General features: G+C 40.7%; 5 protein-coding genes across 6 annotated transcripts in view; 3 read left to right on the top strand and 2 right to left on the bottom strand.

Annotated features, from left to right (window-relative positions):
- The window catches only part of ehf (ets homologous factor), a 6,645-nt gene extending 2,181 nt beyond the window's left edge, over window positions 1-4,464 (top strand). Inside the window, exons 3-8 of the mRNA XM_028586343.1 lie at window positions 1,589-1,633; window positions 1,719-1,763; window positions 1,861-1,920; window positions 2,107-2,145; window positions 2,260-2,455; window positions 4,365-4,464. Of these exons, the coding sequence (XP_028442144.1) occupies window positions 1,589-1,633; window positions 1,719-1,763; window positions 1,861-1,920; window positions 2,107-2,145; window positions 2,260-2,455; window positions 4,365-4,464 (485 nt within the window). The remainder of the gene's footprint in view (window positions 1-1,588; window positions 1,634-1,718; window positions 1,764-1,860; window positions 1,921-2,106; window positions 2,146-2,259; window positions 2,456-4,364) is intronic.
- A 4,051-nt stretch (window positions 4,465-8,515) lies between these two features.
- pdhx (pyruvate dehydrogenase complex component X) lies at window positions 8,516-41,022 on the top strand. The gene is made up of 11 exons (XM_028586344.1): window positions 8,516-8,903; window positions 11,704-11,787; window positions 13,951-14,051; window positions 20,262-20,458; window positions 22,828-22,926; window positions 30,843-31,008; window positions 31,500-31,647; window positions 33,714-33,772; window positions 35,302-35,460; window positions 39,212-39,276; window positions 40,077-41,022. The coding sequence occupies exons 1-11, from the start codon at window positions 8,768-8,770 to the stop codon at window positions 40,330-40,332; spliced, it is 1,470 nt and encodes a 489-aa protein (XP_028442145.1). The 5' UTR covers window positions 8,516-8,767; the 3' UTR covers window positions 40,333-41,022.
- A 15,236-nt stretch (window positions 41,023-56,258) lies between these two features.
- On the top strand, window positions 56,259-70,147 carry cd44b (CD44 molecule (IN blood group) b). 2 transcript variants are annotated; one of them, XM_028585497.1, is made up of 9 exons: window positions 56,259-56,629; window positions 64,146-64,311; window positions 64,989-65,131; window positions 65,284-65,352; window positions 66,226-66,597; window positions 67,745-67,834; window positions 67,982-68,060; window positions 68,283-68,531; window positions 69,068-70,147. In XM_028585497.1, exons 1-8 carry the CDS (start codon window positions 56,563-56,565, stop codon window positions 68,494-68,496), a joined length of 1,200 nt encoding a protein of 399 aa, XP_028441298.1. In that variant the 5' UTR covers window positions 56,259-56,562; the 3' UTR covers window positions 68,497-68,531; window positions 69,068-70,147. The 2 variants fall into 2 exon arrangements, with proteins under 2 accessions (XP_028441298.1, XP_028441297.1); XM_028585496.1 differs by having other exon boundaries at window positions 68,283-70,147.
- Window positions 70,148-79,756: 9,609 nt separating this feature from the next.
- On the bottom strand, window positions 79,757-105,490 carry slc1a2b (solute carrier family 1 member 2b). Its single transcript, XM_028584805.1, has 10 exons — window positions 105,256-105,490; window positions 86,192-86,331; window positions 84,084-84,236; window positions 83,432-83,682; window positions 82,875-83,022; window positions 82,216-82,342; window positions 81,805-82,038; window positions 81,522-81,716; window positions 80,563-80,697; window positions 79,757-80,403 (listed from the first exon to the last, which is right to left on the bottom strand). Exons 2-10 carry the CDS (start codon window positions 86,319-86,321, stop codon window positions 80,088-80,090), a joined length of 1,689 nt encoding a protein of 562 aa, XP_028440606.1. The 5' UTR covers window positions 86,322-86,331; window positions 105,256-105,490; the 3' UTR covers window positions 79,757-80,087.
- A 10,080-nt stretch (window positions 105,491-115,570) lies between these two features.
- Window positions 115,571-143,274, bottom strand: pamr1b (peptidase domain containing associated with muscle regeneration 1b). Its single transcript, XM_028585693.1, has 14 exons — window positions 142,995-143,274; window positions 134,644-134,820; window positions 133,491-133,616; window positions 132,784-132,898; window positions 129,540-129,757; window positions 127,751-127,855; window positions 123,632-123,802; window positions 123,287-123,478; window positions 122,180-123,037; window positions 121,913-122,089; window positions 120,547-120,613; window positions 120,138-120,367; window positions 116,957-117,315; window positions 115,571-116,875 (listed from the first exon to the last, which is right to left on the bottom strand). The coding sequence occupies exons 1-14, from the start codon at window positions 143,134-143,136 to the stop codon at window positions 116,294-116,296; spliced, it is 3,519 nt and encodes a 1,172-aa protein (XP_028441494.1). The 5' UTR covers window positions 143,137-143,274; the 3' UTR covers window positions 115,571-116,293.
- Between the last annotated feature and the right edge of the window lie 905 nt (window positions 143,275-144,179).

Genomic DNA, 144,179 nt, shown 5'->3' with positions numbered 1-144,179 from the left:
TGGTCCCAGCTCTCTTCAGGTCGTTGACCAGGTCCTGCTGTGTAGTTCTGGGCTGATCCCTCACCTTCCTCATGATCATTGATGCCCCACGAGGTGAGATCTTACATGGCGCCCTCCGAGGGAGATTGACCGTCATCTTGAACTTCTTCCATTTTCTAATAATTGCGCCAACAGTTGTTGCCTTCTCACCAAGCTGCTTGCCTATTGTCCTGTAGCCCATCCCAGCCTTGTGCAGGTCTACAATTTAATCCCTGATGTATTTACACAGCTCTCTGGTCTTGGCCATTGTGGAGAGGTTGTAGTCTGTTTGATTGAGCGTGTGGACAAGTGTCTTTTATACAGGTAACATGTTCAAACAGATGCAGTTAATACAGGTAATGAGTGGAGAACAGGAGGGCTTCTTAAAGAAAAACTAGCAGGTCTGTGAGAGCCAGAATTCTTACTGGTTGGTAGGTGTTGAAATACTTATGTCATGCAATAAAATGCAAATTAATTATTTAAAAATCATACAATGTGATTTTCTGGATTTTTGTTTTAGATTACGTCTCCCACAGTTGAAGTGTACCTATGATAAACATTACAGACCTATACATGCTTTGTAAGTAGGAAAACCTGCAAAATCGGCAGTGTATCAAATACTTGTTCTCCCCACTGTACAAATATAGTCTAAAACTCCTGCTGAAACAAGCTATTCTCCTTTTGAGAGTCCTGGATCTCCGGCCAGATGGAAGTAATGTGAAGTGTTGATTGGGGGGGTGATCAGTGTCATTTGCTATTGTAAGTGCTGTAGGCCTATGACTGCTCTGAGATTTAAATCTGAGAGACTGGCTTAGAGGAAATTAAAGAAATGAAAAGATTCTTGCGTAACATGTGGTAAATGACATCAGCAGCACATCATAGTTTATCGACCATCTAAGGTTAATGGTAATCGTAAAACAGTAATGGCAGGAGACCAGGCACAACAGGTTTAACCTCCAGGTTCCAGAGAAATTCCAGTTAAAACAAACTAGAGCACAATGCCACTATTGTTGCTGAAAGCTGTCAGAAACCAGTTCAGTTGCTTGGGACAAGGTGTTACAATTGTTTACCTCAAATATCATTGTCAAACTGTGTGTGATACCTGGGTATAATTACCAAAAAAACATGAGGCCGTAGTAATGTGTAACATTGTGGAAATTGTATCTCAGCGGTTTTCAAAATTTCTATGTTCCTTCTTGAAAAATTTTTTGCTACTTCTCTGTTTCTCTACCTGTTTTTATTATAAAGAACATGTCATTTTTCATTTGTTTGTGCTAAAAACACATAACCATCCTGGTTTGGGCTGTAAAAGTTAAAGTATTTGCATATGCCGTTAAGCAACGCAATATATTATCTACTAAATCTGATGAATATCTCAGACTGCCTCACAGTGTAACATGCAATAAAATGCCCTAAAGAGGCGTTCAAGACTTTAAGCAAGGATTTGGTTCATAGCTCACCATGAATGTGGAATAAAATAATCAATCTTCACATTTAACATAACACTGACTAATTGAATTCCCAGATTTGTGCTAATAATTCACTTCCTTATTCCTTCTCATCTTCACAGGGCAGTACCATGTGGAAATAGGGCAACTGGAACTAAAACCAGAATGTAAGAGTCCCTCAAACAAGTTGTTAGTCAAGAAACAGTCCACATTTGTTCAGATAAATCTTACTTAACTTTTGTTTATTTATAGTAGACTTCTCTTGTCCATTTCCAGACGTCAGCTATCCACCTGCAGGTACTGCATTATTTCTACTAATGCTTCATTTGAAATGGATCGTGTAACAAATAAAGTGAAAGTTGATTAGGTTCTTTTTTTTCTTCTGTTAACTTAGAAATCTACGATCCCTTGAATCACCCCCTCACCTCTGCCTCCTCCAACCCTTCCAGTCCCGGTGAGGAATTCACAATATATACAACATGCATACATATACTGTATATATATATATACATATATATATAGATATATAGATATATATATACAACACATGTTTTTTAATAAAAAACACAAAATAAGTAGGCCTATTACAAATGGAAAAAATAGATGAAGGGATTCATCAATAATTTGATTTCTTTCTCAGATATCAAAAGGTCTTTCAGTTGTCAGGTCAAAAAACACAGTAAGTAATATCCACACATCTTTACATATTCTTATCCATTCTTTTCCGAGGAATATATATTGTATTGTATTGTATGTTTATTCCTACCATTCAACCTACTTTCTTTCCCCACAGACCCAAGGGGGACCCACTTGTGGGAGTTCATCAGAGACATTCTGCTGAACCCAGAGCGAAACCCAGGGCTAATCAAGTGGGAGGATCGGACAGAGGGGGTTTTCCGCTTCCTAAAGTCAGAGGCAGTGGCACAGTTATGGGGCAAGAAGAAGAATAACAGCAGCATGACTTATGAGAAACTAAGCCGTGCAATGAGGTACACCTGCAGCTATCACACAGTACACATAGTTACACAAACACAAAATCAGGCAGTAAGTTATCAATCACTGGATGAAAAATTGCTGCAGATACCATCCATCTTCATCCGCAATTTGGAATATCCTAAAGGCATTCATTTGAGTTGAGATCTGATTACTAAGACAGTCATGACATTTAGCTCTCATTGATTTTAATGCACTGTATTCAGTAGAGACCGTGGCCTCTAAATGTTATCATATAGGTTGTTTTTCTTCACTAACTTTTCCCTCTAAGGGAGTGAAACTTGTCTGCAGAAATATACAGTAAAATGCATGCACACAGGGCATTTCTTTAGTTTGGCAACAGCTTCTAAAAATCTGTGATAAGCAAGACATTTCACTCTGCATTGTTCGTAATCCAATTTACTGAAGAGGCTCATAATGCACTTGCAACTGAAACAGTAACAATTAAGACATCATTAAGAGTTATACATAAACCCTGTGAACTTTTTTAAACATAGTTCCTATCCCTGATTACCTACAGGAGAATGGGCTCCTTTTTTAGCTGCTACATGTTATCACTTTTCTCGGAAAAGCCTTCTCCTCAGAATGTATTCTTGGCTGCTGCAATAGTCCCAGTTTTACATTTAAATGAGCTAATCTAATGATCCTAATGTTACTGTAGTGCAAACCACTGGGAACTACAAATGTGCCCACAGGTATTGTCACTGTGACCACAAAGCTGATTTTCTATTTACTGTGGTGCAGCAGAAGGATTTTTGGATTTGCAGCTCGATGGCATCACCAAACAGATTGGTGCTCTCCGTTAGGAATAACAAAAGCAAAAGAATAGCAACTAAACTAACTTTGTTTCCTTTTTGCATTCATGTGATTGAAATCGGTGGAAATGTAAAACATAATTTGAACAAAAAGATATTTACCATACAACGGATAAACTCTTCTGACAAAGTTATCTATCATCCATTTCATGACACTGGATGAAAACAAAAATCTAAATTAAGCCAGGAGTAATTAACAGCTCTATATTTATAATTGCATTACATTTTGGATTAAGTACACATAGTAATCTGAGAAAAGCAGGAACTATAATGCAATATGCTTGATTTAAAAAAATTAAATAAAAAAACATAATAATCAAAGCATTTAGATTACTCATACTGAAAGAAACACTCAAATGATGTATGTTGTTGTGTTGGAAGAGAAACACAATATTACACATGATGACAAGAGTAAAAGAATATGGTGAAACTATTTTTGTTAATTTCCACAAATCCAATGAAAAGAACAAACCCTTAGTTCTTCTCTAAATACTTTCTGACTTCAGCCGGCTGTATGCAGCTCTCGGTCCATTGGTTCCTAATGAAGACACAAATCTTTAAAAAAAATAGGTAAAAAATGTATACTTTAATTTTTTTATAGGCTGAGAAACTGACTGTTACTCAAACCAGAGTAATTTGTTAATTTGTTAGGGACTATTTTTAGCCATGGATTTGGTGGGATTGACTCAAAATACACTCAATGTTGGTTGAAATTAAGGAACTGTATGGCTCATTGATGTGTTTTTATAGCTTATTGCATTAAGCAACAATGGAGCTCTATGGCACGGGTCACGATTCATTGGTGGTTTCGATCTTGTCATTGGATTTGTTAATCATCAGATGTAGAATATCACCAGACTTATCCTTCACTTCTGTTCATATGGCACAATAAATAGTTGTAATTCAAATGATTCCGATTTATTACACGTAAGAGAAAATACCCACAAATAATTCAATAATATACTGTATACATTACAAAGTATTACACTGCATTATTGTAGAGTAATTACGATTTCAAACACTTTTTAGATGATCTGTGATGAATTAATTTCGAATAGGTCCGATAATGTTCGTCTGTCCTCTGTTACAGATATTACTACAAAAGAGAAATCCTCGAACGAGTAGACGGACGCAGGCTGGTTTACAAGTTTGGAAGGAACGCAAGAGGATGGAGGGAGTCAGACAAGTGACAATTTCATTAATTTATTTTCTGTTATATCTTTGATGTTGTATGCAAATGTGATGTTTTATTGTAGTTTTTTATTAAGTGTGTTTGATGTGAACTGTTTACACTATGTTAATATGTTTTGCACTAAGATGTTCTTTACATTGCCTTATTAAAATATGTTTGTATTGTATCAGCATGTCAGCAGTCAAATCTCAAACATGTGTTTTTTCTCTAAAGTCCCAAAGGAGCACATGTCAATAGCACTCAAAAGACAGGTGGAAAAAGCAGATGTATGTTTTCAGACTGACACTGTAAAGTGTCCTTTGGGAAGGAGGCTTGATCACTGCCGAAAAGAACTACATTAGATAATAATACAACAACATTCCATAAACGCAATGCAACAATGAAGTACAAAAACACTTTACACGTCTTATTTGTTTTTATTTCATATTTTGCATGTGACATTTGTTGATGTTTGATACAAATAAAGTCATTTTTCAAGATTGCATGTGTACAATTTGGGTGTCATTGTTTACATCAAGAAGAGGCGAATTCGTGTGACTTTTAACTGTTAACTGTCAAAGAAATATTCTGATCAATCATATCAATCAGAATTTTGAATTCAACCGACCACCCAAATTGCAGCTATTCTTGCCCAGACTTTATCAACATCGTCTAGATCTAGATCCACAGCTGTAAGCCTGCTTCCAACTGAATCTGCTATGGTACAAACTTGACTTCAGAGTCAGAGATAGTGCAGGTCATTTATGTTTTATCATGATAGTGTGAAATGTCACAGTTAATTGTTCGCCAGCGCGTGCCGTGATGGTTCCTGTGGGAGGCAGACAAATGACTGGGCCCTCGATGGCCAACAAGATAAAAGCAAAGTCAATATAAGGCTCAATTCTTTGGCCTGTGTTCACAAGCAAATTAGGTCTAATCTTCACTTTGATTCATCTGGCTTTTTGTAACCCTACTTTTCATAGCGTGGCATTGATTGACACTATGTTCGGTTTTTATCTTTCCTAATGCCTTCAAAATTTGCCCACTGCACTACTGCGGCATCCCCTTTCAGTGTTGTCGCTCTGCTCTCACACATATCAGTGTCACTAACCGAGACTGTCATGATGCGAGCTGCAGGAAATTACACCTCATGTCAGTACAAAAACGTAGACATCAATCTTCTGATGTCAGGCCTGATGGAATCTCTGAACGATTAACAGCAGGAAACCGTCTCTGATTAGAAGAGCTTTGTTTTCCATTGACGATCTGATGAAATAAAGAAAATTGCGAACAGAGAGATGATATAACCAGTGACGGCTCCTGATTGGATTGTGACAATAGCTACTGATTGCCATATGATTATATTACTGTTCATGAAACAGGCAAGCAATGCAATTCAAATTGTGAAGTGCGTATCTATCCATAATGTTCCATTGTTTAGATTCTGTGTACAAATCACACTTTGCAGTTCTCTGGAGCAGCACTTATCATGGCACTTTTCATTTGAAATGAACACAATGAAACAAAGCTGGGTTTTAATGTATTATTAAAATAAAAGTTATGATTATAAGTTACATATGTTTTAAACTTACATAATGACAGGAAATAGGAGATTGTGTTTGACAGCTGTGAGGCAAAGTCAAACGTTTAAGCAGCCACAAACAAATGAGGTAAAGCATTATGAATAGGATTTGTGTAAAATGCTTCATTGTATTTGTCTACCATACCATTAAAACGTCATTAATGTACATAGCACAAAGAGGTGAACATGTAATCATCAGAAGCACAGACAGACATCTGTAGCGTGGCCTCAGTTCCCCTTTTGAACATTTTGGATGCGGCTGTGTGCTGTGATACGGGGACATGTTTGATGTGACTAAGTGAAGATAGGTAAACAGTTAGGCAAATTGTCTAGACTGATCTAAGCCCTGCAGCACAAAGAGACAGGAGCTTGATTTCCCTAACAGACCACTGCCCTGTGAATGCAAACCCAGGACGGCAACTCACATCCCATTCAAATCAGTTATCAGTGGCCTTTAAGCAATAATGGTATATGTGAGGAGTTTTGTGTGTGATACTGAGGCCTATGACTATAGTGGTTCTTGAGAATCAACTGTAAGTGAGAGAAGATAATGTGTAATTTGGGAAAGCACCGTTAAACAAGCGTAACAAGTACTTACAGTGCTTGTTTGTAGGGCACGGAGGCAAACATGCACCCAAACCGGTTGTAATAGATCTGGGGAAGGAACTAACACACACATGTAGCTACAAAGATATTTAATACATGTGACTTACTTCAGCGATGAGTGGTTTTGTTGCATTAACTGTTATGATAACAATAATGCAGACTGTATAGGAAGATGACGACAAAATCTACACGTAAAAAATCCTCCTGCACTGTGGGTCACACAAGGCTGCACAGATTTAACAACGGCTGCTTTTTTTCCAAAAAAAACAACAAAAAACAATATGCAATATCTGCCCACAAAGGACTATATCTCTTATTGTCCGAAAATTATTTTCAGATTTGAATAAGAAACGAAGGAATATTTTATTACTTACAAGAGAGTGCATTAATTCAATCAGATAGATGCTGGAGGAAGAACACGGAAGAAATGAAAGATACAGTAGCATGGGCATAAAGACAGCCAGCTGGGATTTTGTTTCCCATGCCTACTCAGTGGAGCTATTGTGTTCTCTCAGCCCATACACAGCCCCATCTTATCAGGCCCCCTTATCATTTTCTCTTCACGCTCAAATGGACCTGTGAGGCATTCAGTCTGAACTGTGAGATTGGCAGATTAAACTGCTTCACTGTTACAGCTTTACTTTTTGAGGGGTGTGTGTGTCGCAGTTCACCGCCCAGTTAGAAATAACACACTGCTTTATGAAATTAACTAAAGTTAAGAATCAAACTACTCCTTCTGCATTTACACGAATCACAAACATGTCTGTAGTGACTGTGCACATATAAACAATTGATAATGAAATGTGGGTTACAACAGGTTTCGTCTGCATTTTTGATGAGATAAAAACTTGAGGAAGTATTCATGAAAATGCAAAGATGTCTTGTCATGAAGCCAATTTCCTGCTCAGATTTTGGACTTTCCATTTCTATTTGTTTCCCTATGCATGTATGGCCATTAAAACAATAATTGCCTTGTTTGTACACACACAGTCACAGAAGAATTCACATGTAGGCTCATGTTGTTACAGCTTCTGCTAATTGCTAATTGCTAATTACTCTGTGTGGATGGTATATTACTTGCATCTTTTCACCTCTATTTGCACTCTATTTGTTCCATAGCACTATGTGTTATCAACACTAAAGTTTTATGTTCTTGATCTGTACCTTGTTACCCCCCATCCCCCCCCCAACCTACAGCTTAACTGATAAATATTTCGATTTTTTATATTTGTTTTATAAACCCTTGTTTTGTTTAAATACTTGTACCAACACCACAGTCTGAGAAATGATAACGAAGTTGACTTTAACTGTATATGGCTCTTTTATACACAAATGGGAAGTTTAAACATGTTTTTGTTTTATGTGAAAAATTGCAAAGAATGTGCAAAGAAATCATTTTTTCTCATATTTGATTCACATGTGATTAAGAGAAATACAAAAATAGAAATATCACATTTACTTGTAATTAAAGAAAGAAAAAAAAAAGAAAAAAAAAAACATAATCACATCAATGTCATTTCAAATCTTGACCTGAATCTTAATCTCGTTCCAGCAATGAAACAAGTTAAATTGTCCCAAAACTTGCTTGGTTGAAAAAAAAAAAAAAAGTCTTGTGACAGAATTTAAAAAGAGTTTGTTTACTCTTAACAATTAACAAAAAGACACCAGTGCCTAATATTAGGAATATATATGACATTTAAGTATATATATATATATATATATATATATATATATATATATATATATATATATATATATATATATAATTTATAAGTTACCCCTTTACCCCTAGATCTAACCCTAACCCATTAATTCCAGCAGAGGGCAGTAAATTAGTGAGCACTGGGGATTTCGACCAATTTTTAACGTAACAGAACAACAGTATAAAAGACCTCGAAGGACCTAAAACAGTTACTTATTTTTAGCCTGCTCAATGAGCTCTTAATAAATCAAAAATACATGTTCTGTGCTGATTAAATAGGCGATGAATCATCGGACATTTGTTTACAATTTTCTGGAGTTGATCATTCTAATAAGATTAATTTAAAATGTTACATTAGGCTATCCGTTCTCTTCCCGCTGCTTTAATGTCAGGCATTTGTATAGACACATCTCACCAACGGAGGACGACAACATGGCGGCTTCCTTGCGTCTCGGTCGTCAAGGGATTTTATTTGGCCTTAGATTATCTAATTTTAATAAATGTGTATGGGCTACCCATCCATGGCAGGAGCACGTCAGACACTTCTTTCGGTCTCCATGGATCCTCGGTGAGTGTTGACAGTGTAGCTAACGGATAGCTAGCTGTATCCTCTTCTGTGCTGTCAGACGCTAACATTTGCTATCGTTTTCTATTTCCAATAATCTTGTACTTATGTTACCTCGGTATCGTTTTTCACAACATGATAACGAATAAACGTGTGGTTAAATGGGCGTACTGGTATGTCGTATTCCTGCCTGAATAACGAGGGTGTTATTTGACATCAGATTCCGAGCAAGCGGATTCCATAAAAATGGAGAAAAAAAAATGACATTGAAGGAATGAAGTTCCACGCGGACTAAAGTTGGTCAAATCAATTATAACCGTTACAAACTTAGACAAAACTCAATCGTGAATTTTTGAGAGGTTTTTGGGTGTCAGGAGCGGAGGGACGTAATTTAACCTCTTCGGAGTCAAATTGCTATAGCTAGACGTAACGTGTGTCAACAAACAGCAAACGTTGTTTGTGTTGGGTTCAAGTAGCTATGTCTGTTGACTAAGCTTTGTTAACAGCATCGGACCTTCTTATAATGTGACCCAACTAACGTTACTTGCGCCACAAGTTATTCTACGAGATTTTCTCTGACCGAAAGCCTCGTAAGTCCAGGCTGCAACCAGTGTTGTTAACAATGTGTGGGTCTCCCTGTACGGCATACGTCAGTATGGCGGATTGATGATCATTCACCATCATCATCACCACACATGTGGTTTTTCACTCTTGCAAGAGTGGGCTCAGTTCCTTTTTATTGCAAAAATATATTGATGCACTCAAGTTTTGTAACATCGTCAAATATCCAGCAGATGGCAGCAGTACACAGCATGACCGGGGACCACACAGGATTTAAACGTTTTAATGGAAAGTAGAGATGCACTGATTACAACTTTCTAGGCCGATTCCGAATTCCGATTTTCTTTGAGTTAGGCCAGCCGATACCGATTTTAGCCGATTCCGATTTCATTTTTTCTAACCACTTTACTGCACACAAATATTTATTTTCTAGTTTTTCTTTAATATAACATTTTGCACAGAACATAGAAAACATTTTGAACCGGTAATTGATCACTATAAAATAGAACTATATAAATGACTCCTGGTGTGGGAACACACATCTAAAGTGCAATGTTAGAACCATTTCCTTCTTTTCACATCCAATATCCAACAACAAAAATGTGATTTTGTTTTTTGGTGTCGTCCCTCCACGCCCTACTTTTTCCTTGCAGGTGTTTCATATTGCAAACTTGTTATCTTAACACAACTAATGCAGTAATTCATGAGAACGATTCGCAAAATGGCACACAGAAAGAGAAAAGGCACGCTGAAGAATTTCCAAACAGCTGACATGTTGCAGGTTAATTCACGAGGTTCCCTACATGTGCGAGAATAGCGCGGACACGCGCTTCACACCGCGAGCGGGTACGCGCGACACCAGGTGGAAAAGTTGAGAGAAAGAGGGGAAAAAAGAGACCGTGCTGTCGCGTCCGTGTGTGCGTGCGTCCTTGAGAACTGTAACTTGTCAGTTCATTGTAGCATTGACCGGCATGAAATCGGCATATGTCAGACTGACCTGCCGGTCGGCGGTCATGGCCGAGCACGTGAAAACCGGCCAATTGCGGTCACCGGTGTGTATCTGTGCATCTCTAATGAAAAAATTGTTTATTGACATAAGGCAAAGGCAGAAAATCCTTCCTAATTTGATTTAAAAAAAAAAAAAAAGTCTTTGCCTCTTTGACATACTTTATTTTGATGCCAAATTCAATTTGCAATACATTTTTTGGAGTGGATGCTACTTTATTTGATTTCAACAGATTAGATAAAAGAAGGGTTATGTTCCAATATATAACTCTTAGAGTAAATATAATCATGGGGGGGGAAACCGCTGAGTTGAGAGGACCACATTTTTTAGGTTTTTTGATTCTTCATTTATTGTATTGGATTGATAATAACATGTACTTTGAAATGATAGCAAGACCTATAAAGATAGTTCAACATTCACTAGTTAATTCCAGTGATTTTTATTTAGTTCTTTTGGTGAATATAAAGAAACCTGTGCATGTACAAGCATCATTATATCCCTCATTAGTTCTATTTGAACAGTTTGAGTCACATCTAATAAAAAAACACCCTTTCACATCTTCCCTTTCCTCTGCCTCATCCGTTTACTTTTTCTGTCTCTTATCCATTGTATCTATATCACTTTTTCTTTGTATAGCTTTACATCATACATGTCTGCATTATGTGAGCAGTTCACTGAGCATATACAGTATAATACACTAAACAAAGGGGTGTTCCGTTTGAGTTTTGTCCATGTCTGACTGTTCTTTAGCATTGCAGGCTAGTTGTAGTAAAGCAGTGATGCTTCTGGCTGCCTGAAGACTCACTGTCCACCACAGTGCTGTGAGCCAGTTGAACCCTGCCCTTCTGAGTGACTGCAGCTGGTGACAGTGGGGGGGCTTTTGATGGTCGCTCAAAGGCCTGCAAGAGCACTAGTGCCTCTGCAGCCTCTGGTGCAGTGTCAGGGGAATCACAATTACATAAGTGACCTGCCAGCATTATTTTTGTCATCGTGACACTGTCTCTTTGCGTGCCGTGCTGCCGAATTGAAGATGTTGAAACCCCTGAGGCCTCAGCCAAACACTGCTACATCTGGTTGTGTAACGTAATTTCTTTGGACATTCACATAGCCTGGCAGATGCTGAAAGACCTGGCTGTAGGAAGGTTCTGAATATTATTTTCATGGAAATATGTCTGCTGTAGTTTTAAGCCTAAAGGCCCCTGACGTAAATTGTATTATTCTCTTTCTATCCTGTAGGTGTCAGCCCAGTCAAAGTGCAGATGCCTGCACTCTCCCCAACCATGGAGGAAGGAAACATAGTCAAATGGCTGAAGAAGGAAGGTAAAAAACATATGACCCAATGCTTCATTTCCCCAGCTCTCATTACCACATTTCTTCTGCTTTACTTCTTCTAACTAACCTACAAAATCTACTCTTTAGCAGGTTAGTCTTAACGATATGTAATTCTCACAGTAACACCCTCTGCATCCGTGCTCATCAGATTATAAAAAACTCTGCATTTCTTTTCCCCTCAATGATGGACCAACATTGGCACTAATCATTTACTCAATGCTGTCACATTGCTCTGTAAGGCAGAGGACTGAGCACTGGAAACACCTGAGGGCATTTGGTGGCTAATTCGCTCAAGGAAACACGGCAGTCACTATTCATCACAGCTTAGCAACTCTGCTCAGCCAGGCGCCTCAGCCACACTCTCATTTATCAGGCGGCAGCATACTGAATTCTGATTGGCTGCTCTGATGTGTTGCCATGTGCTCCTGTGACTTAGGATGAGCTATGTACATGTGTGTAGAAGTGAGGAAGGGAAAGGGGGAAAGACAAATTCTCAATGACAAGAAAAACACATCCGGGATGCTACTTTTCTACCATCAACCATAGAGTTTTTAAAGCGCGCTTTCAAAAAGCACCTATTTTATATCAGGGTAATGTGATTAATTGTTCTCCAATGGAATCTAGTTTGAAGGCTCCCTGAATTAGAATTTAACATAACCATCTCCCTGGAATGCCAAAAAAAGCTGGGTTTTTTTCCACATAGTTGCCCATTTTGAGGTTTCATCCAAACAACTATCTTGTTACTATTGTACCATTATGTGTGAATATAATGTAACATAGCCTCGACCTGCATACCTGTGTAGTCTAAATATCCTTTTGTTGTTGTTATGTTGGCGTTCTGGTTGAGCAGAGGTGAAAAATCGTAAGGTCGCCTGTTTAATCTTTAATATCACACATCACACCTAACCCTCTGGGTCATATGGTGTTAATGCCCGTACAAATCCAATTTTGAATTCTCCACTCCTGCTTGCTCTCAGGGGCTTCCAGCGTCAATACTCTCTCTGCTCTTTCAACGTTCCCATCCCCATCTACTCTTCCCTTCACCCACCCTGTTCCTCCTTTTCCCTTCCCAAGCATGTCTTTCCCTTTAAAAAAAATATCCCACAAACTCTCGTTTTCAATTGAGGTATTGATTCAATACATTTTTGCCTTCGTCATCATAGCACTGTCTTCCTTGATTTTCCTACTAGTAGCTCCATACCCAGTTGATGCACCTTGTTGCAGCTTTTTTTTCTGCCAGAAGGTAGACATGTGACCATATGTCAGATCTGAATAACCCTTGACCTTAATCTTATACACCTTACCTCCTCCTCGCTTCTTAACGCGTGGACATATGTCACAAAGACAATTCAATCATACCATTCCTAGTACTATTGACTCTACATGAAATAGATTGACTGCAAGTGCTTAAGGCTCGAAATTGCTTGGGGGGGCTATAATGTAACCAAAACATTCTTTATCTTCACCATTAACCTATTAATTTCTAACCAGCATTTCCGACTGAGCTGTACAACTGACGATAGCTTTTCTTCTACTCTCCTTTTTGTCTAAGGAGAAAAATAAGGTCCATTATTCCATTGGGAGCGCCATTTGAATTGTTGCATAAAATAGGTGTAGCACAAAATGGATCTATGAGCATGGAAGAACTGAACCAGTGGCTCCTAATTGCCATCTTCCTTCATTGCTAAGCAAATGCTAATATATTCCAGCTCTCTCATGCGGTGGACCAGCGGGAATCTACTGGGATTCTAAGGATAGGCAAAGATCTTGCCTTCTTTCAGACACGCTGTGTTTCCGTATCTCACATTCTTTCCCATGAAACATTGATTAGGCTCTTCATTTGATATGTAGGCCAAAGCCCGAGCAGATATTTTCCCACATAACCTTTTTGTCCCTTCAATGGAATGCTTTCATTTGTATGATAACTAATTTGTTCTCTGTGTGTTTGCAGAGCCCCAGCGAAAGAGCCTTTTGTTTTTAACATGCTGCTAATGATTATGATTCATGCATTTGCAATCGTGGCAGCTAAAATGAGTAATTTGCATTTTAACTTTTTATAATTAAGTGATTGTTTTGGGAATGAGTTGCTTAAAATGCCAAACAAAAGTTCATGTTTAAGATGTATTCCTGGATGTTTCTTTACTTTTGCAGGTGAGCCAGTAGCAGCCGGTGATGCCCTTTGTGAGATTGAGACTGACAAGGCTGTTGTTACCCTGGAATCTAATGACGACGGTATCATGGCAAAGATATTGGTGAGTGAGCCAAAACACAGATACACCTCTCCAGGAGATGAGTAGATACCGGAATAAAGGTATACTTACCTATGAAAGTAGAGGGTTGACAAAGTATTGAAATGCTGTGCATTTCAGTGTGTGTTAGCACCAGGATTTGAAATTGGGCTTCTTAGGAAAGCTTTTTTGCACACCTCTTTTGTCGGGCAGGTGCATAGGATATGATCAAAAGTAGCAGATCAAAAAGTTTAGAGAAAATCCTGCACACTGACCATTACGCAATGGTCCGTTACGCAGAAGAAAAATACAACGTTTCGGTCTCAGAACTTCATCAGGTCAATTTACCTGATGAAGGTCTGAGACCAAAATGTTGTATTTTTCTTCTAAATAAATTATTGCTTGCGTAATGGTCAGTGTGTGGAATTTTCTCTAAAATTGGGCTTCTTGACAAGTGTGTTCCACGGTATTCTGTTATTATACCTTCAAACAATGTAAAGTCAGCAATGTTCAGTAGTTATTTCTATGTTTTTGAAATTACTTTATATTCACATAGATAGAATATAGTCCTGTTAATATTTCAGTGTGAATGTTTCAGGGTTCCCCCGTTGCCTATGCTAATTGGCTACGCTTGTTAAATCTGCTCTCCCTATATAGTGACAACAACACTTTGACGAGCTGTCTTCAGTGACAAATACCCCACCTCCCCCCAACATCGTGCCGTTTGTCGGTTGAATTTTTAATAGGCTGCCAAAGACAGAGCGATCAGTTTTGTTTTTTTTCTTCATCAATACTCCACCGCATGTTCGTCCCCTTAAACAGAAAGATGAAGATGTTTTATCTTCAATAGCTTTTTGACTGATCTGTGAGAGATCTGAGGACCGTATGTAAAATGGGAAGGAGGGGGAGATCCCCTGGTAGTTAAAGTAAGATTTAAGTTAACGTTTTCTTATAGCTTCCCCGTTTTAAAAACTGAGGGATGGCAGTGAGGTATTGCGGTGTTTTTGTTCCTGTGCGTTCACAGAAGCACCGACCCTTGCTCCATGTCACAGAGAGTGACTTATCTAATAACCCAGCGTGTCCCCTTGCCATGTCATTTTGGACATGCTCACATTCTGGTGACGCCTGTGAGTGGAGCAGGGTTTAATTAGCTGATGTGTTAAAAAAATAAAAAATACACAACCAGTCTACACCAGCAAATATTATTATGTTATAATTGTTTATGGACAAGACAGTCTTTTCTTACATGCGCACACACAAACATAGAAATGCCTAAATTAATCAGTTAATTACAAGATGATTTTGTCTTCACTTCACTTGCTTCCTTTCTTTCACTTTCCCTTACTCCATCCTTGTGTTTGCCACTGTGGCTATAAGGTAGTTTCCATAGCAACCACCCAAGAATTGGGGGTAGGGGCTTTAGAGCTGAATCTGGCAGAGAAAGATGGTCTGCATTAGATAAGCCCTGTAGCGCGCGCTCTCTCTCTCGCTCTCTCTCGCTCTCTCTCGCTCTCTCTCTCTCTCTCTCCTATGTACATAATTAATGAAAAAACAGCAGCTAGTGGCAATATTTCAGAGATTTGTGCACCCTAACATTGGCATGGGCAATCTGACATCCACTTTGTCTGGGTGAGTTAGATCTCTGAAGTGTAACAAGGGCTTGCCAAGCACCCAGTCTGTTTCTAACTTAGAGGCTACCATAATTACCTGCCTGTGGCCAAACGCCTGGACAGGCTGCAGTAGGCGTTGAACTCCCTGCGCTCCCCTGGGGTAATTTATGGGGGTTAAGTACTCCTATGGCCCTTTACCAATTTCCAACCAGGCTCTTAGGGGTGAGAGAACAGGGGACTGATTCTGCTCAAATTGGGATGGGGATGTTGGGGGTAGGAGCAGCAGCACTGTGAACAGAGATTACTGTATCTCATCATACTCTTACAGCGTTGCTCTACCCTGACCCAAGGGGCTTCAATCTGAAAATCAGCCCTGGGTACAATCAATCATAGCCTGTAGGAAAGGGCACCCAATGTGTTTGCAGATACATACTATACATGCCCATAGCTTCTCTGTGTTCAGATGTGTCTAAAGATGAATGCTACTGAGCTTTAAATGGAGAATACTGTTCTAGAACTGTTTTTAAGCTGCATTTATTGATAGGTACACCAGAATGTAGTTGATTGTGGATGAGTTGGTGATTGATATATTGAATTAAATGACAGAAAGGACTGATAGATGTATGAATAGAAAGATAAATCAATGAAGATATCCAAGACCTTCTAGAGTGCTAACCTTTTCAGTTTCCCATGTTTCATTCCTTTTCCCCTCATCTCTTCATCTCCACACACTGTCATTTAAGGAGTCAATTCAAACACCAACAGCTATGTTTCCTCTAAATCAATCCTTCGGATAAATCACTTTCTAACCGTGGAGCATTCTCTTATTTCCAAATGGGTGAAAGACTGATCTCTTTCCATTTCAAAAAGAGAGTAAATTGCCTGTGGAATGTACGCTGTTGGCTGAATTTAATTAGTTTACAGTCCATATTTTTCTTCAAGAAATGCTAGCAGTACATTGGGGAAAGTGGTTAGGTTTGAGGTGACACATTATAGAGAAAACAGGGAGTGGAGAGCAATAGAAAATATGGAATACATAAATGGCCTGTGATTAAGGTTCATTGACAGTTCAAACCCAGAATCTTGTAGTTATATGGTTAGAAAGCTTAACAAACATGATGCCCTGAAGGAATGAGTGGATTTGTGAGTTGCAGCTTGAATTTAGTTTTATTTTTTTTTTTTTTTACATGTGAGATTACATTGGGCTGACAGACTGGTGATGCAAAGATAAAGGCTGTGACTGCAATCCTTTTTGTGCCATATCTGTCATGCTATATTGATCAGAGACAGACCATGTCTCACTCCCTCAAAACATATCTCCCTCCTTCCCTTTCTGTTTATATGCAACTCTAGGCTAAATCCATCTTCCTTTTACAAATAAACCTACTCAAATACTATACAAAGGAATGTTGATACTTAGCTTATTGTAACTGAGCTGTTTAGACTCTCAGGGGACTTGTATGGCTGTATAACAGCAGTTTGGAGTTAAGTAGGTTAAACTTCATAAATGGTCTAGTCTGAATTTGTTATATCATTAGTCTAGCTAATGGGCTCTGGAGAGGACCCTTAAGAGCCCTATTTGAGATTGGTTAGACTTTTCACAGTGAGAATGATGCCGTAGGAAAGGCTAAACGACTTAGCAGCCTAGCAGTCTTTCTTCACAGTCATGGGCCCATTTTCTTTAAGCAGCAAAGAAATGATAGCTGCGTGGACACAACATAAAGATCAGAGATAACCCATTGCCTAATTCAGAAGTGGTCATCCATCCATGTAAATCAATGTCAATTTAATTACGAAATAAAAATGTTGTTCGTTGCAAAATGGTAGCGAATGCCCAATGTACTTTTTGTGTTTTTTAATGTACAGGATAATAATCTATACTCATACATAATATTTGCGTGATTACATTATTTTTTCTTTCCCACAACACACATAACCACCACCCCCCTCCCGCTCGTCTAGCCACCCACCCAGACAAAAATCAAGAAAAGATGACACAGGAACTACTACAATGTTCAAGACCATACAACAAAATAATAACATAGACAGTAAACTATAGACCAAATAAACATACTGTACGTATAAGTGACAACACCATAAGCTCAACGTCACTCCCCAGCACAAAGCTTCTTAGGAGCCCTTCAGAAGTAACTTCCCCATTTTCCCGTGTAGACTCATAAATAATATAATTATGAATTATTATAATCTGTAAACTGTATCTGGCCCAAAGTGTGTGGTTTAGTGTTATTCATTGCTCCCTTTGATCGCAAAAACTGTTTTGGAGATTTTCAATGCTCTAGGCTGTAAAGATGAAATATTTCTTCTAGCTAACAGAAATAAAATGGGATTTTACCAGTAGGTTTTTAAGCAGCGCCTCTTTGGCCATAAAGTGAAACCACACACTTTTGAACCATTGCTAAAGCTGAGGTGTGAGCATAATTTGTACTTGCCGTGTGTGTGTGTGTGTGTGTGTGTGTGTGTGTGTGTGTGTGTGTGTGTGTGTGTGTGTGTGTGTGTGTGTGTGTGTGTGTGTGTGTGTGTGTGTGTGTGTGTGTGTGTGTGTGTGTGTGTGTGTGTGTGTGTGTGTGTGTGTGTGTGTGTGTGTGTGTGTGTGTGTGTGTGTGTGTGTGTGTGTGTGTGTGTGTGTGTGTGTGTGTGTGTGTGTGTGTGTGTGTGTGTGTGTGTGTGTGTGTGTGAGAGATAAATGTAGTATATTATGCATCCGGTCTTTTAGTCGGAGCCTATGTTTTCCTCTTCAGTTACACACAGATTGGTGGTCGTTATCACGTATCACATATCGCAGCATTGCTTGTCTCACTATACCACAGCTTTTGTGGGTAGTATATTGCATCTCTAGTCTCTACCATGTGAAAACATCCCTTTGGGACTAAAGAGAACAGGGATCTCTGGAAATTGAGTTTGGATTTCCCTGAGAGGCCTTACGTTTACCCTCATCCATCACCTCCCATTGCAGTTCTGTATTAATCACACCTTAAATCTATTGTTTAAGATTATTACTTTATCTGAAAGTTTTGTTTCACAACCTGGGGCAACATCTTTTAGTGTTGCCTAGTATACTGTACTTTAGGTTAGTATAGCTTTGTGCTCACCACCATCGCTTAGTTTGTAAATATGAGCTTTCCACTTTACAGAAAAGTCCAATGGGACAAGAAAGTATGCCTTTCAAAAATAGTTATTTTTGATAATTTGTGAAATCGACTAGATAGGCCTATGTGTTCTATTTTAGTACCCCAGTACAACAGTGTTATTTTGCAGTGATACTTACTGGCTCAGCCTGCAAGTTGATTTGCATGTTCAGCTTTGTTGCAGGATAATTAGGTCTACATTGAACTAAAGTAGCCCAGAATAAGCATGGAAGTGCACCTCTTTCTACCAGTGAGCGCAGGTGTTCATACATTCTTTCCACTTTGGTGGATATGCTTATTGGAGGGCTGCTGATTTTATGATTCTTTGATTTTGCAAGCCTGCTAGAGGTAGGGGGCTGGGGTGGAGTATATTAATAACTGTTGATTTCCTAATTGCGCTTTCAGTTTGAAACATTTTATTGTGAAATCATACCGTATTTGGTCAATTGTTAGAAATTGCAGGTTTTAGTCTCTTGGCAGATCAGTGGTGGTGCTGGATGATTTGAATATAAACAGCTCAGTCAGGGTCTGATATATCTTTGCTATTTTGGCCGATCCTTCGCTGCTCACGAAGTGGATACCTTTTGAAAAGTGATTAAGTGTGGCAGCCAACGCCTGTGAATTGTGCCTGGCCTTTCATTAAAGCTGATCAATATTGATTGAGGAACAACACCTTCCACACAGCTTGGGGAGAGTAGCGTAGAGCTTGCAGTCGATTTGGATTACTCCAAAACAAGATAGTGAATCAATAGTTGGCCGCTTTGAAAAGCATGGAAACCCATCCACTGCACTTCAAGAACCTATTCCAGCACAGCTGGGTTTTTGTATGATTTGTCAAGTTAAGAGGGGAGAAAATTGCACAATAGAAATTGATGTGAATGAGAATAATAATGGCTGTCGAAATTAGAGATGGCCCTATACCGTTTTTTGCTTCCCGATACCTGAACTTGCGATACCGAGTACCGATCCGATACCAGTGTGTCATATATTTTGTTATGTTTTAACAACTGTATACTGCGATCCCTGTATGGATGTGATATTATTTCTATCTTTGTTGTCGGTCTGGCTCAGGTTAAACTCTTTGTAAAAGATGAACAAACAATGAATTCCACAGAACTTTCTTTTATTATCCAGTTTGACAGTCCGTTATAATGGAAAAAGAACATAAATAAACTACTTTAACGTAGATTTTCATTAGGGCTTTATTATGTGGCATCGGATCGGTGCATAAACTCCAGTACTTCCCGATACCAGTGTTTTAGGCAGTACCATCTCTAGTCAAAATTTGTATCCATTCAATGACCACTGGTCAACTGATTAACTGTATTACTTTCCCTTCGTCTGTTTTTTAATTATTTGCTTAAAAACCATACAACAAAGACTTTCCCTTTTATTCCTCTAAACTCAGTTGCACGTATGGGGTGCCTAAACCAGTGCTAATGTTCTTACTGTATAAGTACCGCTCACCCTGTTTGCAGATGGAGGAGGGAAGTCGCAATGTGCGCCTGGGCACTCTCATTGCCCTCATGGTTGAGGAAGGGCAGGACTGGAAGCAGGTTGAGATTCCCGCTCCAGATGCTGCTGCTCCACCTGCTACAGATGCAGCCTCTGCCCCAGTTGTGCCCCCTGCCACAGCCTTTCCAGCTCCTCCACCAAAACCAGCCACGTCAGGACCGTGAGTGTCTCCTCCTTCCTTTTTAAATCACACACTGTATAGTTAAATCAAATGAATAAAATCTCTGCAGTCAATACAGGTCCGTACACTCACTTTCTTGCCTAATGTGGCCATAATGGAGAGTCACAACTTATTGGCAGCGCTGTTCGTGGAAATTTAAACCTACAATTTAGTCATTTTAACAGGATTTTGATTTGTATGCTGTTTCAGCCCCAAAACCAATAATGTTACCACACATAAAGCTTGATTTTCTTTATATTTCAAGCTTGTTGCTAAAGTACCCACCGTTAGAGTCTGCATATTGTTCTAGTGTTGTTAAAACATCTGATTAGCACATTAGCTAATACTAGTGACTAGTGCAATGTAAACATTTACATCAGGTCATGCTAGTTGGAATAAGTGATGAGAGCTGACAGCATTTCCAACATCTAGTCTGATGTTTTCTGATGTATGTTTTGTCTTGGTTGTTGTGTAGATATTATCAATGGACCACATTTTGTCCCTGTGACCACCATCATTTCACAGGCTGTGTGTCACTGAGGAGAGAGAGAGAGAGAGAGAGAGAGAGAGAGAGAGAGAGAGAGAGAGAGAGAGAGAGAGAGAGAGAGAGAGAGAGAGAGAGAGAGAGAGAGAGAGAGAGAGAGAGAGAGAGAGAGAGAGAGAGAGAGAGAGAGAATTTGCTGTAATTACGGTAATCGCTTTTTAAATTGAGACTTAAGCTTATAATAATGGATATTTAAATGCTAAATCATTTAACTTTGCAAAAGTGAAGAAACAAACAAACAAGGAAAGGTTCTGCTAAGAAACGGCTAGAAACTGTCTGACTTGAGAGCAGATTTTTGTCACCGTCCCCGGCTGCTGTCGCCTGCTCTCGTCTACTTTACAGGCGAGGCGCAGTTCATCTCCAACGAGCCGAGAGTTCAGTCGGCGGCAGGGCAGTCGGGACTCACCCGGAAATGGCGAGCGGAGTGAGGTGACGTGACTGGTCTCTCAAAATCTGACGAAAATCTTCTAAACTGACCTTTGTTGAGCTGAAATGAAGACAGATTCAGCAACTGCACGGCCTATTTCTCGCTTAAAATGTTTTCAGAGACATGTTTCAGTGAACTATCTTAGTACAATATGAGATCGTATTCTGAACGGCCGCCATGACAGTCTGGCACCCATGTGACGCGTTCGTCCAATCAGCTGCCGGTTTTCATTACTTGGGCAACAATACAGAGTAGCGCCGCCTGGTGTTATGGAGACGTATTACGTTTCTCAGCCGCCACATGAAGTAAACAAACACAGCTGCTTAATTTTTTTTAACGAGTAAAAAATTAACGCAAAAATTAACGCGTTAATTTTGACAGCCCTAATAAATAAATAAATAAATGGTCACCAGTGGGTGACCATTTATATACTATATATATATATATATATATATATATATATATATATATATATATATATATACACACACAGGAATGGGCTTTTTTTTTAAAGACGGGTCTTTTTTTATTTATTTATCATGTCAGCATTTTTAGGTATGCCTGTGTGGTATATTTTGTAGCGATGCTGTATGGAGAGGAATCCGCTGACACTGTTTCTTGATTATAAAAGTTTATTTACATCAAAGAATTCCGCATCAATTTACAAGCTAAGGCTATACATCGTTGTGCCCCTCCCCCACTGAATGACTTCTTCCAAAGAATTGAGACTGTTGGTAGTACAAGGGCCTCCACCAAAGGGGACTGTGTAATACCTTTTTAGGCGCACCACATTTGGACAAACTGTTTTGTCAGTAAAGGGAAATGAATATTGGAATAGCCTGCCCCCCACAATAAGGGACCGTCCCACATACATCAGTTTTAAAACTCATTTAAAATTCTGGCTTCTAGAAAACCAAAGCTGCACTCACTTTTAACTGCCTCACACATTTCACTATGTGTGACAATCACATGTTCTGTTGTATTTTGTCTTGACTGTTGTTTGTGTTTGTCTTGCCTCTCAGATTATGAGGGTGTTGCATGCTTGCTACTCTTTTTATGTTTTTTTTCTTTTTATGTATTTGCCTAGGGACAAAAGATGAAAATTAGCTATGGTGATAACTCTAGCATATTTACACTGTGTATATGTACTGATGTCCATTAATATGCACTGTCCCTATCTAAATACACAATAAAAAAAACACAATCAGTGATATCCTAAAGAGAGTCTGAAATACTTTAACATTTTGCTTGCCCAGGAGGTTTCTGAAGTACCCTTATGTCTGGTTTGATGTATAAATAAAACCAAAATAATTCATGTTAGACCTAACAAGCAAAAGTACAAAGTTTAAAACTTGAACTATTGTAAAATTGTGTCTTACTCTCTTTCTTCCCTGCCAGGTTACGTCTTAGTCCAGCAGCAAGACATATCCTGGACACCCATGGTATAGACCCAAAATTGGCCACACCCACTGGACCAAGAGGACTTATCACCAAGGAGTGAGTATAGGTCTAAGGCCTGTGGAGGCCTCCTTAATGCAATCCAGTAGGATACAGAACCTCTCTGCTTACTTAACAAACAAGCAGATATCATTTTTATTGGGCCCAGTCTGAGATTATACAAAACAGAACTATTTGACTTGTTCATGATGGAAATTTGGTTTTCTCGTAGAAGCTGTAATGATTTATAAAACCATTACAATGAACTATACAATCATTACAGCCTATTAAGGGCTTCTAATATGACCTTTTACATATTACTTTCTGTTTTTGGTCGGGGGGTTGCTTTATTTGTTTACACAAGTGATGTGTCAGCAGTAGGTGCTTGTTTAGCATAGTTATAGGCACAAGGGCACAGATTGGAGGGGCTGCCTTTGTGGCCACCGTAACACTGAAGCATCTCCTGAGGGGAAAAAGATGTCAGTCAAAGCAAGGCAGGTTATAGCTGCAGTGTAAGCAGTGTGAATTACATAAGTGAAAAATGTGACCAAGAGGTGGTAAAGATGTTAGGTACTTTAATCCTGTTATATGAGGATTTCACACTACAGAAAGCTATGAACACGCACATGCGCACACACACAGCTCTAATGATTACCTGCTGTCAAGGCTAGGATTGAATACTCTTGTTTCCCACCTAACACCCTGCTGGTGAATCTCATTAACTGCGGTCGCCATAGCAACCCAGTCTCCAGGACCCACTGGTGACCATAGTAACGCAGACCATATGTTTTCTGAGATTTGTGTCTTAGACAGTAATAGAGAAATCTATAAGCTTCATAACCAAACACAGTAAAGAATGATAACTCACAGAAATTGAGCGAAGCCTTAATGCATACCTTGTTGTAAATATAGCAGAATAGGTTAATTTAAAGCTGGATTTATAGTTAAAGCACTACAAGTCATAGGTTTACAAGCACCAGTCTTATCAATACCAATAACAAGTGTGTTAACAGCTGAGAAAGAGCATCTCCTATCACATGCCTCCTTATTTAGGCAGTTTAGAATAGTCCTTTTTGTTAATTTTTTTTTTTTCCTGTTTGTTTTTGTCTCTTGTTCCTTTTGGTATTTAGCTGTAATTAATTGTCTAGGTTAATGAACACGGGCATATCGTGTGCTGCCCGATTGTTTAATTAATAATGCAGTGTAATTCTATCCCAATGATTTGATTTGGCATGCTTGCTGAATTACCTCTCTTTGAACTAGAGATGTTCGGATACTGCCTAAAACGCTGGTATCGGGAAGTACTGGAGTTTATGCACCGATCCGATACCACGTAATAAAGCCCTAAAGAAAATCTACATTAAAGTAGTTTATTTATGTTCTTTTTCCTTTTTATAACTGACTGTCAAACTGGAGAATAAAAGAAAGTTCTGGGACATTCATTGTTTGTGTTTGTTCATGTTTCACAAAGAGTTTAACCTGAGCCAGACCGACAACAAAGATAGAAATCCTATCACATCCATACAGGGATAGTAGTATACAGCTGTTAAAACATAATGAAATACATGACACTCTGGTATCGGATCGGTACTCTGTATCGGCCAATACGCAAGTTCAGGTATCGGCAAAAAAGTGGTATCGGGACATCTCTACTTTGAACCATTTGTAGGACTCAAGATTTGGAGTCTCATCAATTAACTTACTGACACACCTAGACTACCTAATTAGCTACAAGACTCTTGACGCCAAGGGGGTTTAACAAAAATGAATGCACATTCTTCCTAAAGAGACCTTTCTGAAATGAATGATGTGCCTCAGACAAAAAACAGTATACAGAGCTTCACGTTTAAGGCACTGTCTAGCTTGGGAATGAAAGGGTTATTAGTTCTCTTTTTTTCATGTAGCTTTCCCATTTGGAAAAACCTGCCTTTGAGGGTGTTGAATATATAACTTCAGGAGTGGAAACTGATGAATAAAATGTTTATTAGTTGGGAAAACATCCGTATAAATCCATAATATGTACTGTATTGATGTCACCAATTACAAAAAGGAAACCTCCTTTTAAAATGTTCCCTTAAAGGAACACGCCGACTTATTGGGAATTTAGCTTATTCACCGTAACCCCAGAGTTAGACAAATCGATACATACCCTTCTCATCTCGGTGTGTGCTGTAATGCTGTCTGACGGCTCCAGCGGCATCAGGCCAGCACAGAACATGCAGGTGAATGGTTCCAGTAATCCTACTGCTCCGAATAAGTGACAAAATAACACCAACATGTTCCTATTTACATGTTGCGATTTATAGAGTCACAGCGTGTACAAAAAACAACGTAACATGAGACACAGCCATCTTCTAACTAAACAAACCGGGAACTATATTCTCAAGCGGAAGAATATAGTACTTGGGCGGAGTGATATGCTCGCAGCAAGCCTGTCTGAGAATATAGTTCCCGGTTTGTTTACTGTTAGAAGATGGCTGTGTCTCATGTTACATTGTTTTTTGTACACGCTGTGACTATACAAATCACAACATGTAAATAGGAACATGTTGGTGTTATTTTGTCACTTTTGTCACAATTGGGAGCAGTAGGCTAGTTGGAACCAGTTACCTGCAGGATCTGTGCTAGGCTAAGCTAATGCTGGAACCGTCAGACAGCGTTACAGCACGAACAGAGATGAGAAGGGTATGTATCGACTTGTCTTACTCTGGGGGTTACGGTGAATAAGCTAAATTCCCAATAAGTCGGCGTGTTCCTTTAATATTTGGCACATATTAAGTAGCCAATTGATGCAAACATTTGTGATGTAGTCTTTTCATTTTAGCTAGGGATGCACCAAATCCAGATTTTTGGGGTTCGGCCAAATACCGAATCCACTGGTTAAGATTCTGCCGAATCCGAATACTGAATCCTACTCCCATCCTCAGTCCATTAACGCAGTAAACACATTAATGAAGTAAACAACGTCCACCGCGTCTAACATAGTTAAATGTAACAACTTAATGTTGAATTCACACGCTCTTTTCACATTGTCGGAAAGCACATCGCTATCACCAGATGCGTGACAATATTGTTTGGCAAATTTTCGCTAACCAGTGTATGATGAAGGCATGTTGGGTGAGTGAAATTAGAAAGCTACCGAGCAGCAACCGACTGTTCGGTCGCTCCGCACATTTGCCGAGAAAACAGCTGACAGCCCGCGAGAGACACTGTCTGGTTAATACAAGTTTTTAGCTGTGACTGTCCTTCCTTTGCCGTACCTGGGGTTGCTGCGTTTTGGCTGCTGTCTGTGGATTCCTTCATGTGCGGCTTGTATTCTTTCGGTATGTATTGTTTAGGGACCTTGCCGCCGCGGGACAGGTCGGCATTGCGGGTTGGGCATGTGGCTCGGCTTGGGTTGCTTTCTTTTGGCTAGGGGTGCTGCTGGGCGGCGCTTTTTCTGCTCGCGAGTTCCATTTTCACTTTCTCACAGCCTACTGCATTGAACGGTCCACCTACGTAAACACCTTCCCATAATCAACGGCGGCGTCATTGCGTCGACCACCATAGCGCGCATAGTGCAAGTGTAGGGTTCGGTTCGGTGGAGTTTCAGCAGCAACCAACCCCGTCAAAAAGCCCAATATTCGGCCAAATCCTGGATTCGGTGCATCCCTAAATGTCCCAAAATAGCTGAACCTATAGGCTATAGCTTAGGTATGTTTTGAGACAGAAGAATTCTGTTCTTGTTGGAAACCAAGGGCCCTATCTTGCACTCAGCGCAATTGACTTTGTACACCGATGCATGTATCATTCCTATTTTGCACCCGACGCACATCGGCCTTTTCCCTCCACAGACGCACGTCCGCACATTCTTGGCCGTAATGTAGAGTGTGCACACCGTGCATACACTTTGCTTCTTTCATCTCACGGACCCAGCAGTTCCCATTTTTGCAAACCATACATAAATACAAGGAAAAATATGACCTGGTTTTACACAACATTTCCATGAATCATGAATCATGGATGTGTTGATGACATAAATGAGGAAATATTAGAGGACTTAAGGAGACGTGATGTTGAACTGCATGTGCCGATGCCACCCAAATGCCCAGCAGCAGCACGGGAGACGAGAGATAGAAGAGCTGCATTGTCTATAGTGAGGTAATCCTGGTCTAATGTTAGACTACATTGCAAAAATATCTCCATTCAGAAAAATCAATAGCAGACGTCTGTCTCCTCGGCCGTGAACCCCTCCTTGCATGCGCCCATGGATGTATTAAGAGTGTGCGCCTAGCAAATCCGCCATTATAATAGCAGTCCGCCATGGAACAAGCGCGCCTGCTTTTAAAGGGAATGTGAGATAACGCTCTGATTGGTTTATTACACCTTATGCCCAAACCACACCTATGAGTAATGTAGCTACTTCAGACCAACCCATTTTAGATTTGCGTCGGGCGCAAGAGTCATTTATCCCACCGCTATAATAGCAACAGCGCCCGAGATCCGCCCACAAAGCTACTTGCGTTTGGCGTTTGATACTTGCGTTTCAGATCATTAAAATAGGGCCCCAAATCTCGAGAGAATAGCTTCACCTTGGGTTAGTTCCTCCAAGAGAGGGCAGAATAGACCCAATTTCCCTTCCTTTGTCCTTTTTGGTTCATCAGATAAGACTGAAAAGAGGATACCCCTCCCATTCCACCCTCGGCTCTAGTGAGGCCCCTCTATAGTGGGCATGAATAACAAGAGGTCACGCAACCCAGGGATGAGATCATAGCATGTTACATAATCCCCAGCGAGGTTTAAAAACAGATTGGGTACAAAGAAACACATTTCTATTACTACTTTTTTTTTTTTGCCCTCTTTTAGTGTTAACTAAGAGGCAAGGCACGCACTGTGGTGGGTAAAGGTTTCAATTATATTTATTCCACCATTCCCAGGCTCTTCTGATTTCACGTATTAAGCATGACTTTAAAAACACAATACACATTTTGAAACTTCCAACAAGGAAGCCCATTAACTGCAAGCCATCAACCTCTTGTAGCCAGCTTGTGGCCAACAGAATGGGTTACTGTTGGCTACAAGCAGCTGTTTTGGTTGTGCTTGTGTTAGTTTGAAATAACTAAGTCTCTCTTAAATGTAAAACGTCAGTAGTTGCATATCCAGTTGATGCTTTCTAGGCAACATACTGTATCTAAAATAAATAAATGTTCTTTAGTAGACAAACCGGGATGTCTAATTTTCACTTTCACAAGTTTAAAACTGCGAATGGAAACCCTCACAAAAGAGGGTTAAATAGCAATGGGGACTGGCTCAAACGAGTAGTTTTGTTCGACCTTGACCAACACAGGTATTCATTAACAAAGAGCTTTTCTGATCAATGACTCTCTGGCATGTACAGCACCAGAGCTGTGCTGAAATAAAAACTAGATTAAAAAACATGTAAGTTATAGGTAAAACCCAATGTAACCGTATTGACTTATACCTAATGCTGTTTAGAAAGGACTGTAGAAAAGAATTTTACTGCCTTGTAGTTGTAGTCATATTGTGTTGTTGCTTGTGAAGTCTTGCAAAATTACATCAAAAGCAACACTTTGACTGCGAAAATAACTGCCAATTTCCGCATTGGTAGGTTGATGATTTGGACCCATTCTTATTAATTTTTTTTTTGCTATGCAAGTGTGTTGAAGGTGAACTTACTGTGTATGTGTGATGGTTCACTAGGATTTTCACTAATGTGTGCATCTTCTCAAATGACCAGTTGGTCTACAACATAGTCCTCTTTTACATTGGGCTCAATTTCAGCCATAATGGGCTGCTTAAATTGCCTGAAGACCCTTTCTCCTATCTAAGCCTGTCCTAGGTGGCAGTAGAAGACCGTTTATTTGTTTGTGTGCCGATGTGCATGGGAGCGCTGCCTCGTTCCCTTTTTAATATTCTACTCAACCTCTCCCAGTCTTTTAGGGGCTTTTTTTGCCTTCACTGTCAGTAGGGCTGTAAATGGTCAGTGTGAAAAGTACATGCCAACCAGCTACAGAAATGGTATCTATGGCGTCATCGTCAAGTGTCCACTGTAGGCTGCTGTTGACTTTACTTCCTCTTGAATTTATACAGGATACTCCTAATACATTCTCACTGGCAAATGTTGTGGGTTTTTAAAAACTTAGCATTTTTTTTTGTATGTTGTCCAATTTCATGCGTATATTTGCTAGCTCTGTGTTTGTACAAACATTCACATTTTAAGTCCCATATAACTTCTGTGCTGTACTTTCTTTTTCCTTTTCATTTTCACGTGGTGATCTGTAATTATTAGTCAATGTGGTCCTCTCAGGTTAGCTGGGGGATTTCCAAGTTGCCTCAGTCTCTCCACAAACAAATACTCCTATCAGGGGGAGAGAGAGAAGAGGAGGAGCTAGTGTGCTAGAGGAAATAAAAAGATACAGCTCAGAGAGGGACATGAAGAAAATAGCTGTGGGGCCCAGACTGTTCCCGGCTACATGTTGAGGTCAGAGGCAGCTGGTCCAGACAAAAGACTGGATGTGTGTGGGTAGGTGGACCCCTGTGCACTGAACTGGAACCAGAGAGCTTCAAGCAGGCGCACCTGATACCTGCCCCTCCCACCTCTTTCAAAGCTTTGACCAAAATTAATGGGTGAAAAAAATAATCCTTCAATCTTTCAGTACAGTGTGATTCCCTTTTTTCTTTACCTTTTCTCTTTTCTCTGTCTATCACTACTCAGTGTAGCAGTCTGCAGGATCCTGACCCAAATCATATTGTCACTTCCCCTTCTACCTTCATTAAACAGCAGTGATTTTAAGTGTATTAGAAATATAATGTATGTGGGAAATGTAGCAGTAGAAGATCTCTTATTCTGAGAAACGCCCCCTCTCCTCTCTAACAGGCCAATCTAATATAATTGATTTAATGAAAGAGTAATGATTCTTGCCTTTTTTCTCTTCTACTTTTAAGGTAAAAATAGTCCCTCAAGTTAGCTGTGTAAAGATCTATAATGATTCTCATGACGCCCATCCACTGGAGGATAACCGACGGTTACCTCTCTCTACAAGCCTGATACAGTAAAACTAGCAGAGTGCTACTTATACAGTCAGCTTGCCAAATGAGAGCATACAGTATGGGTGAATAATACCTCATTGTACTATCATAAGCTATGCCAGTATTGTTTCATACAATTCTAATTTCATCTATTATGGCCAAAACACTTTTCACACAGAAGAAAATTAACTTTTTGACACTAGAAGTTAATTAATTCAGAATAAGTTCAGAAATAAAGAAAAACAGGACAAAAAGGAAGAAGTTTGCCCGAGGCTTGAAATAGCATAGGTCATCCGTTTAGCAGACGCATACTGGGAATCAGTGTCGTTCACATGTGTACTTCAACAAAGATTGACCTAAATAAAATTGACTCAAATGCTTTATTGCAGTTGCAAAATATTTCACAAGAGGCTAGGATGCATTTGTTCCCATGTAAGTGTGAATGAACATGTGTTAATATCTTGAATATTTAATCTTATCTGGACATAATATTCTTTGTGAGCCAGTGCTCTAATGTGTTTAGTGTTGAAGCGTGTCAGTTTGCGTTGACTACCATAGTGGTTTAGTGGTTTAATAACAGCTTATTGCCCCATTTCACCCCCACCACTCCTCCTCTCCCTCTGTCTCATTATGGAAAATAGCAAGTGACCAACTCACAAGTGTAACTCCAGAGTTGCTCCTGTTTACTATGGAACAGTGTTTAAAGAATGCCAACCTAGACGTAGATTAATACCAATCATAAGTGAAGCCTATACACAGGAATTCCTTTTCGATTGGGCAACATCAATGCAGATGTGTGATCAGAAAGTGGGCAGTTATTCCGTATTTGGGTTTCGGGTCAGACTTGTCCGATTTTTGTGGAAATGATTGTACACATTTCATTGCATGAAAATATTCAAATGACTATGTAAAACAATGCCTGCATATTATCATTTCTACTTTAACAGAGATGCATTAAATCTCTTGAAGACTTCTCCTGCCCCCAAAGCATCCCCAACCGTGGCTGCCCCAGCTGCCCTGAGTCCTGTCCTCACCCCGGCAGCTGCCCCTCCACCCCCAGGCAGCAGACCCAACATACCTCCTCTGTCTGTACCAGGGAAACCAGGAGCACCGGTGAGCACTCCTCACCCAATCTCTCTCTCACAAACACACTTCCTCATCCCGTTGTCGGTTTTGTGACAGTGCTAGGAAACTACAAGATGTCATCCGCCACAGACACTTCACATCTTCCAACGTTTGGCTTGTCATTCATAGTTTTTGGTGTCACAGTCCTGTAGTCATATATTAAATTAATGATAGCTCAATTTCTTTTTGTGTGCCTACCACAAGCATCCAACAAACGGGTCATATATTTATTTACAAATTCCATTCTTGTCAGTTATTTTTGCACCATATTAAATGTTATTTTCTGTGTTTGTGCGCTGTAAAATATGACCTATTGATTACATTACATTGTTAACCCCATGCATTTTTGAGTAACTGATAGCAGAGATATGTCCGACTATCTCCCCCCCCCCCTTTTCCTGCATGCATGTCCCTCTCAAAATGCCCTTTTCTCCTCATTAATTTATTTACCTCCCACTCCCTCCACTTGTCCTCCTCAGGGCACTTTTACAGAGATCCCAGCCACAAATGTCCGCCGTGTGATTGCTCAAAGACTAACGCAATCGAAGACCACCATCCCCCACGCGTATGCCTCAGTTGACTGCGACATGGCTGCCGTCATGCATCTCCGCAAAGACTTGGCCAAAGGTAACGACGCACAACTTTGAGGGAGTGTGTACACACAGGCACTTTTTTTTTTTTTTTACATGCACGTTAGTGTCATGTCCTTAAGTGAATGTCCGACAGTAACATTTGGAAGGATACTTTTCCATGAAGAAGTGGATTTCAGGGTTTTCACATGACTGCTCACTTGACAAAGAGGACAGTCTTTTTTTTTTTTTTTTTTTTTTTTTTTTTTATTATTATTATTGAAAGAAGCTCTGGTACATGTTGTCTCAGGGTGGTCATGTACCTCTGGTTCAAACCAACATCTCTCTCCCCCTGTGTCTACAAATAACTCGGCATGGTATTCTGAGGGAGAGTTCACATGTTGTAAGGGTTCTGATGAACGTTCAAACAAGGCCAAACGCCTCCAGAGGGCTGAATAGTGGAGGAAACATCCATATCTGACACTGATCATATCTGCTCTTTCTTCAGACCGCACATCACAATGTAAGGCTGAAAGGCACCCTCAGTTTGTCATGCACATAGTTGCTCTAATCTATAATTTGTCACATTTGACTAACTGGGTGTCTAGCTTGAAATGGCTCGCACCAATTCATAAAGCAAATATCCGCAAACAATAACAAAATTTGGTATAAATGGAAATGGTTTTCATTGCCAAATTGGGCCAGAGGTGTAACGTGGATGTGGGGGTGGCAATGGTAGAGACTCTGGAAAAGCATTAAAGGCCACTGGAGAAATAAAATATATGTGTGAAGGCAATGTGAGGTAATGGAAAATAAATTGGTCCATACATACGATATCAGTAAAGTAGGTACTGTATGGATGGATTGAGAGCTTAAGTATTTGGAGAATAAATGCTGCTCTTTTACTTTCTCAGCCTCACAGACATCTCTAGCAACGGCTGTGGAGCTAACCACAGCTTCTTGTGCAACCGCTATCACCATGTGTGTGTGTGTGTGTGTGTGTGATTAAGGTAAAGAAAGATTTACACCACAACCAGAGAAAGGGAACAATGTTCATGTGTCGCAACAGTCACTCAGCATATTGCTACATTCAGCCAAGAAAATTCAGCCAAGAAACTATCCTTAACGGCTGCTTTTCATGGATTCTTAAAATGTAACATCTGCTTACTTTGGGCCATTTTTATGTTGATATAGCAAGAGTGCCTCATCAATTTCCTATTTTAAAACATTTAGTTCCACACACTATCACATAATTGGCTTTATTTAGCTTAACTTTGCCTAGCTGTCAAACAAACAGTAAATCTCTCTGGGTGCTGTCTCTGTGATGGAGGAAATGGGACGGCCATTCCAAACCTATTAGAGAGGTTGTGTGTGTACCGAGGGATTCTCTCCCCGGTTGTTTTTGCGGCATCTCATTGTTCAGGAGCAGCGCGATTTCACGGTTAGCTCGTTAATCATCCCGCTCACAGCATTCATAACTGTCTGGTACTGCACTAATGGACATTCGTACAAGTTGGCAGTGATGCCAGGCCAAGGCCGCCTGGCCCGCTGGTGTGACACTGGGAGAGGAGAGTGTAGCAAATCCTAGTGACTGGGTCATATAGAGAGTAGTCTCACATTGCCAAACCTATCTCAACAGCGCTGTGTCAGCGCTGGGGTATGGTCTGGCTACACCACCTATCTATTTTGGGATCGAGAAAAAAAACGCTCTTGCATGTTTGTATTACTTTAAACCAATTTGACCGGGGAGGCTAACCCCTGTATGCAGTAACGGTGCTCTTGCAAAAATAGATAGCGGAAGGGGGAGTTACATTGCGCCAGATGTCAAGCTTTATCCTGGCAATGTACATCCGTTGAGCCAGACTATATAGAGAGAGAGTGTCTCTGAGTGTGTCTCTGAGTTCCCAACTCGGAAATCCGACTTCAGGGTGTGTATTTCCAACTTAGAACTTGGAATTTCCGAGTACAAATGGAACGCACCATAAGAAATATAGGAGGTCCCCCCCCCCCCTTATTTGCCATTTGCAAAAGTGTCCCACTTCACAGGTCCTGTGCAGAATAGATGGCCATATGTCCGTTAGTTGCTGGAATCAGGCTCACAGACTTTCTTCTTTGTCTTTTCAGAACAAATCAAAGTGTCAGTTAATGATTTCATTATCAAGGCAGCTGCTGTTACACTTAAAGTAAGTATAGTTTATAATCACTTATTTTGTCAATTGTTCATTTAACCGTTTTTTCTTTATGTATCCCCTGAAAAACCATGTGTATTATAAAAATACACATAGTTTTTCAACTTATATGCCTACAAGTAGCTGGACTTTTATTTATTTCACTGCTTAACACAGCCTCCACACACACACACACACACACACACACACACACACACACACACACACACACACACAGCGCTCTGTAGTTCATACTGTTACTTCTGCAACAAGGTCTCTCTGTTGTCCTCGCTGCTATCTTATACAGATGGTGAATCAACTGGTTGCCATGCCATTATAAGACGAGACTAAATGTTTACTCAGACTGTGTTCATTCTCTTCTCTTTTTTTTTTTTTTTTTTTTTTTGACATTCTGAGGAAACTCTTAAACCATCCATCTCCCTAAGCAGCTTTAGAAAACACAAAATGGATGCTGTAAAGAAAGATACTGTTTCATTTGAGGATAGAACAGATATAAATGGAGAAAAATCGATCCGGTGCTCTTGTAATTTAGTTATTCCAGCCAGGAATGTCTCTGCAACATCTAATAGGAACATCCTATCATCTGGGAATATTACATGGAATATTGTATCTGCTTTAGTGAATTTGTGTTGCCTTAAGCATTAACATGTGTCATGGGTGCTGGACATTGTACAATGCACACTGTATGCAACGCTGCTATATAAGGATCAAGCAGCAGCTGAGAAACCTGGCTGTTTGGTGTTACAGTAAATGTGAGGAATGTGGAACATTTCCCAGTTAATGTTAGTGTAAAATACCAAAACACTGCATGGCTCTCTAATAGTCTGGACACTATGTCCCACATGGTCAAAATTCCTCTGGATTGGCTTCTACACTTGACTGAGATATGCAATTCACTTGTGTAACACTGTTAACATCAGAAAATTACCAAAAGCAACTGTACTTTGACCAGAGTTTACCTGAACGCACCAGGAAGCGGCATCTGAAGCCAGTGTTTTACTTTTCACAACAAATGTTGTGTCATGTTTTCCGCTGTACTTTTTGTAGACTGATGAAACTTTGCTGTGTTCATACACCAATAATTCAGCATAAATATTTTGTTATTGAGGCTCCACCACAGCAGATTCATCAAGATCAAGATTATTCAGATATATCAGATTATCCATGCATAGATATCTACAGTTTCTTTATATATGCAGTAAAACTGTTTTTAGATGTGCTGGCCAGCTAGCAAGTCTATACATTCTCAACCAAATTGATTAATGAATTTTCCACATTTACTGTAATATAATGCTTTTCTTATCATAATTGATTTATTGACATGCTACCAGTCTTATTATAGAAAATGACATATTTTTGGTATAGTTGGGTAGTATCAGACTTTGATTTGTATCTTCACACCCATGAACTGCATGGAAGCACCCTGTAACCAAAGGAGCCAGGTTTTATATCTCTATTTGTCTAGTTATTTTTCACTGTAAAAGCTGTCAAAACCTGTGCTGACCTCTGGTTTTCTATCCTAGGAGATGCCAGAAGTGAATGTGACCTGGTCTGGTGAAGGACCCCGCGCACTTGATTCAATTCACATTTCAATCGCAGTGGCGACTGACAAAGGCCTCATTACCCCCATCATCAAGGATGCTGCAAACAAAGGAGTCCAGGAGATCTCAGCTAATGCTAAGGTAAACATTATTATTGTAATGTCGTGGTATGTTCTCAGTCTGTATCCATGACGTTCCACTTCCGGGATTGTTCTGGTGCCGCCGGAAATTCTGCAGGATGTCCCTCTTTTCGGCCGGATGTCCGTTACCTTCCGCTTTCTTTGTGTTGGAATTTTAAACTCCGGTGGATTCATGAGCACTATGGTTAACTCCTCCTCAGATCTCTGCAGGGTAAATCCAGACAACTAGCTAGACTATCTGTCAAATCTGAGTTTTCTGTTGTACGACTAAAACAACTTTTGAACGTACACGTTTCACCAAAACAAGTTCCTTCCCCGAGGCTATTTTGCAGCGGCACGGTGGCTTCGTCCGGCGCTTGGTGCCACCCGTTCCGATTGTGATTGGTTTAAAGAAATGCCAATAAACCAGAGCACGATTTTCTCCCATCCCGGATGCTGTGTGCACTAGCCAGACCCTCCTCCGCCTTGCTGTGGAGGAAGGTCTGGCAATGCGAGACTAGTTATGAGATAACCTTGTTGTGAGAGTTGTCCCCGAAAGCCTTCTTGCAAGGGCATTTTTCACATACTTTCTTTGCTGTTGGTTGATTAACGTCAAGCTTTGCGGGGGCGTTCAGTGTATCGCTTCAGGTCACAGTTTTGCTGTTGATTTGTACGTGGGAAGGGAGTTGAGACTTGACTGCAGCCCAGCTGTATGGGAAAAACAAACTGTGTATGCATCTGTAGAGTTGTGCTCGCTTTCTGGCTAGAACTTTGTTGCATACACAGTTTTTTTTTTTTTTTTATATTCATCCGATCATGTAGAGTAGAAATATCAGTGTCAGATCAAGACAGATCTGATGAAATATAGATAACTGAGTAGATTTGGGATAGTTAGAATTTTGGTTTGTTAGGCTGCGGGTGTCAGCTGTCACTGGCCGCAGATGGAAAGCAAAGCAGCAAGGGTCAGCACTTTCTCTTGCTCACAGTCAGCAGCTGGGGACAGGTATTTATTCACAAACATAAATGTGCTCTCAAAACCTGATTTGCATCTCACTTTTTTTCTCATTAAACACACACACACACAAACACACACAAATCAAATGGATTATTTTTCAAGATCAGGTTAATGGGCCTAATGTCTCTCACCAGCAGTGACCAGGTGTAATATTCCTAAATGTGCATGGCACATATGTATGCCTGTTTTGTCTCAGTGAAGACATGATGTCTGATTCAACAGCTGTTAGCAACAAAACATGGAAGACTCATGACTGTTTCCACAAGTGTTGTCAAACTGGAAGACGTCCTCTCTACCTAATGACACAATATTATCCTGACAATGTTGACATCACATTTCAGACTCAGCAGCTGTAATAGTAGTTTGCTGTGACAGTGGCAGAAGTAGTATTATTGGTATGATAGTATTTGTAGTGGTGACAGTAGCAATTTCAACTTGGGAGGGGTGAGACTGTGTGATGATGTGTGGTAGTTTTTGGGGAATACACATACACAGCATGTCTGCGAGTGTCAGTGAGAATTGTTGAGGGAAGAAGTGAATGTGTAATTAGGATATAGACATACTTCTACTCAGATTCCTGCATTTATGACTATGCGGTTATGGAGTAAAGCCATGCAAAACAAATATCACAATATATGCGATTGCTTCAGCCCGTGTGGTGTTGTCTGTTTGTCTGAGTGCACTAACGTCAATACTGTGAGACTTAGCTAAACTAGCTGTGAGTTTGGTGCTTTACTGCTGATGGAAACGGCGTGATGCCTCAACATGTGGTTGTATAGTTTTCATGAAGAATTTCATTACAATTCAACACTCCTTGCTCAATTTACACATTTGTTTTTCATGAAATCTTTTTGAGTGCCATATTTTTCCTTGTTTATTATCTAATATCACACAAGTGTTGGGGTGCAGTACTATGCAGTTTAATGGGTATTTTGATTTGGTATCATTGTAAGTGTTCTGTATTATGCATTTGGATGGTGTCAGATTTTTTGGGGGGGGATTTATGGTATTATTGAGAGCCAGGTTTGCAGACATTGCTTATTCTCAAGCAAATTAAGAAGTAATGTTTTATATTAGTTGATGCATCAGTTACCGTTTACACTTTTGTTGTTTTCCGACAATCCAGCAGCAAGTTATGTAAATCTGTGAATCAAGTTATTTTGGGAAAATAGGTTGGTTTAACTTACCCTTGTTGGTAACACTTCATAATAACTACACACTGTGAAGCATTGGTTAAGTATCACAAGCACTGTGCATGTGTAAATTGTTTTGCAGGTAAAATTTTAAGTTTGGAGAATATTTTAGAGAAAATCCCGCACACTGACCATTACGCAAGCAATAATTTATTTAGAAGTAAAATAGAATGTTTCGGTCTCAGACCTTCATCAAATTTGGAGAATAAAAATTCTTCTGATCTTTATCTTTTGAAATGCAGTGTTAGTAACATTAGTTTGCCCCTATGGTGAGCCCGAGAGGAAAGATAGTGTTCTATGGTATTTTTGTCATGTAGGTTGTATTTTATTAAACAATTTTGATAAATATTGAAGTACATAATAATCAAATCACTGCAGGAGAATGTTACATCGCTAGTGCACATACACATACAGTACAACAGCTGCATGGTCTCCCATTGAAATTAACATGTGGTTTGAATGAAGCTAAGAGAGGTCACTGCTGGCTATTAATGTTATGGCGTTGAAAATCAGACTGTTTTTGCACTAAGAGCTCTTATCTCAAATGTGCTCACCCTATCCCACTTTGTCTCACAATCCTGTGAGTCATTCTCAACTTTCTGTGTTGGTTGTTTCCCCGCATTAACCTTTAAGTACATTTCCATTTGAATACAGTTCATGTTGAGTACAGACATGGTGGCCATCCAGCAGTCTCAACTGAGAGAACAAGCTTTTAAAAAGAGCTGTTCAATGATTGCTTTTCACCAGTAACCTCGTTATTCTAGCAGGGTCTATCTAGAAGTATGATGAAGCCTGTATAGTAAACAGATTTACAGGCGCATACTTGATCTGTGATCCTATGACATGCTGCTTTTTGGATACTTTTCTATAGGCCTCAGTGGTCCCCTAATACTGTATCTGAAGTCTCTTTCCCGAAATTCAATTGTAATCACTTAGGTAAATCCCGGACATCTACTACCATCATCATGTCAAAATGTCATTTTGTCCAATACTATAACGCATGACCAAATTTCTGCAAAACTAATAATATTCCCATCAACCTCAGCGTTGTGTTAGTGTGTTGGCATGAAAACATGCTAAAGTAAGATGGCGAACATGTTAAACATTACACCTGCTTAACATTAGCATTTTAGCTTTGTCATTTTGAGAATTTTAGCATGCTGACATTAGCATTAAGCGCAATGCACTGATGTGCCTAAGAGCTGCTAGCATGCCTCTAAACTCTTAGTCTTAGTAAAGCACATTCCAGTTATATTTTTAAATCTAAAACACCATTTACACTATTTTACTACTTGGTTTTATTATTGAAGTACTGTTAAGCAAATTATGAAATGACAGCGCTTCCCTGATAGTTTCAGAGTGTGGTATTGAACAGCATTTAGTCAATACTGTGTGCGTGTGCTTATGTCTTTATTCACATGGACAAATCGGGAGCTCTGTTGACATCTCACGTGTATTTCTAATGATTTGACACTGTATCATGCATCCTGTCTAAGAATCAGCTTGGATCTCCTCTTCTCTGACACTTAGCTTAAGAGTTTGAGTGACATGTAATGTTTCCATAGGCACTGGCCCAGAAAGCTCGAGATGGGAAACTTCTACCTGAGGAGTACCAGGGAGGCTCATTCAGGTAAACTAAGACACACATCTCTTGGGTAAAGAAGAGGTTGTATAGACAATCACAACATTATAAAACCTATGGTTATTTTCCAGTCTTTCCTTTTCAATATTTATTAGAACTGTCAATTTTTTCTATTCTACACCTAATTCTATCTCACAATTTCCTTTTGTAGCTCAACAGTAAGATAGCCATCATAAATTTCCGCTATGATGACTTAAATCCGGTTTCTTAGAGAGTCAATATATTATGCATATTCTACATCTCAGGCGGGCCTGAACTGAATGTGGACTTGGGCGACAAGTACCATCAGTTACTGTGAATCAATTGCAGAAAAGAGGAAGGGAGGCTTTTCAACTCATTAGAATTAATGGTGTCATTTAGACATAAATGGGGTTTCTGTGTCAGGCAGGAGCGATGAATTCCAATGGAGATGCACCCTCTTTGTCCTCCTGAGGATATATGTGTACGCCCTTCCTCTATTCGTTTTTCCATCCCCCTGAGCTAGGATTCTCATTAAGGCAAACAGCAAACTGCCCTCGGGTCAGTCTTGCTCACCATACACAACATTAAAGGAGGGATTTGGAGGCCGGTGCTGCTGCTGTATTAATCTTTACAGATCAGTCTTCCATTTTGTAAAATAAGATGTTCACAGCCAATCACCAATCATTTAGAGCCACCATTATGCCCGCTTAGTTGATTTTTATGCATTTTGTCCCCCCCTGAGTTTGACTAATGATGCAATATGTGTACTGTCTTTTCTCTCTTCCTATCCCTTTCCTCCCTCCCTTCTCCTTTCCTCTCACTTGCAGTATATCTAACCTGGGGATGTTCTGTATCAGTGGCTTCAGCGCTGTGATCAACCCTCCTCAGGCGTGCATCCTCGCCGTCGGGACCTCCAGGTCCGAGCTGCGACTGTGCGAGGATGACCAGACCCTGCGCACCCATCAACTGATGACGGTTACACTGTCCAGTGACGGGCGACTAGTGGATGACGAATTAGCCTCACGATTTCTAGATAAATTCCGCGGCAACCTAGAAAAACCGCAACGCATGGTCCTAGCCTGATAAAACAAAGTGAGATTGCTGAATGAAAGGGATTGGAAGGACAAACACCTGCATGACAAAGCCTGTCTCGTGCTTTCACAACCAGAGAGCTCCTGTTCGTGCTTGGACTAAGGATTACAAAGTAGGCTTGTGTAGTATAAACTTGTGCTTGGTTCTGATAGAAAAACACCAGGCTTTGTGATGGAGGAGTTAAACTGGGCTTCTGCTGGAGTGGTAGAGGATTCTAGCAGTGGTGCCAAATATTAAGACAGTAACGTGTGTGTGTGTGTGTGTGTGTGTGTGTGTGTGTGTGTGTGTGTGTGTGTGTGTGTGTGTGTGTGTGTGTGTGTGTGTGTGTGTGTGTGTGTGTGTGTATAAAGTGGTTACTCCACTTTACTTACTTCAAGCTTGTTTCAATCCCAGTGCGTCTACTCAGTGTCATTATAAATAGACATGCAAGTAGTACTGCAAAAACAAAAAAAGATATTCATCGCTTAGCAGGAGTGGCAATGCGGTTTTCGATCAGGGTAAACCTGCATGAACCATTAACTGTTGTTGTGAAATTCTTTGTTGTTAACACATTATTTAAACACTTATTTAAAGCAGATGTAACGTCCCTGAAAACTAATCTTCCAAGTCCATGTGTATATAAAATAAATCCAAGCACTTAGGTTTTGGTTTCCTTAGATGCCAATAAAACACATTGTTCAACCTTGAAATGTCTGTGCGCTTCATTAGAACATGTTTCTCCCCACCCTCATGTACACAGCTACCAGGAAAACCACAGACGTGTGCGTCTGTTTCTATTTAATTAGAATCTAAAGAGATAACATAATATTTCATAGAAGCCAATTAGGAGAATTTGCTGGGCTTAGTATACAGGTCAGTCTCTGCTGGCAGATGTTAATCTTTGCTTTAAGCGTGGGCAGAACAGCTGTTTATGTATCAGCACCAGACGTGCAGAGCTTATCCTACATATGCATGAACAGGGTTTAGTATTTGTAAGAAAGAAGCTGGCGAAATGAAATGGGGAATGTTGCGATCTCCGACTTTCTCGTGTCCCCAGCTTAGATTTCCATTTTACACATCACACACTCTGCTACAAGGGCAGCGTCTACAATGAGAATGAGTGTAGTCAATGTAGTTTGACAAGGCAAAGACCTTGCTCTTAACCTTCTAACACTGTTCCGGTCAAAAACGACTGATTTTACACATTCCCTGTACTATAAGTATGGCATTTTTCACCAGATTGCCTCAAGACCTTATGATATCCTTCAAAAAAGGCATTTGAACACAACATTCATTGTGACTACTTTCTTTTGAATTTTGAGTGATTTATTCAACTTTGTCAAACTTCTTTTGTTTACAATCAAAAATGACCGCCATAGGAAATGAATGGGAAAGAGTATAATTTTAATCCAGGATATAAAAGACCTCTCCATACACACACTCCTACAACTTTCCTGTGCTTGTGTACCCATTCACAGGTGCAAAGCTTCCATTTGCAAGGGACACTGCACCATGACTGCAATTTGCCATTTGTGCACCACCAATGTTCGCACACGCACACACACAAATTTCATGTTGTCATGTTGTCACTTGTGCATGTGAACCACCAATGTTCGCACACGCATGCACGCACACACAAACACACACCCACACACACACAGTTAATGTTGTCATGTTGCCACTTGTGTATGTAAACCACCAATGTTCGCACACACAAACACATACACACACAGTTCATGTTGTCATGTTGCCACTTGTGCATGTGAACCACCAATGTTCGCACACACATGCATGCACGCACACACAGAAACACGCACACACGTAGATGTTAATGTTCTACTAAGGTTCTTTAACAATAAGTATTCTATAAAAATATTTTAAAATATAAATATTGTCACTCATCCCGCTTGTCATTTCCGGGTTAGCACTCCACCAATCAGATGAGTGAGTCCGACTGCCCGCCCTCCGACCCACCAAGTCAGATCAGCCAAAATGAAGGCCGACAGCTCCTCCAACGGACGACGGCACGGGACACACCGAACAGACTCGAGTTACTGACCTCGCCAGACTGTCCGACGGCCGATTATCGGGTTGGTGTGTCAGCGACTTTAAAGACCCTTTTGAATTAATGGCCCTCCTTTATGAGCTGCTGATTAACAAGATGGCTTTTCTACATTTTAAATGCAGAATATAAATGACCTAAAGTGAGATTATGCTGGTAGTAATGAAAGAAAAGGAGGTACAGGAACTGCATTCATATTTTATGCTGTTACGGCCAGGGCTGTGGTGAGAATTGCTGTCTGATAGTAACTCCGGGAGCTGCATTTTCCTTTACTATTCTGCTTTTACTGCAACTCTTAGTACTGTAATACTGTACCACTTTTTAATGACTAGACCAAGGACATTTTGTCCGGTGGTTGCTGTGGAATCAGATAAAAATAGTAAATTCTGTGTTGAGGAGGGACACATACAGGCAGGGTACATAGGGGCGGGAAGAGGCAATTGGCACAGCCCAGCTGTTTTCTACAGTACACCCTCTGTTCTCCTAGCCATTTGCAGACACACACATACACCTTCCACAGTGCTAGTTACCACGGTGATGGAAGCTACACTCAAATGAAAAGTGAGGAGAGGATGAAAAACAGTGCTCTTTAACATTTTTAAGCTTCAATCACAATCGCCGTACAACCAGGGGCAATTCTAGGATCTGAGATTTAGGGGTGCCTGGCACCCTTTTAATGGAATTTTTTAAAACTGTACTTATTCTACTTTACTAACTGTGCATGTTAAAGGAACATGCCGACTTATTGGGACTTTAGCTTATTCACCGTAACCCCCAGAGTAAGACAAGTCGATACATACCCTTCTCATCTCCGTGCGTGCTGTAACGCTGTCTGACGGTTCCAGCGCTAGCTTAGCCCAGCACAGATCCTGCAGGTGAATGGTTCCAGTAATCCTACTGCTCCAAATTGTGACAAAAGTGACAAAATAACGCCAACATGTTCCTATTTACATGTTGTGATTTGTAGAGTCACAGCTTGTACAAAAAACAACATAACATGAGACACAGCCATCTTCTAACAGTAAACAAACCGGGAACTATATTCTCAGACAGGCTTGCTGCGAGCATATCACTCCGCCAAAGTACTATATTCTTCCGCCTAAGAATATATATGGTTTGTTTAGGGATAGAAGGTGGCTGTGTCTCATGTTACGTTGTTTTTTGTACACGCTGTGACTCTACAAATCACAACATGTAAATAGGAACATGTTGGCGTTATTTTGTCACTTATTCGGAGCAGTAGGATTACTGGAACCATTCACCTGCATGTTCTGTGCTGGCCTGATGCCGCTGGAGCCGTCAGACAGCATTACAGCACGCACGGAGATGAGAAGGGTATGTATCGACTTATCTAACTCTGGGGGTTACGGTGCATAAGCTAAATTCCCAATAAGTCGGCGTGTTCCTTTAACATCATTTTGGACCATCATGGTAGGAGAAACACTGAATTATGCAGTGTTTCCTCTATGTTGATTGGCAAGTGGCAGTCCGCCACAGTTAGATTTCTCCCGCCACGGTTACAGAAATGTACAAAAAGCCGTCTATCAGCCATGATTGTTAGAGAGTAGGAGAATACCGCTAGTTATGTTTCTCTGACAGAGACTATGATTATTACTAAGCAACCAAGATGCCTCTTCAACCACGCAAATGTAATGTGTAATGTATATAGCCTATAATTTTAAATGAAAATACAGACTCTTTTAGAAAAAGTTAGGTACCAGCAGGATTGTATTTATTTATTTAGCAAAGTTATTACACATATAAATTTCAAAACGGTCAAAATGACTGTCCTGGCCGTTCTAGTGTTAAGGAACAGGCCACAGTGGGACCATCTAGCAGCATGTATGCTACTCAGCATTAATGGGCCACCTCTTTCTGAATTCCCCTATAACTGAGCCTTGGAGTTATTTTTCCAAAAGCCAAGAAAAATCAAATGCACACAGCAAGTCTGCCAACTTTCCCACTGAGGCAAATATGCAATTAGTTTCATTATGAATGGTTTCATACTATAGCCTACGTTGGGTTTTGGTTTTGGTTTCCCTATGAAGAATTTCTTGTAAAATTAATTTTGTAGAGCTACAGTTCCTCAAAAATACAGTTCAATCCAAACGAAATGAAGATATGCCTCATTGTGTGTGAATAGAGGTGAATAATATATTTGTTTGTGTTGCAGCAAAGAGTCAGTTTCGTTTAATACGTAAAACATTTCGAGCCATCCAACAGATCTGCCCCCACTGCTAAAAGAAATCCTAGAGGAAACACTGTTATGTAACTAGAAAGACACCAACAATTCTGAGAAAATATACTTTGATGCAGAGCAGGCCCATTACTACAGGTGAGGTGGTATTACAAATTAATTGGTATTTTGCAAATATTAAATGAGTGGAAAAAAACTAAAAGTCACAGCATCAAATTTAAAGATAATGCGGTATATACAAATTCATAATAAATAAAAATATAAACATAAGATTTTTTTGGGGGGCAGAATAGATAAAGATTGTTTTAACATTGGTTCAACTCCCCCCAAAACAAAGCCCATCTAAGTGCTTGAAAATTCCTAGACCAGAACTGCTTAGCTCACAATATATTATTTTAGTATTGTCAAGTTCAAATAGTAACTATGTAATGCTGTCACCACATTGAAAATGGTTACTATGAGGTCATATAATCACACATCTTAGATCAGTATTTAGTCACATCCAATTTCTACAATGCCAAAACTTCTAGGTAGGCTACCACAGTATCCCGAAACAGGGAAGGGAAAAAAGGTGATGATAACATTTACATATTTTCACTATTTAAATCATTATTATTGTCACTTCATGCAGAACTCTGAACCTAACTTACCTAGGCTATAGCTAGCTGACAAATGACTCTCACTAAAGCCAGATAAAGCTCATTTAGATTCTTAGGGCCCTATTTTAACAATCTGAAATGCAAGTATCAAACGTGAAACGCAAGTAGCTTTGTGGGTGGATCTCAGGCGCTGTTGCTATGATACCGGCGGGATAAATGACTCTTGCGCCTAACGCAAATCTAAAATGGGTTGGTCTGAAGTAGCTAGGTGTGGTTTGGGCGTAACGTGCAATGAACCAATCAGAGCGTCAGCTCACATTCCCTTTAAGAACAGGCACGCTTGTTCCATAGTGGATTGCTATTATGACGGCAGATTTGCTGGGTGCACGCCAGCGGGAGCTACCGAGATGCGGAAAAGTAATAAATGGCCGTCTTGACCGGGTGGCGATGTTGCTGCGGCCTCTCGGGCGAATCTCCTCAAGTCTGGAGAGGATTACTCCAGCCATGGAGCATGGGCCTCCAAACGCACTACCTGCTCCTATTGTGCCCCTTCCTCCTCCCCCCCCACTCCATCTCCGTCCACCCGCTCCGCCAGGAGCGTATCGCGCATTGCCACTCCCGGACCAGATCCCGCCGGAGTGTCCAATCCCGCCATAGTTCAACATCATGATCATGTCTCCTTAAGTCCTCTAATATTTCCTCATTTATGTCATCAACACATCCATGATTCATGGAAATGTTGTGTAAAACACAACAAGCCACAAAGAATGCTGAACCTTTTTGAGGAGTGTACTGTAAAGTGCCTCCTGATCTATCCAAACACTTGAAGCGCATTTTCAGTAATATTTTTCCTTGTAATTATGTATGGTTTGCTAAAATGAGAACTGCTGCGTCCGTGTAGATGAGAGAAGCGAAGTGTATGCGTGTTGTGCACACGCTACATTATGGCCAAGCATGCGCCCCTAAAATAGCATCTGAATAACGCACTACTGACTTTAGACTAGCGCCACTGACTTTAGACCAGGTTTTTCCTGGTCAGTGGCGGAATTGTTTTCTGAAACTGCAAAATAGCACCAGGGAACGTTTGCGTCTGAACACGACTCTTTTTTTCGCAGAACTGCCCCGGGAGCGCAAGTTCATTCCCTAATTTACCGACGTGCGTCTGTGGAGGGAATAGTCCAATGTGTGTCGGGTGCAAAATAGGAATGATACATGGAACATCACACATGATGGCTACTTGTCCTTTGCGGAAACAACACAAGACCCCTACAAGGGTATTTGTAAGGTCTGGCCCGGTGAGTAGATGCTCATTCAGTGGCTCTTTCTTGGCACCCAATGTTACAGCTGCATCCTTCAGGATGAATGTTGTGTCGCTCTGACTATCAAGTAAAGCATACACTAAAACTTCCTTGTCTGGTTCCGTTGTCGTGGATACATAGACTGGAACAATAGATGACGTATGAGTGCTGCTCTTCTCTTGAACACCTCGGTTAGAGGTAGCTTGCTGTATTTCAATTGATTCAGACTGTTGGGTCTTGTCTCCTTTGTTTTCATTTGACCTTTCTTGTTTTATTCTTACTCCTTGTTCTTTCTTCCCACGATCTTGATGTAGGCAAGTGGGATGGCATTTTCCACATAAGTCACACAAACTCCTGGATGTGCAAGCTCTGGAGTTATGGCCGATCCTAAGGCAGCCAAAACATAATTTCTCCAGTTGTACAAACTTAACTCTTTCTTCTCCATAATCTTGCGACACCTATGGAGAGTATGGCCTTTCTTCTTGCAAAACATGCATGTGATGCTTGTCTTCTCACTTGTATTAGTGGTGAAAGACTTAGCACTAAAGTTTTGATTTCGTTGATACTTAGACTGTTCTCGTTCTGTTGGCTTTGATCTTTCTTGGTCAGTTGGCTTCACTGCATATAATGATGTGATGGGATTGCATGCAATTCAAGCCTCCATGTTGAGAAATTTCACGAAGTATTTGAAGTCAGGGAACATTTTATGTCCATCTTGATAAATTGTGGCTTCTCTATTCCAGCGTGAGCTCAACCAATCCGGGAGCTTGACAGTAATCTTTTGGTTTTCCACACAGTCGTTGAGAGTTTGTAGACCTTGAACATATGGCATAGCTGATTCCACACTGCTCAGGAAATCAACAAACTCACGAAGATTTTCGCTGTCCTTGGGGCCAATTTTATGCCATGTATGTATCTTGTCACGGTATGACTTGGCAACTATGAATGGATTACCAAATCTGTCTTCAAGTATGTCCCAGGCAAAACAATAAGCTGTTTCTGTTCGTACAAGGAAATGGCCTTCAATAGCTCTCTTGGCTGAGCCACCAACATACTTGCGTAGAAAGAAGAGCTTTTCTTGAGTTAGCAGGTTCTTGCGATCAGAGTAAAGAAAGAAAGAAAGCTTCCAATCATTGTCATTTGTCTATCAGCGCTTTCTGCTATGAACTGAGCTCTTTTTTTAGCACTCTCTGCTTCAAGTTCCCTTTCTTTAACTTCTCTTTCAGCCTTCAAGATTTAAGCTTCCACCTCAATTTCTTCCTTCTTCTGATGTTGTGCATTTGTTATCTTTATCACCTCTTGTGTAGCCACAACTTCAGCTGCTGCTTGTTTTGTATTCAGGGACAGGATAGAAGAGTGTCTGGATTCTTTGGAAGAAGCCTTTGACTTAGCGGTTTGAGCTGAGGAAACACTAGACACTGTGCTATCAAACACTGACTTAGCGTCAGGCCAAGATATGTTTTTCAAATCATCACCACTGCGGAAATGTTGAACATTTGTATTTGCAATCCTAGTGAATGCCTGGCATGTGTCATTCATTCTCCGAATGTCAGGTTCAGGACTTGAAATGGCTCTTATTTTGAGATAAGTACTATCAATGTCAACTTGGATGGTATTGATTGGTGGTGATTGGTATTGATTGGTGATGGTATTGGTATTGTATTTGCCATCCTAGGCAGTGGTTTCAATTTCTGCATTTGACCTGCTCTCACTCTTATCAGCAGCTGGTGAAGTTGTGCACACAGATAAATACTCGCAGGTTGGATTATATGCACGACTCACCAAGTATTAATACATTTTTTTATTCAATAAAGCGGAGATAACTGGAAGAAAGGGGTAATCTGGCTGAGGCTGAAAGGACATAATGAAGGAAGAGTCTCTAATTTACAAAACTGATTGATTTGCAAAGATTAAAAAGCAAGTATACTGTAAGTTTAAAAGAAATTGGTACTGTTTGACAAGCTTCCGCCAGATCAGTTGTTGAACCACAGCAGAGATTCCGGTATCGGCTGAAACTGCACATCCAGTCGAACAAGTAGGTGTCAACCTATTGTGTCCACCACATTAAGCTAGCATGTTGGGAAGTGGTCGTAACATGCCTTCAAAGTCGGTGGAGCTCTTTAAAACCTAAATGGGCAAGATTATTTTATTATTATTATATTAAACTCTCACTTTAAGGGCCTTGCTATCTTGCATTTCACGTTTGATACTTGCGTTTCAGATCGTTAAAATAGGGCCCTGAATGTCTTCTCACAGCTAGTGTTGACGAACTGACCGAAGAGCCGATTAATTAACCCAAGTCATGTCACTGAACCGGGAGAATCGAGTGCCATACGTCAATGAACCGACTCACTCCTGTTTTTTTACCTCATTCGTGCCGTTGTGTGTAGCTGGTATTCTTCTGCTACTGTGTGTGTGTAGTAATCTAGCTGTTTAGCGCTTCCACTGGAGTGGCGGTAGAATCAATCAGGAAATGGGCTACCTGAGGAGACCGCGCACCAGGCTGCTGAACAAGACCGAATGTAACCGTGCAACCGCTCAAATGTAATCAAGCGGTGTCTTGGTTCTCGGCAAGTTTGAGTTATTAACCAAGCCTTGTTTCTGGTACATATTAGATGATTGTGTTCATGGCAATTCACACATTATCGATGGGGAAGTACATCACATACAAATACATGTCATGTTAGCTTGGTAGTTAGAGAAGTGAATGTTGCTACGTGGTAGGTAGGCTGTCACGAGGAGACCGCGCACCAGGCTACTGAACGAGACCGTAAGGACCATAACCGAGGGTACTGCATGAGTCTATATAAAAATGGGTGTCTAGGTTCTCGGTAAGTTTGAGTTATCAACCGATTCCAGAAGCCTTTATTTTTCATGCCTCTTAGATGATTGTGTACATAGAAATTCATAGGCTACATTATCAATGGATATCACATACAAATACACGTCATGTTATCTTAGTAGTTATGTTAAGTTAAATGTTCGTTACATGGTAGGTAGGCTGTCACGAGGAGACCGCGCACCAGGTCACTGAACGAGACCGTAACCGTGCCTAATGCCTAAAGTCTATGTAATCAAACGGGTGTCTAGATTCTCGGCAAGTTTGAGTTATCAACCGATCCCAGAAGCCTTTATGTCTCGTGCATCTTCGAATTGTGTACATGGAATTTCATAGGCTACATTACCAAGTGGAAAGTATTATATCACATATAAATGCACGTAATGTTACCTTGGTAGATATGTTAAGTTAAATGTTAGAAGTGAATGTTGCTACATGGTAGGTAGGCTGTCACGAGGAGACCGCCCACCAGGCTACCGAATGTAACCGTGGCCAGTGTGTGAGTCTAGTGTCGGTCAGTATGAGTGTATAAATAGTATGTTGAGACCAAATGTAACCGTGCAACCGCTCAAGTCTAATGTAATCAAGAGGTGTCTTGGTTCCTGGCAGGGGAAGTAAACGCGCGATCACCAATCCCCCCAATATGCCCATTTCCTTGAAACAGCAGCACTCTTCCATGCATGGACGGATAATTTGCCAGCATCCTATTAAATAGGAATTCAGGGTAAAATTACAATCCTCTGCATGCACAGTGGCTTCTCCCATCACATACTGCCAACACTACTGTAAGTCTTGATTAGGCTGTTACTGGGGAGAATAATATATTTAATATGATATTTCAGAAATACTAGCCTATGCAATGTAAACACCTTCTGATAGATTGTGCTAGCTAACATGAGCTGTCACCATGTGGGATGTAGCATTGATTAAGCATGCTAATGCTAATTGAAGTGTTTTAATTCATTTATTGCATTCTTTTCTATTGTTAAGCACTTCTTTTTTTAAGTTAATTGTTCACTTTAAATCCTTAAAAAGTTTGAACACAGCCCACATTGTCGGCTCAAATTTTCAAAGTAGTTTACCTTTCCCGGTTAGTTACAACTGGCGCTGAAACGTGTAAACAGTTTTTCTGCCCACGCTTACAGCAAAGAAAAACATCTGTCAGCTGCCATTGGTGTCACAGCCCTAGTGATAACCACGTGTATGTTTTCTTAGAAATGTTAATTTGTTGTCTCATGGTCTTGTGCTACCGTACAACCTTGTGTAATGAGATGTCTGTGCTAGGACAAAGCATCCTTGTGTCATTGGTATTCAGTATCCTTCAGACCATCATCCTTTTTCTGTTGTAATATGCCCTTGGTTGGTACTGTTTCTCAGGATGGTGAAATCATGTTACTTTATTAGACCTCCCTGCTATATCACATTTTGCTATCAGCTTGACAACTGCTGGGACCGTTAGGCAGAGCAGTTGAACAATGTCCTTCCAAATATCAGCACGGCGAATGCAGCAAAACAGATTCTAACATTTCCTTGGCTTTCCTGTCAGTCTGAGATTTACTGGCGCCTGCCAATCTCTGCCCAGCAATCTCGTTGTGTGTAACAGCTGGATAAGAGAGCCACCAGGCAGAAGGAATCAGATTTGTGCCTGCTGAGGTTTTGATGAACTGTGTGCGGGGTCTCAAAGATAGTGCGGGGGCTCGCGCTGGTGTGTAGGTCAGACTCATGGACACGCAGCATGGTGCAGAGAGATGGAGGCAGTTGCTATGGAGACCAACGTGGGTGAGTGTGCTCTTCTGTTGTGCTGATATTTGGATGTCCTTAAGATACATTGCTTGAGGAATGGGTCGGTCCAAAGTGTTTGAAGGGTTTCGACTACACATCCAATTAGGGGCTGAAAGATCTTTGATTGACAAAGAATAACACAGGGTGGGGGGGTGTGGTACAACCCTCCCCCCAGTCTGCAACCCCCCTAAGCCTCCATCCATCCCTTCCCAATCCTCCAGTGCACCATCAAAGCTTTAAACTATTTATGTATTAACAGTCATAAAGCTTTCAAATTAAATCAAATGGATTTGTAATAGAGATGGTCCGATACCATTTTTTGCTTCCCGATACGGATTCCGATACCTGAACATGCGTATCGGCCGATACCAAGTACCGATCCGATACCAGTGTGTCATATATTTTATTATGTTTTAACAACTGTATACTACTATCCCTGTATGGATGTGATATGATTTCTATCTTTGTTGTCGGTCTGGCTCAGGTTAAACTCTTTGTGAAACATGAACAAACACAGAACTTTCTTTTATTCTCCAGTTTGACAGTCAATTGTAACGGAAAAAGAACATAAATAAACTACTTTAACGTAGATTTTCTTTAGGGCTTTATTACATGGTATCGGATCGGTGCATAAACTCCAGTATTTCCCGATACCGATACCAGCGTTTTAGGCGGTATCGGAGCCGATACCGATACTGGTATTGGTATCGGTATCGGACCATCTCTAATTTGTAATGGACTTCTTTGGCTTCTTATGGAAGGTAGTGTTGTGGAGGATATAATAAGGATCAATGATGAATAATTTCCCCACTTATAAAAGGAACTTGATGGTTGTATCCTCCAATAATGACCCATTTAGTCTGTTTTGCCTCTCAGGAGTCCCTCCCTGTCTATTTTTTGGTCTCCCACACACACACAGACACATATTTCCCTGTGTGAATAGGCTTTGTGAATGATTACCAGGGTTGGCGAGAGGCTTGCTCTCATCCACATTATCTCACGCTCAAGTTTGTTCAACCATTGTTGACAGGATTTCCTCTGGTCTCATAGTTTTCCCTTACTACAAGCAATTCTCTATTCAGTCATCTTTTAACTTGGATGCAGACTTTGCTCGCAAGGCCTGATGTAAAATTAACACATACTGTACTTCCACTTCCTTCTTCTGTCTGAGTTATACCTTATTTAGACCTTGATGTAATTTCTTAGAGGCCTCTTTTTCCACTCAATTTACGGCATCCTGTTTTAGTTCTCTGAAAGGCAACAAATGTAAATTAACCAGAAACTGGGATTACTGTGATTTATTATCACCATGCTAACTGAGAGTCCGACCAGGATGACACAAGACATTCCACCTGGCTATACAGTACTCCATGACACTCACTGTCCAAACACGCCCGCTCTGCTGTCCCAGCACCCAAACACAAGCGAGGCCCTTGCTTTGTTGTTGTTGCACAAAGCCAGGCCTTTTGAAGAAGTCCAGTCATGCCTCTTTGACGCCGGGAGAGCTCATTCAGCCTCAGACACTGCAGGGTGAGGCATGGCTCATCTATCGGCCAAAGATACACAACAAGGACACACTCCTGACAACCTCTTTCCCCTCCCAAGCACAGGCAGCAACATATAGACTTGTAATTGCCTCTCAGTAGTTCCAGTTAACAGGAAGTTGTCTGAAACATCTAATCTAATAAATCCGAAGAGATCACATGTTCTTCCTTAGGTGGATCAAATTAAAATGTGTGGAAACTAAACGCCGTCTTTGTCGCTAGCTGATATTTTACACATATATAACTGCACACCATGTAGTTCTCCTCATAGCAGCACATCTGTGCAAACACTCATATTCACTGGATGTTTAGTCAGTGAATGATGGATTTCCTCTCACTGCTTTGTACGTATATGGACATCTTGCAAATCTCATCTAGTCGCAATCCAGTGACTGCACTGTTCGGCGGAAAAAGGCACGTTACCTAACAGGAATGCTGAGGAGGTGCCATTAGTCAGCCATTACCACAAGGATTCCCAACCACAAGGGCATCTGGGGAGAGCATATGTGTGTCCTCACTGAATCATGGAATTTCTTCTTTTTTTTTTTGCTGGATACGTATTGGCTGACTCAGCAGTCTGATGTTTAATTTAGGCTTCAGTCATGCCCAGTACACAGCTGTTCACCTCCTGTGTTTTTCTTTTTTGTGCTTCTGTAACGTCACATAGGATAGATAGCCACATAATAACCCTGAAACCTTGGTTAACTGTTTGATTACAAATAGACTTTAATCTTTTTTTTTTTTTTTTTTGGTTGGGGGGCTTTTCCCTTTATTTTATAGTGATAGTGGATAGACAGAAAAGGTGGGAGAGAGATGGGGGATGACACGCAGCAAAGGGCTGCAGGTCGGACTCGAACCCGGGGCCGCTGCAAAGGACTCAGCCTACATGGGGAGCACGCTCTTACTGGGTGAGCTAGAGGTCGCCCGGCTTTAATCATCTTGTCCTTTTTACATCTTCTTTCAAAGCCACTTGACACTTAAATAAAACATATTTCTTTCTTAGTCACTAGGTCACGTTCATGTTCACACAAGCCCTTAAAACGTGATGAGTTCAACTAAGGTGGACACATTTATTTTACCTCTATAGACTGAAAATGATTGAGGGTTTTGTGCGTACCGCCATGCTCAAGTGTTGACTGTACTACTACACATTCACCCAACTATTCATTTAAGGGACGGATAACCTTCACAGTTTGTCTCAATGTAGTTTCTCCAGAGAGAGAAACTAGGACATTGTTCCGAAAGGGAAACAAAATGAAGGAAGGCTGGATAATCATACAGTATGTCTTCAGTGTTTTTCTGTCATTCTCTGTTTCTTTCGGTCTCTTAGACTCCATTTATCATATTATCTGTCAGAATTTCACTGTTTTATTTTCAGCTCTACTTTATTAGATTGCACTATACATCACCTCATCTGGTAAGGATGCCCCCTGGGCGTCTCCCTAGGGAGTTGTTTCAGGCACGTCCAGCTGGGAGGAGGCCTCGGGGAAGACCCAGGACTAGGTGGAGGGATTATATCTCCAACCTGGCCTGGGAACGCCTCGGGATCCCCCAGTCGGAGCTTGTTATTGTGGCTCGGGAAAGGGAAGTTTGGGGTCCCCTGCTGGAGCTGCTCCCCCCGCGACCCGATACCGGATAAGCGGACAAAGATGGATGGATGGATGGACTATACATCACTTCTAATCTAGACATATTTACATTAGTCTTTGTATCACAGAAAACATTAATGCCGGCAAGGCAAACTTTACTTGTGTTGCACATAAACTTCTATGTGGCATGTTTCACTATGGCAACAGCTAAAACAGGAAGTGACTTATATCTGCAGGGTGGGAAGTGTGAATCTGTCTGATACTTTGCTGTCTTTATGACCTTTCTTGGGTGAAATCATGTGAGTGTGAATTCAGTCATCAAGTCTGCAATTCAAATCTGTGTGTGAAATCATAACCAACAATCTGTGTGAAATTAGTCACTGTTTCCCTAATATGTCCTTCATCTAAATATTATCCTATTAAGTCTGCGTTTAGTTTTCTTTTTTAGTTTTCCCGTCGGGATGGGGATTGTTTGGGCCACTGATGGCTGGTCGCTACGTTCAGGTGGATTTTGGTATTATGCCTGTCTAGCGACATGGCTCCATGGATGGCAATGTCTGTATGTTGGTCATTCGGTTGGTCCAACCCTTTGGTCCGGACTGAAATAAATAGATTTCTATGATTTTGGTTTGTATCTTAATGATATTGGTGATCTCCTGACTTTCCCTGTAGCGTCACCATGAGGTTGACATTTGTGTTTTTTGAGTGAAATATCAACAACTATGAGATAGATTGCTATGAAATGTGGACATTCATGGTCCACTCTGGATGAATTGTAATCATTTTACACTTCACTTTTCCTTCAATGCCATCACCAGGACAATTTGTCCAATACTTTAGTTTACAACTAAATATCTGTTAAAACATGCTAACCCTCAGACATGCTAACCCTCAACCATGGCAGTAGAATTTTAGTTGTGTGAATTTACACTTCCTGCATGTATACAGCTGAAGCGCATATAGTGTGTAAGAAGTTTCCATTTGAGAAGTTGAGACTCTACCTTTAAGTATCTGCCGTCTATGTTTATGTGATTTCCCATTACCCCAATTATAAGATGTTGAGTGTAAAAAATAACTGTGTTCACCTTAAAAAGGCCAGGTCACATCTGTTTGTTTAAATGCTGTCCCCATGACAACAAGGTTACTGGCAATGCTGAGCCTGTCTTTGGTTGTGAAGGAAGTCACAGACAAGCAGTCCCACATTCTCATCACAGTTGTTTATTTCAGATATTTCACAATCATATGCAAACAACACAAGATGTGTTGTCATTGAGGAGATTTGGGAAACCTGAGATGACTCCATCAGTCACCTGGTGAAGCGAAAAGTTTAACCCGAGTGAAGGCAGATTTCTCGTGATGGAAGCTGAACTATTGCAGATAGCATCGAGCATTATTCTATATGATGGGGCTTCTTATCATTTTTGTCATTCTAGTAGTAGGCAGATGTTTAAAAAATGTGCTCTTTATTGGTGCTTGCTTTGGAATCTTAAAGATTTTTTATATAATCTAATCTAATTAATGTACAGAATGTATTTTGGCCAAGCAGTGCATTGAGATTAAGGCAGGTATAACAGATCTGAATTGTGTGCAACATTTCAGAGTTTTCTACCAATGTTTCAGATCTATAAAAGCTTCGAGGATGAGGTGTGTCTCTGTGAAATGGAAGTGACCTCTTTGAATTGGTGGCACAGGATCCCACTGTGACATACAGCAAGAGAGAAAGACACAGCGAAAGGGAGCAGAGACAAGAAAATCGGATAAATTGAAAATGGAGTTAGGACTGAACAAAAGACCAGATGGGCTCCAGAAACTGTTGCTGTCAGGGACAGAAAAAGAGGAAGGGGTGGTGGGGGGAGAAATCACCTTCTTCTTAACCCATTAATAAATGTAGAGGCAGGAAGAGGGGAGAGAAAGAGGAGAGAGGAAAAGAGAGGATGTGTGAGGTGGGGTGGGAGGGGAGGTGGGGCAAGTGTGGGAGAGGCAGAAGGGTGTGTGCTCACATGAACCACTCTTGCCCTTCTGCGCTTGTGCCACTAGTCTCTGTCTTTCTTTCAGGCAGAGAATAGAAAAGTTAGGGCAAAGTCTGAGTCAGCTCCAGCAGCTACCAGACACTCACAGCAACTCCCTCCACAGTGACAGGTTTCTTCTCTCTCTTTTTCTGCTCTCTCACTCATTCACTCTCTCTCTCTTTCACACACAGACACACACACACACACACACACACACACACCACCCGTCACTCCTGGCAGAGGGAAGACGGGACCACACGAGAACCGCTACACACCTTTACTTCTAGCTACTTACCCAGCCATCGTCAGACACTTTGCCCAGGATGTGGACACTTCTCTTGGGGGTCACCTTTGGATTACTGGCCTCCTCCAGGTCCGAACAACTTCAAGGTAAGGGGACTGTGCCTTTGTCCAGTGGATGGCTGTTTGTCTGGGGATTTTTTTTTAAACCTTATTCTGCCTAAATTGTGCCTGGTTGACTGTATTGTTATTTGTTTCCCTTCTTGAGCCTTGTTTGAGTGAGCATTCGTGTAAAGAGAAGACAGTGAAAGAAAGAAGCAATGCTCTGCTGTTGTTGCTGCTGCTGCTTTTGCTGCTGCTGCTTGTAGAATGGATGAGTAGATGCCGGCAAGAGAGCGTGTGCTACACCAGCACAGACAGGCTTATGTCTGGCAGACTGAGACTCCTGACAGACACAAAGGAGACAGCAGCTCATGCTCACTCTGTTCTGTCTCACACACATTCACACGCTGGGACGTGAACCTTATTAGTCAGGGTTTTGGATGATCGGTGTAGCTTTTCACAAGCAGTCCTTTTCAGGTAGAAGTAGAAATAGAGAGTTTTTTTTCCCCCCTGATACAGCTGGAGTCTGTGCTGCCACGCTTAATGTTTTATTCTCTGACACAAAGGATGTTCAACAATCGCTCTAGCTTCACCCCTCCCCCCCTCTCAATGTCTTCCTATTTTCTCTTTGTCTTTCTTTCACATGTGCTTTCTGTGTAAGGTTTTGATTGGATTTGTTGCTCAGAGCAATGCATCTCTGGAGGTGAAGTGGGTACTGAATCAAACAGGTCTGGGTTCGTCTGGCTTACTCCCTTAGGAGATGGTGGGGGGGGGGTTGTTCACAAAGACTCCCCCTGGCACTGTGCCAAAGAACAATCAGCATCGAGCTATAAAGTTGACCAGTATTTAAAGGCAAATAAGAGACTGCCTAAACAGCTTGTATGTGCACTGTATGTGGGAAGAGGAAAAGGGGATGGAGAGCCCCCCCCCCCCCACTGTGCTTCAACATGTGTTTGCCCCCTTAAGGCACCTTGTGTGCTGAGAAGTTGTGAGTGTTTGTGTATGTATCTCTATGTATGAGTGTTGAGAGTAATTGGCTAGTAGTGTCCTGCGGTGGTTATATCTCGTTTTGGTCTTTGAACCTAAACCCGTGGTTGTGTTTAGCCTGAAGTACGTCATTAAGAGCAGTACTTACAGACTTGTGGACCTGTGGCCTGGCGAGTTAACCAAGAGATTTATGGAGAGTTTTTTTTATGACGACTGTACAACATAAGAATGTCTGGAAAGAAAGGGAATTTGACTGTTAACTGGTATCTCTACCACCGTAGTGACTGGCAAACGCTTCCCCCCAGTAGTTAATTTAATTAAAGTCTAACAAAAACCTTATTTAGGATGGTTCAAATGTATTACTGCACTTCTATATTTCAGTAAACAAGACTTATAAGAGTTATTTTATCTGTGATGACCTTCCAAATCTGATCATTTCTCAATTTCTGGACTCAAACGTAACATATTTAACAGTGATCTGAATGACAAGATATGCAGAGCTATCAACACATTCAAAACTCCTGATAACTTTATCTGATGTGTACGATGGTGCTCTTGTCTTTTGAGTTTCCTATTTAGAAGTGCAGATTGTCCACTTGCTGCGATAACAGATTGAGTCTTGCTTCCTCTATGCAGAGGATTAGTCCCTCTCTTTCTCTCTCATACACACACACACACACACACACACACACACATACATACACATAAACTCAAATGCATGCAGTTGGGCCAACCTGACTGCTGGACTTCCTGGAAATGTAGCCGTATTTGCCTCCTTGGCGTAACGACACCTCCTGCATGCACCTGTGTCATGTTTCAAGGTGAGGGGTGATCAGGGGCCCCGTGGAATGGGCCCTGACAAAGAGAGCTTGTGCCTGTACAGGCTCTGAGTACCATCTCCTGCCACCTGAGACTTTCAGACACGTGTTTGCCTTTCTCTAGCAAATGTACCCTCCTCTGCAAATCAACCACCCTGAAGGTGAATGGCCCTGCACCAATATACTGTATAACTCCTCTCGTTTGACACTGATTAAGCTACCCTTAGGGTGCGGGGGGTCCTAATATTCCAGGTTTAGTCTATCTCTTTTTGTGCTGTTAAACCTTTTTTGTGAGTTTTATGCTCCTTGCCCACACTCCCCCTATCTGCCTTCCCTTCTCATGGAGTTTTACATCTGGAACCAAACCAACCAGCTACGAGATGAATAGTGAGCAAAAAAACATTTGATTTGGTGCAAAAAAACATTTGATTTGGTGCAAAAAAACATTTAGAAAATGGCAAAAAAGGCAAAGGTACTAGACAGTGTAAAGAAACTATCATAGACTTCAATGGCAGAAGCTCGCTCTAGCCGTGGTTTCGCAGGTACGGTAAACGTTTCTTTGGTAATAGCGAGTTGGACCAATCAGAAATGTTGCTTTCATACAGACTTCTAGCTTCTACAGGAGCAGAAGCTCACAATCACGTAGCTCATGGTCAGTTTACCTCGAATGGTTTAGACATTATGGCTGATAATCAAAATCCTTATGGAGAAAATCAATGGCATTTTTACTTCCGGAACCACACTGTTGAGCTCTACATACATTAAAGTCTTTGTGTCCATGGGAAAACTGCTCCGAAAGAGCTCTGTAATCTACACACATCCTCCTGCGTGATGCAGGGTTTTCCAAAATCACTGTATTATCAGGCATAACAGCAGATTATACTGGATCCATACTTGATTTTAAGCACAAAATGCTTGTTGGGAAGAGGTAGATGGAGGGAAGAGTTCCCTCATTCTATAGTTTTCTATATATAGACTTAATGTAATAGATAAAGAAGGAATAGTTTGACATTTTGGGGAAAAAAGTAATTTGCTTTCTCTCCGAGAATTAGATGAAAAGATTGATACCTTTTTTGTGCTGGTATGTTGAATGTGGAGCTAGAGCAAAGGGGCTATTAGCTTAGCCCTGTAGCATAAAGACTGGAAGCAGAGGCAAGCAACTACTGTAACTTGGCAATGTCCAAAGAGTTGTTTTTCAGTTTCTGTTCGTGTATGGATTAAACAAACAACGTGTTAAAAACTAGTTTCAGATGTGCTGTTAAGCATTTTTTTTTTTTTACTTTGGAGAGAGCTGGAGTAGATGTTTCCCCGTTTCCAGTCTGTGTGCTAAGCTAGGCTAACCGCCTCCCGGTGAATAAGCATAGGCTAATGTTATACTCCAAAATCCTAAAAAATGTCAGTCATACAAAACATTATTTAAAACCCTTGCATGAAGAATAACAGGAAAATAGACAGATATTCATGAAAATATGCGCACATGATGGAAAAGTGCTTTTCTGTTTGGGAAAATATCGCAGTTGAACGGATCATAGTGCTAACAAAAATACAGCCAATGAAATACTTCTGCAGTGTCCGGAATGCTTTAAAGTGTGTCTTTGCATGTTGGAGGTCAAACTTCTTATCACAGATTGTCTATTTCGATCTTTTTAATTTAGGGGAGAGCTTACAGTAAAGGTTAACGTTTATTATAAAGAAATAGAAAAAGCATGACATGCCCTGTTTTATTTGAAGGGTGTAGGTAGTGTAAGTGTACGTATATAATGGGTTGAGGTGTAGAGAGATGGTGAGACAGGAAATGGCACCATAGAAAGAAAATCAGATAGCAAGAGACTTCTTGTGACTTTCAGGAAATGGTTGGTGGTGGTGGTGGTGGTGGTGGTGTGTGTGTGTGTGTGTGTGTGTGTGTGTGTGTGTGTGTGTGTGTGTGTGTGTGTGTGTGTGTGTGTGTGTGTGTGTGTGTGTGTGTGTGTGTGTGTGTGTGTGTGTGTGTGTTTAGTGGTGATGGTTAAGGTTAGGGTAAGGGGCTAGGGAATGCATTATGTCAATGACAGGTCCCCACAAAGATAGTAAAACGCGTGTGTGTGTGTGTGTGTGTGTGTGTGTGTGTGTGTGTGTGTGTGTGTGTGTGTGTGTGTGTGTGTGTGTGTGTGTGTGTGTGTGTGTGTGTGTGTGTGTGTGTGTGTGTGTGTGTGTGTCTGTGTGTGTGTGTGTGGTGAAACATTTGCACCATATCTCATGTTTCACCTGTCCCACTGGCCCGGTGGACCTTTGTTGTGACCAGTGGAGGGAAAGACATGCCTGCTGACAGGGCAACTTCACTCAAGTGTGATAATGCAGAACACTGGAGCAATGTAACAGGGTCTCTCTCCAAACCACCTGATGAACTATGGCTAAAAGGATGTTACAGTAGCAGTGGGACGTATACAGAAGACTCTCTGTTCTAGCATGGGATTCCTGCACGATATGTGAAACTTTAGTGCAAACGTTTTCATTAAGGTGTATCTGAGAAAGACAAGACGAAAGAGAAAAATGTAGATAAGAGGATAATAATAAAAAGCCATTGTTTTCTGTGTGTTATTAATCTTAATATCAAAACACTATGCTTACTGGGTCTCTTGCTGTGCTCCATGCTTTACAAAGGTTATGACTCAAGAAATGATCAGCCAACGTTCAAGTGTGTGTGCATGTGCATCTGTGATCAGCCTGTGTGTTTGCGCACCTGCATGCAGGGGGTAATTTGTACTTTATTGCTGGCATAGAAAAGACAAACAGAGGGTAATGAGAGAAAACAAGAGAAAGGAGAAAGGGGGTGGGAGAAAAAGTGGAGTGAGAGTGGAGAGACAGGCTTGTCTATTACTTCTAGAGCAGCTGGTGATTTTGGCAAGACGCTGCGTTAAAGCTCCTTTTCTCTCAGGTTTAGTACGCCCAGACTTTGCAATATCCTTGGTTTCAACACTATTATATCACAATGGAGCCTTTGGGAGAGTCAGTGCTTCGGCATAGCAGGCTTCTCAACTGTACAAAGACACCCATGACCGTTCCCTCTGCATACTAATGAATGCTCTTCAGATTCATGTCAGCCCCCTTTTTCAGCTCGCTGATGGTAAGCTGTGCTCCCTTTGATCTCTCCGGGCAGGTTTGCAAGGCCAGGACTGTCTTCTTTTTCTTTTTTACCCATTTACACTCAGGGACACTGTGCTATATGGCAGCATGTGTTGAGGTTCTTTCAGTTTTGTGTGTGTGTGTGTGTGGGTTGGTGGGTGTGTCTGTATGTATGTGTATGTGTTAGAGAGAGAGAGAGAGAGAGAGAGGGAGGGGGAGTGAGAGAGAAGCAAACAACTGAAACTGCCTGACAAAAGTTGGCACTAACTCTTGTCATCCAACTGCCACTGACAGCAGAAAGCTCAACTTCCTGCTGCTGCTAGTGCCGTGTTTACTCAAAACAGCCAGTGGAAAAATTGAGGGACTTTTTTAAAAGAAAATCATATCTAGTCTTTGAGAAGTCGGCTTTCTCCATAACAAAGGGATAAACATGGCCACAACATAATCAATAGCAATTCCCTACATACTTAAGGACTTAAAAGTTGAGGCATATCTTGTATAGTACCCAGTTGGGATATAAATATCTGTAATTGAGATAACTGGACTTTTTGGCAAAAACAGTAGATTGTGAGGGAGCAGGTTTTACATGTTTTAACTGCAGCTCAGAAAGGGTGAGGGGTACTTTGTTCCTTTACCTTTAGTCTTCTTCTTCTTGTAATTCATATTTTCTGTTTTGCCTTAAAACTGTGCAACGTTGTCCAGGTGATAAACCATAGGGAACTTTTAACACATTTCTTACAAATCCCAAACAATTTAGTTGTGTGTTTGTCCTCCAGGAGACTAATCTATAAGATCAAATAAATTGGCATGGTAGCTACTTTAGTTAACCGGTTGCTTTATTTGTTCAAAAACTGTGTAGCAGGATAGACTGCAGGTTTTCCTGCTCGCGAGGCGTAAACGCATGGTACTCAGCAATTTAAAACGACACTATATGTTGTGTGGTATTTCCGGTACAAGTTGGGTGTTGCTGGGTGAACTTTAATTAGACATCTTTCACATGCCGTGCATCTGTCACCAGAGAATATTTAAACCAGCACCAAACAGATGTTCAGATATTTTTTCAATAGATAGTTTCTTCTGTGCATGAACAGAGCAGGTTCCAATAAATATTCACATCTGTGGTGTTGCTCATGCAAAATTGTTCTTGAGTTTTTACATAATAGGATATGACACCCACAAGTGCTGTGCAATTTACTGCACTGACATTTTTATTTTAAGAGTATTGAAAGTCTTGCGGCACAAAATGTTGCCTCATGCCTGTTTTCAGCACTTTAGTAAGAACTATCTATTAAGGCTCCACAGAACGAACACATTAGTTTCCTGCTCAAAATGTCAGGGTCTATGATACGACTTCTTCTATTTCACATTTACTCCAACAATGAGACTTCAGTGTACATATACTGTATACTGGAGATTAGATGCTTTTCAAGTAGACTTCCACAGAAATGACCATGCACTAAACAATTTTTTTCTATGCGGGAGGGGGAAACAATGCAAAGATCACTACACGATATGTCCCATATTGCAAGACTCTTCCCAGGTGGTGTCTCTCTCTTTCATTTTGACATGCAAATGATCCCCTGCTCATATCAGTAACATCCCCAGGTGTTGAAACCTATTTATTGGCAATTCCAACCATTACATTCTTTTTTTTAATGGACATTTGGCTATTTGAAAGTGCTCTACATGTGTACACATCCACATGCTGCCTTTTCATTTGCTCATTTGCTAGGCCTAGTTTGCATTTTTGTTTTCATTTCAACAAGGGAAAGTCATTTGCCTGAGGTTTCTCCTTTAGTCAAGCAAACCAAGGCAAATAGGCTGAGAGGGACACACTGTGCGCGTTTGGTGGCATTTTGTTTGGGCTAAACCTTCTGAGAAAGAGGTCAGTTAGTGTAGTGAAATGTTTACTTGTGATGGCAGGATTGAGTATTTCTTTTGCCAGGCATGTAAAGCATGCAGTGTATTTGTGTTTGCATACTTTTGTCTATCCTTCCCTGCCTCTAAGTGTTACGTAAAGACTTGTTTGCACACTTTGTTTTGAACAAAAAAGACTTAGCCAGACCTGGGGGCTAAACGCTGTAGATGCTGCATGTCTCATGATGCTTGCAGAGAACTCATCTCAACAAACCATTCGTCTCGCGACTCGACATGATGCAAAAAGATGTATAAATGTATAAATCAAGATTTCTTTTAGCCTACATTTTAAGCATTCATGTGCACCATCAGAGTGTCTTTTCGAAATCACTAATTGCAACTTCTGAATGGAAAATATGGTAGTTGAATTGAGTGCATAGCTGGGTTTTCTCTGTCAGGAAATCATACTTAAATTTAAGAACAAAAAATAAATGCCCATTATGTAGCCCACAGCATCTGGATTCTTCCTGTAGCCTATGCGTATGCTATATATGAGTTTTGAAGACATAAACAAAATGAAATAACATGCTGATTGTACATGTATTTTACCCTGTTGCTGGCTAGAATTGATTTAGACTTAACATTTCAAGCGCTACAGTGGGAAAAAAAGAACATAAGCAATGACAGATGCAGTAACCTGCAGGCTTCTTCCACCCCCATATACTGTGAAATGGTAAAATGGTGATGAATCCTGTAAGACACTGAACCTGTATTGAACTGAACCTTCTCTGTCCCAACAGTGAATTCTCGCAGCTGCAGCTATGCCAGGGTATTTCATGCTGAGGGAGCAGGCCGTCACACCCTAAACTTTACCATGGCTCAGAAGGTGTGTGAGCAGCTGCAGAGCATCTTGGCGAGTCCAGAACAAATCCAGGAGGCCTATGATAAAAACATGGAAACATGCAGGTGAGCACACAAAGGTTTGTTAAATAATTATTTTTATTAATTTTGGTGAACAAGACTTTTAATTTCCTGAAAACTTTAAAAAAAAAAAAACACACACATTTTTTAATATTCTGTTCATAAATACAGAACATTTATGATGAAACATTTACAGACCCCAAAATTCTCAAGATGTTCTCAGAAGCCCTGAGTTGAGCCCTGACCCACATCTTTCACCATTTCACCTTCTAGATCTTCTTTAGTTCTAAAATATTACAGAAAATACTTTTTTCATAGTCAAACATCATCATCATTTAACTTTAAATGTACTTGGTCTTCTTTATTCATCCGATTCGAAACCACGGATAAAACCCATTGAATGGAGTGATAACGTCCACATTGGGTGCATTTCATCAAGAGATGTAAAACCAGAAAAGAGAAAGAAGGTCTTTCAGTTTTACAATACGATTCCCCTACGTTTGTCATGTGGTAGACTTCCAATAAAGGAAACCATGTGTTCCTTGAGTTCCCTGTCTACTTCACTGAGCAATGTGAATTACAGTACTTTGGATTTTAGCATGATGTAATGTGTTTAGACCTGGCTACTAGACAAATGGCATTCTGTATCAACAAATGTCCCAATTTGTTACAAATTGTGTCAAAATATGTCTTCTAATAACAATATTGTTGTGTCCATTCAGGTACGGCTGGACCAGTAATATGAGCATTCTCATCCTCAGACACACGCACCATGAAAACTGTGCAAAGAACATGACTGGCTTCATTATTAATTCACATGTAAATGTGGACGATCTCTATGATGTCTACTGCTATGATGAAAAAGGTGATTATATCACAGGAAATAGTCAGTTGCTCTTTATCAGTGCAGTCCAAAGCTGACACTGTCATGTAAATTTACAGTCTGCATCACATAGAACTGTTGTTATTTGCCTCTCCATATTGGTAACGTTGACTTCCTGTTCCCCCATGTGCCAGCTGAGCCTGAGAAGGACTGTAGTAATTTCTTTTCACACCTAAAAGGACACTTACCCTCAGGTGCACCAGGTTAGTACAATATACTTATTCACCCTCGCCTTGCCTTATTGTTATATGTTTAGTGCCCGTTTACCACCATATATCAAAGGTTTAAGCACTAATATACAGTAAAGTGAAACCAAAGCTTAAAATTATCAATTAAAAGCAGTTTAATCTGTTTCTATCATTAGACCAGAGTTCTGAAACTGTATTTATATTTATCTGTCATGGAATTGACCAGAAACATACGTAGAAATTCAAGCTCCTAGCGCAGAATGCACAAACCCTCTGCATATGAAAAACTAAGCAAAGAAACAAAAAAAAACCTTAGTCTAGACCTTGGTCTAGTTACTAAATTATCTCATCTCTATAGTCGACACCAACATAATATATAATAATTTCAACACAAGAAAAGCGGAAGGTAATGGACATCCGGCTGAATTTCCATTGGCAACGGAACAATCCCTAAAGTGGAACGTCAGGTATATAGAATACATTAATGTTGACAAGATGATAGGATTAATTGAAATATGAAAAGTAAAAAAAAGTTTAAATCCCAGAAGTAAATATAATCAGGCTTCAGAACGCTGTAAAATGATATCAAGATAGATACCACCAGGCCCCTGGTTAGCTCACCTGGTAGAGCGGTCGCCCATATATAGAGGTTTACTCCTCGACAAGCTGGCCGTAGGTTCAACTCCAACCTGCGGCCCTATGCTGCAGGTCATTCCCCTTCTCTCTCACCTTTCAAGTCTAGCTGTCCTATCCAAATAAAGACCTAAAAATGCCCAAAAAATTATCTTTATAAAAATAAAAAAGATAGATACAGCCATGTTGCTAAGAAATGTTGTTCTTACAAAACATGACTGTAACCTTGTATGACCCTCTCTATCCTCCAATCAGATGAATCCTCACCACAGCCTCAGGCCCCAACACCAGCAGAGGGCCAAGAAGAGACCACTCCGACAACACGACATGAGGATGCTTCTGGTAGTGAGGGTGTTGACCCACCGGTAGACCCTGGGGAAGATGATTTTGTGCATATGATGGAAACCACCACTGCTCTCACCTCTGTGGAGCCAGAGGCTTCCACAGTGTTACCTGCTGGTGAAGAAAACCCCTTTGAAGGGAGTGTCACTCCTGGAGAGTTTGACCAGGGCGCTGGATCTGGGATGACGTCAACTGAGGAGGGAACATCTCCAATAGGCCCTGTTGGAGTGCCAGATGAAACACAACCTCCCTCCGAAAATAACGGAGCTGATGCCACAACAGAGTGTAAGGAAAACACAAGCAATAATCAAACAAACACATAACTGCTACAAATCAAGAACGTGTGTTCACTATGGTATTCAGGATATGGTTGAAATAAATGTTTCTATCATTAGACCAGAGTCCTGAAACTGTATTTATATTTATCTGTCATGGAATTGACCAGAAACAAACGTAGAAATTATTCAAGCTCCTAGCGCAGAATGCACAAACCCTCTGAAAAACTAAGCAAAGAAACAAAAAAAAAACCTTTAGTCTAGACCTTGGTCTAGTTACTAAATTATCTCATCTCTACAACACCTGACAATGCAATGCATTCCTGTATAATAGCCATGCAATAAAAAGCACCTCTATGGTGCTACAATGATAATGTTCAGTTTTTGTGGAGACAGTATCAGAGAGGATGGGTGCTGATTCAACCCCATAGTCATTTTTGGATTGTGTGATACTGCAATGTTCCTGTTATTTTGTCTGCCCTCTGTAAATCCAAAAACGTAATCATAGAAAATGCGGATACTTGAGTTTGTTCGTAATTAAAATGCATGGAAACGTTCTCACAGATCAGCACATACTGGCATCAGATGCAACAGGTTTTGGGAGGACTGAAGTAACTTTTAGAACACATGCCGCCCCCTTGTGTTAGGTTGAGCTGTGGAGCGGATTTATTATTTCTATGTCCCTAAGAGGGATTACAATCAGGCTCAGCATATTCAACAAACACACCATATGCACAAAAGTGTGTATTGAAGGCACTGAAACATAATACATTTGAATTTCAAATCAAATCTGTTAATCAAATTAGTTGGATTTTCTCAAAAATGGGACTTGAAATAACAGATTTATACAGATCATGCAAAGGGGAAAACAAATTAGTATGTAGCTTGCAGTATCTGGTGCCACAAAACCTGTAGCCTCACAAAGAGTATAAAAAATGCATATTCAATTTAAGCCAATTTAAAGTGAAAGGCATCCTCCATTATACAGCCACAAATACATTTGAATATTTCATCTTGTTTTATATTTCATCTATTTATCTAGTTTTTAGTGTTTTAAATAAACTTATATTTGTGGGTGCTGCTGAGTTATATATGTCAGTGAATAACCCGTATCTCAGATGGTTTAGATGTTTACCTGTTGTTTTATTGATATGCAGCTTCACAAAAACCACTTCCTAATGACAAGGGTCGGGGCACGAGTCCGGGTGGTTCTGAGCCTAATCAACAGGACAGCAGCAGCTTATCAAGTAAGCAGCCACTTTAATTCACACCTCAAGACCATACTGATTACAGTCAAATAAGTTGGAAATAGTGTTGAAATAGAGTCCACTCTTTATTTGTTTCGGACTGAGCTTTAAGTCTTTCAATTCACGGCTTGTTTTTTCTCCCTCCAGACTGGATTGTAATCCTTTTAGTGATTGTGGCAGTTGCTGCTATTCTTCTTGTGTGCACAGCTGTTGCCAAAAGAAAGAGGTGTGACTTTGATTGCTGTTTTTTCTAAATCTTACACTAATAGAGCTGTCATCTCAAATGTTTTAGACATACTGTACATTAAACATTACCCCAGGTTTCTCTGTCTTACTCTGCACAGTAGTCAATAGTCAGTGTTGCCATTTTCACATATTTTGCTGCAGATTGGGGGATGGCAACAAAAGAAATCAATAATAAATAAATGTCTGAATGTGCTCTTACAAGCTGGTGCGGCAAAAAGCAGACCCTGATGATCACAACCAAAGACAGCGGCGAAGGGAACGGAGCTGCCGCATCAGCATCCAGCTCCCAAGCCCAGGAGAGAGAGCAGGAGATGGTGACCCTCATGAACAAGGAGAAGATCCAGGAGAACGGCAACACAGAGGAGTTCACCGTCATCACGCTAGAGGAGTCGCCAGATAAAGAACAGCTGGCGTGAGAGAGGAGAGTGTCGAGGCAGACAGGAAAGAGTAGGTGAGGATAGGGAGGGACCCTGAGTAAGGGTGTAGTGTGTGTTATTTAGAAAGATTGTCTAACTGAGGTACAAAGTATTGTATTGGGTGTGAAACTGTTGCCTCTCAGTGGGGACTTTTAAGACAACATGTGCAGCATTTTGTTTGTCTGGTGTACCTGGTTAGCTAGGACTGAATGGCAGTCTAAGAGTTTCATGCATGGCAGTGTATTATGCCTTGGTGCATAGCAGGATGTGTGAATGTGTTTTGTGTATTTGTGTTTGAGTTATATTCTTTGGTGATGATAAGGGGCTGGATAGACATGGGTTTTTAAAGGGAGGGGGTGGTGAAGTGAAGAACATATTGATGACAGTATGATTGCCTAATTTTCAGCCTAAATAGGAAATAATACATCAATGATGACAACTGGGTTATTTTATTGGAGATACAACAGATAGAAAAATAATAATAATTTGGAGCAAAAACGACCTTTGATGTTTTCCATGTGTTTCATGTCTTTTTTATTGCTTATTGTTGTTAACCTTGTGTATATTTCAGACATTGCCTGGACTGGAGTTTGGTTTTTCCATTTTCAAGACAACTGGGGATGTCGCTACCTTAATTTATGCAGTTTGGATTCCCTTTTTCTTGGTCTCTGTATATAAAGTATATGTTTTGGAAATGCCTTAGCAATAGCTGCTAGTGCTTTATGTTGTTTGGTAGAAAGGGGATTTGTATCCCTTTTAAATAAAGGAATGTGTCTTGTTTTGAGAGTTATTTAATTAGAAAACAGAGGTAAACAGTTCAGTGAATGCATTTTGCAATAGTTAAAAGTGGAGTGGATATTGTATGAATTGATGTATAGCATTCAAAACTGTGCAATTGGTGCACCATTTATGTCAGTTATGTTAATATGGTATACCTTTATATTGGGTTGGAAAAATGATGCTATGAAGTTCCTGATGTTATCCTGAGGATAAGTAGAATGATAAAGATTATGTATACCTACTGTATACACAGTGTGTACATTGATTAAGGAAAAAAGAAAGAGCAAAAGAAAAACTTGGGTAAATTAATCATTTTCTGAAAGCAAGATTTAAGCTCAACCGTGACAAGTGATTGGCAGCGGCCTAGCTTTAGATGCTAAACTACATAGCACATATGATAATGGGGGCCCCCATGTGCTGTAAACACATGAAATGTAAAGGTTTCTTCATAAGAAAGGGGCTGTGACAACGTCGTCTATGGGCTCCTGAGGGGGAGGGGTGTGATGAATGAAGCTTGTGTGCCTGCCAAGGCCTCACTGTGCCATTCCCTGTACATTTCACACATGTAAACAAAATGCTGCAGTTTTTCTACTGACCTTATCATTGGTGAAATATATCATACATTGTGTCATACCAATATTAATTCCTTTGTGACAGCTAATTCTTTCTTTTTGTCTGTATCAGCTGAAATACGTACAGCGATTGCGAACTGTTTGTTTTTTTTCTGACTTGTTGCATTTTTTTCTCTTAAGATTAATTTTGAGGAGAAGTAGCAAATGTACTAGTATAGGCAGGTTTTATGACACATTTACAAAAGTTGCTGAAAAGATTTGTAAAGCCATGAACGAAAATAAATGTGTATAGAAAGAGATGTGCAGGAATGTGGTGTGCTCATTCACTGATCATCCTGTATGTGTGAAGACAAAAAGGAGCAAGTGAATGGCATGACAGTGGGATGTGAGTGGTTACATTGCCCCCACATAAGAGGAAGTGAGGTTTCCATGGCACCGGGGTCGTGATGTGAGAACACTTTACCACAGGAAACAAAGACTTGAGATAAAGACGGCCATTTTGAAATATTTAGATGCCATCTTTCCATACAGTGTTACACTGCCTGTATTGTATAGTCAAGCTGTCTTCATTGACAAGCATTGAAAAGAGCACAATAAGTGCTTATTTAACATGCATTTAGTAAACGCTGTGCTCCATTGTAACTATTCTAAAGCAGCTGCTCATACGTAATGATGCCATCCCAAATGATTAATATGTAGTCAATGATTGCGATCTTTGGAAGAACATGCATTCTTTGTAATAATCAACTATTTTTTTGCATTAGCCATAATCGTGAGCTTAGAATTATAAGGTTCTATCTCCACTTTTGGTCGAAATTGAGTTTTTGACATAATCTGATCCCTTAGGTGTTTATTAATGCCTGTGTGGTGTTATTTTTGTAAAAAAATATTTTCTTAGTTAGTTATTAATAAAATAAAAAGGTTCCATCTCACAAAATAGCTGGGATGTAAAAACTTTGATGCTCAATATCTCAGAACTACCCTCAATGGAGATAGAACCTTATAATTCTAAGCTCACGCATTGTCTTTATATGATGCAGGCAGTGGAGAATATATATATATATATATATATATATATATATATATATATATATATATATAAAAAAGACATGATTGTATATCAAAAATAACATTTTATTTTATTTTTTCATATCATTTTCATCTACGGAGCCCCCAAAGGGTCACGGAGACTACGTTTGCGTTACCTCGCAATATGTTTTTTGTTCCCTCGCAATATGTTTGCGTTCTGTTGTGTTAAGTTTACTTACATACTTACATTACTTTTCATTACTTCTGAGCCATGGGTCTATTTCCACTCAGATGTCCAGCGCAATGCCCCAGTGTGGATCAGCTCATTGAATTTTACTTTGAACTTGGCATTATGCTGGTATACTGCCCAATGGGCAAATGTATACTCTGTTTAAGTTCTATAATCAATATTTCTTAAATGTACGAAAAGATAATGTGCAATGTCAGAGGTGTCACACATGACGATGAATAAGAATTATCAAAGAATCTGCAGCTCCCCTCTGCTATACGGACCTTTAAAGAGGTTATGCTCATTTTTCAGTCGCACTTCAGCTTAGTCTCTTTCACTTTCTGCTTTGGCTTCAGACGTCAATAATTATAACTTTGAATGCATATTAGCAGAGCCCAGTAAGAGACATCCGCTCACTTTGGATAGTATACAGTTCATCAACAAATTCTGTCATAGTGCTACAAAGAGAGAATGTTTCCGTTTCTGGGACAGAAATGTGAAATTATAAACATTGGACTATGCACTTGTGGCTACAGCCCTTTGAGTTGCCTATGATAATTTTCAACCTGTTATACATCAGTATATTCCTGTACTTTGTCGGACAAATCTGTTTAATCACATCAGATTAAAATTTTTAATTTTACATCAAATAATCTATTAATTGCATGAAAGTATGGAATCAATCGTGAATCTATCAATTATGCATCATGAATATAGAGCATTTATGCAACAAAACATACACGTATGCTAATGTTACTGGGGTCAGATACTGACACAGCATTACTGTAAATGGTCTGGTGTCATTATGGGAGTAGAGCGTACAGTCTAGAAGGAACATGTGATTTATTTGTCTAATACAGCCTGTGTTGTCTAATTAAGTTGTCATAAGCCCAGGTTAGTAGTATTAAGTGGTGTCTCCAGCAGCATTTGGTAGCTATTTGGGTTCTAATTACAGTGTAATTTGGCATAATAGTGTCTAAGTATAGTTTATTTTGGGTCTAATGCTGCAGTTTCTAATTTAGGTGTATGGTCTCTAATTAGGTTATAACTGTGTTGGTTAACTGTCTAATAAGGCAAGGAAAGGCAAGGCAGCTTTATTTGTATAGCACATTTCAGCAACAGGGCAATTCAAAGTTCTTTACATAACAATGATTAAAAAATTAAAAACATAAAATACGAGAAAAAGTTACAGTGCAGTATAAGAAATTAAACATTAAAGAGAGGTTAAAAACAGTTAAAAATATAAAAGCAGATAAATATATGAGATTTTAGGCTGATAGTATGCTCTATACACCTAATCCACCTGCAATCCTATCTGTTCCCAGAATGGGCTGGTCCCACTGGTCTTACTTTTTAATTCTCTTTTTAAAGGCTTATATAGATTGTCATACGGTTTCAACAATGCAACTTCAGTATAAGAAATGAACAATTATTTAAAGAAAGGCAAAATCAAAAAGAAAGGTCTTCAGCCTTGATTTAAAAGACCTGAGAGTTGCGACGGACCTGCTGTTTTCTGGGAGTTTGTTCCAGATATGTGGAGCATAGAAACTGAACGCTGCTTCTCCCTGTTTAGTTCTGACTCTGGGGACAGAAAGCAGACCTGTCCCAAAAGTATTTTGAAATCAATTCTTTGAGGCACTGGAAGCCAGTGTAAAGACTTCAGAACTGGAGTGATGTGATCCACTTTCTTGGTCTTAGTGAGGACTTGAGCAGCAGCAACTGTCTGATTGATTTTTTAGGGAGACCTGTAAAGACACTGTTACAATAGTCAAGTCTACTGAAGATAAAAGCAAGTTTTTCCAAATCCTGCTGAGACATAAGTCCTTTAACCCTTGATATATTCTTAAGGTGATAATAGGCTGACTTTGTAATTGTCTTAATGTGGCTGTTAAAATTCAGGTCTGAGTCCATGACTACACCCAGATTTCTGGCTTTGTTGTTTTTAACATTGTCGTTTGAAGCTGAGCGCTGACTTTTAATGGTTCCTCTTTTGCTCCAAAAACATCCACCTCAGTCTTTTCTTCATTTCATTTAAGAAAGTTCTGGCACATCCAGTCGTTAATTTGTTCAATGCACTTAGTCAGTTTTTGTATTGTATTGGACTATAGTTCCCTGTATAAATAAAGAACATATATAACATATTAGTTTTTGTCTAATTTGATACAACGTACAACTTGTTAGCAAAACTATTTATAAGCTAAAAAGATTTTTGACAAGTGCATACACACATGTAGAAACTGCTGTATGTTTTTCACTCTTGTTTAGATATTTTTATTGTCAAATTGTCTATTGGACATCCAATTAATAACAAAAATATCCTTTGGGTTAATGGTACAGTGTCCTACTAACTCTTGTTTACTGTAAGTTCAACTGGACCACCACCTCGACAATGTGCACATTTCTATTTTTATACTTAACTCTCGAGGGTCTAAGGACGACGCTTTAACAACGTTTCTATTAATATTCCTCTATGTAAAATGTGACAGGATTGTCCTGACTGTCTGGTCATAATTGCACCAACTGAATGAATGAAACAGACATGAAAAATGTATATGTGTGTGTGTGTGTGTGTGTGTGTGTGTGTGTGTGTGTGTGTGTGTGTGTGTGTGTGTGTGTGTGTGTGTGACGTCTTGTGACAAGATGTAAAAATTCACACAGTCAAAAAGCCAATATTTAGTTATGAATCAACATTTATTAGTTATATTTGTATATGTACACCAAAGGTACAACACTTATTGATATGTAGAAACAGCTTTTTTATGTATACCATAGACGGAGGAAGTATTTATGTCTTTTTTTGTTTTTTTTCTCAATAGTGTAGCTCCCCCCACACATACGCTCTGCCTTTACATCAGAATTACAACAGCTTTACAAAGAGGGAAGGCCTAGAAAAGTAAGATCAGGAAAGCACGTTGTAGGCAGGAGTGAGACAGGTTATCAGCTCTGTTTAGGAGTTTCTTCAAAAAGACACATTGCAGTAGAAAAGGACAAGATGTACTGGCTTTTTAATTTAAAATACAGTGTCAATCAATTTCCATTACATCAATACCATTTAGCTTAGCAAGTTCCAGTGTGTGTATATAGATTCTGTGTAGAAAGCAAAAAAAGGCAAGTGGAGTAAACGCAGTTTACCAAGTGGGATTTCTATAAACCTCCATTAAGTTGATGGCACGTCAGAGGTCAAATGTGTGAATATGTGGCATGTAGACAGGGTAACGCAAAATCTCAAAGATCCAGAATTCCATGTCTTGCAGCTTTAAATGCACTTGCACCAGGTAAACAAAGATGCCTAAGACTAAAGCCAGTTTTCTTCATTGAAAAGAAAAAATGCTTCAGATGAGTCACCTGAGGAATGTTGCTTTATACTGTTAACAGGCATCTGAATACATCTAATGCTTGTTCTTTCACTCAAATCAACTGCTAGGCTGTGTTTGATTCCTCACTCTATCCTACATACAGGACAAATGTGACCTGTTGCTTTGTCTCTCTTTACAGCAATTTTTTAGCATAGTCATTTTCCACCACCAATATATCTCATGTTGGCCCCCTTTTTTCAAACCAAAAACTTCCCTCGCTCTCTTTCTCTCTCTCTCTTTCTCACTCTCTTTCTCTTTGTCATGCAACCAGCGTCTTTGCTTCAGGATCACTGTAATTTCCGGAAATTCTGCATCGCCACTGAACAGAACAATTATATATTTATTTATGTACAATGAAAATGAATGCACACTGCTTATATCTTCATGGAACAAACATTCAAAATGCTTACATTAGATAAAAAAAAAAGATATTTATATATTGGTGTGTGACAGGTAAGTAAAACAACTAGTTAACAGCTATTAGAGAATAAAAAAAAAAGCAATTTATTACACAATTTCCTCTCTATACATTTTGTCTAATCTAATTTTACTCAATCACATAGATGATATAATTTTTTTCTAAAGGATTACATTAAAAATGTCACAGCAATGAAACTATATTCCTATATATCATTTCAATGCCTCCAAAAGAAAATAAAAGGAACAAAAAAAAAACATCTGTTACCTACAATATATACACAAAGTGCAAGGAGGCACTTCAAAATATCATGCTTTTAAGATGGTGGTGCAAAAAAATAATCATTTTTATTTTATCCATGCTTCTAAAACCGTGAGTTTGAACATAATAGTGGTCCAACACTCAATCCCCATCGATGACACTATGGTCTGCATTGTCTCCTAACTGGAGAGAATTTTTCTTTTCCTGAAGCTCAAAATATCAGGCTCAAAGGGCCCATTAGGGCACCAGTGCTGTGCTCTGCAGCTTGCTCATTACAGTTACAAATGTAGTGACCTTCGAGGTTTAAGAGTGTGTCTTTTTATGTGTGCATTTGGCAAAAAAAATATGAATGTGTGTGCGAGCGTGTGTTTGTTTGTGTGTCTGTGTGTGTGTTTGTGTGTGCGTGTGCGTGTGCGTTTGTTTTTATGTGTATGGTGTGCGTCAGTCCGTGCAGTGTGTACTTCAGAACACCAAGCGTGCTCTATCTTGTATCAAAGCACACGTCTGTTTGCCAAGCTAAATAAAAGCAAAGTAAAAGACGTCTAAAGGACAGAGTGCTGTGCTAGCTGTTTTGTTAAGTTTCCTAAAGTTACTTTAAATTGGCATTTGTTGTTGGCATTCGTCTGAAGTGAACATCTTCAAGGCAAGGTTGTCATTAAGCACACATGAAAAGAAACAAGACAGGAGAGAAGGACACAATACTGATAAAGAAATCAAATCCACAGCCACATCACAGAAGTCACACCTCTCACTCAACAGGTTAACAAAAAAGATTAACAGCCAGTAGTCCAGCTTTGTTTCTGTTTGCAGGTTGTTTTTTTTAAGCCATTTGGTTCTATGAGAAGAATATATATATATATTCGTATTACCTGATAGTTGGCAACATTCTGACATAATGAATGTGAATTGTCCATTGATCTGTTCTGAGTTTCCGTATAAATAAAAAAAACTATTTGCACCAATATGGACACACAGCTGCAGCATCTAGGGTTTGTAGAAACAGTCTTGAGCTCTGGTGGCTAAAATATATTGTTGTTTACCCTTTTAGGTCTGCCTAAACAAGAAGCTGGTAAGCCTCCCAAAAGATTGTGCTATCAGTGATCTGTCTCTGTTTGTGCAAGCCAAGAATCCTTCTGACAGCTGAGCGCTGCACTAGCCTACTTCTTCCTGTGTTTCTTTTTCTTTCATATTTTTATGTTCCTGTTTCTGTCAGTAATAACTGGGTCTGTGCTTTCAAAGAGTATGCAGGGGGATCGAGCATCATTCAATCACTGGAATGTCTGAAATAGGCCTATTAACTATTAACTAACTTCCCTCTCCAGCATATTATCGTATTATAAAATGACTGTCTTTTAACAAAGACCTTTGCTGTTAACTGTCACCATTTTCATAGTCAACGCTTTCAACAGTTTTGTTGTTTAGGAGGCCATTGTTTTGAAGCTCTATAGTGAGCAAGTAAACATTTTAGGATTATTTTTGTTCTGTAAAAGAGGAAACATGCCTGAGTGTCTTCTGCTGTACTTATGTATATAAATGAAAACACCATTTACATTTTACACTCGGAACATGATCAGTGTCGACATGGAATGACACATGGAATGTGCATGAAGATTGTACACACTGGCTTTATTTATGTTCTGTCACTCTGTTTGTGCTCTAAATAATCTCTTTTTTTGTGCTACAAATTATTCAGATTTGTCAATTATGTATTATTGTTTACTTTTACAATAATCATTTTGGCGCAGATGTTCTTTTAATTTCATTGGCATCTAAGTTCTTTTTTGGAGGAAGGGACAGTATACAGTTTCATATTTCGGACAGTGGTTTTCTTAGCTTTTAGGCTTCCTCGGAAAATGTGGTATATACCAGCTGCTGTGGCAGCCAGTTTATGGACATCAATGTAAGAACACTGAAAAATGTGTTGTGAGTGACGTCGTGGAGGCAGTTCAAGGGCCTCTGTGAGTTGATTGATTTTCTGCCTGTTTGGTCCCTATGATTGACTTGGTCATGTTCTTAACCCCAGCTCTCTCTCTCTCTCTCTCTCTCTCTCTCTCTCTCTCTCTCTCTCTCTCTCTCTCTCTCTATCACACACAGACACACATGCAAACAAGTTTTATATCTCACTCCACAGGTGACACAAAGAAAACAAAGTCCCTTTCCTTTACAGTAGACAAAAAAAGGAAAACCAAAGGGGGATAAAAATGGCATCCATGGTATGATTTGTGCTTTATAATTCCACTGTGACTGTGCTTTTATGTTTTGAGGCTCAGTGTGGTTATGCTGTTCATTACTGTTCTCCCTGCCTTCTACCTTCATCAGTTTGCTGGACCTCAGGGCTAGGGTAATACTGGGCAAATGCAGTCAGATGCATTTTAAAGTCTCTGACAGTTTGAGAATCAAAAGTAATGTTCTGACTGAGCTGACAAGAAAAGAAGTGGCTTGATGCACACATGTTGATGGTACTGACAGTGATATAAAGCAGGGAAGTTCAGTTCAAACATTGGTTGTCATGATTAATGTCATGATTAATGCTTTAACCCCCACTCATCCTCATCCTGGCATTAGAATAATGAATCGCCCGGATGAAACATGGACGATGATCTCAGTGCATCCCATGTTACACAGCCACTTCTTCTCTCATCTTAATACCTTCTCTTATAAATGTAGAACCCAGATGTATTGCTCGGAATAGCTTATCTAACTTTTTTTCTCTTCCTTCCCTCCCCAAGCCTTGAAGTATGTTGTGCAAGTATCTGCTATGCGGACATAATGTGCTCTAACAGGTAAAGTATGCCTCTGTTATCATTTCACGGTTAAGTGAATTAGTATTATATATCAGTCAGATAGACAGTTACAAAAACCTTTATAGGGACTAATAAAAAAGAAAAGAAAAAGAAAACTAAACTACATTTAAAAAAAACAAACAATTTTAGTAGTTCTGTTCGTGTGACTTTTTTTCATTCACTCTTTTTTATCACCAGATAGGAAAGCTTGTGGAGCCCAGGAGCAGGGGATCTCTGTGCTGCCATTATTCATGTTTCCATGGTCCCTCCTCAACAAGCGTGCACTCCGCAGCAGAGCCGTTAGTGGCTGAGGTTACCTGTAAGCAGTTAGCAGGACAATCTAAACAGTTGATCCAAGGCACAGACAAAAAAAAAACACAAGTTCATTCATTATTAAACTTTGGATCAAAAGTAACACTGCATTGTTGATCCAGTGCTCCCACTTACGGTTTAGCCAAGCAATCCGGCAATTGGTCAATCAGGCTTACTAAGCTTATAAAGCATTGTTGACTATTATTTGTTGCCCGTTATGCCATCAAAAAATCTACTTTACCAATCAATTCTGCTATGTCGTGGTTTTCAGAGTCATAGGTTGAGGTAAACCTTTCAGATAACACACATGACTGTAAACATTTTATAACTGTAAAGCCAGGTTACCATTTATGATATTGACATTTTTTTCTGTAATTGTGGGTACTTTGGCAATTAAAACACTGCCTCTTATTTATCATTGCTATTTTGCAAATTATACAAAAAACTATGGGGGAATACTGGAACTTCTGTACGAACACTGATGATCATGCTTATGGTTGTCCTAATGGTGGAATTTCCTTTATTGACCTGGGAACAGACCACATTATTTATGATATCCAAAAACCCAACAGGCAGTAAAAAACAATACGATAAATACTTGCAAAATAGATGGATTACATTGAAAACAAGGCACACACACTACTGAATGAATGCATTGTTAGGTTTGAGCTATTTTGCAAGCTCTCTACAGTGGTTTGTGTTTTTGAGAAAAGGGTTAGAAACGTGAGTCATACTACTTACAGGCAAAACAGAACAGAAAACAGAAAGTCATGGTGAATACTGGAGATCGCAAGCTTTTGTGTCACATTTAGATATAAATGTCCGTTAATAAATAGAGATTTAGAAAGGAGGATATAACTTTTCACTATGGACAGATTACTCGTGTGACAGGCTGCCAACGTTGCTAGGCAACACCTTTCATCCTTTAATAAATGAGTAGGCTCATCAGTAGACCTTTTCCGCCAGGGTGTGTGTGTGTGTGTGTGTGTGTGTGTCAGGGAACAAGCACTCTGAACTCCCTTATATTATTCTAAAAGCCTGAACTACATTCAAAGATGGGATTCAAAGCACATTATGTTTTACATTACGGGAGCTACTTCACAGCTTTCAATTTCACAGCACAGTTCTCACAATGGGCAAAAATAACTGGTGTCAAAATGCAAAAATACCTAACTGGGAATGACTCACTGACAGCATGGTAGACGTGTATATATATATATATATATATATATATATATATATATATATATATATATATATAATATATATATATATATATATATATATATATATATATATATATATATATATGTAGGGAATGTATGAACTGTTAATTAGCTGTAATGCTTTCCCTCTCATTTAAAATCCTTTGGAAATAAAACTCAAACAATTAAAATCGCCTACATTTTAAAATAAACACTGGACATTAAACTGAACAAAAGGAAAATTATTGAAAATGATTATACAAAAGGGAAAACATTATTTTATCGAGGCGTTATATATATATAGATATAGTGTGAACTTTTGATAGATGAGAGGGCTGCTAAATAATTCCTCAGAGTCATGATGAGGATTATCTGGCTCTGCCTTTTAAATGAGAGAGCCAATCCCCGACAGGTCACAGTCATCAGATCCGGCTAACTATAGAGCAGGATTCCTCATTTGCACGCACTCATTTTTTTTAGTTTGTGTAATTAAAAACAAACTTTTGGCAAGAGCGCTTTAAATTTTTTGGGTGTTCGTTCAACATAAAAGCTGCTATTCCAGAAAAAGAAAATACATACGTACACATGCATCTGTTGTTCCTCAGTCAAGCAAACGTGCAGGGTGAGCATGCAACAACAAAGACGGTTATATAGAAGTCTCTATGTCCGAAAGCATTAATTGTACCTTGCATTCATCTACTACGACAGAATTGTTAGCAGTGGCGGTAGCGGTAGAGGTAGTGCTAGCGGTAGCGGTAGAGGTTAAGACGCACTGGTTGGAATTGTTTTCGCGGTGGTTCTTCATGTCATCGTAATAAGACGGGGTCTTCGTCATCATTTCAATGTCGTCGGATTTGGCAGCGTGTGCGTCCAGCTCCTCAAGCTCAGCCTTGGAGAGGTGGTACACGATGCCTGCACCGTAGGAGTCACCCACCACGTTCACCGATGTCCTGAATCGATCCCTGAGGAGAGAGAAACCAGGATAAAAAGATGGTTTGCTACACTTCAAATCATCAAACGAGGAAACCATACAAGGTGGGTTTTCCAGATGCATGAAAAACAAAAAAACTAATGTAGAAGCAAAGGGAACAAACTATATGTTTTTGTCTTGTCAAACTCACAGCAGCCAGTCAACAGCAACCAGCAGACTGATGTCTTGGGTTGGCAGGCCTACAGCGGTCAGGATCAAGAGCATAGTCACCAGGCCGGCACTGGGAATACTGGCCGCTCCAACACTGGCCAGGGTGGCTGTCAGGCTGGATGAAGACAGAGCAACGCAGCACTCAATCACATGCTCCAAACCTACTACACCTAACCACATCCTCCACAATCGACCCTGCTCAGACACCAACGAACGTGAAATCACTACAGCATATAGCTACAGATGGAGACATTTATTCTCTATGACACTTGTATGGAGAGCAGCAGCTGAAGAGCCCCAGAGTGGGTCCTCCAACGCACATGAAGAGAGGTTTAAATGTGATGGACAGGATGTTTTATTTGAGGGTTTTGTGAATTGATGTGCCCTGTAAATGTCAAGCTTAAGTTTGTCCATCATTGACTCACTCTATTAACAGAAAGATAGTTACAGATACTTTGTTGGTCTTGGTCGTCCTGTTTTTGAGGCACGACACTGGCACATGTTGTAGCTTCCTTCTGGTGGTTCTCCACTGAAAATTGTCTTCTCTGAAGTTGCTTCTTTGAGCCACAGAGGCTTTTTGTTTCACTGTTAAACTCCTGTACATGGCTGCTGTGTTTGTCCTGATTTATTAAGAGCTAACTGTGTATCATAAGGGCTCCATTCAAACCTTCTTTTAATAGTGGGAATTACAATTACTACTGTTATGTTACTGGTAAGAATAGCTTTTCTTGAACCACAGTCTGACTCTGTGCAGCCAAATTTGTGTCCATTTAAGAAGCCTTTTTTCATACAGGGATTGTTGAAATGTAATGGAAGGTTTCAGCATTTCACTACATGATATTGATATTTCATACATAGGCTTTTAGCAGTGCAAATGACATCAACTAATAAGATATATGTTTAAAGTACAAGGATAAACTATGATGAGTGTTTCCTGACCTGACAGTGATAATCTGACCAGGGTCAAGTACGATGCCGTTCATTTGGGCGATGAAGATGGCTGCAACCGCCTCATACAGAGCAGTTCCATCCATGTTGATGGTGGCACCGACTGGGAGCACAAAACGAGTGACTCTCTTGTCAATACCTAAGTTCTCCTCCAGACAACGGAAGGTGACAGGCAGTGTACCAGCACTGGAGGGAAAAGCAGAAGAAGGTAGGTTATGCTTTATATCACTGTATAAATTCCAAGAAACAACTATCCACTTATGTTTATGCTGACCTGGAGGCTGTCCCCAGGGCAGTAATCCAGGCCTGGAAGATGCCCAGGAAGAAGGTGAAGGGGTTTTTTCTGACAATAGCAAAGTAGATGGCGGGCAGGAAGATTGCTCCGTGGATGATGAGGCCAATAATCACAGTCACCATGTACATACCCAGCTGCCTGCCCACCACCTCCAGGTCCTTGATGGAGATGATCTTACCACAGATGAGACAGGCAATACCAAAGGGAGAGTACCTGACGAGATAAAAAAGCTTTAGTTAATAGCTACTTTATATACAGAAGACACAGACTTTGCCAAGACACAAATTCTGTTTCACATAGCTTGATCTTCTCAAATGCTGTAATGACTGGAGAAATAACTTGGCATTAACAGTTATTTCTGACCCAATGAGATTCTTTAGTGATACTAACCACATGATACAGATGACAAGTTTCATCACAATCTCATTGAGGATACTGAAGAATTCAAGCATGAGTCTGGCCTTCTCTCCCATCTTGCCCATGCAGATGCCAAATGCAATAAAGAAACCAATCAGACCTGTGACAGAAAATCATAAATGTATCAAACTTTGAAATACCAGTGTGGACAGGTGAGAGGACTACCACATGAGGAGATTATTTTTAGGAGATGAAAAGTTTTACATTTACATCCAAAAAACACTCAGTTTGTTCAGATGTTTGCTACTGTGAAACTCTGTAAATGTAATAATGTAAATATTGCTTTTATGTTTAGCCATGCTAACAGCAATGCTGGTTGGTTGGTCCACCACTTTGGGCCAAGCTGAAATATCTGAACAACTATTGGATGAATTGCCATGACATTTGGTGCTAATAAGCTAATGTTAGCAAGCTAACATGCTAAACTAAGATGGTGAACATGCAAAGCATTATCCCTTGTAAACATCAGCATGTTAGCACTGTCATCATTGTGAGCATGTAAGCATGCTTATATTAGCATTTAGCTTAAAGCTCCGCTTTGCCTAAGTACAGCCTCACATAACCGCTAGCAGCTTAGTCTTGTTCAATGTTAATTGTACATACACTGTACGTGTTTTCGGATGGTTACATACCCAGTACATTCATGCCACTTTTGAACTGCAGGGACTTTTTGACAATGAACTGAGGATCCTTGGTAATATTAGCCACCAGGCCCTCCATGGTGGTGGCATTGACATCCTCCTCAATGACCACCTCTACCTTCTTTGTGACGGTCTGGATCTGAGTTAAAGGAAGAAATGATACTAGTTATGAGTTTGATGACCAATGGCTACTGGAATCAGATATGAGGTTCCATGTTTCCCAATGACACCTTCTGTTTGAAAATCATGTTTGCAAATTTGCATCTTCACAATCCATTGTGCATTTAGATTTCTCTGTTAATAAACCGTAAACTTTATTAAATCAGTCAAAGGATTCTTTTTCTGTACAAACCTACCTATTTCCAGACATACAGGCTTGTGAGTCTCTCTAACTAGATATTGGGCTACACATGATATTCCATAGTAAGTGATGCCAGTCATCCAAGACTAACAGTGACTTTCAGATATCACAGACTTTCGAAGCATCTAGTACCTGAACTGCAGCATTAAATCATATCTATTAATTTGTTATCTTCATCCTCCATTACCTGTTGGAAACAGGCCTGCACCAGGTTCTCTGGGAATAAGTTCCTGATCAGATCAAAGAAGGCATCTAAGCTGGACACTTCGTCGTTTTTCTCGCCCTCGCCCAGATTCTCCTTCAGTTTGGGGTTGCCGGGGTGGATGACTAACACCAGGATGACTCCCAAGACAGCAGCAATAACAGTGGTGGTCATGTAGTAGACCATAGCTCTGGTGCCAAGGCGACCACTGGATTTGGCATCCAAACCGGCCAGACCTGCAGACAAAACAAGCAAGATTGTGTTTACCTGGTAATTACTTGGACTTATTGAATAGAAATGTTGACCTAATACTGCGGGCCATGAAGGCTGGATGCAAGACCATTGGGGGCTTGCGTTATGGTGTATTTTATAAAATACTGTCAATTATGGTTTTCAGAATCAGAATTACAGCAATTACAGGGTTTTTTCCTTGTGTTTATTTTTAGTATTACAGCAGTGAAAGGTGTAAATGAAAAATTTATTTATTTATTATTTTATATTTTTTTATTTATTTTCCCTTGTAATCAAACTCAACTGCACATGTGCTGCAATGCTAACACAGCAGCAAAATGTTTAAAATATCTGATATTCTTGTAATAATATATGTATTTGCAATTAGTAATTAGTCACACTGCACCTGTGATTAAACTGGAGATGATGAGAGGCAGGATCAACATCTTCAGCATTCTCATCAGGATGTCTCCGGGAAAAGCAATCACCATGACAATATCTGGGTGGATCGGGGAGGCGACACGAAGCAACATCCCTGATACAGCTCCCAAGATCACACCTGAAGTGCAAGGAGGAGTATGAGTGAGTGAAACTGCAAGAGTGTGTGACGGCAAAATAGACGAAAATCAGAAATGAAGTCAGATATTGAGAAGTCAGAGAGAAGAAAATTAAACATTACAATTGAATAAAAACATTAAAAAAAAAACATTAAACATTAAATTAATTTCTTATGGGTGTATTATGTGCCAAATAGGAAGATCTCAGATATAATCTATGAAATAACAAATGATCTCTGTCATGTCAGCTGTACAACAGGCTGTCTGTTACATGCTAAAAGAGGACAGTGGGTTGAGAGGATAAAACGGACACCTGCTGAGAGAGAGTAAAGCTCATGGAGGAATTAAGATGAGATCTCTTTGAAGCAGTAGGGAGGAGGCAGCATGTCAGCTTCCCTGGTGAAGCATCTGTAATCTCTGAAAAGATTTTGAGATTTGGTTTTCTTACTTTGTGGCAGGGCAAGTAAAAGACACTAACACAAGGATTCAATAAAAGAGAGAAAAAAAGAGGTAGTGGATTTCCATTACCTCCTGATTCCTCACTGGGATACTTCTGCCATCCAGTGGGTTCTTTGCTACCTTACCTATCCTTAGGCCTCCACTCTCTAGAAGCCTGAAATCTGTCATTTGAAAGATCAGCCCCTCCCTAACAAAGCCACTGTTGATTCTTGACATATGCCACTTCCAACTAACAGTTCTTTTCCTGCCACAGTGTTTCTGCCCCTGAAAGTAAAGATGACCTCAGTGTGCTCTAACCCCCCCCCTGCAGCCCAGCCTACAGTACCAGGCCTGGTTGTTGGCCTCCGTGTCTGTCCATCTCAGGCCACACAAACTCCGCCATGCCACCCCGGGGCTGCACTTCCTCTGCTACCACACCACTGCCAAAGATCACACAGGCCGAGACGTTGTTTAATAACACACACTGGAATCAAAAGCCCTCCAGTTTTTTTTTTTTTTTTTTTTTTTTTTTTAAATATTAAGCTTTCCTCTGTTCAACAATCCATCCTCCAGTCTTGCAGCATCCTGTGGATTCTGCACAACCAATGGTTTTGGATGGCAGTTGATTTCCTGTGCCTTCTCTTTGGCCCATTTGCAAGTTCCCATCCAAGCTCTTATCTGCCAAGTGACAGATGATCAATGATCATGCTGGCTCACTTGCTTTGCGAGAGTCCTGCCAAGTGGGGTGAGATGTACACATTACACATGCTCACACAAAGACACATCCATGCAAGGAGGATACAGATAGACAGGCACACACATGGCTAAATTAAATTTACACACTTATATGCGTTCATAAAGTTTTACCAGTTTCTCAGCCTCTGCTTATAGCAAGGAAGATTGGAAGGGACCAGGCACAACAACGTATACATGATATTGAATGCTGATTAAATACAAATCTGATTCAAGGCCAATAACCAGAAATGACTACTTTTTTGCCCTTTCCTCTTTTCATTAAGTGAACCACAGTTGAGTGCCCGGATAGCTCAGTTGGTGTAAAAGTTTATTCCTCGATACAGCGGCCCTTTTTGACTCCGACCTGTGGCCCTTTGCAATCCCCCTCTCTCTCCCCTTTCATTCCTCAGTTGTCTTGTCGAATAAAGGCCTAAAAATGCCCAAAAAATAATCTTAAAAAAGTGAGCCACCGCTATAATCACAATATTTTTCATGCACCACCAGAGGCTGTTTGGATGTCCAGTGCTGCACAGCGCTTTTGACAGCAACAGGTGGCACGGAGCAGGGGAAGGTCAGGACACAGTCATCTTACTGTCTGGTACACTGAGCGAGCACAGATGGCATCTTCTCCTCCTATTACGAGGAAGCTGCATAATCCATCTCTGGGTTAACAGAACACTGAGCTCAGTGGTGGTTGCTGCCCATCTTCAGCGTGCCCTGCTTCTTTTTAGATCCCTAAGGAAGAAAGAAGGGAAAAAAATATGGTGGCGACGAGGTGACTTACCGAGGACGGTGAGTGTGAGCAGAAGGTTCTTGAACATCTTGGAGCAGATGTTGGCACATTTGGACTGAGGCCTGGCCTCAATGGGCTCCAGGTGACTCTCGTGCATCCTCACCTCAACTTGTTTAGGCATACTGTTGGCACTGTGACAGAGAGAAAGAACAAGTACAACTGTTATTACAAAATGCATCAAGCTGAACCCCTTTAAACACTATTGGCTCTACAGCATGAATCACTATACAGTGTATCATTTGGGTACGTTCTATCAGGTGTAGTCACTGTGAGAAAGAACAAGGCATTGTGTTGATGGATGTGCATGATGTCTCTGAAAATATATCTCTATTTAAAAAGAAAACAGTATATTGTGAAGAATGTTAAGCATTCAAGCTGTCACTCCCAAACTGGTTCCTATAGCATCCAACAGATGGAAGCGGACTACAAGCTGCTGTTAGTCAAGTTGTAAGGGGGTGGGGGGGGGATACTTCAGGCACATAGCATCTCAAGGCAATTTATTAAAAGGATTTACGTAAAGAAGTTCTGTATTTTGATAAAATAACAACAGTATTTTTTAAGGATTTACAGGCATGTGTACATTATGCAACTTGACTGACTGTAATAGCTTCCAGGATAGTTTTTTACCATATCATGCATAAAGAAATGACATGAATTAAAAATTCTGAAAAAGTGCTGTTATACTAGATTCTGAAAACAAGTTTCAAACCCAGTTACATTATGAAAACTACGGACAATTACAATATATATATATATATATATATATATATATATATATATATATATATATATATATATATATATATACTGTATAGGGTGGTTCACAGTGTAGACAACCAGAGACTAAAATCCCTTAGTGAGTGTATTTAGACATCCACTTAAGACAGTGATAAAAAGAGAAACAGATGCCCATTTGACAGTGAAAAAGTTTGATGAATTACAGAGAAGAGGAGCAAATTAAGCAATAAATGCATGTTAAGACGTATACCCCCTCGATAGATTCTCCCTCTCTCTCAGTTGTGACAATAAATTTAGAAACACAAAAAGCCTCAAATTCAATAGTAGGACTAGAGGCCTCGGTCACACACCCTATTTGAATGAAAAGGGGATTTCCCATCACAGGCAGCACAGAACAGTTTCCTACAGTCCCGGCGAAGTGTGAACGTAAAATAGAGCTGTCACATGCCAGTTAGGCAGGTGTTCAATAACTCTGCCAGAGCTGTATACTCATCTTCTCCTCAACAAATCACAGGGACAATCTATACAATTGTGTTGCGTGGTTTGATGTTTTTTTGTCTAAGAGGAAATTAAAATGTCTCTGTGTTCCTTTTCATCTCCAATAAGCCAATGGAAATGCCTGCTCTGATGGCATTACAAAGAAAAGCAAAGAAGAAACATGTGACTCTGACCTTTCACCCCACCCCTGGGGTTCATGGCCTAAAACTCACAAATGGAAGCCTCAGTGGTGAAGTGAATGTTTTTGTCCTCACACCCTCCCCTGACAGTCACTATGAAGTCGGAACACTTCATAGAAATGAATCATGTTGGCTGTCAAGCTTTTCTTTTCAAAATCTAAACTTGATCAAAGGCAAGACGGGGAGCTCCAATCAATAGGCAGCGTTTGGAAAACAAAGGCTCTTTATGTTGTTATTGTTGTTGTGTAAGTTAGTTGCTAATAATTCCACATGGACACACACACACAGACTCACACATTTACACACACACACACACCTCCCCCAGCTTTGTGTATTGCTGCTTTGTAAGCGTCGCTATAGGAAGACCACCTGGTCAGCTTCCAGGCACACAGATGGACCAGTCTTGTCTCCTCTTATTAATTTCAAAGTGAAGCGTGAAATACAGAAAATACATGCAAACAGCGGACAAACAGTAGCCATCATTATTTCATTCTTCAGATTATAGCGGTATGAATTAGTAAAACCCCAGGAATAAAACTCTGAAAAATGGCCATTACCATGTAATTCCATTCCATAAGAGTTATGAGTGCTGTTAATTGAATTGAATTGTTAATTCCCCCCTTTTCTCTCTCTTTCATTATTTTTAGCAATAGGAGAGAGAGGAAGCAGCCGTTGGACGTCACCGAGGTCGGATATTATTCTGTCATGATCCTCTAATTAGCACTTCTCTCACCACGTCAGAGACAGATGGGAGAGTGGGCTTGTGCGACCCATTGATAGATGAAAACGAAAAAAATGTACAGCAAAGAGTAATCAACTATTTTACTGAGTGGAAAATTCTCCTTGCTGTACATAATGTTAGCTTTGATATGTATGCTATGAGTTTAGAATTAATTGTCTCTGCCATAAAGAATAAATCTGAGATATAAAGCTTTGAAGTTTTTTTAGGATCCATGGGTCTGAGATGCTTCTTTTAGAAACTAGTGCCTATAAAAAAGGCCAAAAAGATGTTAATAGCTACTTGTGAAGTCTGTGGAACTTCATAATTCAAAAGTCATGACTCTCACACACACACACAGACACACACACAGACACACACACACACACACACACACACACACACACACACACACACACACACACACACACACACACACACACTTTGTGGCACTATCTTTGTGGGGACCCGTCATTGACATAATGCATTCCCTAGCCCCTTAGCCTAACCTTAAACATCACAACTAAATGCCTAACCTTAACCCTTACCCTAACCTTAACCCTTACCCTTACCCTAACCCTAACCCTAACCCTAACCATAACCCTAACCATAACCTAATTATAATCCTAAAACCAAGTCTTAACCCTCAAACAGCCCTTTAAAGTTGTGGGGTCCAGCATTTTGGCCCTACAAAGCTGTCGGGACCCCACAAGTATACTGGATTCCCAGTTTTTGGACCCCGCAAATATACTTAAACAAGAACACACACACACACACACACATATACACACAGAGTTTCTTCTCCTCAGTCTCTAATGGAATCCTCTTATAAACCAGTTAATCGTAGCCGAGGGCTTACACAGATTAATTGCATTACAAGACCGTAAAGCCATGAAGAATAATGACAGTCTTTAATAAAACAACACCTGTGACAACCCAGGTGATATACAATCTAAACTGAAAGATGTTAAAATGTTTTAAATCATATTGTATTTTAGTTTTTGCTGATATACTACACTTTATATTGTTATGTACTTAAAAAAAATTACAAAAGCATTTCATGTTTACTGTTAACGCTTACATAAATTAAAAATGCTTGCATTGATTCAATGAGAAAAGTTGAGAACTCTTATGCCTACAAGTGTAAATGGGATGCGAGTACTTACTTCATTTCTGTTGGAGTTGAGGTAAGTGCTATATACATTGACCAGGATCAAATCTCCAGCCTTTGGTAATTAAGAGTGAATCAGCACAAGAAATCGTTAGTAGGATCACGACTGCTCCATCCAAAACTGATGCCAGATGTCAGCAGGTAAGGTCCCAGGTACAGCCGGCGGCTGAAAACACCAGAACTCTGCCGACAGCTAGCAGCTCTCAGCTGTCCACCAGCTCTTCCAAAGCATCCAGAGAGGAGCGAGTCAACACAGCCCAGACAGACCCAGTCACAGCCACAGCAACCTGAATTGCCCCATCCTGAAGTCTGCAAACCCCCTTCAGCCCCCACCCCCTGACTCCACCACCACCCACAACCAGCTACACACCAAGGCACACACACAAAGCACACACACACACACACACACACACACATCCAACATACCTAGAAATAAATAAAAAAAAACTAAAAAGAAGAAGTGGAGGGTGGAGTCAATATGTGAGCTTAAGAGTCAAATCCCTCAGGGACCCTCCATTCCCTGGACACTGTAATCCCCCCCAGAGAGCACTCTCCCAGACTCATCCAGCTACGTGGGATAGCGAGGGAAAGGCCAGGCTGCTGAAGATGAGCATGACGATGCCTGCTAATGGCACAATGTGGACAGTGGTACTTTGTAAGTAGCTCTTTTGCTTAAAGAGGAATAAACGACAAAGGAATGATGGATGGAAGATTTAATGTCATAATGTTGCCGGTTGGGAGATTTGAGGTCATTCTGATGGACAGCGGATGAGAGGCTATTGTTTATAATATGTCACTCTAGAGCCACAGTGGTTCAATAGCCTATGTTTGATTTCTGTAAAATGTTTACGTCACACACAACAAGGCCCAAATCATTAGATCCAAAGATATGATCGATATACATACATATATATATATATATATATATACAGTACAGGCCAAAAGTTTGGACACACCTTCACATTCAATGTGTTTCTTTATTTTCATGACTATTTATATTGTAGATTCTCACTGAAGGCATCAAAACTATGAATGAACACATATGGAATTATGTACTTAACAAAAAAGTGTGAAATAACTGAAAACATGTCTTATATTTTAGATTCCTCAAAGTAGCCACCATTTGCTTTTTTGACAACTCTGCAAACCCTTGGTGTTCTCTCAATGAGCTTCATGAGGCAGTCACCTGAAATGGATTTCACTTCACAGTTGTGCTTTGTCAGGGTTAATTAGTGGAATTTTGTCCTTTATTAATAAAAAAGCAAAGGTGGCTACTTTGAAGAATCTAAAATATAAGACATGGTTTTAGTTATTTCACACTTTTTTGTTAAGTACATAATTCCATATGTGTTCATTCATAGTTTTGATGCCTTCAGTGAGAATCTACAATGTAAATAGTCATGAAAATAAAAAGGAAACGCATTGAATGAGAAGGTGTGTCCAAACATTTGGCCTGTACTGTATATCTGTCTTTAAAGATTCTGATCCACACATTCAAGTCACACAAACTCCAAAATATAGATTTATGTGTCCCCACTATTCAGCAAAACTCCAAGTGTTGGACTCCAAAGCCCAAATGACCAACGTGATTCATGTGAGCATGGTGTCATGCTGATTTCCCTCCAGTCTCCCAGCAGCATGGGACTTCACATCGTATTGAGCAGTATCACATTATTCTAATTAGGGAAATGTGTTGGAAAGCTATTTCCTCTTCAAACAAATGACCAACTGCACAACAAAAGCCAGAGGAATCGCATCCCTGTCGGCAAAGGTTGTGTCATGAGAAATCCCTCATCCTAAATCCCTTGACATGTCATACTGATTGAAAGGGCCCTCTCAGCAAAGAGCGAGTACTTTCGGGATGAGAGCGGACAGAGAAGAAGGGGTTACAAGAGAGGGACACTAGGGGAGAAGGGGGTACTGGGGTCACACCAGCACCTCTCAGCCAAAAGAGGGGCCTGTGAGGGGAAGGCTGAGGCAGCCATCCCTGCTTTTGGCTGGTGCCATGTGAAGCTCTCCGCTTCCTCTCTCTTCCTTCTGTGGGGCTTTGTTTCACACGCAAACAGCAGCAGTGGCCCCGACTCGCCCGGCCAAGCGCTGCATCCAAACTGGCAGGGGCGAGAAAAGAAGGGAGGGGGGTTCAAATAGGAGGGGGTATGAGGGTATAGAGGGGGGGGGGTGCAGTGGGCATGTCCAGAATGCCAGTTCTTTCAGGCCACTGATGTCATGCCTGTGCCCACCGTGGGAGAGCAGCGGAGGGACCAAGGCACCCCTTTCTCTTTCCCCCTCCGCAGTCTCTCTTTTTTCAGGATGAATGACTCTTTCAGAAACGCCAGCCCATTGTGTCCCATAATCGACGGCGATTATCCCGATTTTATGCTGCCTTCCCAGTGCGAGGAGGTTCCCTGAGTGCTGGCATTGAGGACCGCTGCGATGCAGCAAGGACCACGAGGGGTTGTCCTAGCAACACTCTGCGGCTTAAAGGGAAGGGGATAAAGGGGAAAGAGGAAGCTCATAGCCACACACACACACGCACACACACACACGCACACACACCCAGCATACAAACACATAGCCTGCACACACACCATATCAAGATGGGATACGGCTTACTTGAAAGATTAGCAGATTACATAATAATTAACATATTTGCATTAGGGACCAGTTGCATGGTCATACTCGTCTGAATTTCAGCTTGTTGGGATTCATGCAATAGCACAGAGGAAGATATGAGAATACACGTTTCCCACTGGGCTCTCGAAGGGGCCCAATGCCCGTTCTCATGACTGGAGCATCACAATATACTGTGAGGTAAAGACAACTGGAGCTGGGCCAAGCTCCGGATATATCTGGTCCCCGCGGGGGCCTTACAGCCACTTGCCATGCAGTGGGAAGAAATGGGCTCACACATACTGGCTGCCTAGGAGCTGTGAAAAAGCCCCCTCCCTCCAAAATGAAGCTCTCAGCAAACACTTCAGGTTGTGCTGTGCATAGAAAGTGGGAGATAAATTCCAGCATCTGAAGAAAGGGAAGCTTTACCACTCTTCGCCTCTCAATTATGTTTTCCTAGATGGTTGTCGGGATGGATGCATTCAGTGATAGATAGTGATAGAGAGATGTGTGGACTGTCATGCAAATCTGGTTTATTCCATCAGCAGTGTAACCTACTGTTCTTCAGTAGCAAAACAAAACACAGAGGGCCCTCTAAGAGTGACGCTTGCTAAGACACATTATCTCCAATGAGTAGAGTAACCATGGCAAAAAACGTTCCCATCGGGAAGCTGCCTTAAAGCTTTGTGTAGATTCAACCACAAATACCAAACGACAATCAATAATCCTGTTATCCCCAATATATAACTGCCTAAAGAAAATTGACCTACCAATTTCTTAGTCAATTCATCCCTTGGAAATGTATGTGTCCATTGTCTACACATATTCATGTATCTCCACCAGTTCTGAATCTACTCATCAAAAGCACACAACACACTTGGTCAAACCTTGGTGTTAATATATCAACTATTACAGGCATATCAGTGGAAGAGAACCAGACTCTTTATCGTCTTGATATGGTTAATTGACATGTAAGAGAGTGACCCCAAACAAATGTAAGGTGTGCATTGTCACCCAGTGGTCCACTTGAAAGCTGTCTTGAACGACTTCCAAGTGAACCTAGCAGCGAGAATATAGTCCGATCAAAGACAGAAAGAGGCACACAGTCAAATGAACTGCACATTGAACGGAGCAGATATTTGCTGATATTCACTCAAGTCAATTCCAGGCTGCCTCTCACTAGTTTTTGGACAGAATAAAATAGCTGGAGAGCAAAGAACTAATTCTAACGGAAATAAATCAGTAATACCAAACATTGTGCCCATTTACTGTCTCTACTTTTGCTTAAATGGAGCAGAACAAAGGACATATTAACAGTTGTTAAAGCATATTAACAACTGTTGTTGGAAAACACTCTCTTGCAGTATAATATGTCTACAGAATCAGGCCCTTACAGTCATCAGCAATCGCACCATTAAATTTAACATATTATTATTATATTATTGTATTTTAGCTGCAGTTGTAAATACTTCATTACTGACTATGTATTATCTACTATTGATCTGTTTAATACCTGGTTCTTTGGGTGATTATAAAGGGCTACCCTTGATGTGTTTGGGAGGTTAACCCTTCCAAACAGATATGGAGTAGCAGGGCAGGCCTTCAGTACCACGGTCAGTGACACAGCCTCAGCCCTCAACTCAGGTTGATCTAAGCTGTAGTGCTAAAGGAGCTGCTGATACCTTAACTGATCCTAAGTGATCATACTGTAAGGTTAGCAAGCGGCATTCAGGCATTGAAGCTACCAAGAGTCCTCACAAGTCGTACATACCACTGTTGTCAAATGATCAGCATGTAACAATTTTCTACAAACGGTTTACAGATGGAGATACCGTTTTCAAGGAATTCACACACACACAGACACACACACACACACACACACACACACACACACACACACACACACACACACACAACACACACACACACACACTGGCCTCTGTGAGCAAAGTCTGTTTGCCTTTCTGTAACAATTCTACTGAAGAACACACATCTAAATGCTTCTCACATTGTGTGTTACAGCTGTAACACTGTATGCTTTCATCACCTTATTGTCATCCTATTTTACAATCAGGGTGCATCCTGGCAACGCATGATTGAACCATACTGTATGTGTCTGTCCCTCAGCATCCTCTAAGGTTTCCCTTTGTTTGGCACAACTCTTTGTGTCCATAATGAGGCAGTCATTAGAGAGAGCCTCTGGGAATCCTGAGGCTAGTGTTGTAGTCTGCATAGGTCTCTCAGATGTGACCAGTCCCACTGTAATTATGTGCTAACAGCTCCATTATGCTGGGGAGTGGTTGTCATAGGGCTGAATTGGGTGATTCCCAATTATCTGGATAATGTCTGCAGAGAGATTTAGTTTGATGGCATCCAATCCAACCGCAACCCACTTCACAGCCGGAGCTACAGTTGGATACTAAATCATAAAGAAAATACTCATGTGAATCAGCACTCATTCCACTCGTTCCTTCTCTGCCTTTAGGTCTCTTTTTTGTTGCATTTAAAGTTAGCAACTTTCTGACATTCATATTATTTGTCTCAGCTTGTATAACCCTCAGTGATTCCTCCATAATGTTCTTTCAATGGTGTCCTTCAAAGCTGCAACTAAAAGGATTTTGTTACCGCCCGTCCAGTATCTCCTATCCCAGCCCCCATCTTTGCCTAAAGCTGCACAGATGAAAGGTCAGTGGAGAAAAGAAGATCATCCATAGTCACGTGAGATTTTCCCACTGTACCTCCTTATGACCTCCTCTATCCGATGAGGGGCTGCACACCTAATGCAGACAAACTCATCTCTTTTCTCCTAAAGCCGCTCCTGTGTTCATGGCTGCTGCATATGAAGCAATGCTACTATCATTAGTAAAGGCGCATCTGTTTAACAGAGCTGCCTATATAGCAGCACGCAGCTTCTGATGGCTTTGGTCCGATCCCCACAGGAGCTCATTAAATCTGCCAGTAAGGCAGGACCACCCCACCCCCTACTACAATCACCGCTATGGTATACCCGCTACATTGCTGAAAGGGGGGTGATAGGCAAAGAGAGAGAGTAGACAGAGGGAAGGGTGGGAGGAGTGAAACGGCAAGAATGCCACGTAAAGATAGATGTGTAACAATGTATGGGGGAAGGGTGAAGGAAAAAAGGGGGAGGGTAGAAAAGGGAAGGTGTGGCTGATGAAGGTAAGGATGGAGACAAAGGAACGGAATGGCAAACAGATGAGAAAATAAGTGAAGACGGAGAGAAAGCGTTGGACATAGGTCAGATGAAAGCAATCAATTGAAGTGGAGAATGAGATGGAGCATGCCTCTACATAAACAGTATATGAGTGGCTTCTGTGTTATCAGGTTATCTGTGGATACATGAAAAGCTGACATCTGTGTTGGGCAGCTGGGGAATGGGATTAGTGCACAAATCACATCTCATACATCGCTAGACTCACCTGCCACACTCTCAAATCTAAATATGCGTTGACGATACGTGCACTTACTCTCACTGTCTAACCCCGTTCTCGCTCACATTTTGTGTACAAGTACAATACATGTAAATGCAAGCATGTGCGTACACACAGACTGTCTGTGACCATAAATCTCAGTTGGTCCAGTCCTGTGGTATTCGAGGTGGGGTGAGTGGGTTACTGTCTCACTAAGGGTTTGCCAATAAGAGGGCTAAGGAGGATGGATGTTCTCTCACTAATTAAACACAGGCGCCTGTAGGGACTGAGTGCAGCCCCGCTCTCCTCACACCACCCTGCAGTGATGACAGAAAGGGCATTCCTGCACACACACACACACACACACACACACACACACACACACACACACACACAGGCTGATATTCAATGGACATTTTTTTTTAGGGGTTATAGGGTGTGTTAGGTCAGGTGAAGAACAAGACAAGTTGAAGCTCTGTACAGTTAAAAAAAAAAGGGAAGCAACCTTTTAGAGTTTTCAGGTTCATATTTGCAGGTAACTATTTACTGCAGGTAAACAATGTTATATTCCCAGTACAGTGCACCTTAAACAAAAGTACTAAAAACATAGTACCTGTATACTGTAAATCTTGCAGTAATATACTGCACTGGCTGCTCTCTATACAACCAACAGAAATTCCTGGGCATACATTACAACTAATGTGCCATATGGTATCTACTGGCTGGATGCCATGCAATGCTTATTACTGTAAACAGAGGTTGAAACATATGTAGACATGGCCCATGGTGATGTTATCGTATGCACATTTCTATAAGGTCTTTATAAGCATTGTGTTTTTTTTCTTCTAATTGCAACACTCTCTGTCTGTGTATCGCACTGAGGAAAGCACACCACATCAAGGATGACCAGAAAACGATGGGGAAGCATATCAGGAAAGCACGGAAGTGTGACAGAGCTGACAGTCTCCTACACTCTCATTCTACTATGTGCATTTCTCTTCCTCATTACACTATCTCCTTCACGTCTTTCCCTCCTTTTCTCTGTTTTTCTTTCTCCTTCTCTCTCACTCACACATATACGACATGTCATTGCTATCACATCACACATCGCATTCATCTGCTATGCATGTCTGACAGAAAAACACATTTTCAGCAGATGCTGACATCTGGAACCGTGGTCTTGTTTCTAGGCACCGAAGCACACGGGCTACTACCAAACACATGGAGTATGAAAACCCTGGTGTGTGCCTCAGTGTTTGCCAACTGTTTTAGTGCAGTAAACCGAATTTTAAACAACAAATCCAATGATGCGTGTAGCGAAAACCTCATAAAATAAATCTGCACGAATAAAGACTGAAAGGGATCCAAGAAATATGTTTGCTGGGAGGAGGCCTCGGGGAAGACCCAGGACTAGGTGGAGGGATTATATCTCCAACCTGGCCTGGGAACGCCTCGGGATCCCCCAGTCGGAGCTGGTTAATGTTGCTCGGGAAAGGGAAGTTTGGGGTCCCCTGCTGGAACTGCTCCCCCCGCGACCCGACACCGGATAAGCGGACGAAGATGGATGGATGGATGGATGGGATCCAAGAAATATGTTTGGTTTGTCTTTAAACAATTACTTTTTTTTCACCCTTTTAGAAAAGCAAAAGTTCAGCTTGTGCTATAAACCTAAGTCGACTTTGAACACTGCCAGCCTGCTTTCCTTTCAGGACCCCTTCACTGACACTGTTCTTTCAGAACCACATGTACGTATACACATGACCCTTGCCCTAACTCTATCCCTTAAATGCTTTAAAAATAAGAGCTAAAATAATCAATTACTGACTGTTGTTACACACAAAAAGCCACAGAGGGACCTCTGCTGCTCCTCACTTTATTGTTTTTCTTTCCACATCACTATTCGCTGCACACTTTATCAAACTACCGGTATGTAAATATTTCTTCAGTCACACGCAGCACTGGAATGCCATTGAGAGCGAATGCGCTCCCTTTCGTCTGTTTCCTTCGCCTAATTATGACAGCCTGCCTATAGTCACAGTCAATCCTTATCAGAACCTCTGGGGAAAAGCTTTTTTTTTAAACACATTTCCACTGTTTCATCCCAGTCACAGCCAAATCCCCAGAGCACACTCATCTTAGGGCGCTCAGAGGATGGTAAACCCCTTTAAGTCAAGATTTAAAGCATACAACACAAATTCCCCGAAATCCTGGTTCACTGTAATCCTCTACCACTATACAGTAAGAGGAGCCAGGATTCCCAGTGATGTCAAGTTCAGTGTGGATACAAAAGGATTCTGTACAGTGTACAGTGTGCAAAATGGATTTGAATACACTAGATAAATCTTAATGAATTCAACTTGACATAAAACTTTGACAATATGAGCTTTTCTCTTTCTCAGATAGAGATAGATAGCTAGATAGATAGCTAGATATATAGATAGATAGATAGCTAGATAGATAGATAGATAGATAGATAGATAGATAGATAGATAAATAGATAGATAGATAGATAGATAGATAGATAGATAGATAGATAGATGTAGCTCCTAATTAACCAGTGCATATGTGGCGAGCCAAAACCCTTAAACAAAACCCTCTCTGTGTTCATCAGCCATTGAGGCAAGCCACTCTTGGAACACGCCACCGCTACTAGAATAATGGGCCACTTTACAGGCCTCCAAGTTAGTTAACAGACTCTAGAGCTGGGAAACCGCTAGCACAGGGTTCATGGGGAGGAGGGGCAAGTTAATTGTTTCCTTCGTTTTTGTTTTCGTAACCCCCCACCTCTTTCTCTCCTCTTTTAGTTCTGAAAAGCAGGCTGACAAACATGCAATGAAGGGGTTGTTGTGTGTTCCGCTGGACAAGTGGGTGAGGTAAACAAAACTAGACTGTAGGGTCTATCAGCTGGGCTCGTCGGGATGGGATAGGCTGAGCAGTGGGGAGCAGCACCCATGCAGAGGGAGGATTGGTCGGGGGGGTCTGTGAAGTAGGAGGGGTGAGGGCTGTTGTGAGGGAGTGGGTGAGGGTAAAGGGTCCTGAGCGAGGGAGAGCAAAAGGGGGTTTCCGGAAGAAGTGGGAGGTGGACATGGGTGCTGAGGTTACTCCTCCGAGTGTGGGCTTTGTATTTGGTGCCGAAGTTCTCATGCATGCCCTGTGTTGGCTCCCTAAAATGTCTGAAAGTGATGGAGCTCTCCGCGATTAAGTGGACAAGTGGCAGCTCTGCTCTGCGCTCCCACAGCTCAGGCTATTTACATACTCAAGGGCAACATTAATGCCGGCCGATCCCCCAGAGCTGAACAAAGACGCACACAAACCTGCCTCAGAGGCCCATTACGCACTTAATTGAGGATTTGTGGAATAGTAAAAAAGGGGCAAAGGAAGAGGAAGGTGGGTGAGACGGGGAGGGGTAGTGGGTGAAGGGCAATGACACTAGTTTTACTTAGATTAACTTTAGTACATAAAGTTTCTGTGTTCCTGGTCGGGTCAATACTAATGGCCGGAGGATCAAATGTGAAAATGATATCTAGAAAATCTTTGTCACCGTACGGAAACTCTAGGCATCATCATATCCTTTTGTTTATTCATTATCCATCCTCTCCCTCCTTATTCCCCATTCACTGATGCTCCCATTATCCTCATTATGAAACCTTTATCCTCATTATGTCATAAAACAGACTTTACTCTATAAAGGAAGGATGTGAGGAGAAAAGCAGCAAGAGCAGCTCCTACAGGATAAATTAAACAGAAACTATAACTGTTTATAAGTATATTTGAAATGGTCTTATGTTTATGAAGAGTCAAATGTCCATTAATTGAAACGTTCAAACGTTTATAACATATCTCAAGTGAACATTTCTTTCTGCTTAATTGTCTTATATTAAGGTAGTATTGTCTGTGTGTTGAGGCATAAGGTTCAAAGAGCAATGGTGTAAACCAAAGGTAGCTGATCTGACAGCCAGTGTGAATCTGTCAGAATGCATCTTGTAACAAATGTTCAAATTAAGTCTTCTATTTGTTTTGAACGAATCACTTGATGCGCCTTGATTATGATTCTTTTGTTGCCCATAATGGACTGATTGTTCTCAATGGCATGGTCTTTGGTGCCAAGACCTATGGTGCCAAGAGAAATGGTCCCACCCCGTTTAGCCCCCTCTCCTCTTTACCAATCACTCTCAGAGCAATTCCGTGACTCCCTCTGCTGACCTGAATTCCGATGTAGTAGGTGCCAATGGGATGTGGGTGGTTTGGGGTTTTTCGGGGAGGAGGAGGAGGACAGTGGCAGTGGTGAATGGCTTGGGTGGGATGAGGCCTTTACAGTACCACAGTAAACACTGACCCCCACCCAGTATGGAAATGTGTGTGTTCTGTTGAGTCCTTTTGAAAAGGAGGAATGAAGATTGAAATATCGGAAACCATTGGAGCAGAACAATGTTTAAGTAAGTCCAAATTTGTTCGACTTGTTCGGAATCTGTAAGCAATTTGCACACGTGTGGGCTCTGACCATGACTTTTGTGTGTACCAGATGAGACCAAACTAAAAAATTCCCACATGGTGTTTGTACTGGCTACTCAGCATTTTGTACCTCATAATGTTTTACTTCACTTTTACACAAGGTACTAGAAAGTTCTAGAAAGTAAATAACATCTAATTATAATGAAACTTCTGATATTTTAATAATACAATACATATAAAGCAATCTGATTGCTTGGAAAGAACACACGTGATAAATCAGAGTAGTAGTATAATTTGTTTTCGGCTCATTGTTTTCTTGTCTTTATTTTCTTATATAAGATATTTTGTGTATTTTTATATACATAACATATTTGGCTGTTGAATTGTAAACCATTGGTATATTTTCTTTTCATCCTATCTTTGAAATTCATGCTATTTTGTCTATTTGAATGTGTTTTATTAAATGATTGTTTTTTTTAATATGCAAGGGGAACCTTGCCACGTCTGTCCTGCACTACCAGTTCACCAAGGCAAGTTCCTGAAAACATGTCTTGTGGTAACAAAGTCAACTCAACCCAACTAAATCTCCATCTGTATTCACCATATTTTTGCTAAGTGACAAACACCCTTGGTTCCACTTTTGGAGGTGATGTCCCATCCCTTACACATCAACACAGAGGATATGGGCAGTTTAATGACCGCTGCAGTCTCATAGCGAAACTGAAGAAATGCCTTGACCATGGCCAGCGGAGATCTATCGTTTTGCCGCCCAGCAGCAGACTCGCTAGTGAATGCCTGTGTTTCTGTTCCTGTGCAGTCATACAGAAGTGAAGGGAACCGGGCTCTTTGTTTGGTCAACCCATGGGAAAGGCCTCACTCTGTTCTGCTCTCTGAGAACTGAAACACTGATTCTATAGGCAAGACTTAAAAAAGAAAAAGAGCATGAATCCCACATATTAGGAAGATTCACACCAGGAGTAAAGCGATGAGGAGGAGATAAATCGCAATTCAAGGCCTGAAAAGCAAAGGAGTACGGGGGAAAATCAAGTGCAGAAACAAATGAAATTGGATGATATTAAGGCAATTAGGAAACACTGAAATGAAAGAAACAGCTAAGGGAAGAGATAAAAGGAGTATTGAGAAAGTGAGAAAAAGAGAGACAGAGCTAGACGAGCATGAGGGTGGTAACGAGTGAAAAGAGGAGCTGGATGGTACTTTGGCAGCTTCAGCGTGTTCCCAGGAGGATTACTCAAGCACTCGACGCCACAGACTGCCAACAAGACCACAGAGAAGCTCCATGAATGGAGACCCACAGCCACACACACACACACACACACACACACACACACACACACACACACACACACACATCTCCGTGGCTCTCTGAATATCGGTGTCTGTTTCACCTGTTGCCTTTCCTCCCTGTCTTTTTCACCCCAGTTGTACTGTCCTTTTCTCTTCCTTTTTCTTTCATTCCTCCACTTTTCCCAGCATGTTCCCCGCCTCCCTTTCCTCACTCTCTATCTTTCTCACCCTTCCTTTTCTCTGCAGTTTCATCAGGCAGCAGCGAGAGAAGAGGTTTCACTTGGCCAGCCACCGACAGGTAACATATGCTCCATCTTCAGGCTGCCTGCGCGGCCCTTCTTACGTCCTATGTGTCCTCGCATGGGAGAAACAACCCCACCTTTTACACCACTCGGTCACTCCATCCTTCGGCTGTTCTCTTTTCAACCAAAGAGAGAGTTCAATATTTTATGGTCTGTCCTCCCCATCTTGTTTCTCTTTCTGTCCCTCCCACATTTTAAAGCCACTCTCCCTATCTATCTAACACTTCTGGCAGTGTAAAATCTCAGTTTGTCTGGCAGAAACTTGAGCGTTTCCCACATTGTTCTCCTTGCTTTTCTTAGGCGCTAAACTGAACTGAAGAACATTATGGAGCAGTGTACAAAATATGAAGGCAGCAAGGAAAATAGGCCAGCACTATCTGCTGCCTGCTTGCTCTGTAAGTTGTCAGGCGTTATATAAAATTATAGTTAATTCTCGCTATGAAAACAAGACCATATTATTACATTCTACCCACTGCATGTTAACATTCTATAGGAATTTAATTAATCTTTCAGCTTGCTCTAACAGTGTCAACGTAATTTTCTTTTCATCAGTTCACGCCTGCTTACTGCTGACGGCTCATTTGGTCTACCATTCCCAGTCATCTATGAGTATTACAGGAGAATCCATCCAGTGGATTGTCCTCTCATTATTTCTCAAGCGCATCCGACTACTTTAATCAATCCATAAAACTGTTGAGATCGATTGGTAAAACTTAACTTCCACAGTAAAGACCAGTCAGTGAAGAAGCTATCAGGTAGCACATTGATTTTTATTTTTTTTGACCGGTGTGATGTTACTTCCTTTTCCTTTCTCTGTTATTTAAACCTGGCTCGCATTTCTCCACAACTAACCTCCCGCTAACTGTATGCATGTGTGTACCTCGAACAGCTCAAATTAAACACAACTAACAAACACATGTTCATGCAAAAATCTTCCCTGCCCTGAGTACCCCGGGCGAGCGATGTCTACCCTAATTAAAGTAACGTCTTCACAGATGGCTAACATAACAGATTCCAAGAAATATGACTTTTAACTCGTTTCACTTCCAGTGGGAGATCAGCGATGCTGCAGGGTTTTGTCTGGGCGTGGGATTGCCTCTGCATGTTGTCTTGTGCATGTATGCATGCATGCATGATTACTTGGATGCATTTATGCTCAGAAGGGTTGACACTTCCATGATGGTCTTTTGTTCATTACATTTTAGAAAAAAAAAAAAAACACAGGTTGTAATAAACTTGTTACTATAACAAACACAGGTACAAAATGACATCACACAATTCATTTAGATTCAGAGGTGTCTCCTTAATGAGAGACTTGGATGTTAAATCTTATTATATCTAAAAAAAAAAAAAAGAATTTCAAGTAATCCAGAGAGAATTCATATAATGCTGCATTTATTTTGATTAATGCAGTCTATTTAAATGTCGCTAATAACATAAAACAACAAAAGAATATTAAACAGAATGTTTCCTAGAACAGCATACAGCCAGACATGAACACCCAGGAAATCGTTTGTTTCTATTATTTTGCCGGAACATGCAGGTAAAAAGGATTAAAAGAGCACTCCTGGATAAAAGTCTCGGCATAAATTCCCTTACACTAATGATGTTCTTCTTTGTGAACTAATGCAAAATATGTGCATAATGGACCCAAACAGACTCCTATGGATATGGATGTACATGCTGGTTGCTATGGCTGCATTCACAGGATATAACCATGTCACATGATAAGCACATACCTTCATTTGTAAAAAAATAAAAATAAAAAAAGAGATTAAAATACTGCCCCTACAGACTCAGGACATTAAATGACTCATCCTGCCTTTCAGCATGTATGAGCTTCTGTTGTGCTCATTCATGTAAGGCAGCCAATGCCACAGTACAGTAGTTTAGAGAGCAGCCTCTGGGAAAAGGACAAAACGCGTTAGCTGCATGGACACTTTCCTTTACAGATTCTCCAAGCAATTACACTGAAGGCCAAGGCCTCTTCATATCCCAGCCCTGCCACACAATGCACATGGTACCGCCAGTTCCTCTGACCAGGACCACCAGCGGAAGATAGCGCCCATTAAAAACCCAACACATACAATGATCTCCAGTCAGAGAGAGCACGGCACCACCTCCTCTCCAGTTTTCATGCATCAACATGCAGTTGACGGACTCATCCACAAACACCCCCTGTACACGTTTTTTTTTTTTTCCAGTGGCAAGCCAAGAGTAATGCTGAAGGCGATCAACTGAGGGTGCCATGAGAGTTGGTTTCCATGGTGACATTGATGGTGTAATTGGAAAAGTATGTGTGTGTGTGTGTGTGCGTGTGCCCGTGCGCGAACGAGTGCTCGCGTTTTAATATGAAAGAGGGAATGGACTGCAACGATTGGCTCAAGAGGTGGGTGGCGATAGTAAGGATTCTTTCTCGTGCTGTGTAACTCTCTTATAATGAAAAAATAAAAAACAAACCTGCGGCAGTGGACACAGGGAATGCCATGGACTACTCCACTGCATTGTGCAAATAAAATATGCAATATCCTCTGTCTCTTCCCCGAGCCCCGTATATACGCTACAAATTATTTTCGACTGCAAATCACAATTTTTTTTTTCTCAGATCCAGCAAGTTTACAAATAATGTATCTACATTATGTATTAGTGAATCTGTAGAGCGAGACTAAAAAAAAAACTTTGTGAACTCAGGCTATAATTTGTTGACTGATTTATAATCAAAATCACTATATGATATAGTATAGAGGTAAATGTTAGTCGCATCTGGTGTCTAACTAAGATTTATTGCACTCATGAAGTTGCCCAGAAATGGCACAGGGTAGTTGTAAATGGAGTGGACGTCTCAACTGTTTCTATGAAGCTTTTAAAGTTATAATCTACGGGATAATTCACTTCAAAGCGACTTGTTTTTTTCTTCTTTTGAAACATCCAACAGGAAGATGTTGTGCGTTTGGCAAGTCTTCAGTTTAATTAAGAGAACGCTGCTTTGGGCACGAGCAAACACACACAGAGCCAGAGATTCAAGAAACAGGTTTGTCCTGGAGATTGTATCAGTAGCTGATCAACAGACACATTTTAATTATTCCCAGTGATGTAACTGTAACTGGCAGGGCATAACGATAACTTACCATGCATCTATACAGCATATCACTTCCACTTGTATTTTAATGCATGCACGTCTGAGGTTAGTATGCTACTGTGTGAAGCCCGAATAAAAATATGAGTAAAGGCAGATCTTTTATTCAAAATATAGGCAAATGTAATGTAATGCAATGTGCAGCGCGAGCCACTATAGCGCTCCGAGACTTTTCACTGCAGGTTGCCACCTCTATGGCTTAATCAATCAGTAGCCAATCTATGAAATACGAATATTGCGCAAAGAAAGAAACCCAAAAGTTAATTGAAGGGAGATCTTCTGGTGTTTTCTTGTACTCTTAAATGGTTTACTATGCAGTCATTTCTCGATTAAAGCAATTCATTACTACATTTACCCGTGACTTGTTGTTGTGATAATGAACAAACAAATTAAGCTACAAATCACGGTCAAGACAAGCCGTGCCTCGATCTCCTCGTCATCTCCACCATTGGGCGCGCATTTGATCCTGTTTGCAAGCTAAAAGTAAAAAAACAAAAACAAAAACAGCATCTCACCTTTGTTGAAAACCAGGATGAAAAAAGTTTTTGGTCTTGTCCCCTCGCAGGATCTTTCCGTATCCGCCTCAGAGGTGTTGAGCCACAGCGAGCTGCAGGGCGCACAGCGGTCCAGGACAGGAGCGCTTCTCACACCAAACGGAGGGCTTTTCTGTTCGTTAAATCCGAGGAGCTGCGCCGCTCAACGATCCCACTGAATGAGCTCTGCCTCACCTCACTCTTCGGCGCTTTAGGACTCCCCCACCCACCTCCGCTCGTCTCCCCCTCTTTGTCTCTTCGGCATGGGAATAGCAACTCCCGTTGGTTGAGGATGTAGCCTATAACGTACCCTTCTCTCTCTTTCTCTTTTTGTCTTTCTCAGCCACTATGCCAAACACACTCTGGTTTGCAATTGCAAACATATCCAAGTTGTTGCAGAACCTGTTCATAAGAGGTGTAGTGCAACATTTTATAAATTCCTTAAGGCAAATCATGTATTAACATGCAGAGGCTGTGCTGCAGGTTCTCAGCTTCTCAGACCCATATTGCTCTGGCTTTGATGTTTTATGACCTTTATTTTGTTGCTAGAGAGTGCAGGCTGAAACTCATTAACGTCAGTGCTCGATGTTCTGCATCCTGCAGCGTCTTCCTAATTTGTATTTGTATAACATGTAGGCTACTGCAGGTCTAAGTTATGCGATTGCAATTCAACAGAAAAGCAGTCAATCAGTTAGTTACACAGCTTAAACTGAAGTACACATTGAAAATTGACGGATACCTGTGAACTGCAAAAAAAAAAAAAAGCACAAGATATATGAATAATGCTAGTCCAAACCATGGAGGAGAGGGATTTCGGAACAATTTTGACTCAGATCAGTACATATGCCCCCCGTTTTTTTGCTTTACTAATGACTCCCTAAGTCTTTTTTGGGCCATTTATGGTGGTCGTGTGAGGTTGAGGACAAAGAAGAGGACGAAAGAAAAAATCATGGGAATAAAAAGGGGAAAATAATGGAAACATTACTGCAATATGTCTTTGATTCATGTCTAGTGAAAACTCAGCATATTAAGTATTAACGATTATTGTCATTTGTGATTTTTCAAAGAGGAGAAACGAAGGAAAGAGGAAAAGTAGTTGGGACGACAGGATGGCAGGTCATTTTGCCAGAGGCAGGGCAATATTTTCGAGACACTGGGCAATATTTTATCAGGTCGAGGGTGATATTTCTCTCTTGTAAGGCGACTATGGACCCTGTCCTCACAAGACTAACAAAGGCATTGGACAAAAGGCATCAAAATGTCTTTTGTTTACCTAATAAGGTACTCTAGGGCGCTGTACAAAATGACAGGGACTGTGGAATTAAAGGGTCTTCATCCAGTTCTTGTCTGATTGTCAAACAGGTCCTAAAAGCCCTTCTCCCCCTAAATTCTCCAACATTGGAATTAAGGGGGGGGGGGCTAACAGTTTTCATAACTTTACAAAACACGTCCACTTCCAGCAGGCTGTGTGTGCAGAGGTGACAACATCTGAACAGTTACAACATAAACATTCATTTCAAAGAATCCCCGGCCTGTAGGGGAATGTTGTTATAGAGCCACAGAACCTCAATGAGAGGAGTTTAGGGTGGATGGATTGGTCATCAGAGCATGTGACTGTTTGCATCCTATTTCCTACAACAACAAAAAAATCAATGTTTATCGTTCAACCTACCAAAATCTGTAAACTGCCCATAAAGTGATCTGTCAGGAGAGAGCTCTGTTGGGAGAGGAAAACCTCCCCAGATGGTGATGTAGCAGCGCTCGAGGTCATCTTCAAATTGCTCGTCAGACTACTCATTAGAGAAGGTAAAACTCAATTGTTCTAGCAATTATATTTGGGTCAGTGCTCTGTTTGCCTTAAAAGCTCCTTGGGCAGCAACTGAGAGCATTTGGAGTAATAAGAGCAAATCCCCCAAAGTGCTCCAAGAAATAGAAATAGAAATAGAGCCAGAGCCAGACGCTGACTAAGCCATGTGAGTGGCGGAGCACCTATTCAACTGAATTAATATTCCACTTTTGCAAAGTGATTAAATGCAAAGTTTGCATTTTGGGATCATCAGACCCACTCGTTTTAACATTTGGGTGAGCCTTTCTCTGTGTGTAGCGCACTGGCTGTTGTGTGGCAGTATTTGTGTGGGCAGCACAGATAAGATTTAACCCTCGTATTATGTTAAGGGTCAATCTGACCGATTTGCGTTTTTGTGTTGACCAAAATACTGGTTAACCTATCTTTTTCTTCATGACATTTTATGACATTTCCTCATTTAGGGTCATGATCTTGTTCATTAAATTTGGACACACTGTAGTGGAATGTCTGTTCAGAGTTTGTATAAAAAGATGATGTTGCGGGTCATTTTGACCCAAAGACTTTCAACACCCATTTAGAACCAGGTGAATGTGTGTGTGTGTGTGTGTGTGTGTGTGTGTGTGTGTGTGTGTGTGTGTGTGTGTGTGTGTGTGTGTGTGTGTGTGTGTGTGTGTGTGTAAAGGAGGAGGAGCTTTCTCGCGCTTGTCCTCTTCACTGTTGTAATGTCATCTCTTTGACATGCACAAAATTTGCAACTGAAGAAGTTTTAGCACTGATTTTTGATGGTAATAGTGATGTAGAGGAAGAGGATCTTTCAGAGACCGAGGACAATGCTACTGACGATCCGGATTGTGAATTTTCCTATGATGAAGAGGATTCAGAGGACCAGTCTGGTGTAGTCTCGACATTAGGTGAAAACAATGGGCAGCAATCATCCTCAACATGGACAGCTGAAGATGGTAACATAAAATGGTCAACATCACCACGCTGACGCCAAGGCAGACTGTCATCAAAATGACTCCAAGCCCCACAAGATTTTCTGCCACACTAGTTGATGATATTCAATCACTATTTCATCTCTTCATATCCCAACCAATAGATAGGATAATAGTGGACATGACCAACTTGCAGGGGAGGTGTGTATTTCAAGAGAAATGGAAGCCACTGGATCAGATTGACTTGCATGCATACATTGAAATCCTGGTATTAGCTGGAGTGTACAAGTCAAAGGGAGAAGCAACTGCCAGTCTGTGGAATGACGAGAGTGGAAGGCCAATATTTTGAGCAACAGTGTCTTTGGAGTCAATTCATACAAAAGCTCGGGTGTTCCGCAACACCAGAGCTGGTCAACGTGAAAGAGACAAACTAGCTGAGATCAGAGATGTATGGGATGAATGGGTCAAAATTGTACCTGTCTTGTACAATCCTGGTCCCCATGTCACTGTAGATGAACACCTTGTTCCATTCAGGGGGCCCTGTCCCTTCTGACAGTACATGCCCAACAAGACTGCCAAGTATGGCATCAAAATATGGGCATCCTAGGATGCCAAATCTAGCTATGCATGGAATATGCAAGTGTATACCGGAACTATTTTCACTAAAAATGTTTGTGATGATGAAAAAAACTTTTGTTTTGAGTGTATTTACACTGTACGGGTCATTTTGACCCGTAACATCATCACTGTCATTTTTTTTCAACATAATACGAGGGTTAAAGTGCTCATATTATTATATTATCATATATTTTGCTCATTTTCAGGTTCATAATTGTATTTTGAGGTTGGACAAGAATAGTGGTTTAATTTTCAGAAAACACCATATATTTGTTGTACTGCACATTGCTGCAGCCCCTCTCTGTGTGTTGAGCTCTCTGTTTTAGCTACAGAGTGAGGCATCTCACTTCTATTCCAGCTTTGTTGGGAGTCACACATGCGCAGTACCTAGGTAAGGACTACTAGCCAGTCAGAAGCAGAGTACGAGGGCATGCCATGCTAGCAGCTAGCCTAGGCGAGCTTTATAACGTGTTACAAAGTGACGCACGTTTGTCTCTGAAGTAAAGGCTCGACTACAATAGAGCTGTTTGGAGCAGTTGGTGAACAGTGTTTTCTGTTGGAGATGGTAAGGCCCTTTGGGGGGGACTTTGGGCTTTTTCACTTTGTAACCTATAACATGCACAAAAAAAGATATATAACACAATAAAGGAAAGGGAAAACGCCAAAAAGCATAATATGAGCACTTTAATTAAAGATACATTAAAAGTTGTTATTATTAAATCCACAAAAAATCTTAAAATGTATGGCAAGGTTCGAGCGGTATTGGTCATCCAGATCCAGGCATTACAACGGTAATCTGCTTGCTTGGTTATGTGCTTCATGTTGATGGACAAAAGTTGCAGTCCCAGAAAAACTATCCTTTACCTTCACCTGTCTTGTCTGCAGCATGTGGGTTATCTGTCATCAAGGTGTTAGGCTATCTAGAACTACATGTATGGGGTTAAAGATAACTGGATTTGTTGTTTTGCACGTTGTCTACAAAGCCTGTACCTTGAGAGTAACATGGCAGCAGCACAAAAGGAGCAGCTCATTAAATCAATCCATGGTCACGCAGGCGTCAAATGTTTGCTATAATCTGCTGGGTATAAAACGGTAGCATTGGAGAGGTTTTTGAACGCACAATTAAGCCAAAGAAAATTCACGCACGCTGTCGTATTTACTTGCAATAAACTTTTATTTAGGTTAAACAGAGGTTTTACCTGATGGTCTGAGGACCAAAACATTGTATTTAAAAAAAAAGAAGGCTTTTACAAGTAAATAGGACAGTGTGCGGGATTCTTTTGAAGGCGTTCTTCAGCCTTCACAGTCATGAATGCACGATCAGAAATGGCATCAGGTATTATACATCTGAGGTGGGAAAAATGCATCCTACTGTAGGTCGGTGGTGAGTGAGCTCTAGTGTGCACAAATGTACTTTATCTTAGTCTAAGATAGAACAGGCATGCTTTGCAAGAGCAGGGTGATTGACGTGAATGAATGATGAATGAGATGTAACTGTAAGTATTTTGTGGGGCAAAGGACAGTTAAACAACCTCCACAGCAAAATGTGTTTGTCCTGTATTTTTCCTCACACCATCAACCCATCTCAGGTAACCATCCGATTGCAGCTGAATATCGGTGCGCTTCACGGTTAGCAAATTGCTACAGTTAGCTTGTTAGGATAATATAACTGATGGCTGTTGTTGTCCCAGGTCATTGGCTCCATGCAGCTGCAATAAACCCTCCATGGCATTTCAGGAAATAGCCAGCCTTCCCCTGGGTTTGGCTTGCCCAGGAGACAAAGACAATCATCTGGGCCTCCAACATGTGGATGTACCAGACTGCACCGTGAAGGATAGTCAATATGAAAATGTGAGAATCCTCTTCTGTATGCAAAGCAGCAGGGAGCCCAGTTGGGTAATTCATTTTCACCCTCTTCATCCAAGATGTTATACATTTTGTTTTGACAGCAGCTGAACTCTGTGACTGCACTGGGCGAGCTTCCTTTGAGAAGCCTTTGTCCGACCTACAGGAAGCAGCAAGTTACCTCACCTTCACATGGGTCAGTTAACTATTTTCTTCTTTGAATTCGCAGGTTACTGTCGTTCACTGGATGTGCTCTGCCAGCAACACCAAAAGCTACAGATAAAAGCAGGACAGCAAAACATATTTGAAGGTTTCATGAACCTAATAGTGCGCAACAATGCTACTTTTCACCTTTTTAAACTGGATTCATCTTTTAATTTTAATTTTAATTTGTTTATGTTATGCATTTTAACAAGCTGTTTAGGTGAGAAATCATGATATGGAGCTACCATTTACACCTGCCCCTGTAGAAAAAAGTGTTACGAGGATGTTCGAGGGCAATAAATCGGAAAGTCTTCAGAAATACTCCCCTTGGGCGGGGAGGATAATGCAAGTATTGAACTGTGTACTAAGCCTTGTATATTAGACTATAGCTTGCTATATCTCTGCATTCACCTTTTCCAGGTCGCTATGTTTCTCTTGCACACACTCTTTCTCAGTTTAGTCAGTTCAGCAGCAGCAGCAGCCTGAATCCATGCCGGCTTTCTGCAGCTGCTGAAGGAGTCATACAATCACAGCTATAATAAATCAAATTGCAAATGCAAATTACTTCTGGCTGTACAATTCAGTTGCAGAGCTGCATATGGATGAAAACACAGCCGGGGCTTTACATCAATAGAGCAAAATTGCTTTGTGTCTTGAAACATGCGTGTGTTGTATATTCATTCAGGGTTGTGATGTGTATGAATGGCTATCTTCCATTTTATATAGCCATATCTGACAGATAATGACTGCATAATGCCATGCTCTGTTTAGGTTGATACTGTATGTATTAAAGGACTAAAGGGGCTTGAATATGAGTAGTTCTCAGGGTAGCATGATGATTTGCTTAGAATATGATGGATAAAATGAGGGTAGGGATATCATCACAGGGCAGTAAAGACATTAATGCGTTAAGAATAAGGCTAATTTTCCTACTGTCAACAAATCCCACCAAAATATCAAAACCAACAATGAACTTATCCTTTCAACAAGTATTTCTCATGTAACCAAAGCCTGGTACACAATAGCCTTATTTATTCCTCTGTGCCATTATGACATTAATGTCCATTAAAAAAATATAAATGAGCCCCACTATTGCACTGGTTGACAAGTTACTTCATTATAACACATGTGGACACTGTACTTTATTCTGAATCAATCCCAGATACAGATGCCAGTGCTGTAATGTGTGAAATAATGTGAAAATATTCCCCATAATGCACATTTACTCCTGTTTGAGTAACATTAGCGTAAAGCTACAGTGCCCAACTTTGCCTTAAACATTTGTGACCAATTTTCTTCAGTAGGAACACAAGAACAATATATATATAAAATATATAGACCAGACTTTTAAATGTAAATATTCCAGCGCATCATTTTAGCAGTCCCACATCGTTGTGTCAGACCAGGATACTAACAACAGAGCTGTGTGCGGATCCTTAGTGCCAAAATGTTTTAGTTCTTCTAACAATGAGAACAAAGCACAGAGGCCAACAGCCTAACTGGGAAACTGGACTGAGACCTAAACATTTTGTTTAAGTCTGGTGTCAAGTATTTTGCCCCTCCGCCTCTCCAGCGTTAACCATGACATTCTCATGGTAACGTTTTCTCATCATTATCCAGGTACTTTGCTCAGTGTTACATCTCTGTTCCCAGGACAGTCGGGACTTGGTTAAGTGTTGCTCGTGTTTCTATGGATGATGCCCTGTGAGCTAACCAGGGCCTGTGAAAGGACAAGCTCCCAGCCCTAGTGGACAGGACTCTCCTCATGGGACTGTACTCAGCTGTTGTTCAACTTTAGTAAATGGGTGAAGGAAAGACAGAAAGGCTTTGATAGATGCCGTTTGCAGTTCGTTGTCGCAGTTTTGCATGCCAATTGTGATCTTACATTATTAACAATAAATGTTATTTATGGCTGGGTGTTTTTTTAAAGATAACAATATTAGGACTACAAAGAAAAAAGAACTATGGTATATTGTAAGATACTTTTTGAAACAGATCTTAGAAAGTTCTTTTGAAGGTAATTAAAAGAAAAAATTTACAGCACTGACAAATGATAAGTAAATGTAATATAGTACAAATAAAAACAAATAAAACTTAACAAACCCACATCCTAAAATTTGAAACTTGAAAAAAAAGTCCACCGCACTTTGAGTTTTTGGCGTGGCAGCACAGATCACCTCTGGTGAGAAAATTAGACCTGGGAGATGTGGAGACCTCAGGCTATGCTCAGGCTTAGAAGGTTTTAGAAAAGCTATTCTGTGCCCTGTCTAAGTCCTGCGGTAAAATAATAACTAGGATACATTTTTAAATTGATTAAAGCATTTATGAGAGTGAAATACTGCCAAGACATGTGTTTGTCATATCTACAGTATCTCTATATCTTTTTAAAAGTCTGACTGCCATGTTTTATACAGCTGGTTGGGCAAGGGAAAGGGAAGAAATTCAGTTGAAGAAACTGTTCAAAAAAATTGTGACTTACACTTCTACTGTCTTATTATTATTAAAACTGTCTGTATATGAATACCATATTATACTGATTGCACTCTAAATAAGATACCATGGAGCCATCAACTGTCCTTGTCTGAGCAAGGTATCATGCTGAGGAAAGAGTAGGTGCTCCCTGACTAAGATAAAGAAAGACATTGACTTTATTATGACTACATGTATATTCCACTTCTTATTACAAAAGCAGCTGTAGAGAGCTTTTTGAGCCAGTTATATTTTGTGCTTTGCTATAAGTGCTATAATTCGACTCTATATACAAGTAAACAGGTTTTGCGATAATTCCAGTGTTTCTGTCCATTCCTTGATAATTAATTATCCTAATAGAAACAAAAATACGAAATGTGTGACTTTGTCTATGAGAGATTTTATCTGAAGATAGCGAATAACATAACTTTTGTTTGCATTTTGCTGTACTCCATATTACATGGATGTTTCTTATCAGTTTTCAGAATCAAAGACAGAATTGTAGAAGGAAGTTTTTGCAGACTTGGGTCACAGCCCCTCTTTACATAAACAATTCACACTTTCTGGGTGCTCAAGATTAGGTTATGGTGGCGGGGAATGTATGGCTGCAGTGAACAAAACTAGCTGTGGTGACTTTTAAAGCATTTAACACAAACGTGTTTGCTTCATAGTGCTGTGATTTTATGAATCAAAATGCAAGGCCCAGGTCAGCCATGGGCAATAAGAGAGAATGGTCATTTTGAGAATATCCACCAGACACTGAACTGCTCGTGACACCCCACTGCACCAAGGTAAAGCCCCAAACATCAGTAGGCTACTCATACTAATTAGCCACTTTATCAAGTTCCCTCATAGATTTCTGAACAATTACGCCCCTGCTTTTTCAGCATTTCATTTGGTCCTTTTTTTGTCATCCAGACTCTTTGTCCAGTCTACACAACAGTCTAATCAAGACTGCATCTGAAAAATCTGTTCTTTCCTGTCTCAGGTTTATCTTGAGAAAGTCATACAATGAATATAAAAATATTAATGTACATTTTAGAGTTGATTTTAAAGCTGCACCTATAAATGTTTTTTTTTATTGTTGTTTTTACATTCGAAAATTGATCCGTGAATAACATGCTCCATATGATTGGGAAAATGTGTGTTTTTTTTTATTTACAATATATTAATTTTATTAATAATGAATCAAATTAGTATATGTAGTCTGAAAGGGGTCACTGGTCTTTCTTTTTCTTGGCTTTCTGGTCTGCAAACTCATCATTTCCACCAATAGCAGAAAGCTGTTGTCTTTGAAAAAGCTCTGATACACAACATGAACACATGAAACACTACCTGCCTATAACGGACAGTTAGCAACTAGCAGCTGATGAACATAGTAGAAAATTTAGAAGCAAACGAGGCAGACATTTCTCAGAGTTGACCAAACCGGCTTAAAAGAGAATGAATATTAAACTTACATGGGTCAGGTTTCCAATGACATCTGTGTTTTAAGCCCCCGACGTCTCCTTCCAGGCAGCCTGGAAGGCACTAGGATTAGGCAATGGTTATGGTTATGGTTATGGTTATGGTTATGGTTATGGTTATGGCTATGGTTATGGTTAGGTGCCTTGAAGTCAATGGTCGCAGCGCTGCCTGGAAGGAGACGCTGGGGGCTTAAAACACCATCGAGCCTCCAAATGAATGATAATGCTGCTGGATGTATAAATAGGCTACTGTTTGCTAACGCGTCACCTTAACAACTTTATTAGGTGATAAAAAGTCAGTGTTGTGTTTTCAGCTTTCTATGCTGCCTTCAAGTGGATGAAAGATCAATAATGTGCAATTAAGATTTTACTAATCAAATGTAAAGCACTTCACAGGCTGGCTTCTTGTTTTATTTCAGATTTTCCTATTCCCTAGAAGCCAGGGCGCAGCTTCAGATGCTCTGCCAGGGTTTCTCTGCAGTGACCGGGCTTTCACAGTCAAGGTAGATTTTTGGACCGTCCTGTCTGAGGATAGAAGATGCAGTAACATCTTCTAAAAAAAAAATCAGTAAAAAAAAACAAACAATAAAAACGCCTTTTATTAATATCAGCCCCAATTTTATTTTCATGGCTCCATTATGTCTGTTTTTGTGGATTTTATTTTATTGTTGTACCTCTAATTTCCTGATTTTAACTGTCTCATTGGCATAGTTTGTAGTACTGAAATGTTTGACATTAATTTACTCATGTAAAGCAGCTTGTGATTTCAATTATTATTTTTAAATCACCAATTTAAGAACAAAAGAACCAACAACCAGAGCCCAGCTCTACTATTGATGCTCCGAGAGATAGAGGAAGAATGTATTCTTTATTGCCCCCTTTTGGAAGTCGATATGAGCTGCAGCGCCTCTATTTACGTGGGTTCACTTCTAAATAATGGAGGAAAGTCAGAATGGAAGTAATTGATTTAATTTGAGCACAGGAAAGGGAATTGATCTGTGAATAATGTGCTCCGTTTATGGTTGGGAAAATGGTGCTTCTCTGACCTGGATTCATTTGCACAGCGCAAGCCCACTGTGTGCTTCATAGAGCAAATATAACGTGTTCTTTTCACACCATCTCAATGTAATGATAGTAATCAGTCAGTAGAATATATTAGTTTGTGCATATACTCAGTTTGACACTATAATGAAAAATAATCACACTCAGACAAGCTTTACCACACCCCACTTTTTCTTTCATTAAAAACGTCACGATTTTTCTGTCTGTGGATACAATATGTACATCTCTTGCGTCATATGAATTGATAGAATAATTCAGTACATTACAACATATATACATACAAATGAGTACAATAGAAACCACCATCACCCAGAGGCGTGAAATGGTTTTCTGCTCATTTTCAAGTCTGTAACGTCAGGCAGAGGGGACCTGATTACTGAAGTTTTCTGATGAAAAGGTCGATGCCCAGCACATCTAATGTGTTAGCACCCCTTCAGTTAGAGCAATGTGTTGTCCAGTGTTTCCACTGCTTCGGCATTGAGTAAGAAAATGTCCTTGTGCAAGAAAGAAAAAGAAAAAAACAGACAAACATAAGGGGAAGGACATTAAGATATGAAGCCATTTAAATATGTTAGAATCATAGAGGGAACAAAGTGAGTCAGACAGTAGGACTTTTATTTCATATTGCTCTCTATCCAGTCTTTGAAGTTGGCTAAACGTGTGTAGACTGTGTAGAGGTCAGGATCGCACTCCCCTTGGTCATAGCCAAAGCTCACCAGTCCCAGGAGTCTCCACAGCCCTTTGCTCTCCCCCTGCACCTGTGGGAAGCTGAGAGAGGGCTTCTGGTTGTTACTGGCCTGGTTCTCAGAGAAGGCGGGGAGGACAAGGATTCCCCCCGTGTCAGAGGGACATATGTTAGAGGGTTCATAGTCAGGCTTCTGGCTGGCACAGAGCATATTGTCCGTGACGCTGACGGGCACGCCGCTACGAGCATACTGCTGCTCACAGGGGACGACATCGGCGAGGTGAACGAGTCCAACCCTTGCCTTCTCATCCAGGCCTAAACTTGAATCTGGCAGTGGAGACCAGCCCGTCACAAGCCCCTTCCCAGAGCTCACCTCTTCTCCCTGGCTGTCTGAGAGGCAGAGGGGCAGTACCTTCTCCCCGATCCTTGCTTTGTCCAGTAACTTAACCACAGCAATGTCAGAGTCGAGAATATGGGGGTCGTAGTTTGGATGAACAGCAATAGAGGCCACCTAGAAGGAGAAAGAGACGTACTTACGGTGCAAGTTTGTTTCAAAAGGGATCATTAAAAGACCAGATCTCCATTAGCTTACCCTCAGGTGTTGAAGACCTTTACTTTCCCTGTGGTCGTCACGGTACTGCTTCCCTACCACCACCTTGATCTTGGCTGCATCCAGAGGATACAACTTCCCCAGCTCTGTCACGCAGTGGGCTGCAACCACCACCCTCTTTTGGTTCACCAGAGCCCCACTGCACACCAGCTGCCAGTCAGAAGCCGCATTGTGGCTGCTAGTTCCTGCTCCAACGTCCCCCTTCGGGGACCCTGCCTGGCTGTCTGCCTTGGTCACCTTGGTCTCAGCTCCGTTGGTGGAGCGGCGGTAGATGGCTGCCAGCCAAGGCCAGTGAGCCTCTGCCGGCCTCTCTGGGTCAAAGGTCGGATACTTCCCACACACTGCCAAAGAGGAGGTGACAGGATGTGAGGGCAGAGAGGAGAGGAGAGGAGGGAAAAGGAATACGGGAAAAACAATTAGACTTACACTGAGACTGTGTCAACACTTACTGCTGTGGGACTGTCATTGATTTGTCTTCCCCTCCTGAAAGCTTTTGCTTTAAACGTGCACATAAGCTTGTTGTCTTAAAGCTTGTGTGCCAAAATGCAAAGCTGTGGCATAGATGGAGCAACATATAAAATCTTCAAAAGCTACACAATCTGGTGAAATGTGAGAGCCCCTAACTAATGAAAGAAGCCTTAGTGCATCCTCTGGACAATCTTTTATTTATTATTTGTAGAGACAATCTCTTTATAGTCCTTTAACATACTGTAGATGGATACCGGTTTTACCTACCCTCTACAAAATGTCCACGGGAGATTCAAAAATCGTATTCCCATTATTATAAACCAAGTAATAAATAAACAGACTTGCATACGCTTTTTAGACCTCTGATCTGCTTTTGCTACTTTGTTCCACAATATAATGCAGCACCCTACAAAAAAAGGAATCTACCTCCAGGGTTTGTTGACAATGTTGTAGACAATTTTATTAAAGGTAAACACAGCTCATAGATCCAACACGTTTCTAGGTTGGTATTAAGATAGGATGTCCATAAAGAGCCATGAAGAACAGCCAGTACTGTGTTTGCTACACATAGTAATTAAAGTGGCTGGCCCAGTGTGTTTTCCTTCCACTCTGAAGAAAATGAAGAACTATTTTAAAGTGACAAAGTCTGGAAGAAGTTGTGGGCAACCATTGGTATTATGGTATCAAAATTCTCCTTAGCAACATTATTATACTGATGGGAAGGTAAGAGTGTGATTGGAGCCACACTGCAACAAGGCTGTCCCATCTTCTGTATAAGCTTTTACATAACATGTTGTTGCTGCTGATGATGAAGAAAGTGAAGACTACATAACATGTTGTTTCTGCTGATGATGAAGAAAGGGAAGACTATTATGTATGTAGGTTGTCAATTTAATTAAGCCTGGAAGATGCGTTTAATCAAGGAAGCTGATCTTTTAAACTGTCATTGCATCTATCTCACAGCTCAGCTGTAAATGTTAACTATTGGCTTTTCCTCTTAGTAGCTTAGGGAAGTTACACAAAGTATTAAACGAGAATTCTGGCCAATTTTTATGTTAATCTTGATCACTATAAATGTGCAAGTACTTTTGATTGACAAAAACCCGACCTGAATCAGTCCTAGCAAACTGGAGTAGCTGCAGCTACGTCTACGAGCTTCCACTGAGCTAAAACGGCAGTTGTCGGGGCAAGTTTTAGAGTGCCTTTGTGCCTCTTAACAGACACAAAATGCTATTAAAATGTCTGTGCAACATGAACAGGGCCCTTACGTGACAACAAGATGCATCTTCAACTCAGACATTGTTTAAATTCACCTACCCTGTCTCTATCCTACCGATAGCTAGCTTGCCCTGCTAGCTGCTAGCTGTTAGCTGCTAGCTTCCGTCCGTGATAAGTGTGTTCAGCCAGGCTTATTCTGTAATAATCATCACACAACAGTTCCATGTGTATTTGGTTGCATGCTGCCACTCCGACATGCTTCTATTCCGACTTGCCGCTATTCCGACATGCTGCTATTGCCTAACCCTACCACCTAACCCTAATGGAAACAAAACTTGTTGGAGTGGGGGGACATTTGAAAACAATGGAAGTGCCGCCACTCCGACAATTAGACGTCAATGTCGGAGCGGGGGTATGTCGGAATGGATGGCGGAAAACGTGTATTTGTAGCTCATCCATTTTGTGTGTGATTGATCTGGTGTTGGTGAGTAGGAGGCTTGGCATTGTCAATCAGTGTGGAAGTTCCCTTAGCGGTGCTAGAAGGGCCTACCGGGATCCTTGCTTCTGATTTCTCCCCGCCTTTGTCACCTCCCGCTCCCGAAAATAATCCAGTGAGCGCCCGGTGGTCTGGCTATGTCATCCAGAGCACCGGTCATGCCTTCGCAATGAAAACTTTAAGTTTATTCCCCATAGGTAATTGAGCACTGTAGTGGTTATGACCATATCAGTGCTTCATAGGGCGGGTCTTGGCGTGGCCATAGTGGGATTTGTAATTTTTGCTTTCTGCTACACCAGGACTTCACCGCGAGACTACACATATAGCCTTCTCTAACGCTATCAGTGTGCAAGTCACAGACATCATTCAGCCCGTTTCCATGTAATTAAATAGTCACTGATATGGTCATAACCACTACAAGTTTTTGTTAACAATGCCAAGCCTCCTACTCACCAAATAACCAAGGTGGAGGATGGGGGTGTGGCCTTGACCAACTGCCACTTCTCTCGTTTGAAAGCCATGATGTCTCTTTCTTATGGGTGGGCCAAATTATCTGGGCGGGCAAAGCAGAGAAAGGGGAGGTAACCATGCTCCTTATGACCTCATAAGGAGCAAGATTCCAGATCGGCCCATCTGAGCTTTCATTTTCTTAAAGGCAGAGCAGGATACCCAGGGCTCGGGTTGCACCTATCGCCATTTCTAGCCACTGGGGGACCATAGGCAGGCTGGGGGAACTCATATTAATGTTAAAAAACCTCATAAAGTGAAATTTTCATGCCATGGGACCTTTAATATTGCTTCATTTGAAAAATGTCTGTAGTTTTTTCAAATTTCATCATTTTCTATCCACACATCATTGTTGATATGTGGTTGTAAATCTCTGAATCTGAATTGAAAATGTCTGTCAGTGTGTTTCTCCTGTGAGAGTCTGGTGGTTATTGTTCACTGGTCAGACAACTAGTAGTCCTCTGCTGCCCTCACCTGGCGAACAGGACACATGACGCCCGCTCCATTTCCCAGTCTTCAAGCAAGTGCGGTGAGAACTGCCAGAGTGGTGATAGAAGGGAGAGGCACACTCATACTCTATATGTGAGTAAAGGTGGTGGAAGCCCTGGGGCAACTGGGAAAGCACTGGAGGCCCTTTGGTGGGGCCGTCAGACTGGAGCAGTCGGCCCACCCCAGAAGAGTAGAGCTTGTGCACAGGTGTCTTTCTGAGGAAAGAAGAAGAGGCCAGGGGTAGGTAGACATACCCTTTAGGTTGAGTAAATGCTGTTGGATGTGCAGAAAAAATGTACTGTATGACAAAAGACTTGCTTTTAATTCTTCAGTTTCAATAGCATAATAATATACAGTACGTACGCTATACAACATAACGCACTGGTAAACATACCTGGATGGCACCTGAGGTGGCAAAACTCTTTGCCTAACCAGCTCTGACACTTTGGGCTCCCGACATGCTGCAAATAAACACATGAATATGAATACATATGAATACATATACATAACACATACAATAAACACCAAAGTCCCATTAACATCAGCTTTGATTTGAATGGAGCTATAACTGGAACAGTAGACTGGCTCAACGGATGTACATTGGTGGGATAAGCCTGACATCTGTCGCGCGATGTCCCTCCCCTCTTGCTATCTCCGCTATCGGAGGTTAGCGCCACCCAATCCAAACAAGTCAGAGTGTTTTTTTCCCCCTATCCCAGAATAGATACAGTAGGTGGTGTAGCCAGACCATACTCCAGCGTTGACACAGCAATGAAAGACTACAGGAACAGTGACTGCACTGTGGGGATTTACAAACTGACAGGAGTGACATGTCTTTAGTGGCACCACTGTCTAATATGGCATGGTTTATGATGGTTATAAGTAATGTCTATAAAAATAGTTAATGGAAAAATTCAATATTTTGGGAATCACACTTATTCGTTTTCTTGGCAAGAGTTAGATGAGAAGACTAACACTACTTTCATGTCTGTATGTTAAACATGAGCCAGTTAACTTAGCCTAGCAGAGACTAATTAACACAAAAACTGGATGTAGAAAAAAAACTATTTGTGCTTTACAGCTTTAGAGCCAGACTACCTGTTTTGCCCTGTTTCAGTCTTTATGTTAAGCTACATGTAATGTAAAATAATCAGCTGCTGGCTGTAGTTTCATATATAACAGAGAGGCATGAGGGTGGTATGTCAAACTATCCAACCAGGTTGAAAAAAGAATCCTTTGGCTGCTGTATATCCTCCAACAGCGTAACTCGCTTTGCCTTTTCTTCCTATAAATCATGAGGAGAGTCGAGCCACAGACAATTTGACCACCTGCCTTTTGGCAAAGAGCTGAAGAGCATCCAGACCAAAATCCATTAAGAACTAATTAACATTTTAAACTCCAGACTTGATGGATTATTGTACTAAGAATCCTTGAACCATTAGCATTTACCATTAGCATTTGTTTGGCATTTTAGAACCCTTTAGTTACTAGCCTTTTATATCTACAATTAGATGGCCTGATACAAAGTGAGAAACTCATGACCCCTTATTAATTACTTATTAATTTTCTAATAAAACACTGAGTTTACAGTATGAATGCTTGTACAGTACTTAAAAAAAAAATCGTTAAATTGTATACAAAGTGGTAAATATTTATCAATGCTGTAACCATCAGACAAAATGCTGTGTACGTACAGAAATGTCGTCAGTAATTACACAAAGTAAATAAAACAAAAATAGTAACCAAAAAGATGACAGTACCTCTGACACAGAGGGGTTGTTTTCCACTCCATGTACCATTCGGGTGGCAGGTACGTCGAGCGTCGCCACTGAGAGCGTAGGAGTGGTTGCAGAAGAACTCCACTGTTTCAGGCTCGGCCCCAGACACCAGCTGGTAGTAGCCATGGTAGAGGCGAGAGAGAGGTGGGCAGCTTTTTTCTGCAGGAGGGGAGCAGACAGTAGGTGAGGGTAAAGACCAACAAGAAGCGGATTGCTAATCATTTTACATTTTTCTTGAATGAGTCTTACCGGTAAAGCTTTGGTTGACTTCTCTCTCCTTTTCTTTTTCTTTCTCCTCCCTCTCCTTTTCCAGCATCTCCATTGTTTTCTCAGCAGAATCCTTCTCTGTCTTATCCTCTTTAATTGTTGGTTTTTCCTCACCTCCCGCTCTGTACATGGTGTACTGTGTAATGTTGACTCTAGTGGGAAGGATTTTCCTCCCCGGCTCTAGAGAACTTATGGTACTATTTTCTTTCTTTGTGTCCTTTGTGTCGCGTATAATTGTGTTGTTCTTTGTCATTTCCAGTTCAAATATCTCCACTGTGTTTTCCCCCTCAGCTATGACCGTTCTCATCTTGGTATCATTAGGGCCGAATTTGTCAGGATCTCTTTTTCCATTCACCTGCTCCTCTTTTCTTTCCTTCCCTTCTTGCCCTTTTTCTTTTTTCACAACTACTCCTGTTATATCTGTCTTTTCTGTCTCCAAGTTTGTGTCTTTTCTCTCAGGTGGCTTTCCTACGTCAGGTTTTTTCTGTTCAACCGTATTCAGGCTGTTGTCTGGGCCTTCACGATCCACTTTATCTTTGCTGCCTCCAGTGGGTTTCTCTGACCCAGTATTTCTTTCCTCTAGCTCTCCTTCATTCCTACCCTCAGACACAGTCTTCTCTGGAATGGTACCAGTGTGTTTATTTTCTCTGTCAACTGCTGTTGTGTTCTCGTGCCCAGTGTTCATATCGCTCCCTCCAACACTTTCGTTTCCTCCAGTTGCGTTCTCTTGACCCTTCGCTTTAGTTTTGCTGATATCTTTGTCACTATCTGTTTCTTTGCCTTTTTCTGTCTCTTTGGCTTTGCCTTTGTCCTTTTCCGCTTCAGTGAGAGTGTTATTCACTGTGGATACAGAACATAAGAAAAGATCATTACTGACTTTTTAGTTAGCAGCTGATTGCAAATTACTTTTGTTCAAAGTTGGTTCGTCATGCTGAATGGCTCTAGGCACCGACTCATTTTCTGATCCATTAAAGACTGACCTTATAAAAAGTAAAGTAAAAAGAACTGTGTGCACTTTGCACTATTTGCGCTGACTCATCCATCTTAGCTCTGATCTTTTAACTTGTTATTTAAAACACATTGTCTGACCTTGGGTGCAAACAGGAGGAGTCCCACTCCAGGTGTTGTTAGGGAGGCAGGCTCTCTGGGAGCTCCCACTGAGTTCATAGGGCTGGTAGCACAGGTACTGTAGAGCAATGAGGACATCGTTGGGTCCGTAAACCAGGAAGTGGTCTCCGTGTGTTGGCTTGGGTGGTAAAGTACAGACTCTTTCCACTGGCACTGGAGACAGGAAAGTAAAATAAGGCTTTTATAAGCTGCAAATCGTCCTTTTTCCACAATCTGCTGCACCATCTCTGGGGTGGTATGTATGGCATCCAACAACACACATATGGAATTCCCAGATTTCAAAACCTATTCACATCATTATCTTACCACACTCTGGGGCAGGCGCACTCCAGGTGCCGTCACTCAGGCAGATGGCGGTACGAAACCCCCGCAGCTCAAAGCCAGGGTCACAACGGAAAGTGATGCGTGCCCCTGAGTGATGAAATAAACCCTCTGTGGATCCATGGGTGGGCACTGGAGGCCTGCGGCATCCCACCACTGATGGAAATACAGGAACGCTTATGTTATTCATAAACACATGTTGTCTTATTTTCCTTTTTCTTAACTGAATTCTGGATCATCCAAGGCCGATAGGGGATTTAGGAGGCATCTCTAGCATTCCTCAAACATCATTTTATTGCACCTCCCTGCTGTAAAAGGCCACCCAAATAGACCTTCAGTGAGTTCATTGCCTTCAGGTGTTTGCAGGTCAGACAGGTAGCCTATGAAAAAATAAAATCTCATTACTCTTAATTTACAAATGTCCAGAGCTTTAAAAGCAAAGTCTGCTACCTTAGAGGCTCATTAATGAGTAATTTCACCCGTCGTGGTAGTTCACAGCAAGACTTTCACACACAACTTGTAAATGAGGAAAAAATAGATGCAATAAAATAGCTTTAGTCAAACTGTTTAATTTTCCAGTGTTGTAAAAGTGTATTTTATGAAGTCGGGTTGTAGAGACTGGTAATGTGGTGGTGGAATACTGTGACAACCACTGTTATTTGACAATTTTCTGCAGAATAAAAGTATCCTTGTCATAAATGTCATATCCTTGTGTTATGTTGTTTCATGAGGGAATATAGTATCTATTTCACACTACAACTGTTGTGGTTCATGACTGCGACATCCACAACTGAGTTTACAGAAACCCAGACACACATGTTAATACTGAGGTTATCATACCATTACAGCACTGTGTGTGAGATAATCCCTTAGGGCTTCTCTGTGTTGTTGACTTTAAGTTGGGTCCGATCCATGACATGCACTGACTGTGGTTTTATAGCTCCAAACCAAGGAACCCTCCCTATAATCTGGTCGGTTTTGCCTTGTGGCATTTTTCAATCTTAATTAAGTCCCTTAGGAGATGGACAATGTTGTTTGCAAACCAAAAGTAGAAAAGTACTCTGCAGTTGACCTCCTTTAATTATGTTTTTTTGTTGAAGCATCCTTGAAGTTGAAGCATCCTTGTATTGCATTTAAATGATCCATCTTCCATGTCAGATTTTGTCCACAGACATGATGAGATGAGTTATCGGGGTGGAATGCTAACATACAATGCATAACGACACATACTGTAAGTAAATCATCATTCCTTTAGTTAATGCCTTGGAAACTATGTTGAACACTGCACTCCAAAACAGATTAGACTCAAGAATAGGTTAAACTGTGCCAGAGAGAGAAAGGAAAATAAATTATTTCCTAGCTTGAGTTTCTACGATAATGTGTCAAGATTCTCTCATACAGAATGAGTTTTAGCTCAGGCTTACAACAAGTAACAGGTTGATTATTGGAGACATAAAATATGGCTGATGTCTGTTTCATACTTAAAATTCTCCATCTAATTCCGGGGCAGAAATCTAGAGTCTATTTCTTCGACAAAATGTCACACATTAAAGGTTATTCCAGCGCTCATCCATTAAAATGAACAGCTGAGGTTTCCTCAAGGGAATACAGATGAATGCACACTCTGTGGAATGAAACTCCTGCCTTTTTTATGGGTGTCTCCTCCAATGGAAAAGCTGGCTCATGTTATAGAAGGACAATTGTTTCACCATTTGTTTTATAGACTCGTATTTAGCGCTGAAAATGACACCACCAAGAAAAAAGTGAGTGGGGTTCAGGAAGTCTGTTTTTACGGGATCTTAAGGGAGGTGTATTGGATATAAAAACACAAGTTAGGTTCCAGTCCAGACACCCATAAATAAAGACCTTGTAGGCCAACCACACCCTGATTGAGCAGTACCCCACATGAGCTCTGCCAGTATGCTGTAAATAATCGTAATGTCCGGACAGATTTAAGGTGACATAAGATTCTTTCACACATGCACTGCAACCAATTATCTAGACATTACCTGGAGGAGCTGTATGTGAAAACATTAAATCAGCGTCCAAATCAGCCTGCCAGCTCCCTACAAAGTCTCTAATGTCCGAATACATGTGAATAGAGCAGCTCATTTTCCGGAGAATTCACAGCAAGCGAGCTGGTGCAAAACCGGAAGCACATCCGAGGGTAAAGAAGGAGGGTGATTTACACAAAGATGCCAGCTAAAGTGTCTAACTGGAAACTTTTCTCTGTAAGGGACTACACCGAAATCATCAGACCAATTCAAAGACCGGAGCAAGAGACTTGGTTGTTTATGACTAAATTATGACCCGGCTATGCGGCCACGTGTCATGTCCAAGGGGGTAAGCTTCGCTTCAGAACTCGAGCCATCATGGCGCCATTTTGTTGCTAACTGGCCATCACCTCCTGTTAACATTCCGCTGACCGCCATTGTTTTTTTACGTCACTTGACTGCGAATAACTTTACATCTGAAGCATTTAAAGACTCTATTTGTCCGTTGTTTAGTTCCAAAGAAACACGACAATGTATAAAAGGCTCCATTACCTTGTACCTCACGTTATGGCTCCGTAGCAGACGTTTTTGTAAAAATAGGCTAACGATTGTGTCATAACCAAGTGACTTACTGTCGCATAGTAGAGGAATTACCGTATAGTACAGGAGAAGCTCGCAGGCAGTTTCAACTTACATGAGATGTTTAGGTTTAATTACTAATGTTAACTAGCATGTTAGTGATCAATAATTAGCCTGTGCCCATGTTATCTCCTTACATACACCTACAGTCTCCGTATCTGTAAGATTGGGAATGATTGAGATTTCTCTCGGCACAGCTACCAGAAGACTTACAACTTTCAGACACGTTGTTCACGTCACATTCTCCCAGTTGGAGGCTGCGCAGTAAAGCTGGCCATCACCGGAAAAGTGCTTCTAATAGCCTTCACTGGTCTCCGTCCAGAGCAACGGGGTCTATTGGTCCATTATATACTGTCTATGGTCATGTCCTGCCTCCTGAAAGCTCTACCCAGGCGCCACCCATCGCCTAAACCAAACAGAGTATGTTCAGTAGGTGAGAACGCGTCTGACACGGACAACCTCCAGTTGTGAAAGGGAAACTTCGATAAATGTCCACACCTGATTCGTCAGACATTGTCTGGAGTTTATATGAGCTTATGTGAGTTTATATGTAAAAACAAAATGGTTTGCTGACATTATTCAACTCTAATATAGTATAGTACATAGTACATAGTATTGATCTCTTCTCCTCATCCTTAATTGTCCATATATTTTGTTGGTGCATTTATCCCCCTTTAATTTCTTTCCTCAGTCAGTTTCTTTGCCACCTAACTTATCTTAGTTGGTTTAATGCTGCTGAATTTCTTTTCTTTTTTTTAAATATAAGTATCTTACTTTAATTTCATTTTATTTCATGCCACAACACACCCACACCCCATTACATTAGCTCTATGTCCTGTATTCTTAACCAAAGTCACCTCTTCCCTTGCCAGCCACGTCACAAGTTATTGTTTTAATTACTTTTATGAGGCCTCAAAAATATATTTCCAAACCTCATTGAATTGCTTTGCTTCGGTTCAATGCTGCTGAATTTCATGATAACATATTTGTTAGATGGTCATTTGAATTTGCAGCCCAACGGTTAAACTGCTGACTGACCAAAACCCTATCTGGGACTGCACGGATGGGGGAGGCAGCTGGCCTGAACCCAGTCCAAACCACAGACCTCTCCCTTGTGACAGTGAATCACTGCCTGCCTCTGGGCAGCAACACCAGCAAAATAAAAAAGGCTTTCAGGAAGAAGTCATATAGTCTATAAGTTTGTAACTAGGTGTGTCTGAATTCCAGAGAAAATCACTAAAATAGTTCTGAGATTTCGTAAGCGTCAACACAGTAAAACACGTGTCTGTCAGATACTTGGAGAGATGGAAAACTCAAGTAATGCTAACAGTATGAGACTGCTTTATTCTTCCGTGATTAGAACCTGCAGGCATTTCTTCCTTTCCCCACTTCCATTTCCCCCCAAATTATACAATACCAGCAATTTTCAAGCGTGATCATACTACAAAGGCTTCAGTTGTTACAGACTCACCATTTTCACACCTCTGGCCTGTGTAGCCAGCCAGACAGGCACAGTGGTAAGTGTAACTGTCCAGGATACAAGTCCCATCATGCAGGCAAGGAGAAGAGCTGCAAGCTGTAAACATACAAGTGTATAACATTAGGTTACAAGAAGAAATGTTGTTTTAGCAGTATAATGATCAAAGTCCATCCATAGTGTATGCCAAAAGGACTGGCGGTCTATACCGAGCTGCGTCAAGGGATTCATATTCAAAGAAGTTACCATTTAAATGTCATCTTTACTTTCCATTTCTAAATGTGTGTTGGTATAGCTACACAGAAAGCCTCTGTTTACTTTTACTAGATCTGGCTTAGCCACTGGTACCTTAAAAGTCTCTGTGTGTGCATGTAAGGGTGTCTGAGTTTTAGAATGAGGACATTTCTGGAAAATTAAGACATTTGGTTGGCCCTCACTTTCTCAACGGGCTGCTAGCAGGCCGCTCTAAAGACCTTTAGTTCCCCATTTGTTCTTAAAGTTTGACATTACAAATTACTTTTTATGTATATAAAGCAAGTACACACTCTTGTTGGGCCGCTGTTTTTGGATGAGGACTTGGTTTTGGGTGAAAGTTTTAAATTACCCTTAGGCTACGGTTAGTGTAATGGTTTAGGATTTGGGGTACGGAATGCATTATGTCTCTCAAAGTATATAAGTAGATTATTAGTAGAACATAAATATAAGTAGCAGAGACCTGGCCAAGGTAGCAGCCATACAAAATCAAATCCCAACCCTCCAACTCATAAAGAATGCAACAGTAAGTATTTTCATTTGCAATGAAACAATATGCACCTTGACCAACCACAGACTGAAAAGTAGCTTTCACAAAAGAAATGTTGGCATAGAAAGTAAAATAATCACTTTAAGCTTCCTTACTAGATAAGCAAAATCAACCTTCAATAAAAGCTTGTCATCTATCCATATACCCAAGTACTTGTACAAGGACACCTTTTCACTGAATTTACCAGCAGATGTGACAATGCTAAGATCATCAAGCAAGTGTAAGCAAGCTTTTGAAAACTTAGTTTTCTGAGCATTTTAAACCAATTTCTGCTCAACAGAGCAGTTTGAAATGACTGAAATACAGTCTGAAGCTCTTGCATTGATTGTACTATGGAGGGAGCATGCGTATAAATTACACAATGTCAACATCATTGATGTGTATTTTTGGTTGAATGTCCTTACCCAAATCATGTATACAAATAGAGAACAAAATGGGTCCCAGAATGAAATCCTGAGAGACACCTTTAGTTATCTTAAGAAAATCCGATTGTGGCCCTCTGCATGGACACACTGAGTTCAATCTCAAAAAGGAGTTCTTCCTCGCCACTGTCGCACTACATGCTTGCTCTTGGGGGAATTACTGGAATTGTTGGGTCTTTGTAAATTATAGAGTGTTGTCTAGACCTACTCTATCTGTAAAGTGTCCTGAGATAACGCTTGTTATGATTTGATGCTATAAATAAAACTGAATTGAATAGAATCTACAAAACAATTTTCTGAACCATTTAACAGCCTTAGGACCAAACCCAGCATTCCTAAGTTTGTTCAGCTGCAGTTTGTGGTCCACTGAATCAAATGCCTTCTATAGATCTACAAATGAGGTAGTGCAAAGCTGTCTTATGTGAAGGCACCATTGAGTTCATTTGTCCCAGCTCTAGCAGCAGTAATGGTACAGTGGCCAGTTCTAAAAACTGAAAACCACTTAAAATGTTATTATCAAGTGGAAGCTGGTTTTAAATAACAGTGGTATTTGACCTACCTGAGCTCTCCTGGAAAATGGCAAAGAATCCATCAAAATTCTTGTAACCGTCAGACACAAAGAGTATGTGCAAACTGTTGCCAGAGCTTTGAACCGGTGCAGGTCTGTTGTTCCCACAGAATCGAGCAATAACACGCGAGTTGATGCTATCACCATCTCGGACCTCCACGTAGTCATAACGACAAGAATGGTGAAACTCCAGACTCATCATCATGAACCTGTTAGTAAGAGGATGAATGTAAAAAAAAAAGCAGTAATACTGACAAATGAACTTCATATTGTTAAATACATTGGAAATTAATTTTACTGTTAGTCAACCTTAACACTTTTTTATGGATGACAGTAGTGACATAAAGCAAACACATTTTTTGGGTGTAAAACTTTCTTTTGTGTTTCTACTATATTCGTGTTACGCTGGATTATGAGAGCCCCTGTTTTCCCTGGCAGTGCCACACCAGCTGGCATCATGGAACTGACGCTTTTAAAATCTTCAGCCAGCAAACAACTAATGAACAGTAATCATAGCTACTGAATACATTAACAGCTGCTGAAGGTGATTTGCCCTACTATTGCATAGATTACTGCACTTAACGGGGTGTGAAATGAGTCTCATTTTAACCAGGTACCACAGCAGTTAAATATTTAGATTGATGTTTTTGTTTGTCTAAATGTAATGATTAGTGGGAGATAAGTTGTAGCAGTAAAGATTAAATGCAACAAGTAACCTTAGATCATGACAGGTATAGAAGTAAGACCACATTATCACTGTATGCACTAACCCTTTGCCAATACTATATGAGCTAAAATGAAATATTTGAGATAAAGCACAATAATAGTTGAGACTTGGCAGCCACAATTAAACGGTTAGCACGTCAAGAAACGAAAAGCAGATGCCTATCATTGGTTTTGTGCCTTAGGCAGGCTTAAGATACATCTTAAGAATGTTTAGACCCCTTTATTTAATAGATTGTTTACTTGTTAACATTCATTATGTGCCTCTTTAATGGTTTTAAGTTCATATCCAAGTCTAATTTAGCATCTCGTTATTTTAGATCAGCAGCTAGTAAATGTCTATAAAATATATCCATGAATGCTGAACAAACATGTTGCTTGCACAACATTATTTCCAGTTTGACTGGCGAGCACTGGTATGACAGGTGTAGGTAATGTGTCAGCGTCTCCAAAACATGCTTTATGTGCTTCAACAAAGTCAGGACATCCAGAAGGAGTGGCTTTAAGGACTGTTTAATGTGAATTTGAGTGAGTATAATAGCTGTTGGTGAAATTAATTGAGAGGACTGCCAGCTGGATTAGGAAAAACACAAAGGAGTCTCCTTTCCCTTTCTCTGCAATTTCAGATGTAATCTCCTTGGTCATTGGAACGGACATGAATGACTGATGAACTTTATAAAAGGCACTGGCATGCACCCAAATCGTCTTATTTTACCCTTTATCACAGGCCGTTTGGTTAGGCATGATATACAGTAATGCTAAATGTTAGCCAACAGCAGCTCCCAACAATGAATGTCAGTTATAAGTGATGCTATTGTATACGATAACACTCACATCACGGTACACCACGGTACAGTAGTTAAAGATATACAGGAAATGCTGCCAGTGATTCATTTAGTCATTTAGGCACAAACATACAACCTATTAGTCTATATGTGAGCAAAGCAGCTCTGTTTCATGTAGGGGTTTTGTAAAAATGACATAAATATTAGTCATCTCTGTATTGTTTGTCATCAAAGAATTGATTTAACCTAGCAATCTACATTATGTAGTTAAGTTTAATGAAAAGCTTTAAATATAGCAAATCTTGGAATGATTTAATGTCTTCTATGCACACACAAACTATTACCGTATGCATGGCATGCTCAGACTGTATGGAGCTTTTGTTCTGCTAAAACCCTCAACAAATGCTCGCCTGTAAAATGCTGTTTGCGTAATGGAGAAAATGACAGAAATAGAAAGTTGACTGAAAAGTAATAACTTTCCTGAAAAAAAGAGGGTGTTTCCAAACTTTGCTGTAGAAATGCCATCGGTCCCTGACATACATCTTGCGGAAAGATCTGAACTGAGTGGAAATTCAACTGAAGCAGGTCAGCCATTAACAACTTTTACAGATGGACAATGAAAATCCCAAGTGGAGCTTTAATGCCAGATGATACATGGGCAATTTATGCTTTATTGAATCAAACGTTTGCAATATTCTTCAGTTTCCAACAGGCCTTTTTTGTAAGCTGCAGTTATTATATCCATATCTACTATTATATATGCACTTGTTGGCAATTTAACCCAATGGACTTCCCCATGGTTTTATAGGGATTCTTCATTTTAAAGTAGTTCCAATGAGAACTGTTGACAGCAAAGTATGTGGATTATTCAGAATAACCAGGGCACTGTTTCTAAGAAATCTTTTATGGTAATTTTAGTCACGGACCACCATTTTGGTCAAGGCTGAAATATCTCAGCAACTACTGGATTGCCATGAAAGTTTATACAGACAATTTGTGGTCCCCAATTTTAATTTGTCCAACTTGTGTCTGGTTTATGATTACATTCCTGAAATCTAATGACATTTCCCATCAGCCTCAGCTGTACGGTTTAGTATTAATGTTAGCATACTAACACTATGGTCGTGAACTAGGTAACCCCCCCACATGTTTAAATAAAGGAATGAATGTTTAAGTATTATTGTTCGCATTTTATTTATTTTTATCAACTTTTGTATCGAGTATCGTGTACTTTTGGTGGCACTATTAGATTTTTGGTATCGTGAGATCCCTGTTTGGCGCGCTGTCACTAAAACAACCACCATGTCCTGCACTGGTGACGTATTTTTCTGTTATGTCCTTGGCGGGGACGCATCAGGATGCATTACACTTACACTAACACTATAAAAAGGTATGCGGTCAAATGCATCTCAGACCACCTCTGCAAGGAGTTTGAGTGATCGGGCTATTTGTGATCCAACTGCACAAGACTCATTGTAAAACCAAGTGTAAACAGGGTCTTAGTCTTGTTTGAAATTGTAGCTGATGGAGAAGACAAACAATAAAACCTGTGGTGTTACCCATCATGCTTTGCGATAGGCAAAATCAACTACTCTCAGTGAATATTAGCACTAACCTTTTTGAAGTAACCTAAGTTATTGTACTTCCAAACTTTGCTCTGATAACACAGGCAGGTAAACGAGGACCACTACAGACCATCTATAGAAGCAGAAGGTTTATGGTCTCACCTGAGCTCTATGGTAAAGGGACGGTCCACCTGGATGGTCCACTCACACCGAGCATTGTTGGGGTAGCTCTCTAGCACCAAGTGGCCCTGCTGTTTACGGATCACTCCCCCACACTCTGAAAAAACACATGGGAAAGAATTCAACTTTGAAAACTTGGTGCACTTTAAATTTTGGTGGCTGTTAATTACAGCTTAATTATTATTTTGAGGGTCTCCATTCAGCTGCTTTGGTTACCATTCAAGCCAAAAGCAATTGCATTTGACATTCCAAAGCCACTGCAAAAGCCCAGTGTTGTGCTCAACAACATAAAGATGCATAAACACAAGGCAAAAAGGCCCACAGAGGCAACAAGGCATTCAGCTGCCTTTACAGGTTCTACTTATAATTAAATGTATGTGTGTTGGGCCCCTTGGCAGATTGTTGCATATATGACATATTGAGAACGCTGTAGCCAGTGTCCAAATGTTACATATAAAATTGTTTTATGTGATTCCCAATTGTTGACTTTAACTTGTCTTTCAGCTCCTCATGGAAAACCTCCTGGGCATATGGCAGCATTCCAAGCTTGGCATAGTTGTCCCAGATGAGGATAAATCAGCAGGGAAGGAAAGAACACATTAACATGGTATTCATTTCGCTTATAGAAGAAAATCATTACAGTAAAGCCATGTAGGATTAGCTAATTGGGAGAGAATGAAGAGACTTACTCATGCAATCTCCCCCAGACCAGCCAGGCCGACACTCAGCGCAGTATTTGCCAGTAATGAAGAAGTCATCCCTGGGGCCCCATGTCCCATTGTTACAGCGCTTACAGTTCTCAAATATACTGCAACCTGAAAGAGAGCCAGAAACAAAATGACATTAAAGTAATTAATTAAGTCAGGCTGACAGGTCAGAATACAGACAATACAAACAAATTTGTATTGAGCAGTTTAAAAAGGCTGTTATTGTTTGTCAGAATTGGGAACACTTTCCCCACATGGAATCCCAACCTCATCAGACCCCTGCTATGTTTCCTTTAAATCAACTCTGCTAAACTCATCACGCTTGTCCTTCACTACAACAGAACACACACACACACACACACACACACACACACACACACACACACACACACACACACACACGTATTAGTGCTTCCTGAAATAGAAATGTGGAGAAAACCCCCTGAAATGCCTTCCTGGGAGAATGGATTTTCACTTTATAGACAGCTTCATCCAATGGGGGGAAGAGAAAGCAACATCTGACCTAAATACAGTTATGGATTTTAACACAGGGCTAGTCACATTTTTGTGTTTAACAGTAAAATGTTATGTAAATTCCAAACGGCTGTTTTGTTTTCCCTATAAAGGAAAACAAGTTCATTTCAGCTGTGAAGAAAACATGTAGGAAAATAACATGAAGAAAGTACACACCTGTATTTCTTACACAGACAATGATGCGCTCATCTGAGTACAAACACACCGATTTTCATTTCGTTCACAAAATCAACGTTCAAATGTTGATCATTCACTCCTGCACTCATTCAAAAGGGTTCTGCCAAGAAGTGAAGAGAAGGAGCCAATGTGAAGTTAGCCAGGAAAACAAATTAGATCATCAGCCACAAATATTTTCAATCTTTCTGTCATACTGTTTGTAATGGTACAGGAGTTGATAGACATCACCTGGTCTTGCAAAAGCTATACTGTTGATATTGGAGAAAGACCAGTTTCAAGAATGGAGATATATGGGCTCAATCAGCAGATGTAGAGTTTATAAAGAGAATGCCAACTTTTTATTCTGTTCACAAGGTAATGAAGTTTGCTACGTGTCATAAATTAAAAACACCCATTCAAATCTGAATATTTGCAGAGGTTCTACCTGGATGGATGATGCAGGGGTCACACTCATTTATGGCGTTGCGGCAGCAGGGCACCGCGTAGCCCACTGGAGTCCCCTGTAGGGGGCATTTACAGCGGATCACATCATACTCGCAGCAGCCTCTGCACATGACGTTCCAGTCTGGGCCCGGGCAGTGGTTGTATAAATACCTGTAATCTAATGATACATCAGGGTCAGCAAACTCAGCAAATCATTTGAACAAGCAAGCAGGAAACATATGTTTATGGAGCATTTTATATGTGCACAGAGGTAGAGAGGAAGATGAGTAAAACATGGAGAAAAGCAGGACAAATGTAACGATTGGCCTTGTGGGGAAATATGTGCAGAAGCCTGAGCAGCAGTGGAAGGATTCTGGTGAGTTCTGTGTTTATGTAAGCTGCTACTTTGCACTGGCTCTCTGGTTATTTCCACTGCCACATGGTTGAAAGCTCCTTTTCAGGGGACCACAAGTCTCTTGGTAGTTTACCTCCTCTGTGTGTTCTCATACTACATTAGGCCTGCATCAGACAACATGCCACAATGGTAAAGTCACTGACACGGAGAACAGAACTGAACAATGAATCAGAAAGTGCTTCTTCTTTGTAAAGTTTTTACCCAATAAATGCAATGTTTAATTGGACTGGAAACCAGTGATCCAAGAACATTTGAGTCGGAGTCGTTATAATTATGTAACAGTGGATTTAAAAGCTGAAACAGACAAGTGGAAATTCTCTTGTGGCAGATGTGGACGGAGAACTGACAGAAGCTGCACTTTAGACTTGGCACAACGTTGGTGCAGCGTTTTTTTTTTACTTTTACGTACCCTCCTCCCAGCCCTGCAATCATAATAACTTCTCTTCCCTCAACCCTCCAACCATTTAATCTTCCCGATACTCCCCCACCTAAAAACACACAGACACACTGTTTTTATTTGTAATGCCATAGCTGCACACTTGGCCTATTTGTTCTTTATATACGTTTTGTGAAACCAAGAATCTAAGACACAGGCACACAAAAGCAGCAACCAGAAGCGATTAATCTATTTGTTTGCAGACGGTCAACTGGAGAGGAGAAGCACAGCTGTTTTGGTATGCTGTGAGTGGTCCCTGCTGCCCTTCCACATTAATGATATCATAAATTGCGTCTCAATCCAACTACAATCTGGCCTTCTCCTCAGCTATTTCTCCTACCAGAGACAGTGAGGTATGACAAACACACTGACATTAATCACACAGAAAGAAGGTTGTGTAATTCCACTAGTTCAACTTTAATGTGAGTGTCTTTTAAGGACAGAGTTAGTGGTTTATAAAGCTGCTGCAGTCGTTTAGCTGTTTAATGATTATTGTCAGTTCCTCGGGTCATTTATTGTTTTGATAATATGGGCTTAGCTGGATTTGTGTATTAACCGTAAAGCATGTTTCGCAGGCCAGTGACAACATGGAGTCAGTGTGCTCTCTTTGTGGCACGGGGTGCAATAGATCTCAGGACTATGACTTCATCAAACACAGCAGTCCATTACAAAATGCCCAGGCTGTCACACTAACCGCCAGTTTTCTTGTGGTAAACTAACTATCTCCTCAGCTTTGCATTTGAATCAAAGCTGACATTCTTGTATTGTCTTTTTTTATTTTGTTTGGTTTGCCTCCATGAAACAAAAAAAAGGAGAAGCTCGTAGTTTCTGTTGAGATTGTTGTTTTTGTGGATTTCTTTTAACAAAGTGTCAGGACCGCAAACATCCATGGTATGGGCATGGCCTGCATGTTTATAGCGATGTCTGTTGAGACAAGAAGAGGGCACTGTGCAAAGATTGGGATTATGCACTGTCCTGTGAGTCAAGTACAAATATGCATTATGACAAAGGCACAGCAAGTAAAAACAAATGTTTTATTACAGATTTACTTTTAAGTGTTACAGTCTAATTTCAGTAAAATCAAGTTGAAAAAACATAAACAAAAGTATAGCCCATGCTCTATTTAAGAGTACTCCACTAGCTATGCATTGCACTTCTATAACATTGTCAGACTCACGTTGGGCATTCAAAAAATAAGATTAAAATCAATGCAGCAGAACCGGAGATGCTGTCTTCTTTATTCCACACATTCTTCTTCCTTTTCAAAACATGGCGCCTTCATTACCCACACTGCAACTTGACCTCCTCATCTCTGCTCGAGCCACTTGCCTCAAGCAGAGACGAGAAGCAGGCTACAGAGGTCTGGTAAACTCACTTCTTAATTCCACACCTCTGGATATTTGTTTTTCTTTTTTAAATTTGTAGTCTCAAATTGCCTCAAGTGACATCCCTTTGGAAGACATTATGTATCAAAGCTGCTAATTGCTTGATTACTGTAGCCTGGCTTTTCACTGGACAACTAAATAAACTATGAATGTTGTTATGATTGCAATATGACCCAAATTACAAAAGTCAGAGGCTGGGAATTGTAAAACTAGAGATGCTGGACTTAAGCCATTGTTGACTGCCACACTGGCCAATTCTATCTAGTCTTTAAACCACTACCAATACCTTGCAATGAATTACAGTGCTGGATGGAAACAGGGTTTAAAAGGTGTGATGTCTGCCACATGGGGATTGAGAGGTGCTGACACCATCTCCTCTCCTTATGGGACCGCTTTTCTGCTTCCTCGCTGAGGTTTGCTTGCTGGAGAGACTGTGAAAGCTGATTTATAGGACATAAACTTGAAAGGGTCAAAAGACTTTATGAGCTGGCCTGGTAATGTCATTACATGGATCACTGCTGTGTGTCTTGTCCTTAGATAGACAAATGACATCCTGTGGTTGTTAACTGCCCTCCGTGCACTTATAGAGAAGACCCTGATTTACAGAATAATAGAATATTTGTTAACTAGGGCTGGAAATGCTTCTTCTATAGACAATAACATGAAAGGGCATGCATGTATAAAGGGAATCAGAATCAGAATCAGAAAGGGTTTTTATTGCCAAGTACGTTTTTTAACACATACAAGGAATTTGTTTTGGTGTTGTTGGTGCACATCTCACATTCTCTAAATGTAATAAACAATATAAGTATAGGTATAAACAATATAAGTATAAGTATATGTACACAGTATGTATTAAATTAAAAATAAAGATAGAAATAAAATAAAATAAAATAAAATAAAATAAAATAAAATAAAATAAAATAAAATAAAATAAATAAATAAAGAGCAAAGAGCATTACAGCAGAGAGAGAACAGTGGCATGAAGAGCCAGGTGGAGAGTCAGGGTGGTTTCCGGGCCTTGTTAATAAGGCTAGTGGCGGAGAGGAAAAAGCTGTTCATGTGACACAAGGTTTTGGTCATGATGGACCTCAGCCTCCTGCCAGAGGGGAGTGGCTCAAAGAGTTTGTGTCAGGGGTGGGAGGGGTCAGCCACAATCTCCTGGTGGTGTATAGGTCCTGGAGCGGCGGCAAATTGCAGCCAATCACCTCTTCTGCAGACCGAATGACACGCTGCAGTCTGCCCTTGTCCTTGGCAGTGGCAGCAACGTACCAGATGGTGATGGAGGATGTGAGGATGGACTCAATGATGTCTGTGTATAAGTGCACCATCATTGTCTTTGGCAGGTTGAATTTCTTCAGCTGCCGCAGGAAGTACATCCTCTGTTGTGCTTTTTTGACGAGGGAGCTGATGTTCAGCTCCCCCTTGAGGTCCTGGGAGATGGTAGTTCCCAGGAAGCGGAAAGACTCCACAGTGTCAATTGTGGAGCCACAGAGGGTGATGGGGGCAGGTGGGGCTGGGTTCTTCCTGAAGTCCACAACCATCTCCACTGTCTTTAGAGCGTTGAAAGGATTCCAGAATTCCCACATGCTGTTGTCTTAATGCTCCTGTTTTCAGTTTATTCGCTGTGAATGGTTTCAGTTTGCTAACCTCCAGCTCTGTTGATAAGGCTGTTGTGTTTTTCTTCGAAGCGTGACTCCAAGGTTTCTCCCCAAGTGCTGGACGCATGCTGGAATCTATTTTTCTCACCGCTCGCATTTGCCACTTGCGCTGCACTCAAAGTTCAAATTATTTCAACGGGAAATAGCTTCCTTGACACCCTTGATGACGAACACCTGCACTGCGCTTAGCTCTCTGCGCTGCGCTTGGCTCTCCGCGCCCTACCTAGCGGTGCGCGGAGAGCAAATCGTTTTTTTAGCACTTTAGGAAGGTCTGAACAGGTGTGGAAGTGCATGTGTACAGGAGTAAGCCTACAAACGGAGGGTGCAAGCATCAGTACACGCATGAGCTCATCTTCAGTGTTTGGGCATTAAGCCTATCAGAAGCAATATCATTTCTTTTGAAATAGTTTTTGGACACAATGTATGTTTTTGCAAATGTGTGAAAAAAAATGGACATGCAAATGTCACTCTATTTATCATTATGTTCCCCAGACCTGTAATTTAACCCAAGACTGTGGTTGTGGTGTGTCCCTGGCTAATGTGTATTTAATCACAAACTGGAAGTGTAGAGAGTTGTCAGAGAGGTACCCTAACAAGGAAGAAATTCCTCCTATAACAAAGTTTGCTTCCTTATTGTGCGTCATGGCTGTCTAGCACATTTTTCCATGTGTTTTTGTATGTGTAATAGCATCCACATATTTTTGCCGTTCACACACAACTATTATTGTGTGTGAGAAGACGCTGGCACCAAGCCACAGAAACACAATTTAACAGCAGATCATAGAGGTTTTTTTCCCCTCTTACGTAAGTGATTTCTGTTTGTTTTTTTCCAGTCCAGATGTTGAGCTCCTGCATACTCCTCAACATGCATTTCAAGAAGCCATAGAAATGAAAATAGCAGTGACACAGGTATCATAACAGACGCCCCGTTGCCTCGTGGAGACCTCTGTGGGTCACAAAGCACTCCCACCCAATCAGAAGCTTTACAGGCCCACGTTGTTAGTGGGCATGTTTGAGCTGCACAACTTTAAAGTGGATCCAGAGACTGACATCGTTATTACCGGGGGCAGAGATGTGGTCACGGAAATTCACCTGAGTATTTTGACCCTGCGTCTGACCTTAATAACCTGCTGGCCCACTGACCGGTGGAGAGCCACAGCAAACCCTGTCTTCAGGCAAGAACAATCTATAAACTTATCTCGTTATTGTTCAGTTTGGAATCAACTTTCTTACCGTAAAAATATATTTTGTCCCAATATAAAGCTCACAGATACACATACTGTAGCTGTTCCACAAGCCCTGGACAATCAGCACTAGTGATAAATGGATACACTTAAAATGTGCTGCAGGGGCTGAATTTGACCCTACAAGTGACTCATATGCCTGCATCAGCTCCGAAACTGTGTCAAGGTCAGAATTTGCTGTCATTCTGCATCAGCATTGACTTTTGCCCAAGTTCACATTTAGAGCCAAGAGTCTCAAATAACTTGTAAAATTGTGTTCTAACTTGATATAAAAATTTTTAAGAGATGCAGCTGGGCCTTTCTGTGACATGTAAACCCATTATTGTGTAGTTAGCGTTTTTCTTGCTCACTTCTCAGGAACTGTATCTTATCAGTCTTGTCTTGCGCCACACCGCAATCATAGCTGAGCTATTTTTAAATCCAAAACTGCTAAAGAGCACAATGCGGAGACGGTTTGAGCGGAGCTCAGTGAGAAATTTAAAATGGCTTGAACATTTTTATCAAACAGAGCACAATGTTGTGACTGTGTCACCTATGTTGGACATGTAGAACTCTATTCTGCAGGTTTGACCAAGTTATATAGCAGTTCAACATTTTGGGAAATATGCTTATTCACCTTCAGAATAAGATGAGAAGATTGATGCCACTCTTTTGTCTATATGGTAAATTGGCTGAAAATGCTTCATACCATCAGCAATTGATTAGCTTAGCTTATCTTAATTTAGCACAAAGACGGGAAACACTTGAAAAAACAGCACGTTTTGATTGGGGTTATATGTTAGACTATTTCCTGGCTGTGAAGCAGTCACTTACTTTTTCTTCCCACTTCAGACAGGGTTGTCCCCAACCAAGAAATAGTCCTCCTAACCCTTTCTTAAAACCACATAATCACTCTTCAGTTATTGTACAGATTAAACACATGAATAACATGCTAATTTGTGAGTTTTAGAGGTGATGGTAGGCAGATTTTGTTAACATTATTAACATGACACGCCATTTAGACAGAGCCAGGCAAGCTGGTGCCCCCCTTTTTCCAGTCTTTCTGCTAAGCTAAGCTAAGCTAAGCTAAGCTAGGCTAAGCTAATCAAACTGGTGGTAGTTTCATATTTAACAAACAATCATGAGAGTGGTATCAATCTGCGCATTTAAGTCTCAGCAAGAAAGCAAAAACTCATATCTTCCAAAATGCTGAACCATTGCTTTAACGTTCAGTTCACCGAAATTACAAAAAAAAACATTTTCTCACTTCCCCCTAGTGGCATCTAAAGGTTACAATTTTATTTGACCATTCTCCTTTGCATAATCCTTGCCACAACATCATTAAGTTAGACTTGTTCCTTGCCATAATTAAGTGAAAATTCATGTCAGAAAAAGTTCCTTGTGAAGAGAATGACAGGTTACAGTATATATCCGATGAATAAATTGTTTCCTCCTGACAAAATGGTGCTTATTTTATGCTGATGGATCATGGAAAAATTGTTGTTTTTATAGCAACTGTAAGTGCATGTATGTGCGAGTGTATAATTCCTTTTGCCTACTGCCCACAGCAGCTGTCTGGTATTTTGAGGTTGGAGTGATTTTGCTATCATGGAACAGGGAAACTCCCAGGAGAGCTGTGTGGCCATTGCGGATCTGAATGTAGCCCGATCCCAAGCACTGATCCCAGTGGTCATCCTGTAGATTTGCTTTAAACAAACTTTCCTCCGCTATGGAAACCACAAACCTAATAAAATGTCCTCTCACTCTATTACCCACTTTGGTGAAATGGTATGAACACACACCGATATGTTGGTCAAACAGGAGTCTGAGATGTGCACATTTGTTTTCAGCATTTTTCTCCTAAACTTGGAGTGAACTCTTGAGTCTGATACGACATACTATTTTTTCCAAACTCTTAATCAGAAGCCATGTTTTTCTTTTTGTAACTATATTCTGTGGCAAGATTTCACTTTCCCCAATGTAATATCATTTTTACGTGTGCTAACCTTGGTGCTAACCTTTGTTTCCTACAGCACACTACCCAGTAGCCCTGACAACCTCCCTGAGGATTTTAGCTAAACACAACATAAGGAGAGTGTACAAGAACAGGACATCTTAGGATTCAGGTGGGTGGAGGATCCTAAACAGCAAGCCTTACATAGATAAAAAATGCATCAGTAGGGACAAATAGACACAAACACAGGCACACACACACACACACACACACACACACACACACACGCGTAAACAGACATGTCCACAAAAGCAGGATTTGCATGTAAACACCTCTGCTCTGCTTGGAGAAAAGGAAACTATTTCAGATTGCTCAACAGAATATATATCATCAGCTGATAATGCACGATTATGAAACAAGCCGTGCTGAGAGTGACTCAGCTGACAACAACATAAGCAAGCAAATCTGCCAGAGAGATCTCTCTAATTCGCTGCAGCTTAATAACAAAGCTGTCCTCTGCCCAACCCTTTGCCACATTCACCAACGTTACAAATTGAAGGTATTATTTTACTGCCTAACCTTGCGACGATGAATCAGACAGAGGGCAGAGGTTTGGTTAGGGGTCTTGGAGACGGTGTAAGGTCTCCAAGACATTACCACAGCCAGCGTGATTGACTCAAACGTGACTCATGTCTTCCTGCAGCAGTTCAAGTGGTCACCCGGGGTGATCTCAATCTCAGGGAGAGCACACTTTAGCATTTAAAGAGAAGCTCTCACACAAAAGGGAACAAGTGCCAAGATTCAACACCCCTATTAGGACTCCAACCGCCTCACTTTACCTCAAGGAATGTGTGGCCACATCCAACTTCTTTTATTTAAGAGCAGAAAAACAATCCCACTTTCATTTCACACAAAGAACAACTGGAGTATGAAGATCACAGAGCCAATTTTTTTTTTAATGGGACACTACAATAACAAACCCACACATGGCAATCCCTCACTGTATTTCAGAACAAGAGTTGTAAAGTCAAAGATTGCACAAACTTATCAGTGCTGGTTTACTTTGCAGCCTCTGTAAAAAGCTGGATTTTACATCAATGTCTCTGTCTGTCTTTCTTTTACAAGCCTTGCTGTTGTGCTCTTAAAGGATAGAAGGGAAGAGAGGATGGAGAGAGTTGCTGATGCCGGCTTTTTGAGAACAAAGAACTTAAACCAAGAGGTTGTGCCAAACATAGAGAGAGGGAGAGAAAGAAGAGCAGTGAAGTTAGAGTCTCTTACCGTAGGGCCAGGCTGTCACTTGAGGTAAGTAGATGAAGAGGGAGATGAAGAGGAACCAGCCGATAAAGGTGCTGGTCCAGGGGGCTGTGTGGGTGCCCCCATGGGTTTGCCTCAGTTGCAGTCCCCGTCCGGCAGACAGCATGCTGCAGTCTGGAACTCTGTTTACTTTCTGAACTCAGCTGACATCACCTTCTCTTGGCCCTTCAGTTCTTCCCTCCCCCCTCCCTCTGTCTCTCTCCCTTTCTTTTTCTCTCTAAAATTTCTCTCTCTCTCTCTCACTTCTTCTTGGCTTCAGATTACAGCCCAGCCTCGCAAGGAGTTTCACTTGCAGTGGTCTCCCAAAAACTCCCATCGCTCCACTCAGAGGACGACGTCACTGCTCTTGAATGAATGCAGGCTCCACCGTTTTATGCTTAACTCATTATGGTGTCACACGCATGCACGCACGCACATTGATGGAAAGCACTTAACCAGTTTGTTCTAAACTATGTGACTTCAGACAAGACAGTGATGTGTTAAAGTAATTTACAGTATGTCGGCTTCACTGCTTATGTTTTCATGTCTGTGAAGTCTTGAGGTCAGTGTTATTCAAGTTTACACCTTGCTAAGCTTGAAAACAGCATGTGGTGGTCTCAGAAAGCAGTCTGTGTCAAACAATGGCAGTCAGTCAGTATTTATTGTAAGAGTAAAGGAACGGTTATTTTGCAAAATGCCCTTGTTTGATACCACTCTTAGACGGGAGAGAGGTATCAACCCTCTCATCTAAAGTCCCTTTCACAAACCTGAAATTATCCAGACATTACCCCATTGAGCTGTACGTGAGAACGCAAATGCCCGAATCAGTCGGATCGGACATTACACAGTCCCTCCAGAAAAAACGTGATTATGCGATTGCATAATTCAATGCATAATCCGCCAAAGTCTGCATATTTATGCGAGGGCTGCATTTTTTTTTAATACACCGCACTTTCGCCGCATAAATTGCCGGTTTCTGCGCAAAATATGCAGGGCTTGCATGATTTCATAATCCCCGCATTTTCGTTGCAAAAAAAGTCACATATATCTTAGCAGAAAATTGAAAAATGTTGCGTTTACTTCACACAAGAGCAGCCATTTTCCCCTGTTGCAATGTGAACGTTATGAAGTGACGTAATTACACGCTATGAACATCATCGAAAAGCACGG

Source organism: Perca flavescens, chromosome 8 (assembly GCF_004354835.1).
Source record: "Perca flavescens isolate YP-PL-M2 chromosome 8, PFLA_1.0, whole genome shotgun sequence".
Taxonomy (NCBI): domain Eukaryota; kingdom Metazoa; phylum Chordata; class Actinopteri; order Perciformes; family Percidae; genus Perca; species Perca flavescens.
This window is presented reverse-complemented; position numbering and strand designations above follow the sequence as displayed.

Excerpts from the sequence above, each read along its gene's own strand:
- slc1a2b (XM_028584805.1), bottom strand. The coding sequence starts at position 86,321 with ATGCCTAAACAAGTTGAGGTGAGGATGCACGAGAGTCACCTGGAGCCC. Across the intron at positions 83,023-83,431 it reads TGCAGGCCTGTTTCCAACAG|ATCCAGACCGTCACAAAGAA; the intron begins GTAATGGAGGAT and ends CCTTTAACTCAG. Across the intron at positions 80,698-81,521 it reads GGTCAGATTATCACTGTCAG|CCTGACAGCCACCCTGGCCA; the intron begins GTCAGGAAACAC and ends GTCTTCATCCAG.
- pamr1b (XM_028585693.1), bottom strand. The coding sequence starts at position 143,136 with ATGCTGTCTGCCGGACGGGGACTGCAACTGAGGCAAACCCATGGGGGC. Across the intron at positions 127,856-129,539 it reads CATTTTCCAGGAGAGCTCAG|CTTGCAGCTCTTCTCCTTGC; the intron begins GTAGGTCAAATA and ends GTATGTTTACAG. Across the intron at positions 117,316-120,137 it reads TCATGTGTCCTGTTCGCCAG|TGTGTGGGAAGTATCCGACC; the intron begins GTGAGGGCAGCA and ends CCTCTTTGGCAG.
- cd44b (XM_028585497.1), top strand. The coding sequence starts at position 56,563 with ATGTGGACACTTCTCTTGGGGGTCACCTTTGGATTACTGGCCTCCTCC. Across the intron at positions 64,312-64,988 it reads AAAAACATGGAAACATGCAG|GTACGGCTGGACCAGTAATA; the intron begins GTGAGCACACAA and ends GTGTCCATTCAG. Across the intron at positions 65,353-66,225 it reads CTTACCCTCAGGTGCACCAG|ATGAATCCTCACCACAGCCT; the intron begins GTTAGTACAATA and ends TCCTCCAATCAG.
- pdhx (XM_028586344.1), top strand. The coding sequence starts at position 8,768 with ATGGCGGCTTCCTTGCGTCTCGGTCGTCAAGGGATTTTATTTGGCCTT. Across the intron at positions 8,904-11,703 it reads TCGGTCTCCATGGATCCTCG|GTGTCAGCCCAGTCAAAGTG; the intron begins GTGAGTGTTGAC and ends TCTATCCTGTAG. Across the intron at positions 11,788-13,950 it reads CAAATGGCTGAAGAAGGAAG|GTGAGCCAGTAGCAGCCGGT; the intron begins GTAAAAAACATA and ends TTACTTTTGCAG.